This window comes from Ruditapes philippinarum, unplaced genomic scaffold (genome assembly GCF_026571515.1).
Source record: "Ruditapes philippinarum isolate M1 unplaced genomic scaffold, ASM2657151v2 ctg127_1_1_1_1, whole genome shotgun sequence".
NCBI lineage: Eukaryota > Metazoa > Mollusca > Bivalvia > Venerida > Veneridae > Ruditapes > Ruditapes philippinarum.
This window is the reverse complement of record NW_026863855.1, coordinates 415,509-559,687: the sequence shown is the minus strand read 5'-3', so window position 1 is coordinate 559,687 and position 144,179 is coordinate 415,509. Positions and strand designations below refer to the sequence as shown.

The following is a 144,179-nucleotide window of genomic DNA, read 5'->3' as shown; positions in this document are numbered from 1 at the left end:
CATTGTAGCTCGACTTAGTTGGAAGCGATAGGCGATAATGAACATACTCTCGGATCCACTTACTTGTTACGGTCTTTGAATCAATGCGGCTGGCGGTTTTTAGTTTACTAGTCTGACGCTTTAAGCACTCGGCCCTGGCGGGTTCGTTGCTAGGTCGCTAAATCGAAACATAATGTTTTTTTTCTGAATTGCAGATTTTACCTATAGAGTCTGCTAAAATAATTTTACTTATATGGTATGGTGTATATTTAATTCTTTGTATAAGCTAATCAGTGGCATTACTTTATTTAAGATAAATGATGTTTACTTGTTGTTATTGCTTTCTAATAAAAAGGTAGCGTTTCTCCCCGGGAAAATGTTTCCATCTTTGTAGATGTAGTACCCGTTCTTTGATAAATGTTTATAGCTTCTTGCACCGGTGTTTTGATGGAGAAACACAAACGTATGGGGATAATACTGGTTCATTTTCACAATGATAATGTTTCAAATCGTATCGTTCGGTCTTATTTCATGAATAAACATAACATAATGCTTATCTTACATCTAAATTGGTCAGTGTGACTGTCATCCAATCTAGATTTAAACAAAGGCATCTTTGATTATATGTAGAGGGTGCCACTTTTGAAAATATAACAAAGGCGAGTAGAATAATAATGCAAAGATCTTACAATTTTTTAAATATTGTAACATTAGATCAATTTGCACAAATTGTTTGTAATACTAAATGATATACTTATGGTCAATCAAAAAATGATATAATTTATAATTTATAAACTATAACATACATATTGTTTGCAATATATACATGCTCGTATTTAGCAAATAATTGCACACGTTAATAATTTTATAAAAAAACAAACAAAAAAACGAAAGAAGATGAACTAAATAAATGAAAATTCAATTTGAATCGATATTTTTATCTAGATTTTAATGTTAATGCTATACTATACATGCAATATAAGGTATAGGTTTTGTAGGTTTTATTTAGGGTAAGTGATATTTTTTCTAGTTTTGCATAATTATTTAAATTGCAAATTAAATTTCCGTTGACAATGTTTCAATAATCATTTTTATTTCATTTTATTACGATACATGTGTACTCCATTGTTTAAGAAAACAAAACAAGAACATGATGAAATGATATTTATCAAACACATGTTTACGGCACTTAACAAAACAATTGTTCGCTATTAAACTTCTATGCATGGTGTGGCAACTTAACAATTTTTTTTACATTAACGTCTGTTACTTCAATGTAATGAAAACAAAATTATAGATGAAACAACTTAAACTAGTATTATAACACAACTTAGTGAAACCTTAACCATTGGCTTTATTGGTTTCATGAATCGAAATGAAATAAAGAATACAGTCATTTTGTTTTTGAATGGAATTAAACATACTCAAATATATTTATATATTTTACCAGGATTGTATAAAAGATATATATCTTCTTCTTTTCTTTCTTCTTCTATGATAACGTTTATATTTCCTCTGCAATAAAGTGGATCGATTTTATGACCAGTTTTTTACAAATATCTGTACATGACGGATAATGTAAAAGTGCGACATCCCTCACGTCCCCAAGCACGACTTGAGCTGTACTCTATTGTCAACACTTAACAGTAGTGGACACAATGATCCCGAATGACCAGACAAATATAACAACACTGAAGTCTTGAACACGCTTTAACAACATGGCATTAAGGCGTTATAAAATGAATCAGTAAAGAAATGGTCCCACCTTTCTATAATCGATGGATTCTTTCTAGCTGATACACCAGTAGAGTCCATTACAAAGAAGATAAGGTTTGGCTTATGAAACATAACTCGAACGCAAATGATTACCTTTGATTTGTATATCTATAATTCATATTCAGTGCGAACCTATCAGTAAGTATTCACACTATCACACCTCAACAAATGAACAATTAAACGCTTCATATGGCGTTTCTAAAGATCAATTTTCATATGAATATGCAAAGGCGACAAAGGCCCGCTATATTTGTTCCAGGTGTTTAATTTCACGTATGAGAAGCCTCACCTTTATTCCCCGCGGGCTAGAGCCTGCAGGGTATTGATATGCATTTAATTTTATAGGCACGGATGAGCACATGACCTGTTTTCGGTACATGTAGCAGCACGTGATCTGTAAACAGTTCTTGATTGGTTAGTCAAAGTTGTAAATTTATTTTTTAAATAAATTATTAAAACCTATACTTCATGTACATATGGTAGTTTCAAATAGGTACAAGAAAAAATATTCAAGTGCATTACAAATATTAAAAGAATTAAATGTTAATATGAAAATAGTATTGTAGTCTGTATCATCAAGACGTCTGCAAAAGAAAGCTCAAACGTTTGGATGGTACAGATGGGTGTCCTCAGGTCTCCGGTCTTCGACAGCCACCGGTCTATTTATACTATATTCTCGATACAATTTTTTTTTAACAATTTTGAAAGCAGTTAAATGTAATATCTTTAAATTATTAAAACGTATCCCCGTTGAAAACCTCATTTAACTTGTTACACATTAGAGTTGGAATACAGAATGAATTACGTTGATATTGGAAGCTTTCTACGTAAATAAAGATTTATAGAAATTGAAAGATTTGTTTCACAATCGACATCTCAATCAATATTCATGTGATAGATCAACTATTAACTGTTCAATAACATGTGTCTACACATCCCGCAAAATGTTAAGACTTTTTTCACAGGGAAAAGCTATTTAATATATCCTTACAAGTCAAACCTACAATAATCGCTTAACTGCTTGTTTGTTTGTGCAAAAAAAAAGAACATTAAGGATTAACAACAAAGTTATCACGCTGCTACATAATACGGTATCAATGAAAGACAACGTTTATTTATTTGTATTCTGATTTACATGCAGTTGAGCTTTTTTGTCAAACATTTGCAATCAGAAGTAAACTATTTATTAAATAATTCCAGATAATGGAAGCAAAACACCTCCCCTCCGCACCTACCAAAGAAAAAAGAGAATGTGTAAATCAATATATGTAAATCCATAGTCCGAAATATTTAACAACGCTTGCATATAACCATCCATTATTTATATTGTTCAAACGTATGGGTAATGTGTAACATACAAACTTATAAGTTTTTAAAATATCGGCCACAATTTAATGGAATAAATTTTTAGCGCAAGATCGATTATGGTTCTAGAATACGGTTTGATAATGATTAAGAATTGGGACCATTATTTCTTATTTTATATCTTGGTGGCGTTCATATATTATTCAAAGATGTATTTCTCTTCTATACAAACAAATATGTGTACAGTTCAACTGTATTTATATGAACTTATAATTTATCTCTTTATTATATGTATAACCCATGTTTGGGAAGCTGCATTCCCTGCAAACATTAATTCAAAAGTGGAATCTGTATTATGTCATGTTGAGCGAAATGATATGTTTAGACTCATGTTGGTATGTGCTTTTTCAAATCTACCTTTTTAGAAGTTTTCAATGTACCTAGCATGTTAAGTAGTGTTTCGTTAAATTACTCAGTAATTCCGTTGCTGATGGGGTGATATATTGAAGTCTTTGTCCTTATCATCTGATAAAACATAATTTTTAGTGATCTCTGATTGAAAGTTTGCTCCATGATCAGAATGTATTGCAGCTGTAGAAATTTGGTAATGCACAATGAAGTTGTTATAAAGTTGTTATAAAAAACTTCTGCTGTTGTTTTTGCGGTTTGTTTCTTTGTTGGAATTGTTATAGCTAATTTTGTGAAATGATCAATTATACCTAAATCATTTCATATTCCCTTTGCTGGTTCTAACGTCTGGTAACCCATACATACATTTTCTAATTGGTACGTTGTTGTAATAGATATTAAAGGGACACAACTGTGTCATTTGTTTAACGACTAAAATATATACTACATTTTGACAAATGATTATCAGCTATTTTTCGCAGCCAATAAATCTTTTTCTAAAAAAAATGCTGAAGTTCTTTCCCTTCCAGGAGTGCCTACATCGTCAAGAAGTCCTTTTAATATGTCATTGCAGTTACATGTTGGTATAACATGTTGATCTAAGTTTTGTTCTTCTAAATGTTTATATAAAATACCTCTTTTTCATATGAAATTTCTTGAAGTTTCTTCTCATTAAGATGCTGTTCCTGTCTATGTTTTAATTTGGTATTTTGTTATCTAGTTGTCTATCAAAGTCTTTGATGTCTCAAAGAAAATTTAAAAAATGGTTTGATTTAGTAAATGGGACCACAAAAACAATAAAACGGGCATTAGATTAGAATGTTACAATAAAAAAACTGCATTGAATTAAGATGGCAAATATCATAAAAAGGTGTGTTCGCATTAGGTGTTAGCGGAAACTTGCTGTGACAGTCACACATTCGCACTGTTCCTCTAATAAAATACTATTTTTTTTATCTCATTTATACATGTTATACATATCTAATTTTCATATTAATTTACACACTTGGATTATTAATTATCAGAACAATGATTGGAAAACAACGTGAGTGTCAACAGTCTCATTATCATGTCCCCAAATATGTTTTGATAAGCAGTAATGCAGTAGCAGTGGCTGAGACAACACATTATAACAAGATAGACGGTAAGAATTTCTTTTATATTCTACGAAAGTATTTAAGAGCTGTAAAATGCATGCGTGTTTCCGTGTTGTACTAGCAAATAAAAAATGAATAAATAAAGATTTTTGTTTCATAAATAAGCACAGAATCAGAAGTGATGTTAATCTTTTTTTGAATAAGCCTTACCTGTAATACATGTACATGTATTGTCATTGTATAAAAAAAAAGGAATCACGTCTAATTTGAACATAAGGATAAAATATTTTCATGTAGGAGAAAATCGTTACACAACAATATAAGAAGGGTCAGGTGTTCCTCGTTTATATTTAAAGGTAAAAGCTTTTTTATTTCAATTTACTTTTCAAATAAATTCAAAATCCTGAATTAGATTTTCTTTTAAGTTTTGTCCTTCTGCTACGCTAATTATAGTGAATGTATTTGACCGACTTTTATTCTCATCATTTTATGGTATTTTTCATCAAATTAAGTGACGAATGTACAATGCAAAAAGCAAGCACGTCTGCTCTGGTATAACAAATAGAAAAAAAATTTGTTCTTCCTAATGTTGATATAACATACCTCTTTTTCATATTAATTTTTTTGAAGTTTCTTCTAATTAAGATGTTGTCCCTGTTTATATTCTTATTTGATAATTTTCTGCCTATCAAAGTCTTAAATGTCTCAAAGAATATCAAAATAGGTTTGATTTAGTAAATGGGACCAAACAATAAAAATAAAACATGCATTAGATTAGAATGTTACAAAAGAAAAAAAACATGCATTTTATAAGGATGGATAATTAATGTTTGGCAGAAAGGAAACAATTCAAATCAATGCTGTATTTCAACAAGCAAGTGATTGAAATAAAACACTTGGAATATAAATAATCCAAAAATGATAAGAAAAAACGTGGATTTCATCATTCTCATTATCATGTCCCCAAATATGTTTTGATAAGCAGTAATGCAGTGGCGTTGGCTGAGACAACATATTATAATAACTTAAGAAGATATACGGTAAGACTTCTTAAATATTCTACGAAATTACTTAGAAGCTGTAAAATATATGTGTGTTTCCGTGTTGTACTAGCAAATAATAAAAATGTATAATTTCGTTTTCCCAATATGCAGAGAGGAAATAGAGGCAAGTGACTATTATCCTTTTTAAAAAAAAAACGTTACCAGTAATACATGTACACGTATTGTAATTAATATCGGAAAATTAATAGAAAATAAAAATCGCGTCTAATTTGTAATTAACAAAATGATGTTATATTTTCATGTAGGAGAAAATTTTTCGCAAAAGCCATCATACAAAAATTTAGAGAGTGTCGGGTTTGCCTCAATTATATTTAAAAGCAGCAAATATAAGGAAAAACAACATTTACACATTTCAATGTACTTTTCAAATGAATACAAATCCCTGAATTTTAAGTTTAATTTATAAATATACTTTTGTACTTCTGCTACGCTAATTATATTGAATGTAATTGTCCAGCATATATTCTCATCATTTTAGGGATTTATTTTCTTCAAGCTAAGTGAGGACTGTTCAATGCAAAAACACGTTTGTTCTGGCTGAATTTAATAAGATTGTTCGCAATGGTAAAAGTATTTGTCACATGTATAAACATTAAAATATAACTATATTCACTAATAGATATTCTGTAATTAAAAGAGTCAAATATGTATTGCTTTATACTTTGTTTTTTATGTATAAAGGCATTTTAAGGCATTATATGTTTTACATGCTTAGCTCATTTATTTTTACCAAATCAATTAATTTTTGCTGTATATCGATCAGTTTAAAATGATGCTATCCGAACATACTGGTGATATATGTTGATAAAAAGACACCTCACATATATGCTATTAAACACATTATAACTTATATCTTATATTGGTTTTTAAATATTCTTAGATTATCAAGCAAATCCCCAATTAGACACAATGTTGCATTATGTATTTAAATAAACATTTACTTTTTTGATCTGACTGTATAATTGTATACATAATCTTCACCAAACACACATACTGTCAACCTCTTCGTGCTGTTACTTCAACCATCAATAATCCATATTTGCAAGAAATTATTTACAGATATAAATGTCTGACACTTCTCAAACAACTCATCCAGTATAGTTAACTTCAAGTTAATCTGATCAACAGTCTTTATAACTTCAAATCTTCCCTCCCCTTTCTTAAATATTGTGACCTCACAATATATACTGAATATGTTTTTCGACATATCGATATTTAGTCAATGATTAGAATATAAATTGTATTCACTTCTTTAAAACAATCAAACAATATATTGCATAAAAAATACATTAGCATATTTATAAAATATATCAGTCAGACAATGTATTTAATAACGTCTATGCCGTTTGAATATCAATGCAGTTCAAGACCCAAGAATTCATCAAAACATTCAATGCCTGTAGATTGGTATCATATGGCCTTAGTACCACTTTATTCGTATGGTAGTCGCTGTGTCATTTATGCTGTTTACTTTCTCTTATATATCGTCTTGGAGTTGGTTGTGGCTTTGGTGAAGGGTCTTCAGGGATTTCTTCCATTCCTGCACCTTCATAAACATGAAAATTTCAATCAGTCATTTCTTAACTTGTTTTAGTAAATCCTCTCCGTCACTACCTATACCTGAGTGTATATCAAAAGGTGTGTCATCCGAATCTACATGTTCGTCATGATAATCTGAATAAACACTGTATTTCTGTTTGATCTATTTCTTCAACTTCCTTTTCTACTGTTCCTTTATTCGCTATCTCTACTTTGTCTTCAATCTTTACATAACCATAATCTTTCGTCAGAGAACTAGGATTATGGGCATCCGCATATTCATATGTATGACTGACATCTGTATATCGATTTGAGTCAGGCCCATCAGTATCATTAACATCGTTTTGAAATACCGGTATTATTCTTTCTTTCTCTTTCGATGCATCGCTTATATACGCATCACTTAACTCATCTGCTTCTGTTGTTTCCTTACTTTGGACTGGAAACAAATGGTTTCTCTGTTATATTTTCCCTACTAATGATACTTTCGAGCACAATTAGAACACAGGAATATCACTTCTAGGATTGTTTATTGACTTTATACTGTTTCACATCAAATTTGACTGCAATCTTATGTCTACCTACGAATTTCAAAATTCAAAGTACTTTATCACCAAAATAATTATAAAGTAGCTGACCTGGTCTTCTAATCATAATAATTTTGTCTGTTTTTAGTCCTGTTGTATCAGAAACATCTTTAACTATCTATTTTGTTTTATCCATACCTTGTTCTTTTTTTAAATGTAGACAGCTTTAGGCATTTTTTGTTTGCTTAAATCTTTGCCTTTTTGCCAAACATTAAGTCAAAAGAGGATTTTTTTTGTGTCATGTTAAGCGAAATTATGTTAAGACTAATGTTGGTATATGCTTTTTCCAATCTGCCTTTTGAGAAGTTTACAATGTACCTAGCATGTCAAGAAGTGTTTGGTAAAATTGCACAGTAATTCCGTTGCTCATGAGGAATGTGAAGAATTTGTCATTGTCATCTATGTGATAATACATAATTTTAATGATCTCTAATTGGAAGTTTGCTCCTTGATCAGAGTGTATTGCTGTAGGAATTTGGTAATGCGCAATGAAGTTGTTATAAACGATTACAGTTGTGTTTGCAGTTTGTTTCTTTGCTAATTTTGTAAAATGATCAATTATTACTAAATCATTTCATATTCCCTTTGCTAGTTCTAACGTCTGGTAACACATACATTCATTTTCCAATGGGTACATTGTTGTAACAAATATTTAAGGGACACAACTGTGAACATTTGTTTAACGGCTAAAATGTATACTACATTTTGACAAATGATTATCTACATCAGCTACTGTTCGCAGCCAATAAATCTTTTTCTCAAAAAATTGCTGAAGTTCTTTCCCTTCCAGGATGGCCTACATCGTCAAGAAGTCCTTTCAATATGTCATTGCAGTAACATGTTGGTATATTATGTTGATCTTAGTGTTGTTCTTTCAAATGTTTATATAAAACACCTTTTTTTCATATCAAATTTCTTGAAGTGTCTTGTCATTAAGATGTTGTCCCTGTTTATTTAGTAATTTGTTGTTTCGTTGTCTATCAAAGTCTTTGATGTCTCAAAGAAAACAAAAATGGTTTGATTTTAAATTAGTAAATGGGACCCAAAACACAGTAAAACGGGCAATAGATTAGAATGTTACCATAGAAAAAACATGCATTTTATAAAGATGGCAAATATCATAAAAGGTGTGCTCGCATTAGATGTTAGCGGAAACTTGCTGTGACAGTCACACATTCGCACTGTTCCCTTAATGAAATATTCTTTTCTTTCATCTCATTTATACATATTTTAATTTTTATATAAATTTACACATATGGATTATAAATGATCAGAAAAAAATGATTAGAAACAACGTGAGTGTCAACAGTCTCATTACCATGTCCCCAAATATCTTTTTATAAGCAGTAATGCACTAGCTGAGACAATACATTATTACAAGATATACGGTAAGACATTTTTTTATATTCTACAAAAGTATTTAGAAGCTTTAAAATATAAATATGCGTGTTTCCGTGTTGTACTAGCAACTAAAATTAAATAAATAAAGGTTTTTGTTTTACAAATAAACATAGAGCGAATAGCCAGAAACGATGTTAATTTTTTTTTGTTTTTTTTTTTGGAATAAGCCTTACTTGTAATATTTGACATGAATTGTCATTATTATCCGGAAATTTAAAAAGAATCTTGTCTAATTTGTAATGAACATAATGATCTAAAAGCAACAAATGTTAGGAAAAAAGCTTTACCATTTCAATCTACTTTTCAAATTTATCAAAATCCTCAATTTAATATTTATTTGATTTTCTTACAGGTTTTATCAAATTGAATATACTTTTCTACTTCTGCTACGCTAATTATATTGAATGTGTTTGATCAGATTTCATTCTCATCATTTATGGATTTTTTCTTCAAACTAAGTGAATACTATACAGTGCAAAAAAAAACAAAACAAAAAAAACCTTTTTTCTGGCTGAATTAAATAAGACCGCTCGCATTGTTAAAAGTACTTGTCACAAGACATTAGTATGAAGATAAAAATATAATTACATTCACTAATAGATATTCCGTAATGTTAACAGTCTCAACTGTATCGCTTTTTATCTTGTTTTTTATGCATATACTCATTTAATGTGTTATATGTTTTACAGACCTGGCTCATTTATTTTCTGAATCGCCAATCCAATAGTTGTTTGCTGCATCAGGTTAAAATGATACTATCCGAACATACATGCTTAATCCTTAGTGATATATGTTGATAAAAGGATTTGTCACTTATTCGCAATATCATACATTATAACTTACATCTGATATTGATTTTTTAAATTAATGTTATTCCATTAAAACTTCTATCCCACACATAGTAAATTTAACGCTTTTGAAATAAAATGTCATCAAAAGAAAAGATTTCGCCACAGGCTCGTACATTTATATCAAATTAGATGACTAATACATGTCTTGTCTGTTGAAACAACGTCTTAGTGAAGTTTACTGCAATGTTTATCATGCCGTTATTTTAAACCGTTGCAACGTTTGATTTTGTAAATATTGACTTAGGTGTATAAACAAACACGTTAACTGGTTGTAAGTAGATCTGTTGGTTGTCCGTAGAACAGTTGTGCGCTTAGTAAGATTTTTATTTGCAATTGACTTCTGCACAGTATATTATATACAATTATGTCTATAAAAAGAGACAAAAAGAAGACAAAATCTTTATAATACTGTTTCAAACTGGCATTTATATAGTAAATTCTACCTAGATCGAGCTGTCCTACTCGCGACATGATAACGGGCGTGATAGTAGGCGTGTTTATATTATGTGTCGAGTGAAACTTAACAACCGTTACGTCACAATTATCTCGGGGAAACTGCATAGTTTACTGGTATGCAAGTTTAATAACTGTGAACACTATGTTGTTGTTTTTAGACCCGTTTTGTGTGGGAGAGTAACTGTTAGCAAATTCCTAATTAGATACAATGTCAAGGTGTATACTTGTGTAAGAATGCTGTATTCCCTTTTTCCTTCTTCTTTTTTTAGTATATTTACACATGACAGAGTGCATTAATAAGATAATTATGTGTTTACTTACTTATTCATTATACGAACAAAGCTCAAAATTGTCGGAAATCTTTGATTTAAACATATTGTATACCAAAACATACACAACACATTATATAGATTGTATGTACATTCAGCTATTTACATGATAAAAATTGATGAGAACGAAAGATATCACATTTTTTAAATTTTTCTCTGAATAGTCTTTATGCCCTGTGCAGTATATTTAATGCAAATCACAAATTCTAAAACAAAAGTGGATTTGAAATTGATAAATGTTGCTATCAACATTATAAATACATTCAATTGAAACATTTTTTCCACAATAACCATTTACAGCAAGTGTGTCCTTTAAAGGTGTTGTATAAATGTGGTAACATTGCTCCGGACTCCACGATGCCCACTCCAATACAAAAACAATAAATATTTGAAATAAAATAAACAGTATTCGGAAAAAAATTGAAGAGACTTAATTAACACCAAAAACAACGCATTAATGGTCAGTTCAATTAAAAGAAACTTCCAACTACACAAACGCTTTACGATATTCTTTAATGTCTTGTAGATGGCTTGATAATATATTCACGAAACTGCTTTATAGCTGTTCATTTTGTTGGTCTTTGAACCTAAACCACACAATTATTTTTTAATGCAGATTAAATAATCTTTCATTGTAAAACATTACTGAAGTCTTTACAAAAAGTCTGATAAGATAACTTCTGTTGTTTTTCTTTTCAGATAGGCAGACATGGACGGGCGTACTATGGACTTATGGACACACTGTTAAAATCAGTTTAGTGTTTGAAAAGAGCAAGCCAGGGGAGTGTTGTAAAAACGATGACAATACTCCGGCAACCCGATCTAATGACATAAGAAAACATAGATAGTCAATGTATAAAATTAAAATGGCAGTTTTAGACCAGTTTATCGAGTATAAGATATGTTTGTACTTATTACTGATAGGTATACCCTGCCTTATAATTTTCGGAACAATCGGTAACACGTTGTCTCTTATTGTTCTTTTTAAGCCTAAACAACGACGTTGCTCAAATTCCAGAATTTTAAGTGCACTTGCTGTCACAGATCTATGCTTTCTTTGGATAGCTGGTTTTATCATTTGGCCACGTGCTGCATTTGGGATAAACGTCAGTGATTTTTCGGATTTTGTATGCAAATGTCTTACATTCATGGCTGCCTCTCTTGCACAGATATCAGTTCTGCTGATCGCAGCAATATCACTAACTAGGCTTATTTCCGTCTTGCTACCACACAAATTTAAATCGATTTGTTCTTTACGAAACATAAATATTTGCATTACCTTGATAGTTAGTTTGTGCTATCTGGTAAACATTCATGCACTTGTTGGCTTAGGTCTGAAAGAAGAAGGACACTGTGTCCAAATCGAAGGAATCTACAATATGTTTGTTGTGAAAATGTTGGTAAATCTGCAAACTGCATTTTTTATCCTTGTACCAGTCGCATTTGTGATTGGTGCAAATATCTTGACGGGAGTACGAATTGCGTTCAGAGCCATCAAACCTGGTGTCACTAACCGTTCACAGAAACAGCAATCCTTCAGAACGACAAAGATACTGACCATTTTGAGCATCTGTTTTCTCGTATCTGCTATACCTGTAGCTGTCTTTTATGCATTGTATGGCGGCCAGCAGCTAACACACGGAAATGATCACCACGATGCGGTAATATTACTGTTCTGGGGTGCGGCATCATTTGCCTACATGACCAACAGTGCGATCAATTTTGTTCTGTATTTTCTTTTTGTTTCTAAATTCCGAAAAGAGGTCAAACATATATTCAGCTGTAAAAAAGAAACAAGTAACATGTTGCTTAATCGCACAACTGTAAGGGTCCATCCGGCACGCACAATTGACATAATATAAACCGTTAAGTGTTGAAATTAGAAAACACATGAAAAAACGTTTACGGAGCTGACAATATATGATTTTTAATAAAAATGTTACAGCAAGCATTTCGACATGTACGAGGTTTGGAAGTTTTGTAAAGTACATGTACTATGTTTATCTTGAAGCACAAAAAAACACTCGGTTGTGCAATACATTTCAGGAGACTATTAGTAAACTTACTTCTTGACCTTTAGCGCAACGTACGCAGGCATCACTTTAATAGAAACCAAATGACTCTTTAATGTAAATGGTTTCAACCATTGGATTACGGCCTTTGAAATCTCATTATCCGAAAGACTTGTTAATATTCGCAGTATGAAAGAAAGATCACTACCACTTAATATAATTGAAAACGATGCTACCACTTGCTTGTGGGCTTGCATCAAATTTCATTGTTTTCTTAATTTTCAAATTACTATACGTTTTTACATATTATGGGATATAACTTATCTTTGCTAATGAAAGATCGGCCATTCTACTCATTTACAATCTCGTGCTTGAACTAATATAGAGGGTCTCTCAGAGTTATGAATTAAGTATTTACTCGCCTGTGAGGTTCATTTCTGTGGCGAGGGTAATAAAGCAAACATCATGCAAACACGTACACACATGCAGGTACACTCATACATGCGTGCTTGCAGACATTTCTCTAGTACGCCTTGTCTTATGAGTTTGTAATAACTATTATATCACTGAAAATGCCTTTGTGACATTATTTAATTCTAAAAGGGCTTAGTAGGGAAACAATCACATATGGCTTTATCGTGTGTATTTTATAAAACGGTCAAAAGTGTTCATTGTTATTTTGTGTGTTTTTTGTGTCGCGTCTACGGAGTAGTGGCGACATATAGGGATTACTTCTCCGTCGTCTGTCTGTCCGTCTGTCCGTCCGTCCGGCCGGCCGCACTCACAGGAGAGTAATTATGTGGCTAGAGGGACAATAGGTAACTGTTCTTTCTCTTTGATGTCATTCATTCCGTAATGCTTTTATGTGGCTATTTTCTTTTGCGTGGCTAAAAAGAACAATAGAGAGAACAATAAAGTAGCCACATAATTACTGTCCTGTGAGAACGTCCGTCTGTCCGTTCGTCCGTCACAAAACTTGTCCGAACTACTCCTCATAAACTACTGGTGCAATTTCATCCAAACTTCACAGGAATGATCAGTAACAAGTCTTGTTGTGCATATTGTCAGCATTTTCCGGTTCAATGATTTTTGTCAGAGTTATGGCCCTTTAATAATTTTTAATTTTAAAGTTTGTCCGGACTACTTCTCTTATACCACTAATGCAATTTCAATGAAACTTTACAGGATTGATCTGTAGCTCAAGTCCTTGCGCATATTGTACGGGTTTCCGGTGGAATGATTTTTGGCCGAGTTATGGCCCTTTGATAAAAATGTGTTTTTTTTGTGTGTTGCCAGATACGCAAAAGCTTGTCCGGATTTCTCATAAACTACTGGTGCAATTTTATCCAAACTTTACAGGAATGATCAGTACCAAGTCTAGTTGTGCACTGTCCGTCACTCTGTCTGTCCGTTTGTCACAAACTTTGTTCCAACATGAAATTGGCCATCATGAGGCGACACATGTGATTACTAATTGCTCTTGAATATACTTGAACAAACATTTTTGTAACTTAACTATCAGTTGATTTGGTGTTGTTGTTTTCATTCGTTTGTTTGTTTATTTTGTTTTGTATGAAAGGGATTTTTCCTTTGGTCACTACTAAGCATTAGGAACTTCTCAGATTGTATGTTATTTCACAAGATGTGTTGTCAAAAACCCGTTTAATATTGTGTTATTATTTATTTTGAATTAGGAAAAAAACATGTTTTTAAGCATCAGTGGTAAATGTTTGTGGATGATAGTAGTTTATGCTTTGTTATATTATATACCAATTTCTCAGATTATATGTTATATCACATGATGTGTTAGTAAAATGATGTGTTGTCAAAAGCCCGTTAAATGTTTTGTTATCATTCATTATGAATACGGTTAATATATTTGTTTGTTTAACCAGCAGGGTAAGATGTTAGTGAATGATAGTACCTAAGGTTAAGTTATATAACAAACCAACACATGCATTATCATTTGGTATGGGGAACCCAACATCGTGCTTTTAAGTTTATATCAATATTGTGGTTTTACAATCATATTGAAGTATTTAGTATCTTTTCTTGTGTCGCATTTAAATCGAATGAATTGTTATCAACTGAAGTAATCAAAATCACAGACTTACTCGAGAGTTTTGTCTTAATGCAAGACTCTAAACATGTCGGGATGTGATGACTCTGTTAGAAATAACAACTAAGATAATTCTGAAATGTTGTAATTGTTTTTTTTAAATATGTGCAAGTCATACAATAAATGTCTAGGTTACCTGGCGCGTAATTGTAACCTTTCTTCGCTCAGGTGAGTTTTAATGGCTTTAATTATCTTCCCTGGTAAACAATGGACAAAGAACAAATAAGCGATTATAAGCAGGGGTTTAGTGTTAGATGCCACCTGTCAAAGACTTGTTCAGTACTTTTCACACGCGTTTTATGCTTTAGATTAAATATAACGATCGTCCTAGTACGAAAAACATAAAATTGACGTCATTATATTTTATCTATTTCAAACGTCATTCCATCGATTTTTATCTGATCGAACAGTCCTGTCAAATCTTAACTTATACGCGACAAAACAATTGTTCTACAAAGCTAAACGAATAAAACGAATAAAACGACGTGCTTATCTCTGTTAAGAAAATACCCATAAACTACTCATAGATCTTCGATGATTATGTTCCTTGGTGAAGCTGATAAAGAAATTCATATCGGGCAATGAACACTGGGAAAAATATTTTTCATGGCTGTTTTACATCTCTTTAAAACAGGAAATTATTTGAACAATAAACCGTATATAAAGAGATACACGATAATGTTTTTAGACAATTCGGTGCTGAGCATGGATTCTTTTTATTTTGTTGCCGTGGTTATAAGTTTATTTAGTGATAGTGCGTTTGGGTATGTATTGGTTACTCCAATTTAGAAATGTTTTGAATTTAACATTTTTTTGTTTGAATTCATACCTAATTTATTGTTTATTGAAAAACTAAACCATTATAAAATGGGGAAAACAAAAAACGTGTTCATGAATTTAAACATATAATTATGAATACATAAAGTAAGTAAAAGCGAAATACTTAAGAACGGCAGGGACTTTTAAAAGTTACGTATTCATGAACACAACTTCACGAATTCATGATTACAAATTCACAATTTCACGAAATCACAATTTTAATTTCACGAATTTGCGACGTCGACATTACTAGTTTATGCATATATGAGTTCATCTTTTTATGAATTTAAGATTTCAGTACTCTAACGTCATGTATTCGTAACTTCATCCTCATGAACTCACATTTTTAGCTTTAATGCGTTATTGTAAATTTAGATTAAACTTCATCATTTTCAATATTGATTTTTATGTCCCCACAATGTGGGAGCATATAGCGTTGCACTTGTCCGTCCGTCAGTCCGTCCGTTCGTCCGTACGTCCCGAAATCTTGTGAACGCAACTCATCTTAAACCGGATGGCAGATTTTGCTTAAACTTACAGGAATGAACAACCTTAATGTGTAGATGGTAGTAAAGGAAGGAATCTTTGCTGCGACCAAATCTAACAGAATTATGGCCCTTTGTTGATTTTTTCACACGATACTATGTAGAAATTTTGTGAACGAAACTCCTCTTAAACCGGATGGCAGATTTTGCTTAAACTTACAGGGATGAACAACCTTAATGTGTAGATGGTAGTAAAGGAAGGAATTTTTGCTGCGACCAAATCAAACAGAATTATGGCCCTTTGTTGATTTTTTCACTATATACTATGTAGAAATTTTGTGAACGCAACTCCTCTTAAACCGGATGGCAGATTTTGCTTAAACTTACAGGGATAAACAACCTTAATGTGTAAATGGGAGTAAAGGAAGGAATTTTTGCTGCGACCAAATTTAACAGAATTATGGCCCTTTGTTGATTTTTTCACTATATACTATGTAGAAATTTTGTGAACGCAACTCCTCTTAAACCGGATGGCAGATTTTGCTTAAACTCACAGGGATGAACAACCTTAAGGTGTAGATGGTAGTAAAGGAGGGAATTTTTGCTGCAACCAAATTTTACAGAATTATGGCCCTTTGTTGATTTTTAGTTTTCAACTTGTGGCACATGTAGTCCAAAAAATATTTGACCTAGAGTCATAAGATTGACAGAACTAGTTAATTCATGAACAATAAAAATCGTTTATTCCTGAGTTTTAATCGTGAATTCGTAAAGCTTAGATTGAGATAACGTTCATTCGGTGAAGTTTAAATCGTGCATTTATGTACTAGTTAGAATTACGAGAATGTGGATTCGGAGTTGAAATCATAAGCTCATGAACTCAATGTGAAATAAAGGTTAATATTGTATGTGCTTATTAAGGTTAAGAAGATAAAGTGTCCCCGAAAGTCTTTAAGCGTAAACCTGTTATTTATTTATTTATTTATTTATTACATAATATCTACTGCACATTTTATGACTTTGTTGTTGTTAATTTTACCAGGTATTAACGTTCATTTAAAGTGTTTGTATAATTATATTACATCATTTTGAATGTATAAGGTAAATAATTTTCAGATCTTTCAATATGTAAACAGATGGGTTTTTTTTGTTGTTTTTTTTTGTACCCAGCACAAATATTGACTATTGTCTATAAACCTGTTTAATATGATTGTTTAAAATGTTTTTAAAAAAAACATTCTTTGTCCATTTTTGTAATTTCATTAGTTTGAGCATGGAATACAATAATTAGCATAAAAGAATTTAACAAAATAAATAACAAAGCAAATACAATTTTTAAAAAATGTATCGTCATAAGGTATGCTAAGTAAAACAACATAATATGTGTACAAACTGTCTACGAAGTAAAAATATCTTTGATAGGCTAGAATTTGATTGACAAATAACACCATCATGCCTACCGCTAAAAAGGTAGCAGCAGCCGCCACAGCAACATCAATAACAGCACAATCACCACCACCACCAACAACAACAACAAAAAGAAAAAAAACAGAAACGGAATTTATTTAAGACAAAACATGTTTTAAAAGATATTTTGCGCACATATATCATTATTTAGTATTTGTCAGGTTTTTTATTGTAAGTTGTATTTTTTTTCAATAAATGAAAAGTTATGCATAATAATATGCAACTTAACCAAGTCAAATAGTTACATTTGCATATTCGTGTGTCTTTGAATCACAAGCTTTTAGAAAATAATAAATGGTTTAACTAATCCATCCAAAACCATTATTTCCCTCATCTTTTAGGATTATGTTATTTAATTATTAATGAAGTATTTTATTATTTTTCACTTAATATTTCAAATATATTGTGTCTGTAAGCTGTTTCTTTAAATTGTTTATTGTAGAACCAACTACGCATTTGATAGTTAATGATATGGTTTATACAGGGATGATTAATGAAAAGTATTATAATTCATATTGCTTTACTTTATCTTAAAGACGTTTTCAGGAGTTTTCATATAGACATATAGGCAAAATTAAAACTGTTCAATAGATTTTTTGTAAACTTAGCATGTTGTTAGAATATGATAACAGAAACTGTTTAAACGGAAAAAAATATTTGGGGTCACCGTTCTCATTTTCGAGTTATCTGCCCTTGAATTGGACTTTTTCGTTAAATTCAAGGGCAGATACTTTACAATGAAGCGAAACAATACATTTGTTCTTCTAATTATTTAGTCAATATGCAAAATTTCAAGAAAAAATTTAATGTGGATTGTTTTTTTTTCCCATTTCTTCTCTTAATTTGTGCATTTTTTTCTTAAAAATTGGTCTTTTTTTTAATGAATTCAAAGTACCTTTATTTTCATTGAAAAAATTAACAGAAGCGATATAAGGCATTGCATGTTATTATGTATTGTATTCAACTATAAAAAGAAAAACATTATCCAGAAGTAAAAACAAGAATTCATTTAAGTATGTATAAGTTAGCTGCCCTTGATGTGACCTCAAATAAGTAAAATATTCTGATTCAGGGGCAGATAACTCAAAACGAGCACGATGATCCCAATTATTTTTTCGCTTAAAATGATTCTGTTGTCGTATTCTAACAACATGCCAAGTTTAAAGAATTCTATAGAATAGTTTTAATTTTGCCTATATGTCTATATGAAAACTCCCGCAAACGTCCTAAAGGTTATTAATTTTGACACGACGGGACTGAAAACATATTTTTGTACTTTGAGTAAGATTTAATATGAGTCCGAGTCAATTACTTTCGTGCAAAATTTCCGATAATTCGCTCCATCTGTTTTTCCAGAATAATATTTTTTTGTTTTATGTTGACAGTCTATTTTCTGTTACAGAATGTGGTAAGGTTAACATAGTATTGCTAATGTTGGTATATAGACAACACATGGGTTTGTAGATAACAGTAGAAATATCATCCCGTGGAAAATACTGTTATATAACAGTATTTTAAGAAGGATGATATTTTACTGTCACTCACAAACCATGTATTATTTATCTTATGACCTCGGACAATAGCTGCGGTGATTTTTATGATGATTTTTCTTTCTTTTTTTTAGAAAACAGACAATGTGACCAAATTTTATACTGTAAAAAACACTTACCCTGTAACAGTGCAAATTTTATAGTCGAATGGTACACCTTTATTACAGTATAAGTAACTCCCAGTGGTCTATGGGAAATTAACATTACAAAAAAAGTGAGGGGTAATATTATATACTATTTCACATGATATCAATATAATTAAATTGTATGAAATAGGAAATATATGTTGTAAAATGTTGTTACAGTAATAAAATGTGGAGAAATAAAATATACTTGTGACGATTTGTTTACTATTTTGTGGTCTTATTATAGCCCTAAATACAAGAAATGTGTAAAAATACGCTTCTACATTTGGAAATTCGGTAATATACGAGACATAACAACATATTAAGATTTGGACAGGCAAAATGTTACTATATATATTTGCAACATAACCAGAGCCGCATTACAGGTATAAAGTCTAGTCAAGTCAAATAAACATTTACATGCATTTCTCTCATTCCGTGTACAAACATGACACACTAAGGTTACAAACATAAATAAAAGTGCAAAACGGCTCATTTGCATTACCCAAAAACGTTTTTACGCACTGGTATAACACTTGAAGAAGTTTTATACGAATTTATAATACAGCAAACGTCCATTTTTGAAAAACAATAAGAAATTATTTTATAGATTGACAAAAATGATGTATATTGTTTATATAAATGTCCCGATTATCCAATTAAAAGCGTTGTTACTACCCTGCAGTATTGTAATAGTGTTCTATAAATAAAAAATCCTAGGTTTACCTCGAAAGCCAATAATGGCCGTATATGGTCATTGAACAGTTAATGCCTAATACTAAATTATAAATCAATGATCCCGATTTTAAATAGTAAATGATGTCGAATGTATGATAATGTTTGGAAAGGGTGATAAAATGTGAAGACAGAAGACTTCGATACAAAATAACAAAACACTATATCTGTATTAATTGCTGAAACTCAATGACGTTAATTTAAAGATGATTCAGCTGTATGGCCAATGAATAACACTTTGGAAACTGATAAAATGAGAACAGAAACAACAAATGGGCTCTAAAACATTACAATAATGATTTTTGCTTACACCACAAATAGTGTTTTGCCAATTCATTATACCATGAACTGTTAAAAATATTATCTTCACTCGGCCACACTGTTGCAAAATACTTGCTTAATGTACTTTAAATGTTATCCAGTTGATAAAGATGTTTATATTTTGATATCTGTTACAAACCTACTTATATTAGTTTTAACAACACGACGAATCATAAAGATTATTCGAAAAAGCCTTGATAACATTTATACCGCAAAACAAAGCTTCCTTGTCATCGGCGATATGTCAGGCGGTTACAATGGAATGTCCGCTAAACCTGTATCATTTCCATAATGCATGTAATGGGGAAATAAAACCATGTTCAGAATTAGGTCTTTATTTGCGATCCCTTGCCAAATTGTAATTATCTTTGCAGTACAAAGTACCGATAAAACATACCATGGATTGGTCTTTTTATTTCCTTACACGCCAAACTTGTTTGTTTCCGAACTTTTGATATTTGGAAACTGTCGCTATATTTGTAGAGAAAAAAAAAACGTTACACATATTGTTTGGGTGCTGAATATAGAAGCATGAGGTTTCCTCCTATATATTCGTGGACATAAGAGCAGTAATCATTTGCTCGATTTATGACTAAAAATATGATAATCAAAATAACTTTTTAGTGTGCAAGTTATTAAAATTTCTAAATTAATGTATACATTCACATTTTTCATTGGGATGCCCTAAAACAATATTTTATACCTAAAAACAAAACTATAATTATAATGCAAAATCTAGACTATGAAACTTTGATCTAGGTATTTAACATACACTTTGATTGATACTGTTTCACTTTTATTATTTAGTGTCCGCTTTATGGAAGACTGCTTTAAATTGTACACAATATTTTGTCATAGTTATGTAACCATCAAACAGTAACTGTGACACGCCTTACACTCTGTACTGAATATTTTTTTATTAATTCAATTCTCGTATATTTTGTCTTTTTCAACAATATATTATTAACGGCATATTGTGTTTATTTAGTTTTCTTTTGAATCTTTGATTTTGCTTGATTATATAAATAAACAGAGAGCCTTGCATATAAAAATGTACGTGTACGAATTAACGTCAATTTAAATAACGATATATTGCTTTTTAAATACTAGGAGAATCCAGTAACTGTCATTTCCACAAATATACACGTTATATATGTTTCAATGTACACACATCTAAACGCTTATATTAATGCCTTAAATGTTTTAGTCACATCGTCAAAGTAAAGGTCCAATCACGACTTTAAATAATGTGTTATCGGTTTGGGAGAGTCTAAGATGTCTTCGCGTACAACTTTGTAAAGCAAGTACTGTAATGAAAATAACCCTTTTGCGGGACCCATCCCATTGCAATGAATGAAAGTGATTCGAAAGCAGCGGCCTATACCACTTCTCAAAAGACAAAGAGTTGACCAGATTATCGCAATGAATAAATAAATCGCAATGAAGTTATCATTTATGTTGTGTTTTTTTTTTGTTTTGTTTGTTTTTCTTTGATTTTTTTGTTTGTTTTTGTTTGTTTTGTTTTTGTTTGAGTGAACAATTTATTAATATTTTTGTGAGCGTGTGTGTTTTGTTGTAATTTTTTTCTTTTCTCCTTTTTTGTATTATTTTGTTCATTAAATTAAGGTATCTTTATTATTTCAGCGGCTATTGCACTTCATACACATACGATTCATCAAAAACTTACGTGAAGTGCGGCACGTGGTAAATATAAATATACGCTCTTATTAAAGCAAGATTTTGTGAAAGATAAAACAAAATGCCTTTCACGCACTGTAATTAAAAACGTTGTATAATGATGTAATAAAATGAACTAAACATAACTATTAGGCCTTTGCTTTACCGTGCGTAACTTATTTCATTGATAATTTTGTTAAGTTTAATTTGTCCAATGTGTTCCATCGGCTTGAATGTGCGTCCAGTAAGTCATTTATTTCCTGCAATTGCTTTCAAATTCAAGACGTATATGAATTTTACATATGAAATATTTAATGGACAAGATGGCTTAATAACATTTATTATTTTACTGTCTTTTATAATTCATTCCTGGTATGTGATCCTACCGTTGAGTAGAAAATCCATGCATGTGTAATTCACTATTCTACATGTACATAGAAAACAAAGAAAAATATTCTCTTACCTATTGAAATATTTTGTAGTATTCTAGCTTTATTGAGTTTGTAACTTAGTATGTGTTTTTAACTTTCTAGGGGATGGAGTAGGTGTCCATCGTATTCAAAGTATGCAGTACCACACCGGGTGTGTTGCGTTGGATGGAAAAACCCTGGGTGCTCAGTTCGTGAGTATATTTATGAAAAGAGCGGACTGCACCTAATTCTTATCGCTATCTATTTTGTTTAAAGATTTAGCAGTTTGTTTGTGTTTTAAGCAAACAAAAGAAACTACCCTCTGAATGGTAAAGACATATGCAATGTAGAATTAACCGTTACATGTGTACATATTGCAATATAATGAGCAATCTTGCAGTTAGAAAAGAATTAAAGTTTGAATGTACGTTTAAAAAATACAAAAGAGCAACAAACAACAACAAAAAACAAGTCAATGGACATAAATAAACATCGTTCGTTTAACAGACAATTAAAATAACTGTATTCAAAATGACCTACATCAACGTTGTTTCTGACAATTACGACAGAGAACAGACATTAATTTCAATAGAAACATAAATAAATGAGCCGCGTCATGACAAAACCAACATAATGGGTTTGCGACCAGCATGGATCCAGAACCGCATGCGCATCCGCGCAGTCTGATCAGGATCCATGTTGTTCGCTATCAGTTTCTCTACTTGTTATAGAGTTTGTAAGCGAACAGCATGGATCCTGATCAGACTGCGCAGATGCGCAGGCTGGTCTGGATCCATGCTGGTCGCAAACCCATTATGTTGGTTTTGTCATGACGTGGCTAAAATAATTCTTTTATTTTGCAATCTTTTTTTCTCTTTATTTTATAAAACATTTTTATTCTTTTTATTGCAGCAATATGCAATAATAGATGTTTGAATGGTGGATGGTGTTCTGGTCCTGATCGGTGCACTTGTCCATCATCATTTGAGGGTCGACAGTGCGCCACAAGTAAGCAAATCATATTCATTATTTTTTTAAAGCGGCCTTCAGCTTCTATAAAGATTAGTTATGTTGTTTTTAGATATCAAATTGTTTCATTTAGTTGTCTGATCAAAAGTATGAAGGTGAAATAGGAAATTTCGCCAACGATAGAAAACATAAATAATAAGGAAACCCCTCGATACTTATAAACTATCGGTCAGCCCTCTATATCACGATCTTCTATTTTTAGAAACGAACATCAGTTATTCGTTTGACGCTGTTTTGAAGAAGGGTTAACAGTGATGTTTTCACTTTCCCAAGAAAAAATTACTGAAATTCTTCAGAATTGTTTTTTCTAATAGGGAATAAGAACTGAATGCCGCTTTAAAGATGTGATAAATGAATATATATTTATAACCCAGACACTAACTTGAACACACCTTCATCACAGCGAGCATTGTAATTTATCATTATAATAAAAAATTATTAGTACAGACTATCTCGTTTTTGTTACATTAATATTAATTGTAATTGAAAATTTGAAGACAGTCAAACTGTAATATATATTACACATACGTCGACTCGGAGTATACCTTTTTGCACAGAAATATGCTCAGAGATCGCACCCTGTTATCCCGGCACATGTAGTAATGCGCAAAGATGTACTTGCTATAGAGGTTTTACAGACACTTCTAGCGGATGCCTTACGTGTAAGTTCATATTCCTATGCTCAAAAACGTAAATAAATTTGTTTGTTTGTTTTGGTTCTGCGTCACAACGACACTGTATATGTCTAATGGCGACGTTCTAGCTTTACTGGTTGAGGAATACCTCAGGAGGTCTTCCTTCCATTGTTCAGACACGAACGGACAACCTAGTAAAACGTAAATGTATGATATATTGATCGAGCGTTTACACTACAGAATGAGATATGCGCATGGATTTGCATGTTGCCTTTTCTTCTTGATTTGTAACAAAAGTCTTTTATTTTCGTATTACAAGGACCTGTTATCCCTATCTAGCGCAAACTTTAAAATTAATTTACTTTTTGCAGTATGTTAGAAGAATCTTGTTCTGTCCGAATTATTTTCTTTTTCTCATTTTCTATTTTACTCCCTTAGGTATCACAAATCGACTTAATTCGTAGTGACATATTACAACAATATTGCTGTTTTCATTTACATTGTATGTGGTTGTTAAAAGGATCTTAACAAAAATAATAAAATCATTTATTCAAGCAGACTAACAGTAGATAGTTTGACACTTTGAAGAATGCAAGTGGGATCATAAAAAATGCAAGTATTTCGGCTCGAACGTAAAACATCAATATTTGCGTGACACATAGCAGTTTGTACTTTGCAAGTTTTGGTGAAATATTCAATTTATAGTAAGTTAATCATTACGTCGTGCACATGAGGTCAAACCCCGTCAAGGGGCAAGTCGTTGTTCCTTGAGCAAGAAACAAGCAACACTTATTGCACTGTACTGTCTGGTTCCAGAAACAGATCCAAAAGTATGTCGATAAGCTTATAGCTTCATACACAATTAAACTGAACTAAAAATATAAGTCGTGCGTATGATCCAAATAGACAAGGAAGCGGTTTTTTAAACGCTATCTTTACCTTAATAAAAGATCTTCCTGAAAACAAGATAGATCAATGTTAAACTTGTACTTTTACAAAGCACACAATATTACAACCGTTGGTCTCTTATAAACATTTTTATACTTAAAGTTTATATCATATCGGGAAAATTATAATTTTATCAATCAAATAATAGAATACTGAACCTTGAATTAATTCTAAAAATGTTCCATTGCAATAGTTTGCAATGTAACCCTATTTTAATATTTGGGCCCAACCCCTTTTAAAGTTTAAAGTTAAAAACCAACGGCACCGATTTTAAAACCAGGGGGTGCAGTGTTCCCCTTTTTCCGGGCCAATTTTCGACGAATTGACAAAAAGAAGCAGTCCTACCTTTTAGGTTAGTTTTCGAATTTTCCCTTTTTTTAAAAATTTTTAAAAATTACATTTGGGGAAAGAAACTTGATTCTTTTATAAAGTATTATTATGTTGATTGAAAAGTGTTATGGAACCGTAATAAAAGAAAAACAAGATTGCATTTGTGAGAAAATAATTGCTATGCCATCCGCCACGGGTTTTAAATTTCATTAGCTGGTTCCTACCATCAAAGGGACAAGAAAGTAAGGTCACATCATCAAAATCTTTAAGTCACCTGATATCAAAGTTCAATTTTACAACTAAAACTGTGCACATGGTCAAAATGTCATTGCTGTACATCAAAGGACAAGAAAGTAGATCACTGTCCCCTTGAGCAAGGCAAAATTTTGACCCAAGGGTTTAATCAAAACAATCTTGATACAGGACACCAAACAACATTTCAAGTCAAATGTCTAAGCTATAGCTTTCTCCCATTCTGAAAACATTTGTTTTTTTTTCTGTTTTTACTATGTGCACTGCCCCGGGCAGGGCCAATTTTGACACCAGAGGAAAAATTTGAACAACTTTGGTAGAGGACCTATATATGATATTCTATATCAAACATCAAATCTCTATGCCTTGTACCTTCAGACAAAATATTTTTTATTTTTCACTATATGTACATAATGAAAATCAATGACCCCCAGGGCGGAACCAATTTTGACCCCAGGGCTATAATTTGAACAATCTTGCAAGAGGTTCACTACACAATGTTTCATGCAAAATATCTTAACTCTAGCCTTTGTAAATTTAGAGAAGATGACTTTTTTAAGGTTTTACTATATACATATAAGGAAAACCTATGGCCCCCTGGGGGCGGGGGTTATTTTGACACAAGAGGCAAAATTTGAATAACTTTTGTAGAGTACCTTTAGATGATATTATTAATCAAATATTAAAGCTCTAAGCCTTGTACCTTCAGACAATAAGATTTTTTTTTATTTTTTACTATATGTATATATTGAAATCAATGACCCCCAGGGTGGGGGCAATTTTGACCCCAGGGCTATAATTTGAACAATCTTGCTAGAGTTTACTACACAATGTTTCATGCAAAATATCTAACCTCTAGCATTTGTCAATTGCTAGAAGAATTTTTTTTTAAGTTTTTACTATAAGTCTTTACTATATACATATAAGGAAAACCAATGACCCCGGGGCGGGGCCGATTTTGACTGACCAGGGCTATAATTTGAACAATCTGGGTAGAGGTCTACCACAGACAATGCCTTATGCAAAATATCTAAGCTCTAGGCCTTTTGGGTCTTTACAAGAAGGCGTTTTAAGTTTTTTACTATATGTACATTTAGTGAAAATCAATGACCCCAGGGCAGCGGGCCGATTTTGACCCCAGGGCTATAATTTGAACAATCTTGGTAAGGGTTTACCAGACGATGCCTTATGCAAAATATCTAAGCTCTAGGCCTTTTGGGTTTTTACAAGAAGGTATTTTAAGTCTTTCCTATATGTACATAGTGAAAATCAATGGCCCCGGGGCGTGGCCAATTTTGACCCCAGGGCTAAAATTTGAACAATCTTGTTAGAGGTCTACCAGACAATGCCTTATGCAAAATATCTAAGCTCTAGGCCTGTTGGGTCTTTACAAGAAGTTTTTTTTAAAATTTATTCTTATAATTCCTTTTGGTTGCCATGGCAACCAGATTTCTGCATGGAATGAAATTCTTTGAACAACTTTGGAAGCCCTTCACCCAAGGAACAATCCTGCCAAGTTTGAATGAAATTGGACAAGTGGTTTTTTCACAAGAAGATTTTTTAAGTTCACTATATAATCTATATAACACACACACAAACACACACACAAACACACACACAAACACACGCACACACACACAGGTGAATCGCTATATGCCACCGCATCGCAGATGCTGCGGTGGCATAAAAAGAACAATGATGAGGAATTTTCAACAACGCCTCTACGGCCGCAAAACTCTTTGAGAAGTAATTTTTCATTATCAATTATATGACGTTTCAAATATTATCATTTAAAAATTTAGATGTTGAAAAACCTTAAATATCAAGTACACATTTCTCTGTTTTTTTATATCAAAAGTATACCTTGCTCAAAAGACGAACAAGGACGTTGATATGGTGCAATCAACAATCGTTTAAACAACGCTGAATTCACCATGAAGTCTATGTATCAAAAAGTTCCCAACTTACCCCCTCCGCCGGAACATATTCACAACTACAGTTTAGGAATAGTTTTTTTTTCAGTGGACTGAAAAACACACTAAACGATCTGTATGATTTATTATTAATCTATGATCAAGAAACGCAAACCGTTCATTATATCTTACAATATTTTTGCTCTGGACAAGCGCTATCTGTTTCTATATAATATTTATCTATGATATTAGAAACGAAAGGCATGTTGCTTTCCAACATGGACTACAAATGTGGAAATGTCTCAGATGTATCACCGCAAGAGAACATTTCATCCTGTGAGGAGATCGAGGAAAACTACCAAATCCACACAGAACATGACGACTTGTAAGTATCAAGTTCACAAAATATCCAAGATACATCTAAAGATGTTGAATACAATTTTAAATTAGCGTTCTCATACAAAGATCAGATTGTTGAAGTAAAAACACCGTTATGAAGATATCATGACTTGAAAAAATTGAACTTTACATTTAGATAATAATTTTAATTTTATTGAGCCTAATATTTTCATATTTTTGAATTTCGTTCTCATTGCATCGCAAGGATCTAACAAATAACGCATTTTTATGCTTGCTTCTTATGGTCACTTCGAAATTGTTTTGAGGCTACAAAAGATTGTTAAAATGCGGCATCATTGTACATATAATAACAATACATTAAATTTACCTCCTTATGTATATTTTATTCCTAGAAGTTCGCGGACAAATCACGACAAATACTTGTCGGGTTCTTTAACATTAATCTCAAAAACAACTAAAACGAATTTTATGTAATGCTCACACGCGAGTTTATTTTTATAATGGTCTTTTATGGTGTTGTTACAAATGAATAAAACATTTCCGTTTTAATGTTATCCAGTTTGACTGTCACATTCTCTACAAAAAGTGGCGGCTTTAGGACGCTTTTGGACACGCATACTGGCAAAATTGGATCAACACAAATCTACAAGGGGCAAATATCTACCAAAATCATAGAATTGAAGTTCGATTTGATTTCGCCTGAACATTGTTCGGAAATTACATCAAGAAACAAGTGTAACAACGGGGAAAACCCCATCCATGTTGCAAATGATATTACGCAGGTAGATATAGTTGGACACCTTTTTATATTCTAAATACAAAACGATTTAATACTCTGTTTTCTTTTAAAAATGTGTTATTGTTACTTTTTTGAAAGTGTTTTATTTTTCAATCTAGAAACCTATTCACATCAGTTGGGATGGATGGTCGGATTCTTTATCTGGAATTGCTTACTACTACCTTGAGATCTTCAAGTTGGAACCAAATACACCCCATGAGCTTACGGAACTAGAGCCATTAAAGCCAATTCATCAGTTCAAGACAAACAAAACGTCTTCTATAAACTTTCCAACATACTATCCCCCGGAAACAGGAATGTATTCGATACTTTTACAAGTTACCGACAAGGCCAGTAACTCCAAAATTGCAAGGAGATTGGTCTTATATGACAACGACTCCTCTATAACCTTAACTAAACATGCTTTTAATCCAAATATGTCGATTGACGTGTCAGACGTAAAAATTGGAGATGGTGGTATGCATGTGATAACAGCAATACCTGAAACTGGTTACATGTGGCAGTCTTCAAATAATGATACAAAAACGCGGATTGTTTTGAACTGGGAAAACCACTTTGTGAACAGAATATATGACCAAGACAAATTATTTAATAGAGTATTGTAAGGCATGTAAAGCTTGTTATTGTTTCTGAAATATTCTATTTTTAGAATCATTATTTATTTATTAAATCATTACTTATTGTCATTTTCAGCATTTAAGTAATGTATACGCAATATTCCTATTCAAATAAGGGCAGTAAAGTAATTATATTGTTTTCAGCATTCTAATAATTCACTGTGTATGAACGTTCCTAAAATTGAATGTTACCTTTCTCCGAATTTCATGTTAGATTGTTGACATTTTAGGAAGCACGATTATTTCTTTATTCCTGGATTAACATGTCTGTTACTCCACATTTTTGTAGTATCCATTATGTTTTGATGTTATAATCAGTAATTGTTCATGAAACATGCTCTAATCAATTTATTTTTGTCTAAATAATAATTCCTAAAACTTTCCCAAAATGTTCATGGAGGCTGCCATCTTTGTTTTAGGTACACGAGTACCGATATCTGTAATTTGTTTAGAAATGAAGCATATTTGACTTTATTGTGTAACATGTATTTTGTATTATGTGATTATAATGTTTGCTTCTCAAATTGTTCAAGAGATTTACTGTAATAGTTTATTTTTGTAAAACAAGACCGCACTATTTGTTCGGTCATTCGCGTAGTAAAGTTGGGTTGTGGAATCACCCTAATTCTCTTTAAATTGTAATAATCCTGCTAAATTACCATAAGTATTTAATTGAGATGTATTAAATAGCGTAAGTGTTATTTCTCAACATAATGATTACTTACAACTTTATATGTTTACTTTGTATTTTGTTATTATGATCTGTTGAGCTGTTTACTCATTTTAGGATGGGAATTCCTAACCGATTCTGATTGGCTTAGATAAATCCTAAGTGCAATCTGATTGGTCGGGAATCCTTTCCTAAATTCCTAAACGGCTCAAAGGTTATAAATAGAGCGACAGTCCTCATTTTGAAACAACAACGCCCACTAAAGTTGCTTAGGCGCGATAATTCAAAACTGAGCAGAAAACATCAAAACTGAATTTTAGTAAGTTTCTATTTAGGAAAGACTCCTAAATCACATTGGAATACGTATTAAACTTTTATTAAGCAACTTTCCCTGAATGAGAGCTGACGTACTTCATGTTATAACTTTTAATCCTAAACTAAACGGATATTAGACCAAAGAATCCAAACTTGATAAAAGCGTTGTTGACTTATATTTTAGGAAATCATAAAATCACTTAACATAGCGCCTTATGAAATGATGCCGAAACTTATTTCTGTATATTGATGATAAGATATATTAAATGTTAGAATATATATGCAGTTTATGTATACAAAACTATGTATACACTATTAAACCAAAGAACTGAAACTTGATGAAAGTGTTGTATTATTTATTCCGGAAATCCTAAAGAAAAGATTCTACTAATATAACAGTGAAACCGGGTGCTGTATATAACTGATGCTAAGTTAGCATATATGTTTATACAGTAGAACTTGTGGCGTATTTTTGAAACAGCTATCCTGATACTGCGGGAAAAGTACGTTACAAACTGGTGTCAGAAGTACGGTATTTTTTTGAAGTTTTATATACCGCATAAGAACACACGTCTTCAATTAATTTGAGATAGAAAACGTATTTTTCTATCTTTGAATATGTCTTCACCCGACCCCGAAGTTTCATTCCCGTTGTTGAATGAACATAGAGACGATCAAATGGATGAATCACAGGACAGCAATGGCTTTCCTGCAGATGTTGTCTGTGATAGAGATAATATCACAGGTATTGTTAATTCAAATGATAACGGAGATTTTTCGCAAAATAACCAGTTACCGCCTAGAGATGGTATTCATATTTATCAGCAAGCTAGTAATAGAACAAACAATAAATATGCCGGTAATTTTATACAATCGGCTCCTGCATTACACCATTCCATGTCACATACAGTTAAACCCGACACATATGATGGTTCACAATGTTTTGAACAATACTTGTCACATTTTGAGGATTGTTCTGAATTAGCGTGTTGGGCTGCAAATACACGCGTCCTTATCTTATCAGCTAGTCTTAGAGGGCCGGCTCGAACCTATTACATGACATTGCCAGTCGCTGAGCGCAGAGACTATAGTACTTTAGTTTCTAGGTTACAAGACCGATTTGGTAGTCTTAAGCACCAAGCCCTGTGGCTACAAAAGCTAGAGAACAGAAAACGTCAGAGAGGTGAGAGTATCGCGTCCCTAGGCGACGATCTAAGGCAACTTGCGCAAAAAGCACATTCAGATCTTGGAATTAAAGCCCAAGAAAAACTTGCTTTAAATCAATTATATAAATCTCTACCGACCGACATGAAATGCCGCTGCGTAGATAATGACTGCAAATCAGTTAATGAGGCAGTTACTGTGATAGAACGCTATGAAAGCATTTTAGTATTACAAAACACAGCCCCGATTCGAGCTTTTGAGAGTTCATCAAAACCACAAAATGAGGGTGATGAACTGAAATCTATGATAAAGAAACTTGAGGTTAAAATTGAAAATATTGAGCGTGCTTGTAAACTAAACTCTAATCAAACTTCAACAAGTAACACAAGACTGTGTTTCGGTTGCAACGCTGCAAATCATTTGTGGAGAAACTGTCCAATGAACAACAGTAACAAGGTTTCTACTGGTAACAGAAACAAACAATATTTCCACCGTTCTAATAATGACAGCAACGCAAGCGGTTATAAAAACGCCTCCAGCTCACAATCGGGCGCAATTCAGTCAAAATTTTCGGAAAACTAACTGCCGCTGATTCTGTGAGCAAAGAATCAGCATCTACCAAAATGCCCAATTTAACTACCGAAATTCACACCGCTCGCGCTGGTTCAGACCTTAACATATTTGATAATGGATTTTACACAACATGCTTCATTGGGTCTATTTCAGTAGATTTTCTAGTTGATTGTGGAGCAACGTCTTCTTTAATTTCGAAAAGAAAACTTTCTGAGATTGACCCAGACAACAGTTTATTTCCACTTTCATCAGTTTCACAAACCTTACATGCAGTTAATGGTGAACAAATGTCTGTCAGTGGTAGCGTTGATCTTATTATTCAGCTTGGTGATCAGCGCTATGACGTGACATTCATCGTATGCAACATAGATACAGAGGGTATCTTAGGCCAAGATTTTTTAAAACAAAATGTAGATAGTATTAATTATAGACAAAACTGCCTTCAAATTGGAAATGATTTTGTTCCTCTTTGGAGTGGAGGAAAAGCATTTCAGGTTTGCAGGGTAGAAGTAAAAGATACTGTACGCCTGCCAGCTTAATCTAGAATGTGGATACCTGTTAAGATTCCATATTCAGAACATCTTTTAGAGGACAGTTTTCTCGAGCCATCTGCACATGTTATGGCTCAGAAAGAGGTCATTATGATGAGCGGTATAGTAAAAACAAACCATGAGGTTGTGATTAATGTTATTAATTATGGCCAAGATACAGTAACCTTGTATAAGAATACGAACATAGGTACCTGCGAATCATACTTTGAAGAACAAGATACGACTTCTGCACGGGTTGCACGTGTTCTTCAATCTGATTGTGACACAGAACCAATCTTACCAGACCATCTTAAAGATCTTTATGAACGAAGTTCTAAAGATTTGAGTGAAACTGAAAAGAATGGTTTGTTAAAGCTTTTATACATATACTCAAGTACTTTCTCAAAATCTCCAGAAGATATAGGTTTAACAAACATAGTTCAACATTCCATCAATACAAACAGTGCTCAACAAATCCGACAGCCCCCACGTCGTTTGCCTGTAGGTAAACGTGCAATTGAAAAAGAAGAGGTTAACAAAATGCTTGAAAGGGGTGTTATTGAGCCCTCAAATAGTGCCTGGGCATCACCTGTTGTCCTTGTCACTAAGAAAGATGGTACTCCTAGGTTTTGTATAGACTACCGGAAGTAAAATGATGTTACTGTCAAAGACGCATATCCGTTGCCCAGAGTTGGCGACTGTATCGACTCATTGTCTGGTGCTAAATACTTTAGTTCATTAGACCTAAATAGCGGGTTTTGGCAGGTTGGTATGAAACCAGAGGACAAGGAAAAGACAGCCTTTGCTACCACTGTTTGCCTATTTCAATTCACTGTTATGAGTTTTGGCTTAGCTAATGCCCCTTCTACATTTGAAAGGCTCATGGAAAATGTCTTGCGTGGCCTTCAATGGGAAGAATGTCTTCTTTATATGGATGATATTATTGTCCCAAGTAAATCAGTTGCCGATGGCCTTGAGAGACTCGAACATATTTTTCAAAGGCTTAAGGAGACCAACCTAAAGCTCAAACCATCTAAATGTATTCTTTTTCAAAAGCAAGTCAAATTTTTAGGTCATCTTGTTTCAGAATCTGGTATTGCAACAGATCCCGATAAAATCTCAGCTGTGCAAAATTGGCAGACACCTCGTAATGCTAAAGATGTAAAAAGTTTTCTGGGTCTTTGCTCGTATTATAGGCGTTTTGTTGAAGGCTTTGCAAAAATTGCGAAACCCTTAAATCAAGCAGCTGAGAAATCTGTTAAATTCCATTGGACCGAAGAATGTGAAAATGCTTTTAAATCATTAAAGCTAGCGTAAACCTCATCACCTATTTTAGGATACCCTTTACCAGGCTTTCAGTTCATACTAGATACAGACTCAAGTCATTTTTCAACAGGCTCTGTTCTCTCTCAAGTGCAGAATGATAGAGAGGTTGTCATCGCGTATTATAGTAAAAGTTTAAATAAGCATGAGATGTCCTACTGTGTAACACGCAAAGAACTTTTAGCAGTAGTACATGCTTTGAAGGCTTTCCATCATTATCTTTATGGCCAAAAGATCATACTTCGTACCGATAATGCCGCAGTCAGTTGGATGAAAAATTTGAAACAACCAACTGGCCAGGTTGCTCGTTGGCTCGAAGTCCTTGGTACATATGATCTCATTGTCAAGCATCGTCCCGGTTTACAACATAGAAATGCAGATGCATTATCTAGGTCACCTTGTTCAAAATGTGCTAAACAGAAAGCAACAATGCCTTAGATGAACCTCAAGCTGCTATTCAAAATATCTCTTCTCACCATACTGACAAATCTTCAGATAAAAATAATAATGATTTCTCTTACATTGACAAAGAAGAGAGTGACTTAAACAATGGTCACTTGTTAAGAGCTGTAACGCGCAGTCAAAATTCTTCTTTATTTCGAAACTCATTATGTTCAGTGCCAGGTTGGAGCCGTGTTGAAATTTCTGAACAGCAAAGGAAAGATCCTGAGCTGAATTTCATTATCGAAGCTTTAGAAAATGAGTCTGATCGCCCTAGATGGCATGCTGTAAGCTCACTTTCGTCTTCAGCAAAATCACTGTGGCGAATGTGGGAAAGGCTTTCCATAGAAGACAAAGTTTTAGTAAGAACCTGGTATGATGATGAGAAAAGCCAAATAAAACAAATAGTTGTCCCTAAATCAAGATGTGCAGAACTTATTCATTTTCTGCACGACATTCCTACAGGTGGTCACTTAGGCGCCGAAAAGACTTTAGAGAAAATTCGCCAAAGCTTTTATTGGTCTGGAATGAAAGAGGACATCCAGAATTATTGTAAAAGATGTGATCAATGTGCATCATGTAAACCCACAAAACCCACCAAATCTCCCCTTGGATCTTCATTTGTTTCAGAGCCCCTTGAAAAGTGCGCTGTTGATATTTTTGGACCACTTCCAAAAACTGCCTCTGGTAACTCATATATACTTGTAATATGTGATTGCTTCACGAGATGGACAGAAGCTATCGCCTTGCCTAATCAAGAAGCAGCTACCATTGCGAAAGCTTTTGTTGATCATTATGTTTCTCGTTTCGGTGTACCTCTTACCATTCATAGCGATCAAGGCAGTAACTTCACTTCAAAACTTTTTAGCGATATGTGTGAACTTTTGCACATACATCACACAAAAAGTACACCATTGCATCCCCAGTCAAATGGCACAGTAGAAAGATTTAATCGCACACTAGCTGCAATGCTCACCATGTTTTGTGCTGATAATCAGCGCAGTTGGGACCAATATCTTCAACAAGTTATGTTAGCTTACCGTTCTTCGAAAAATTCAAGTACTGGTCAAACTCCAAATAAAATGGTATTCGGTCATGAAATCACTTTACCCCTGCAAGCTTGCATCGGCTTGCTACCAGCGCAAACTTTCTCAGATGAAGTTCGAGCCTTACCCGATTCTTATGTGACAGGACTTAAACAACGACTCGACGAAATACATAACAAGGCTCGCGAAGTTCTCAAAACAAACGCAATCTACCGTAAAAAGCATTATGACCTCTTTTCTAAAAAGAGAACATTTAAACCTGGAGATCTTGTTTGGGTTCACGATCCAACACGACGTCCAGGTGTAAGCAATAAACTAGCTCCTCGTTGGAAAGGTCCTTGCGTTATTACATGTCAAATCGATGACCTTGTTTATCTCGTTAAAAGGTCAGCAAAGTCTTCGGCCTCGCCGTTGCATGTTGATAGACTCATGAAGTATGTTGGCTCTCAGATTCCTGTTTGGCTAAAGGAGCGGTGTATAAGCACCACTCAAAAGGATTAAAAATCAAAATGTTAGAATAATGTCAATTTTGTGTGACAAGACTGCGCAGCTGCATCTTTTGTATCTAATGGCTGGTCCATTACTGAGTTTGTGTGTGCGACACATAATTTCGAACCGAGACGTCTCTTGTTTGAGTAATGAAGGTGAATTGATCACTCGCCAGCGATTTGCTCAAACGTGTTCTACTGGTAGAGATGAGGCGCAGTGAGAACATTAAATTGACAGATAATCTTCAACAATATTGATTTTAACTGAGAGAACTGTTTTGTCATCAACCATTTCGCAACAAGTCGAATTCCTCCATTGCTTTAACTCAACAGGATACAACAGACAGGACAAGCTGCTCAAGAAACTTTCAAATGTACCTTTAAAATTAAAATGAATTATTGTTAAACTGAAGTATTAGGTAAAATAGTTTTCTAAGTTTTAGTGTTTATAAATATCTAGTCGTAAATCATTAAATGTCAAAATAATTTAAAATGTAAGTATTGAAATTTATTTTTAATATGTTACTTCAGGAGAAGTAAGACTTTTAAGGTAGGGAGAGTTGTAAGGCATGTAAAGCTTGTTATTGTTTCTGAAATATTCTATTTTCAGAATCATTATTTATTTATTAAATAATTACTTATTGTCATTTTCAGCATTTAAGTAATGTATACGCAATATTCCTATTCAAATAAGGGCAGTAAAGTAATTATATTGTTTTCAGCATTCTAATAATTCACTGTGTATGAACGTTCCTAAAATTGAATGTTACCTTTCTCCGAATTTCATGTTAGATTGTTGACATTTTAGGAAGCACGATTATTTCTTTATTCCTGGATTAACATGTCTGTTACTCCACATTTTTGTAGTATCCATTATGTTTTGATGTTATAATCTGTAATTGTTCATGAAACATGCTCTAATCAATTTATTTTTGTCTGAATAATAATTCCTAAAACTTTCCCAAAATGTTCATGGAGGCTGCCATCTTTGTTTTAGGTACACGAGTACCGATATCTGTAATTTGTTTAGAAATGAAGCATATTTGACTTTATTGTGTAACATGTATTTTGTATTATGTGATTATAATGTTTGCTTCTCAAATTGTTCAAGAGATTTACTGTAATAGTTTTTTTTTGTAAAACAAGACCGCACTATTTGTTCGGTCATTCGCGTAGTAAAGTTGGGTTGTGGAATCACCCTAATTCTCTTTAAATTGTAATAATCCTGCTAAATTACCATAAGTATTTAATTGAGATGTATTAAATAGCGTAAGTGTTATTTCTCAACATAATGATTACTTACAACTTTATATGTTTACTTTGTATTTTGTTAATATGATCTGTTGAGCAGTTTACTCATTTTAGGATGGGAATTCCTAACCGATTCTGATTGGCTTAGATAAATCCTAAGTGCAATCTGATTGGTCGGGAATCCTTTCCTAAATTCCTAAACGGCTCAAAGGTTATAAATAGAGCGACAGTCCTCATTTTGAAACAACAACGCCCACTAAAGTTGCTTAGGCGCGATAATTCAAAACTGAGCAGAAAACATCAAAACTGAATTTTAGTAAGTTTCTATTTAGGAAAGACTCCTAAATCACATTGGAATACGTATTAAACTTTTATTAAGCAACTTTCCCTGAATGAGAGCTGACGTACTTCATGTTATAACTTTTAATCCTAAACTAAACGGATATTAGACCAAAGAATCCAAACTTGATAAAGCGTTGTTGACTTATATTTTAGGAAATCATAAAATCACTTAACATAGCGCCTTATGAAATGATGCCGAAACTTATTTCTGTATATTGATGATAAAAATATATTAAATGTTAGAATATATATGCCGTTTATGTATACAAAACTATGTATATACACTATTAAACCAAAGAACTGAAACTTGATGAAAGTGTTGTATTATTTATTCCGGAAATCCTAAAGAAAAGATTCTACTAATATAACAGTGAAACCGGGTGCTGTATATAACTGATGCTAAGTTAGCATATATGTTTATACAGTAGAACTTGTGGCGTATTTTTGAAACAGCTATCCTGACACTGCGGCAAAAGTACGTTACAGTATTGACATACACTGCACAGTTTGTAGAAATACAAAATGACGGTGACCTTATCAGAAATATGTAGGTTATAATATTTATTTGCATCCTAATACCCCCGGTTTCGTTACTTATTCTATATTGATGTCCAAAGCAAATAATATAAAGTATTTTTTTCTTTATCATTTGGCATATCTTGCTAAATCAAAAAGCAATTTTATCCTGCTACCGTCTATATCATCAGCTGGATAAAGCCTTGTCGGATAAACTTATCTATCTCCAATCATTACGTCACATGATGACGTCACATGTTTAGCAGCAAAACAAAACTTCTTATAGATGCTAAAGCTCGCCAAGATACACTTTCTCGCTCACCGGATAAACCTTCTCCATCCGACATCAACCATGTAATTTCTATAAACACTACGCATGAAATACATTGGTAATGCATTTTTCAAAATTGAAACTAAATGCCTTCAACATGATTGTGGTGTACGTGTGGAATAGATTCATTTAATTATGACACATTAATTGGATACACTGCATAGAAGTTAGTAGCGTCATATTTCGTATGGCAACTTTCAAGCTTAACTGGTAGAAGAATACCTAAATTTCAGTCCTTGCATCGTTTCAGACACAAACGGACAATTAAGTAGACGCACAAGTTAGCAAGCTACCTTCTTCATATGAAAGAAATCAATATCACTAGCGGCATTTGAACCCACATAAGTAATAGGCAAGTGGTTTGAATTCGACGACTATAATCACTGGGTCAATAACGCACCCACACTTCTTTTTTTAAAGATTTGATTTGCTTTTATTAATTATAATATATATTTTCTTGTAGACTTGAATCTGTTTACGAAAAGTATGTGAATTTAACAGATGACGATGTGGCAAGAACACGCAGTGCTATTGAAAACATTCATGGAATTGTAAAATTTGAAATCAACAAGGTTTACACAGATGATAGAAAGGTACTAACAATAAATGTTATCCAATTATAAATTTGGTGAACTTATGTTCACATGACTTGAATACGTTTAATAAATTACGATACATTAACAAAATTATTTCTAATTTACCTAGTGCTTATTTTGATATATCTAGGATTCTGATGAGGGTTAATAGTTTACAAACTTATAACAAATAGTTACATTTTATTGAATGAAGATTCAAAGACGGAAACTATTATCAAACTAAAGTATCTTGACTAACTTAAAGCACCTTTAGATAACTTAGATTCTGAAATAATTTTTGTTTATACAATTTTATTCTTACTTTGCGACAGGTGCCACAATCAGGGTGGATAAAACACGATTTGTCAGAAAATTATGAAATTAATGAACAACTCGATGATGGTAGTCATGTTAGGTTATGGGTTCGAGCAACAGATATCATGAACCACACCCTTGCCGATTACACAGAAGTGCACATAGATAACACACCTCCTGTAGTAGCTAGTGATCATTTACATACAAATATTGTCAATGTAACTTATACGCATACCTCAAGATATTTTCTGTCGATTGCAGTTAATTTATGTCCTTTGCAGTTAATTTAAGTCGCACGACAAAGATATTCATGTATTTTTCTTTTAAGATTCTGCAATTTGGCTTGGGTTGTGCATCTTTAATTATTTATTGCAGTTTGTCTCCCATTGGTAAGTGATGGAGGAAGTGAATTTTCCAGATAAATTCAAATATTAAAATGTATTATATTTTTAGTTGAGTAAAACGCGATTATTTTAAGAGCATTATGTACAGGAGCTGTTTAATACACCGTTGAAATATTTTAAACATTTCGATATTTACTTGAAAAGGTTATGAAAACACGTCAGTAATAGAACCCTTAGCAGGCCCCTCGAACGCAATATTCACTCCATATTACTAAACTTAGGTTTGGTGAGAGTTGAAAATGCTCTCTCGTTTTCAGTCATGTAAACTATAAAATGAATTATAAGTGCAGCTTACATGATGATAGAACTCTATGAACATATAAATATTACATGTGGCGAACTCAGGAAAGACAAAGTTTTGATAATAAATGAAGTTGATGTAAAAATATTACAAATAAAAATATAACAAAAAAAAAGTAAAAATATAGATCTAAAGGCTGTCTCGATAGTATTGTATAACATTATTTATAATAATTATAATAACAATTTTTTTGTTGCAACAGCTCACTGTTATTGACATAATATGTCATTTTGGATGATCTCATACATTCAGCCAAAATGATATGATTTTATACAAAAAAGCATATACTTTACATGCAAGTCCTAGTATATATTATTCTTAAATATCCATAACAGAATAATCTTCAACGCATCAGATGATGACAGTGGTGTACATCGAATAGATTATAAACTGATCGTGGAAAATAGCACCAATGATCACCGCAGCGGTACAATCCGAGGCAATAGAAATTATGCAAGTAGACAAGAAATATTATTTATAAGTTGTACGGTTTGATTTCTTATTGTGTAATTATGTACAAGAATTATAAAATATTTCATATATTTTAACAAGCCACACTCTTCCAACCCGTTGTTTGATATACCTAACCTCATTCTATATAATAAGAAGTATTATAACATAATTATCCTTTCGAAATGATTTTATTACAGTCTTCTGACGCTTGTGAACAAGTTGAGGGATGCAACTGTGTGTTGAAAATTTGCTTCATAGACTCTCAAATACTAGATATAGATAACTGTTGGTTTCTTGTACCGACGGAAGATTTACATAAATCTGCACGCATAGAAGTAAAAGTTTTTAACCAGGCCCTTCTGTATACGACATTTACAAAACAGGTAAATAAGGATACAATTGTCAATGTAAAATGACAAAAGGAATGTACTGTAATGTATTTCAGTCTTTTTGCAGTTTTAGCTATTATTTTTCACATCAATTATAATTTATTTTTCACATCAATCTATAGAAATGCTCATAATATTTATAAATGCAAATGCCGATCAGTAACCCAACGTAGCTAAATTAAAGGATAACTTTAATCCCTGTTACTGTTTTGCAGTTAAAACACTTAACTAATCTGAAAGGACTTGAAGATTGTAAGTATTCCAAAAGTTTAATTACTATGCCAGAGGACGGAGTTTAAATCATTTTGTTTGGTTTCAATAAATAATTTGAAAAAAAAAAACATACCCTTAAAGATCCTGTACGTTGTAATTGAGATTGTATACCACACTCAAATTAAATTATATATAATTATGCTTATAAATTTTTTTATAAAATTTTCAAAGAATATGTAAAAAATGTACTGCAAATATTTGTACATCATTAAAATAAATGCATATATTTCTTATTGAAAAATTTGACTTTATAGAAAATAAAATCTTTTATTACCTCACTTTATTTTCATGAAATGTTAAATTTGGTAATATCTTTATAAATAATGGTTATTGGAACTTACAAAATTAATAAATCTCAATTTGAGCATCATATTGATGATATAAAACCACAAAAATAGTTACAGGATCTTTAACGGAGTGTAAATGAATATAACATTACTTTGGTATGTAATAAAAATATTAAGAACAAATAATTTTTAATCGATGTGCCATTTTCATTAACTTGATGCCTTTTTGAATATTGAATATCTCATTAAAATAAAACTAAACTTAGATTCTGGCCCTACTAATATTCGAGTGGAGAACAAATTCTGGGGAAGTGTAAAGCTAATATGGGACTTGCCTGAAGCGTCTTGCTACAGAAAAGCTGATGCAAACGTCACCCTTGATACCTCGGATGATACGGAAAGAGTTGTAGTCGTTCACAATGAAGCCACCTCAGTTGACTTACTTGGACTTCAACCAGATCAAGTCTACAGTATATCTTTGACTTTTGGTTACAAAGGAACACAGTTGACTGCTCTTCCTTACACATTTAAGACTGGTAAATTTTACTTTTCATTTTTCATGCTGTTCATTTCTGTCTCTGTCTTTTATATATTTTTGTATAATTTGGTCATTTAGTTCCTCAAACATTGATTTTTTATTACTTTTTTATACATGGTAGTTTGTGTGCTGAAAATTATATATATTGTTGTTTCATTTCTGTTACACTATTAAGCCATCCTAACTGGTGACACACAAACATACGACCAAAAGGATGTTTTAATTAATCTCAATTATCAGTATATTCTTGGTTTTCATAATGTTTGAAATTTACACTTCAATGTAATTATGCTAAATAAAGATGGCATTTAAAAGGGTGAAAAATAAATACAACAAAAATAATAACATTGATCATAAAAGTTGAATAATTTTAGAACAGTTTTCTTAATCGTACGTTCCTTTATCGAAATAATTGTAACATGATATGTCTCTGCTTTGAACACATGTATGTAAAAAAATAAACGTTTAACAACACAATAAACCCCATAAAACAAACAAAAACATTATGCTGCTTTCTTAGGTAGGCTTTCGGAAAACAATCAAAAACAGGCATTTTGGAATTATTCTTCACCGAATTTCGTAAAATAATTTTGTAAACTACAGGTGACAGATATATAGATTTATGCATTTCAATAGATAATACTAGAGTTTTTGACTTTCTTGAAATATTCTGAAAATATTTTATAGATATATTTTTATCAAATAAATTTATTCCAGCTCCAAAAGAAATAATCTTGTCTGAAGGGATGGTTGAGGGGGTAACTGTCGGTACGTTTGTTTATCGTATATTATAATTTTTATTTCAGGAATCAAAAATCACTTGTTTCGATACACATGCTATAGGAGGTAACGGTTTAGTTTTTGAGTAAATATTTATAAGACTGCATAATGTGACTGATACTAATTTTTAAAGATTTAATTTATTTGCCTTTAAGATACAAAGAGGTACATATTGTGATTTGAACTGAACTACTATTTGAACATATATTTTTAATTAACTCTAGGTGTGTTGCTAATAGTCGCAATGCTTATCGCGATATTTGGGCTTCTGTTGAAGAGGGGTCACATGAAACCTGTACGACGACGTCTAGATGAAATGTCGATAAAATATAAAACGTCTGTCGCTGACATCATATCCAAGGCAATACCAAACCATTATAGTTCTGTGAGTGCAGTACAGTATTATTATTAGCATGTGTTGGTTTAAACCTATCATGCATTTTCTTTAGCCATTTTGTTTCTTTTCATTGTCGATATCATGTTATCTTAATTTCCAAAACGCCTACTAAAGAGGTAAAATCAAAATCATCGTTTTGTTTTTGTTAAGTGTTTAAACATGTGGACCATCAAAACAGTTTGTTTTACAAATATAAATTGTTTAAATCTGTAACAGGGTAACATAGATTCCTTATATGTAAATGGAGAGATTGAAGACATTCAAGACATTCAGAATTGGCATTACTGAAATCAGGAAGCTTTGCTGATATCTACTTTGCAACACTCGGATCAACGAATGACAAAGTTGTGGCTAAGACGCTCAAACGTATGTATACTAGGGATGTCATCTGGAGCCGAAACGGCCATCCGGATATCCGAATCAAACATCCGGATACATCCGGATGTTCGGATCGTTGTTATATTCTTAGTTGGCTGATATGACGTAACCATTTTTTCGCGACCTTTTTCAAATGTAGTATTTTCGTTTCATTTCCTTTTTAATTGAAATGTTACGTATCAAAATAATTTTGGTATTGATTTTATTTTTTCTATATATTGAATATGACTGTTATCGATTAATTTAAGTGCGTATGATACTTACGATTTCAAATGAAATGAAAATTAAATTTATATCGCCGATTGTCTAAATTCCTGAATTAGTGCTATAATACACAATAACACTCTTGCTCACATTTGTGAAAACAAAATAACACCCGTAAAAAATTAAAAGTTTCCATGCATTGTTCAATAACATGCATACAATTTACACACGATGACCTTTGACAGGTGTGTAGCCGGCTTTTTTCAAAAGAATCTGCCAATCTCTGATGTTTACCAACATGTAGACCTGGCTGTTTGATTCGAATCATCAAAAGAAGTTGCCGAAATTTACATTAATTACACATATTTTTAAAGTGTTCGTAAGTGAAAAAACTGTGAAAAAATTGTTTTATAAAAAAAGGCACATGTTTGATTTATATACTAAAGGAGAAAGATATTTTGGACGGATAATTATCGTATCAATTTTAATAAAAGCTGTGATAATTGACATATAACTATTCGTAAGTGCATTTCTTTATTTGCTAATTTTATTTCTGCAGATTTTTTATTTTCTCAAAATAAGGAGTCGACGGCTCGGTAAGCTGAAATATTATAGAAATAATAGCCTAATTAATTATTTAAATTTGGACATAAACAATGTAAAATCGTTGCCGATGACAATCGCACGGTGGACTTTAGAATATTCATCTTGAATCCTACAAAACTTAAATTTGTTTGGTGTTTAACATACTAGTACATGTAGAATTAACAACATGTGTCAAACACGACTCGTAATTTTTATAGTAATTATTGATTTTTTTTTGGGCTCTGCAGAGATTACGATGTGTATTGTCAAATTAAAGTACAATATGCAATATGGTGTCAACACCATGTCTATCGTTGATTATATCTCAACGCATGTTCATGTATTTTTCACATTTTCTCAATATTCTGAAATATTTTATACAAACATCCGGATCCGAAAATCGGCTCCGGACACCAAATCGTGATCCGAACGTTCGGATATCCGGACTCCGAATGACATCCCTAATGTATACCATAAGGGATTATATTACATGTTATTTAATATGCTTGCGTTTGCCATCCATGGTGTGTGTGAAGTTAATTTATTTTACTTACGCAAGTAAAGATGAGTAAACATATAACTTTCAGAGAACTTCTCAGAGCACGATGAGTCCCTGTTGACGGCAAAGATTACTTTTAACGCAGATATTGTCGGCAAGAACAAAAATGTGCTGCAATTTATTGGAGCCGTTGTGTCCGAAACAAACAGTAAGCTACAAGTCAATATAATTACTTGACTGTTTAATTCACATATATTCGTGGAATGAAATGCGGAATTTTTTGTTTCTTTTGCATCATGAAACTAAATTGTAACAATTGACTGGTAACTTTGATTTTCTATGTGTTGTAAGGCTAGTTACTTTAAAGAACAAAATTACTTTGTATCAGACTAAAGAAATAAAACAAACTATCTTTTGACCAATCTTTTGGGCTTTTCTCGGTATATATAAAATAAAAAGAATTGCATAAAGTATTCAGCCTTATTACGAATTGTAGTCTCAAACAAATACATTAACTTCCCATTTTCACTATCAAACAAACGTTAAAGAGGAAATTAAAAACTAAGCATGAATAAAATAATTTATATGCATAAAATATTCAAACGAATTCGAACGTGTTTTGTCTTTAAGTTGGTCCATTTATCGTCTGCGAATATTGCACTAACGGACAAATGCAAGACTATCTAGAAACGATGAAAGATAATATTACTGTTGAAACACTTGAACGCCAACTACGATTTGGACTTGGAGTCGTTCGTGGAATGGATTTTCTTGCACAAAGAAAGGTATCTTGATTCTTAAGGACACACCATCAAGAATTAAAACATTGACATCATTTATATTTTTGAATCTACAATTATAATGTTACATCATGGCTTGAGAATATCGTTTTGTTAGTTCGAACAATAGGCTATTTTCAAGCATTATTATCCTGATATAAGTCTTAAGCTATAATAATATATTAAATGATTGATTTCATCGCAACTACTGACCTTGCTGTTGGGAAATGTATGAGTTCGGACACACAAATCGATAGAATTACTTAGTGTATTCTAGTATAATCTAGTGTAATCGAATATGTATGGTCTGTATTTCACAGTAAAGACCAAATATATGTAATGTTTAATGTTAAAGATATTGTCTTTTATTCATGAAAAGCGAAAAGATACGTGCTATATCAAACAAAAGATAAAAAAACTAGACAATGGATTCAATAAATCAGTGGCCGAATTGTTGAATGTTTAGGGTAACCGTTGTAGACTTCAGACCACTTGCCTCGCACCGCTGTATGTTCGAGCCGCGTCATTGTCTTTAGGTTCAAATAATGTACCTTGTTTTATTGACAGCATATCATTACTTAGTAAGAAGTGTTATCTCTAAAGGCCAGTTAATGTTACATGGATGTCTATAAAGGAATAATATAATAGATAGATGATTTATGATTCATTGTATACACTAATTTACGATCGGATAAACGTGCATTTATGTACTTCAGGTTGTACATCGACGTCTTGCAGCTCGCAATGTCTTGCTTGATGCTGATCTTAATCCGAAGATAACTGGGTTTGGGCCAAAAGCAGGAGAAACGCACGATGGAGATAGCAATAAGAGGGTAACATTTTAACATTTTTTACAAATGATTGCAATCGATCATTTGATATATGATTCATTTTTTTCAGTTTCAAATTTATCATAAAAGAAATTCCCATTTTACTATATTATTATCATTATTATTATCCTTATCATTAATAATTTGTTATGTATTCAAATGAAAGGAGAGGATGCCATTGAAATGGATGGCCCCAGAATGTCTTAAATCAACGGTAGATGCGACTGAAAAAAGTGATGTTTGGTCATTTGGAGTCGTCCTCTGGGAGATATTTTCTTTCGGTATGGTATTTGCATAAACAATACATAACAGTTTGATTTATCTACATATGTAATATGTTTTCATATCAAGAATTAAAAACATCTTATTAAAAGAAACGTACAAATTCAATCAATGACTATTATTTTAACAAATGCTAGGTACTGATTGTTTATAAAAATGTTTTGCTTAAAACGGTAGGCTTCCAGATTCATGTTTTTTCATGTTGAAATAATATTTTAAAAAGTAAAATATGTTCAAGCGGACAAAGAATGTAGTTTACACATTGCAAACACGACATCTTTAATCCACATAAATCGCCACCTAAAGTCAAGGTATGTCAAAAAGAAAATTCCTTCTTGCGTCAGTCACGCAGTGGCAATATGGTAATGAATGCTGCAAAATCAGTCATTCATTGCGTGGGGTATGCAAATTGAATTGTTAATATACTACTTATCTTAAAATCATAGAACATGTTACCTACAGTTGATTTTTAATAAATGTTTTGTCAGTTTAAAACGTCATATGCAAATGTGCTTGCGATATACTGAGTTGTCGGTAGTGACTTTAAAGAATAAATAGGAAACACAACATTATAAAAGCAGTCAGTGTAAATGCAGTATCCATTGTAAAGTTGAAATTTAGATACATGTTTTAGGCGAGAGTCCATACGGCAATATAAGAGGTCATGAACTGCCAGCTAAACTTAAAGAAGGCTACCGCCTTCCAAAACCTGAGCAGTGCGATGACAAGTAAGTTAAAACTACTTTCATATATTCTTGTTCTGATTAACGCTATTTCAGAGTACAAATGTAAATCAGTTATGATTGCATTACTTTCCAGTAAATTAATTAATATTCTATTATGTACCTTTTCCCGAATAATAGATTACTTTAAGATATATACATGCTACTTCTTGATGTGAACTTGATTTTTTTTATATTTGTGATTATATTGACTAGATGGTATGGTGTAATGAAACAAACTTGGGAAGAAAGTACCGAGAAACGACCAACTTTCAAAGAGATAAGAAGTACACTCGATGAAATATTTGTAGCCGCACCCACCGATGATTATTACTACTATAGAAAGTAAAATGCAAAACAAGATTGGATTCGTTTCATTCTCATTTGCAAACTGTTATGGGTGTAGATAGACAAAACTTTCGAATATATAAAACATTAACTTTTCTATTGTTTAGTTAATGTTCGTAGCTGTCTGACTTAAAAAACGGTGGAAGAAAATTAGATATGTGTGCTATCATGTTGATGCTTTTTGTTTGTCGTTTAACATTTCGTTTCCAGACAGGTCATTATTGTTTCAGAAATCTTCTTTAAGAAATATTTTTTAGTTATGAATTAATAAATTCATGTATCATTATTCTTTTCTGTTACCAATTTGAAATCTCTTAATATTTTTTCTATAAAAACTGTGAACATTCATAAAAGATTATTATTTGCATCTTTTGTTTTTAATTAATATGTAATTATTATATTTAGAAATTGACATTGTAGCGGATATGGAGATCCCAACTTATCTTATCTGAATTTCAAATTGGGGATGCTTCTTATAAAAATCAGTTATATATTTCATAAGTTTGTACTAGACGATTAATATATTTGAAATAACTCGTCTTTCAACCCGATGTTGTATTCGAGTCTCTAGGGTTTTTATATTATAATGCAAAATGTTTTCATTTTTATGATAACTCATACATTGTCCTTATACACAATTTTATTTGTAACATTTATCGTCGTAATTATACAATTTATAAAAGCAATAAGCTTGATAATCATACACCACCAGTCATCATTCATGTAAACACCAATGTGAACTTTCATTAAATACGACACATTGAACTTCTACGGATAAAAGCATGCTAGAATGTTTTCTTTGACAAATGACTTAACATAACGTGGACATTCAAAGTAACACCTATAATAAATGGATAATAATAATAACGTGTAGGCCATTTGAAAATACCCCCAAAAGGTAACAGAAAACGCTAGAACTGCCTATTGCCCCTGACTAAATAAACATATTAGCACAAAGCCAACAATTCTTCTGACAAAAAAAATATCAGTAATCTAAATAAACTTTTTTTAAATGTATTACTCTTTAGATTTCAAGATTGACACCATCTACCGAAGAAAGTCGAAATTTTTTAATGTGGCTAACAAACAAATTCGATAGAATTTTTTAACTTTTTCAGGATAATCTTCTTCTATTTTTTTCATTGTTTTTTTACCCATCTGAATATAAAGATAAATGAGGTCAAAATAGGGGTAACAATGAGTCCATAAGACCATCTACCGGTTTTTATATATATTAATGGTATTGTATGGCCCACTAATTAGCCCACCATCATTTCACAGATCGCAGTGCCGAAGGGTGATTTCCATTTATTGCTAACAGTCGGCAAAAAAAATCCGTGAAATACTAATATATCCAAAGTGATGCATGTGAGAAATACCATATCTCAAATTGTACCACACTTGACTATAACATTAATGGTTAATATATTTACTGAAAATATATTGTATTACTTAAACAACAAGTCAAAATTAGTAGAAAGTACTTTACGGTGAACATTCCAGCAGTCAAATTGTAACGTTTTTTTTATATGTAATAACATTTACTCTTGCAGTCAGTATACTATTTGTTGTAACGCCGAAACTTACATAATCAAAAAAGAAACATATATTGGTGAGGTATACAGCTGTACTTTTCAAATTTAGATTGAGGTTTCAATTGAAAATTCTGTAATCGTAGAGTCCCTAAAGGAAATACAAAGAACTAAATTGTATTCAGATGTCACCGTAGTAACAGTTGTAACAAGCATACGCCAATGTATAAAGGCGCTACGTTAATGCCTTCGCCGGATCACAAGTGAGGAGATAATCATGTATTTAAAAGCAGGACTAAATTATACTGGCTTTGTTTAATGGTATAGTATGTTTCTATGGCTGTAATGAAATGAATTATTTTGTTTTTATAAAAATATCCTCCTACTTCTTTAGTCAGATTGAGTATCATCAAATGTTTTATGCAAGTTCGTATATTATACATATCTCTATAAAATACAAACATGCTCCTGATAAGAAGGCATATTAAAGAAGGTACACCGGGGACAAGCGAATACACAAAATCATGGGTACTGTGTTTATATTTGCCATTGTAGTTCTCTTAAAAATTGATACGGCTTTTAGGTGAGTATTTATTGATCATTTAAATTTTTTTGGCATTATTTTTCATTTTCGTATAATTTTAAAACAATGATAAACAGTATGCTATATTAAGGCTTTTTACAGCTGATAGAAAAAAAAGAGAAATATACTATAATAATTGGATACTTACTTTTAACTTGATGATGCAAATAGTCTTGTTTGAGTTCAGTTTAAACTATTTAAGCATAATCAACAATTAAAATGTGGGGCTGTACATCAATATTAATAACAGGAAAATCAAAGCTTAGATTATTGGTTAATTATTTTTTTCTCAGATATGTTTTTTTTGTTCCTTTTTTTGTTATTATATATTATTGACTTGATAAAAATACAAGAAAAATATTTTCTGAATTGAGAGTTCGATTCGAAAAAATCATGCAATTATTTATATGTGTTACTTCTTATTTTCATGTTTGATGTTAAAGCAGTCACAATATAATAAATATAATAAAATAATTTCACTTCCTTTTTGTAGTCTGAAAAGAGAAACCAATACACATAAAGTAGATCCATGCATTCAAACACTTTAATATAATGTAGATGTTTTTTGTTTTTCATTTAACAACTCTTGATGTAGATTACAATTAAAGTTAAATTATCTAAAAGGTTAAAAAACTTTGAATGCGTTGAATTCTACGAGTTTTATTTTGCAAAACCCTTTTTTTCTTGCAATACGTCTCACCTTTTAAAAATATTGTTTCTCTTGTTTCAAAATTTACTTAAGAAGATCAGTTTATTATCCGAAATGTATATGAATTTACACTTAAATTATTTCACAAAATAATGGCATTAAGAATACTTTTGTCCTTCAAAACTTAGCCAAATTAGCTGATTTACATTTTTTATATTTGTTTATGTGTTTCTTAATACATAGATAGCTGGTTGAGTAGTGTGTTCGTTACATGCTTCGTAGGTTCGTTGATTCGTTGGTACAAAAAAAAAAACGTTATCTGTTCATGTGTTATTCCTTGAGTACTAATAAATGAATATTGCAGTCGATAATGTATAAGACTCAAACAAAAACATATACTTTAACTGATTATAAATTTATTTATGAATAAATGAAAAAAAATCAATCGCTATACTTAAGTGGAGTGGATGAAGCAAGCTTTTTTGTAGCATATAAATTTCATTAACTAGATAAATGCCGCTCAGATAAATCATACAATTTAACAAATGAGATCTGTTTACAAAACCCTTGTGTAGAATATTTATCAGTACTACTTATCAAAACAAATCATTTCAACCTTACTACACAAGGACATTTTGATAAAGAAAATTGACCATATATTTCGCTGAAGGGGATATTTAAAATAGTAAATGGGCTAAAAGTGTTTGACTAAAATCTTACTCAAATTGTTATCTGTTAAAATAAACATACAGTGGCAATTTCAAAATAACCCCTATTCATTTAAATCAAAAGTAAATATTTCTGTTATGATACTTTGAGATAAGCAGCGAGTGTATTGTACTGTTTATAATGTTCACCTAAAAATGTATGCCTCCTGAAAAAATAACACACACAAAAAACAAACAAACAAAAAACATACCAAAACCAAACAAACAACAACAAAGACATTACAGACCCTTTATTAATATGTTAATTATGTTGATAATCGTAGTTTGTCAGTTTGGAGCTTAATTTCTTTCAACCAGATGTTTGATAATATAATAAAGTTTAGCAAACACCGTTTTACCGACAGTTATCCTATTTTTTTTATATATTTTAGATACGTCTGTCCTGACATTTTAATTAAGTTTGTCAAACTTACAAAAACTGCATACATGTTGCAATTAAGCAATCGTGACTGTTTATAACTTAAAAAACAAATATTCATACTGAATAGTGTAATTCGACGCATATCTGGTTTACCAAAGTACCTCCTTAAGTTGCCTATTATACATTGATAAAGAACAGATAAACAGTTATTCGCTGCTGCTATTAATACATTGCCCATTCAAATAGCACGTAATCGTATACATACCATACGCTTTTAGCGTGAAAAAATCTTAAATCATAAAATTGCATGGCTTTCATAATTAAGTCGATTCTAAACCAGTTATTGCTGCGAAACATTGATATTCATTGCATTTTTAGACAATTATAAACAAACATTTACATCAAATAATTTCGCATACAATGCTATGCGATATTCATTCAGTTTGATTATGAAGATTTGAAATTACATCTTAATCACACTTTAGTCATTCTCTTGGTGTACCACAAAAACCTAGGCATATAAAAAGTCACCTTTTTCCTGCAGAGCACGAACCATTGCTTAAGATAACTATAGTACTTTTAATGTGTCTTTAAGGCGAAAGAATCCTAATATTTATAATATTTCAGCGGATACTGTACCTTATTACAAACAACATATGCAAGGACGTACAAAGATTGTGGTTTGTGGTAAGTGGTAATTCAGCTTTAAATTTGATTTTGTAGATGGTCAAAAAAGCGTTGTGATATTACCTGCATATAGTATTACGGATTCAAAATATATCTCTTAATGTATAGACAGATACAATCAGTTATGGTCGCATATATTTGTTGTAATATTCAGTCATAAACTCGATTGATATTCACTAACTTGAAATGCCTCAGCCCTGGTCCTGTTCTTTTACAAACTTAACATTGACTAACCGTTTAGAAGTTATAGACTACTTCATCGTCATACTAAAAATGGACGAAATTAGAACACAACTTTATAAAGCTTGGTTTAATATTTGAGGGGTTGGAGTAGGTGTACCACATACAGGCCGTACACAGTGCTGACGCAAGTATGTTGTCCTGGATGGCGTGGCACAAGTTGTTCGGTTCGTAAGTATATTCGCTTTCCTTAAATTAATAGATAACAATGTTGTCGTCTTTCACGGTCAAGTCAGGTCATCCTTATTTTCAAATTACTTCTTAATGATCTTTTAGTAGCTTGAATTTCAGCAAATCTGACTGCGCCTATTATAAAACTATGTTCGGTTTCGTTCCATATATACTTCTTCATGATCAAAGACACATACCACAACTTGGTTTTCTTTTCTTTCTTAAGACCATGTCACCATGTGAATTAAAAGTGTCTTGACACAAAATTTTACTTATTCATTTGTGTTATAGTCTTATATCGTGCGCTACACGTACATGTAAACCTCACGGTACAACAATGAAGCTTATTTAAGCACGTTTGTATACGAACATATATTTTAAGTATTTAGCGGTTAATTCATTTTAACATACTGTGTAGTACTTTAATCATTGGAAAGATGTAATACACAAAGCGGGTAGATATATTTTACGAGGTACAAGATAACGAATTATTTAGAAACACTTTACAACGATGACGATGCCAACAAAACATCCATGAAATGCGGTACTTTATATAAGAGTAAAAATGCAAATAAAATCTACTTTTTTCTAGCAATATGCAATAATCAGTGCGTGAATGGTGGAAGGTGCATCGGGCCCAACAAGTGCAAATGTCCGGCATCATCTCTAGGTCAACAGTGTTCTACAGGTAAGACAAAATTTTATTCATTTGTCTTTTCAATGTACCTACAACAAATTTACATAGGTTTATAATCTAAGGATTATTTGATTTACAGAAAACAACAACAACAAAAACAAACGGATTCTTACACGTCATATGACGTCTTATATATCGTCAATAAACCAGATGACGTATGATTTATAATGTACGTATCTGTATATTGTTACAGATGTGTGCTCCCACATTGCTCCATGTTATCCTGGTACATGCAGTTTTCCACATACATGTTCATGTTATAACGGTTTTACCGATAGCACTAATGGATGCCTTTCATGTGAGTACCTTTTGTATTTAATTTCACATTTTGAAGGCATTTACAAAGCTAGTTAAAAGACAACTTATGTAGACAATTTGATATCGATAAAGTTTCTGTACATAATTCAACACAAGTAAATAATTGATACCCGATAATGATTCACTGCTACTTTACATTCTATTTAATGAACGAAAAGTAAAAGTAAAAGAAAAAGAAAATATATTCTAATCGTAAAATGTTGCATGAGACAGTTATAATAATTGTTTTCTATTTTACACTAATGGTTGTATATTGTACATTATTGCAGTTTCAAGAGGAAACAACCCACCAGACATATCAGAATGCGAATTTACATTAGCACATATACGAAGAACTGATCAGAAACAGCAATTCTACTTCAGGTGAATCTTAAGGGACACTTGTTTAATGCTGTATTTTTCAAGTAATATTTCTCAATTCTGTACACTTTACTTGATATTATAATATCTTTAGGCATATAATGCAAATTGCGCACATGTAGCAACGGTTTCAGAAATTAATCCATGTCAAATTTTCATTTGACCTTCATGACATTTATAATGTGTATATAGTATGGCATGAGTTTACGTTCTTTCAAACACTAGGTTTGTAACAGAAATGATAGAAATGCATCGGAATTTTATAACATTTTAACTTCTTGAACTCTCGTGTTCATCGTCACTATTTTACGATTTCAAATTCATAAATTCACGATTTCAACTTCACAAATTCATGACGATTAAACTTCACGATTTCATTTCCATGATTTCAATATTTTAACTTCGCCAATTTCACGAATTCACAGCCACGATTTCCAATTCGTGAATTCTTAATTAACTCGATATATTTTAAAAAGGGGAAATACACTCGTTCCCCTTTTTAATGCACTATTTTTACATTATTTTCAGCTAAAGTAATGGTATTGTTTTGTGAAAAGTAAAAGACAAACAGCTAAAGTAAACATCCAAATTTTATTTTTTGTTTCTTTTGCAAATGTTTTCGGGGGAACCGTTCCCCCGAAGAACAAAAGCCATGTGTAGAATACAACATGTTTTGATAAATAAAAAGCAATTTTTCAGTAATAAGAGATACATTATGCTTAAGGGGGAACCATTCCCTCATCGAAATAAAAAGTAAATTTTCAAAACTTATCATAACATATTTTCTAAAAGGGAACCGTTCCCCCTTAACAAAATAGATATAACAATTTGATAGAATAAAATGCAATAATTTAGAAATTTAGAGCCATGTAAATGGTAAGAGGGAACCGTTCCCTCCTCAAAATAAAAAATAAAATTTCAAAACTGATCTATAACAAATTTTTTAAAGTGGAACTGTTCCCCCTTAACAAAACTGGTACATGTATAACAATTTGATAGAATGAAATGCAGTAATATAGAAATTTAAAGCCATGTTACCGGTAAGAGGGAACTGTTCCCTCATTGAAATAAAAAATAAATTTCAAAACTTATCTATGACACATTTTCTAGAGTGGAACCGTTCCCCCTTAAAATATATATAACAATTTGATAGAATAAAATGCCATCATTTAGAAATTACCAGCAAGGTTACAAGTAAGAGGGAACCGTTCCCTCATCGAAATAAAAGACAATTTTCAAAACTTATCTACGACACATTTTCTAAAGTGGAACCGTTCCCCCATAACAAAATAGATATAACAATTTGATAGAATAAAATGCAATAATTTGGAATTTAGAGCCAGGTTACCAGTAAGAGGGAACCGTTCCCTCATAAAAATAAACAAGATTGCATTTGAGAAAAATGCTATGCCACCGCAATAATACAACACTAAATAGTAGTGTAGGAACAGATTTTTTTGTTTCTATACAATGAAGATTGTCATAATGCATATCTAATTCTTATTATCAGATTAGTGGTTAAATCTATTGTTAACTCAATAAAAGATCAGAGTAGGAATATATCAATGCACTTGAGTCTAGTGAATTTGGTGGTGAAGGTCATATTTCACACAGCCTAAAATTTCATGACTGCATCAAAGGACAACATGTAATACACTTTGTCAAAATCTAGGTCAGCTGATATCAAAGTTCACTTTTAATTTTGACACTAGAGGCAAAATTTGAACAACTTTGGTAGAGTACCTATAGATGATATCATTTAACAAATATTAAAACTCTAAGCCTTGTACCTTCAGACAATAAGATTTTTTTTTATTTTTTACTATATGTATATATTGAAAATCAATGACCCCGGGGCGGGGGCAATTTTGACCCCAGGGCTATTATTTGAACATTCTTGCTAGAGGTTCACTTCACAATGTTTCATGCAAAGTATCTAACCTCTAGCATTTGTCAATTGCTAGAAGAATTTTTTTTAAAGTTTTTACTATAAGTTTTTACTATGTAAAAATGAGGAAAATCAATGACCCCCGGGGCCGGGCCGATTTTGACCATAGGGCTATAATTTGAACAATCTGGGTAGAGGTCTATCAGACAATGCCTTATGCAAAATATCTAAGCTCTAGGCCTTTTGGGTCTTTACAAGAAGGTATTTTAAATTTTTACTATATGTACATATAGTGAAAATCCATGACCCCCGGGGCAGGGCTGATTTTGACCCCAGGGCTATAATTTGTACAATATTGGTAGAGGTCTACCAGACAATGCCTTATGCAAAATATCTAACTCTAGGCCTATGGGTTCTTTTTACAAAAAGGGTTTTTTTAAGTTTTTATTATATTACATATAGTGAAAACCCCAATGACCCCGGGGCGGAGGCCGGGATTTTACCCCAGGGCTTATAAATTTGAAACAATCTTGGGTTAAGGTCTACCAGCCAATTTGCCTTATGCCAAAATATCTAACTCTAGGCCTTTTGGCGTTTCTTTACAAGAAGATTTTTTTAAATTTTATTCTTTATAATTCCTTTTGGTTTGCCATGGCAACCAGATTTCTGCATGGAAAAATTTTCTTTGAACAACTTTGGGAAGCCCTTCACCCAAGGGATCAAATTCCTGCCAAGTTTGGTTGAAAATTGGACTTGGTTTGGTTTTTCACAAGAAATTTTTTAAGTTCCCACTATATTATAATCATATAACACACAACAACACAAACAAAAAAAAAACACAACACCACACCACACACATACACACAGGTGAATCGCTATATGCCACCGCATCGCAGATGCTGCGGTGGCATAAAAATAAATTTCAAAACTTATCTGTAACACTTTTTCTAAAGTGGAACCGTTCCCCCTTAACAAAACAGATATAACAATTTGATAGAATAAAATGCAATAATTTAGAAATTTGGAGCAAGGTTACCCGTAAGAGGGAACCGTTCCCTCATCAAAATAAAAAAATAAATTTCAAAACTTATCTATGATACATTTTCTAAAGTGGAACCATTCCCCCTTAACAAAATAGACATAACAATTTGATAGAATAAAATGCAATAATTTAGAAATTTAGAGCCATGTAAATGGTAAGAGGGAACCGTTCCCTCCTCAAAATAAAAAATAAATTTCAAAACTGATCCATAACAAATTTTCTAAAGTGGAACCGTTCCCCCTTAACAAAACTGGAACATGTATAACAATTTGATAGAATGAAATGCAGATATATATATAGAAATTGAGAGCCATGTTACCGGTAAGAGGGAACCGTTCTCTCATTGAAATAAAAAATAAATTTCAAAACTTATCTATGATACATTTTGTAAAGTGGAACCATTCCCCCTATAACAATTTGATAGAATAAAATGAAATAATTTAGAAATTGAGAGCCATGTTACCGGTAAGAGGGAACCGTTCCCTCATTGAAATAAAAAATAAATTTCTAAACTTATCTATAACAAATTTTCTAAAGTGGAACCATTCCCCCTTAACAAAACTGGTACATGTATAACAATTTAATAGAATGAAATACAGTAATATAGAAATTGAGAGCCATGTTACCGGTAAGAGGGAACCGTTCCCTCATTGAAATAAAAAATAAATTTCAAAACTTATCTATGACACATTTTCTAGAGTGGAACCGTTCCCCCTTTAAATATATAAAATTTGATAGAATAAAATGCAATAATTTATAAATTACGAACAAGGTTACAAGTAAGAGGGAACCGTTCACTCATCGAAATAAAAAGACAAATTTCAAAAACTTATCTACGACACATTTTCTAAAGTGGAACCGTTCCCCCTTAACAAAAATAGATATAACAGGTAAGAGGAACCGTTCCCTCATCGAAATAAAAAATAAATATCAAAACTTATCTGTAACACTTTTTCTAGAGTGGAACTAGAGTGGAACCGTTCCCCCTTAACAAAACAGATATAACAATTAATGCAATAATTTAGAAATTGAGAGCCATGTAAATGGTAAGAGGGAACCGTTCACTCATCGAAATAAAAAATAAATTTCAAAACTTATCTACGACACATTTTCTAAAGTGGAACCGTTCCCCCTTAACAAAAAAGATATAACAATTTGATAAAATAAAATGCAATAATTTTGAAATTTAGAGCCAGGTTACCAGTAAGAGGGAACCATTCCCTCCTCAAAATAAAAAATAAATTTCAAAACTTATCTATAACAAACTTTCTAAAGTGGAACCGTTCCCCTTAACAAAAACAGATACATGTATAACAATTTGATAGAATAAAATGCAGTAATATAGAAATTTAGAGCCATGTTACTGGCAAGAGGGAACCATTCCCTCATGACAACTTAACCAAAATTCAATAATTTGAACTTGACAGTCAATGTGATTTAAAAGCTCAGGGTCAAGGTCTGTTCAATCTTTCAGCATGTCTTGTCCAAATGGTTGTTTTGTCTAAGTTTAAAATACTCCATTGATTACTTACAAAGTTACAGCCAACAAGAGGGCCAAAATGACCCTAGATCGCTCACCTGACCCATCAAACCCATATTATATTAAACTCCTGTGACCTAGTATTTCATCTGAGATGACACATGTTCGAACTTATCCGAGCAATTACCTAGACAAGCATCCTGACCAAGTTTCATGACAGGTGAGTCAAACATGTGACCACTAGAGTGTTAACAAGGATTTTCCATATTTGAGCAGTGTGACCTAGTTTTTGACCCCAGGTGACCCATATTCAAATTTGACATAAAAAAATCATCGAAACAAACTTTCAGTCCAGGATATTTGGATGAAAACAGTAGCCATTAGAGTGTTAACAAGATTTTTCTATTTTTAGCTCCTGTGACCTAGTTTTTCATCTGAGATGACCCATGTTCAAACGCATATAAGCAATTACATAGACAAGCATCATGACAAAAATTGATGATGAATGAGGTAAAAATGTCTGGTCTACTTGAAGGTCTTGTCAAAAGGGTTGTTGTGAAGAAAATTGAATCCATTTTGTAATGAAACAATTGCCAATGTTAAAGTTTTAGGATGACAACAAGAAAGTAAGGCATGACTGTACATAGCAATAGCTCACACTCTTTTATTCTTAAAAAAAAATTGAGCTGAAAACTAACAAGAGCACCGCTAGGCCAAATGTGGGCCAAATGGAACTTAAGTTATTCTCCGGAAACTGTTTTCACTTTTAAAGTAATAGTGACCTTGACCTCTGACCTTGTGATCCCAAAATCAATAGTGGTGTTCTACCCAATATGGCCAATCATCCTATAAAGTTTAAATACTGTGGGCCAAATGGAAACTTAAGTCATGTTCCGGAAACTGTTTTCAGTTTTAAAGTAATAATGATCTTGACCTCTGACCTTGTGACCCCAAAATCAATAGGGGTCTTCTACCCAATATGGACAATCATCCTGTGAAGTTTTATATATTGTGGGCCAAATGAAACTTAAGTTATGTTCCGGAAACTGTTTTCAGTTTTAAAGTAATAATGACCTTGACCTTTGACCTTGTGACCCCAAAATCAATAGGGATTTTCTACCCAATATAGACAATTTTCCTTTAATAATTTTTGAACACTGGGGGCCCAAAGGGAATTAAGTTTTTGGTTTCTGGAAATTTTTTTCATTTCCCTTAAACCTTTTGTCTTGTGACCTCAAAATCAATGGGTTCTTCTTACCTAATAAAAAATATGGACAATCTTTCCTCGGAAACAGTTATTTTCCTGGGGATGATTTTTTTTACTTTTACCAAAAAAAACCCATGTGTTATTTTTTATACTGTTCCCCAGTCACACAAGTACCTCGGGGTTCGTCCCGGGGGAAAAAGTTTGCCAGGGGGTTATAACAAATTGGCCCAAAATTTGTTTCGGGGCATTTTAAAATTCAACACACCCTTTTCTCCCCAATGAAAATTTATCCTTTCTATAAATTTTATTAATTTTCCCACTAAAAAATGTAGATACCCCCTTTTTGGGGTTTTTTGGATATAGGACTTTTCCGACACATTTACTAAGTTGTTATAAAGTTTTGAAAACATAATGATTCCTAGTGTTTTACTGCATTATAATGTTTGTTCATTCAACATGTTGTTAAACATGCACATTTTTGCACTAAAATTGCACCTTTCAACATCTCTCTTTACAGCCATATAGCCATATAGATATTGTTAACAAACAATATTCAACAACCATCTTCAGTATATCAAATGAAAGTTTCAACAAAACTTAAGCAAGGTTTAAGCACATGTTCCATCCAAACATGTTTCTGCTCCTCTACGATGAATAGGGAAAATCTTTCTTGACAACAATATCTGAAAATAAACAAAAAAAACTATTTTACCTTATTTATATTTCAAAATTTAATAAATAAAGTACTTCATATGATAATTCTTAAATAAATTTAAATTCTGAATAAGATATGCATGGCCTTTAAAAGACAGACATTTATTTAGAGGCCAAAATTATTCAAACAAATTTTCTAACTAAACTTAAGATTATTAATTATTTATATCTACAATTGCATATTAATTATAGTCCATATAAAATTTTTTTATTGCATCATTATTTTTTGTGTAAGTGAGAGGTTTTAAGGACAGGAATCATTGACAAATTTCTTTATAGACCCAAGCTATTTTTACTTAACAAAAATATATGCTCTCTTTAGAGGTGATATATAAAAGAGTAATTGATCCAGACTTCCCGAAATACGTCGGTCCGACGGACATGTCCGATAAATTTTGATCAGGTCCGACAATTTTCTATTTCGGATCGGTCCGACTGTCCGGCTTTTATCCAAGCAGCATGTATACAAAATGGCGTCGCTAAAGGTGCCAAACCTGGGAAAAACCGAAAATCTACATCAGAAGAGTGCGCAGAACAGCAATAAAAGGATGAAAAAGAATAGACCTGAGACGAAATTTAATGAAAAATGGAAGCAGAACCATGAATCATTGGTGTATGACAGGGAGGAGATGAAAATGCGCTGTACGGATTGTGCCGATTTTTACGGCGAAAAAATAAAAAACAAAAAGTGTCTTAGAAATACAGACACAAGATTTTCTTTGATTTTGATCAATTTTATTTGGTCCGACAGATTTTGTTTCGGTCCGACAGATTTTCATGGTTTGTCAGACCGAATGTCTGACAGTTTTTTTCACCTTTCGGGAAGTCTGATTGATCCTTAAATTTCCTCAAGACAAGAGGACTGTGATGACTATAGAGTTTCACATGGTTGATGAACAAAACAGGCAAAGAGAATTGTTTTGGTAAAGTACTGTCTAAAGTATCATTTTAGCACATTTTGTAGATATTGTACAAGTACTTACTTAATTTAACTGTGACAAATATATCTAGTTGTTGAAGGTAACCATTTTTTATCCAAGATATGACCTGAAATGTGGTTAATATTTACATTATAACAATTAACAAATGCATATTTAATGTGGTCCAAAGGAATGCTGTAGTAACTGGAACAATACTGTCTCAACCAATATCAGATATTTGATGTATATTCAATTCAAAGAACAGAGTTCAGATAAGCAGACAATGGGGTGTGCTTGGCATAGATAAATTGACTTCAAATCACTTGCAACTCACTGCTCTGAGTTTGAATACCACTGATGACTCTGTGTACTTTCATGTGAGGAAACTACATAAATCAAACAAGCTTACAGAATGTTGGTTTATCTACTCAGGTACCTGCTCATGCCTGACATAATGCATCACTGCTATGACTGACCGAGGGACTTAAGTACAGCACGCAAAACATCATCTACTAATGGTGGCTGCATTAACCAATTCATTTTGAAATCCTATCATTCATACAGAAGTTAAAACCCTAAAAATCCCTTAAACACTACAACAACTTTGTACTTGATAGTCAATTCACTTACATTTCTTCTTTTGATTAGTTTGTCATCACTTGTCTCCAGGCTCCATCACATCTATTTTGCTTGGCTGACAGTTTACAGGATTGGACCCTGAAATTTTAAGCAACTATTTTTTAACTGTTGTACCATTACAAACTAATTCAATTGTGTTATAGTATTTACATTTTAGGAAAATAATAAGAGTAAATAAATACAGATAAATGCTAAACCTGCTAAATTTCTGAAATAGACTTTGTCTAGCTTTCATTTATAAAACTTCCATTATCAATTTTGTTAGCTAACAAATAAAGCCTGGCTCTTTACTGGTAGTAAATGCTGCAGTGGCTACGATTCCGGCTGACCAGCAGGTTGCTATGAAAGTCAATGGTACTGGTTGCTATAGAAAATAAAATTTTGCTATGGAAGTCACTGGTTCTTATGAAAAGTCTGTAACTGATATGAAAAGAAAAGAAAGCCAACAGTTGCTATTGAAAGATAAAGGTTGCTTTGGAAAATAAGTCACTAGTTGCTATGGATACCACTGGTTACTAAGGACTAAGTTGATGCTGGTAGAAATAATAGGTACATGTTCTTTGAGAAATGTATTTCAAGGGTTGTTATGGAAATTACTGTTTATTAAGGGAAAGTCAATTTCATCATGGAAAGTCATGGTTGCTATGGCAGTCTCCAGTTAGTATGAAATATCACTAGTTGCTATGGAAAGTAAATGGTTGCTATGGGAGTCATTGGTTGCTTTTGTAAAGTCATAGATTGCTACTTAGCAGTCACTGATTGCTATGAAAAGTCACTGGTCCCAGTGTCAGCATTTTCCCCCCTACTTTGTTAATCATGCCTGGTACCAAACAAATTGGGAAAAATGCATAGCATGCACTCAAATGAGAATTTAACATAATATACACCAAGCATTCATGGGAAATTTTCTAATCCAGGGAGACATTAGTATTATGCATAATAATCACTTTTAATAGGGCTGTCATTGATGGCAAATTTTGTATTGATATATCGAGAGACAAATATCGACGTTTCACGATACATCGATATATGGACTTTCACAGACAGGGATACAATAAAAAAACATTAATTTTATATATGTGTTATAAATTGGGATTCATGGTGTTATCACTGTTTTGCATACTTGTATTACACATTTCAAATTACTACAAACTAGCAGAAAGTTCTTTTACTGTTTATTCTTGTCACTGACATTTGAAAACGGAGTTTAAAGTTCAAGTTAACCAAGAAAAAAGTGACTTCTCTTATGAGCCAAAATAGATAGGTATAGTTAAACTAACAGAAATATTAATTTTTTCAGTTGTATCGATATGTGAAAGTGTGTATCGATATTGTATCGGATGATGAATATTGATGATATATCGATATCGCGATAATCAATGACAGCCCTTAACTTTTTAACCATTAGACAAGAGCGATCAAGTAATCACATGTGTCGGACAGACAGACGGACAGTGGCACAACTAGACTTTTTGGTACTGATCATTCCTGTAAAGTTTGGATAAAAAATTGCACCAGTAGTTTATGAGGAGTATTCCGGACAAGCCTTTTGCGCATCTGGCAACACACAGAAAAAAACCACCTTTTTTATCAAAAGGGGCCATAACTCGGCCAAAAATCATTCAACCAGAAAACCCGTGCAATATGCGCAAGGACTTGCAGCTACAGATCAATCCTGTAAAGTTTTCATTTTGAAATTGCATTAGTGGTATAAGAGAAGTAGTCTGGACAACATTTAAAAATTAAAAATTATTAAAGGGCACATAAACTCTTGACAAAAATCATTGAACCGGAAAATGCTGACAATATGCACAACTAGACTTGGTTGCTGATCATTCCTGTAAAGTTTTGGATGAAATTGCACCAGTAGTTTATGAGGAGTAGTCCGGACAAGCTTTGTGTATCTGGCAACCACACAGAAAAAAAAACACCTTTTTATCAAAGGGGCCATAACTCGGCCAAAAATCATTTAACCTCGGGGAAAACGCCGTTGCAATTTGCGCAAGGACTTTGAGCTACAGGATCAATCCTGTAAAGTTTCATTGAAATTTTGAATTGTGGGATAAGAGAAGTGTCCGCGACAAACTTTTAAAATTAAAAATTATTAAAGGCCATAACTCTGACAAAAATCATTGAACCGTAAAAATTGCTGACAATATGCAACTACTAGACTTTGGTACTGATCATTCCTGTAAAGTTTGGGATGAAATTGCACCAGTAGTTTTATGAGTAGTCCGGACAAGTTTTGTGACGGTACGGACGGACAAGACGGAGGAGAAGTGATCCCTATATGTCGCCACTACTCCGTAGAGGCGACACAAAAACGGAGTACATTTTAAATTATATAAATGTTCAGGAGTAAACAATAGAAGACTTGGTGCGAATATGGCAATAATTGGGTCATGTGTTTAGACCCTTATTTTTTCATCGCATATATCAACTTAACAATATGGAAGTAATTTACGAATTCTTGCACGGGAAATTTTTAACTTTACCCTAAGGGCAAAAAAATCTCTAAGCAAATTAAACTGTTACAGTTTTCCCCATAGGCACTCGGAACCGGGACCGCAAATTGCGGCGGCATATTTTTTCAATCGTGTAATGGGTTTTTAAAAACGTTTCTGCTACATTTAAATATCTTTTAGTATTATCCGAGTATTATGCCCTCAAAAAATATATTATCAAAAGAAAACCTAATCTGTCTCTTTTAAAAACTGGTTCAAATTTTTTACGGTATTTCAGGGTCGTCCGGTTTTGACCTTTGAAATGACTCTTTTGACCCTTCAAATTTCCCAAAAAGGCCTGAATTTGACCTTCAGGATTTTAAACTGATGGGTCAATTTTTTGTTAAAATCATGGGGATTTTGCCTTCTAGTTGGTAAAACTAAGTCAAAATGACCCTCAGGATTTCATAGTTAGTGAACACCCTGGTATTATAAAAAAAAGGCAAGGGGGCAGGGGACCTAAAAATGAAAAAATTTGTATTTCAGTGTGACCAGAAACACAATTCCAAATATTTCAAAATCTGTTTCACAGGCAGATAACCCGAGTTGCACAGCATTATTCAATGATATATGACATACATTGAAGAAAAATGGAAAAATTTGGTTACAAATTAAAGTTTTATGAGTAAATACGAACCTACCTGCACACTGCCTTAGATAATCTCTATCTGACCATATAAATAAACCGCATATTTTTTTTAAGTGCCGGATAATAAACCTCTACTGATGACGGGTATTATCCGGAACCACGTGGAACACGCTCTCCCATGATTCAGTTTCTTGAGCGGCCGCATTGACCAACTCAAAATAAAACACATGGGGAGGTCGGGAGGGCAACCGGCAGTGTCAGGTAGGTTCGTATTTACTCATAAAACTTTAATTTTGTAACCAAATTTTCCATTTTTATTTCGTAAATACTTCTCCTACCTGACACTGCCTTAGATAATATAAGATTCCACAGCAGTACAAACTGGTGGTGGGATCATTTTATTTTTTTCTTAAGTGAAAATTTAATTATTTTAATTCCACTCACCTAAAAAATGTGTTCCACATCACTTGACTGAAACTTCAATAAAAATTGCGATTTCCCATAATCAACTTCTTAACTATGTACAGAATCCACTGTACCACAGTGGTAAAACACTTGTCTTAACCAATATAATTGTCCCATAATATACAATTGTTTAATATAAACTCCTACTTGCAACCCGCTCAGGAGAAAACTTTTATCTGTGTTTTCTTACACATCAAGTACTCTGTACCCATCTAGTCTTCAAATAATATTTTAAAAATGTGGTCTCCCTTGACCAATCGGCTGCCTCCATAATGTCCTTGGAAGATGTTCCTTTGAATCGTGCAAAAGAAGGTCCATAAGATCTGGTTTGATGACCCATGCACTCTACCAGGGTTCTTCTTAGCCAACTTGTAAACAAAATTTAACAGTATTAGTTAACCATCTAGAAATGGTCTGACATGAACACTGGTTTATGAGGCTTATTGACAGCCAAAAATAGTTTGATAACCTCTTCAGACCCTGATTTTCTAAATTGTTCTGTGTGTTCCTAAGGTAATATGTCAATGCTCTCTTTCGATGGGTGACCAGGTCGTCCATGTTTAAAGCTAAATCCAGTTCTAATGAAAAGTAATACCTTTTTTCTGTACATTAAAACAGATTCCCATCACCAAAAGGCTGAAGTGATTGGTTATGTCACTGCATCTTACGAAATGTAGTTATTGGCATCAAAAAAAAAGTTTTCCAAGTTTTTAGGTATTTCAAAGCAGGCATCCTTCAAAGGGCTCAAATGGAGACATCTTTCAAAGAAACCTAAAACGATATCAAACATCCCATTCAAGGAACAAGTTTTCTTAATAGGGGGTCCTTTCATTAAAAAACAGGGCTCGGTAACATTCTTAATCAATGCTATGGATTGCTGTCCCAATTGCATAATCATTCTACCTTAGGTAAAATTGAAGAAAAGCATAGACCCTATTACCCATTAATTGTTTTGTAAGAACAACCCTTTTTCAAATAAAAGGTTATAAAATGAATGCAATCTTTTTAAAGATGGTTATATGGATTAATTTGTTGTTGAAGTCACACCAAAACAACGAAATTGTTTTAAATTTATGGAACTATAGTCCTTTTTCTTGTTCCCATACGCCAAGATGATTTGAGCAACTTTTCCTAGCTTTTTTAGAAAATCCCTTTTTGTCGACCAAACATTCGGTCCGACAACATCCCATGCAGCAAAGTTCAGTTTCTCTGGTTCTGGGTGGAGAACTTTTTTCCCTGACATTTGAGACAAACAGATCTGGACTGCATGGGAAGTTGTTAGAGGAAATTCCCGCAACTAACATTGCTGAGAAGTGTGGGGAACCATTGTTGGAACGAGGCCAAAAAGGGTGCTATCAGAATGAACTGTGCACTTGTACTGTTTCATGTGAGAAAGTAAACCTTTGGGGGTATAAGTTGTAATTTGGTGGGAAAGCCCATACGCAAACATGTTCTGCCAAAGCAACCGAACCAGGGCATCCGTCGCATATGCATACTGGGACGGAATTTCCAAGTTTAGCAAAACAACATTTGTCTTCTTGTTCTTTTCCGTTGGCGAAAGAGATCCATTAATGGATGACCCACAGATTGAAATTTTTTGAAGAAAACAATCTTTCAGAGACCATTCTGAATTCCCTTATTCTCCTTCCGAGACAAAAGATTCCCAAAGACCAATTTTTTTTGCCCTTGACATGTGGCTGCTCGAAGTAAGTATCTTGTTTCCCAAAGCCAGATTCCACAAATCCCAAACTCCATCTTGCATAATTTTTTGGGGACTTGGTGCCCCTGTTTGTTTATGTATTAGCCATCACTGTTCGTATTGTCGGTTCTGAATTGCAGAACATTTTGAGATTTCAGAAATGGGTTGAAGGAAATGAGACACAGCTAGCAATACTGCTTTTCATTTCCAGACAATTTTTTAATGTGCATAAGTTTCTGACTCGGCAGACCAACGGCCTTGCACTGTATAACCCCTTCTATGTTGCTCCCCAGCCGGTATATAACTCGCATTCGGTGGGTAATTATATATGGTATGAAGCCTTGTTTTGAAAATAATAAACCCTTCAGAATGTTCTGATCCTGTAACCACCATTTCAGATGTAAACGAAGCTCTGGAAGTCAATGGAATTATTTTTGATAAATTCATGCTGACTGGACTCCAATTTGCTAGTAAAAATAACTGAATAGGGCGCATGAAACAGTCGTGTAGCATTTGGTATGAAGCAACAGACAAGAAGCAATCTGGCCAATAAGAACAAAGAAAAAAATGTTTTGCTGTTGGTTGAACCGATAGCAAATCGATCACAGACGTCTTTAAAATTTTTTTTACCCTTGTTTCCGTCGGAAACACATGACCTGTTTTTCAAATGAAACAAACCGCCTATGTAAGTTAAAATCTTGACTTGGGATTAAATTTTTGACTTTTCTTTGTTTACTATGAATCCTAGTCGAAAAAAGGAGACCTTAAGATTGAAATTTCTCTATAGAAGTAATTTGTTTCTGGTTTGATCAACAGCTAGCCAATCGTCTAGGTAAGATGCTAGACGTATATTCTGACGATGTAAATGTGCTGTTACTGTAGCTACAATTTTTGTTAAAAACCCTTGGACTCACTGTTTGGGCCGAAACAAAGAGCTCGAAATTGATAAACTTTTGATTTTGGAAATAAAAACGAAGAAATTTTGCCGATGTCCCTTGTAAAAATCTTATATGAAAATAAGCGTCTTTTAAGTCTAATGTTAGACCCCAGTCTCCTTTTTGAACTAGGTTCAGGAACTTTGCCTTAACGTGTCCATTTTGAATGAAAAGTTTCCTTAAATACTTGTTCAGAGGCTTTAGATTTAATCACCGGTCTCATTTCCCATTTTTCTTTGGTACTAGGAATAAGTGCTGTAAAAACCGGGCAATGTGCAATAGTTTTGTCTACTTTTTCGATAGCTTTTCTTTTTTAAAAGAGATTTTCTATTTCTAAACCTATAAGATTTGTTTGAAAAGATGGAACTCGAGTTTTCCTTTATTCCATTGAAAAAGGGAATTTCAAAAAATTCTAGCTTGTAGCCGTGGTTTGAATTAATTTCTAGTACCCATTTGTCTGTTGTTATATTTTTCCATTCTTGGAAAAAAATGAGACAAACGCCTCCGACAGGTATTTCTTTGGAAACTTCGCAATTATAAACACTTTACCTGTCATTTTTTTAACTGTGGTCTCCCAGTCGGGTTCCTTGACACTTGAACGTTCTGGTTAAAATCTGGTTTTTTCCTTCTAGTAGAAAAACGGTCCCTTCCACTTTTGATACTGAGATTTTTCCCCTTTTTGAATGCGTGGAATGCGAAAATCACCAGAGAAGTTTGACGGTGTTTCTAGCAGTAGTCTTAGCTAAGAAAACAGTAGCAGCAAGGCTTAGATCTCTTCAAAGTTTTGGTAAGAGACTCCTTCTGTGGACTGCCTTACGTTTTCTATTTAAACCTAAACTCCGGAAAAAGTTCCTTTTATAGCTTTCCTTTTTGTCTTTTCTATTTTTCCAAAATTAGAATTAAGTTTGTGAACCAAAACAACCCATCACTTCTAAGTGGAAGTTAGAAATAGTGTCCCTATCCCTAAGTTTAAACAATTTAGTGTCTGCCAATTGCTTAATTGCCTTTCGACCTATATGGTGAATAACACCTGTTCTGCAATTTGTTCTAAAACAATTTTTGTTGAATATAGCAAAAATGTCAACGAATTTTGCGTTTTACATTTTTTCTTTATCTAAAAGGAGTCATCTTGAAAAAGCTACCATTAATTTACCAAGACACTGCTGGTGTGTATAAACTGCATAGTAAGCGCATTAAATTTTGGCTGCCCTTGTTGACCTTTATACAAAAAATGTTCCACCATTTTTTTTTTACATGGCTGATTGAATAAAGGGAAGTCTTTTTTTGATGTGAACGCGGCTTTTGAGCCATAATTTTCAACAAGGAGATCCTCAACCATATCATCAAAGAGATGGGAATTGTAAAAATTTTTTTCAGTTTCTGCGTCTACAGGAAATAACTCCTCATAATTATCCCCCGTAGCTGTCAAAAATGATGGCTGGTCACAATGCCAACTATTATTAAGAGTTTCTTTCTGAGAATTGTCAATAGAAATGCCCATTTTATCCGAAGGAATTTCTCCTTCCTCTATCGCTACTACACCTTTCCTTACCTGAACTTCCGCCATTAAAACAAAACAAATTAAATAAATCCAACAAACAATAAAATTTTCACGCGAGTGGCACACTTCCATGTGCTCAATGGCCGCTCAAGAGAAAAACTGAATCATGGGAGAGCGTGTTCCACGTGGTTCCGGATAATACGTCATCAGTAGAGGTTTATTATCCGGCGCTTAAAAAAATATGCGGGTTTATATGGTCAGATAGAGATTATCTAAGGCAGTGTCAGGTAGGAGAAGTATTTACGAAATAAAATAATAGTTTGCATGCATTGCTCCTTCAAAAAATGACTGACAGCAATTTATATTTACCCCCACCCAGCCAAAATCACACCTAAAATATACCAATATGGGCAATCTTCATGAAGGTGCAGCATACTCCAGAATTCGCCCGATTTCTTTAAAAATATCAGTAACAGTTGCAGTGCAAGCTATGGCATTTTCAGAAATGACAAATAAAGTGTCTGTCATACGTTTAGATTTTTCACAAAATTTATCTGAAATTTCTTACTTGTTTGGCGCCAACTGTCAAAGCTTGATTTTTAACTTTTTCACCTCCATTCGGAGAGTCAGAAATACATACAAAGCTACCAAAATGCTTAGTTTCGGGTAAAAACCCAAAAATATATCTCATTTCCTACACACAAACAAGAAAGAATTACAATGACAGAGAAATATCAGAAGTTATCAGTACCTTCAAAACACCATGTCTGAGTTATTAAAAAATTTGACCGGGGCCATCATTCGAATATGTCCCCTGCCCCCTTAAGATTTTTCATGTGATCCGCATTAAAGCATTTCCTTTTATTTTCTTAAAATATGGAGTATTTCGCATTAAACGTTAACTTCGAAAAGTGAATACTGCGGTTACTTTGTATTTAATCAAATATTTAAAAAGACCCTATTTCAGGGGAAGTAACTAGTACAATGACCATGCCTGTTATATGATTTACTTAATATCAAGTGACAGGGACCTGTGAGATGCTTATTTTTCTTTATTCCACCTTCATTTAAATACCATAAAGTATTTTCAGAGTATTTAAAGTCTTTTGGAAGGAGATTATAGCAAGAAAAACAATATTACAGCCACATTTAATGTCCTAAAATGAATTTTACAGGAAACCAGACCCCATTTATTCTGGCATACACCTAAAAATGCAGTAAAGATACCACTGTTGACTTTATATGACATTATATACATTTGTAACAATTAAGAGTGCTCAATTATGCATTATTATGTCAATTTGCACAATATAAAACTGTTAAATCTGGATAAATGTGCACATTCTGTGAAGTACAGTGTTTGCCAAAATTCCAAACTTTTATTACCTCCCTTGACCTTTTCGAAAACCTAGCTAAACACCGTTTTCCGGTACGTTACCGTTTTAGCTCTGGGGAATTACACCAAATGAAGTACATAACACAGTTACAAGATATGTCTATTTTTCTATCATTATTTAACCGTTTAATGTGAAATAAATTGATGTTTTTGAAAATTATCAATATTTGTTTAATAGCTATATATAATAATATAATATATTGCAAATTATTCATAAAAATAAATAGTTTATATAATGAAAATCAATAAAATTCAAACAGACGTAGTGGAATCTTCTATACTAATTGTAAATAAGGTTATTTTCTGCGTAAACTTGTGTATTTACTTTATTTTTTATGGAATTATTCATACAATGATATTTAATTATTTTCTTATAAAGAAATAAGTGTTTTATTTCAGTTTAATTTTAAAAAAAGGCCGAAAACATTGACTTCGCTATTACACTCCATTAGGTGAATTCCACAGAGCTATGTACAGAAAGTACCGGAAAACAGCGTTTAGCTAGGTTTTCGAATTCGTGACTTGACTTGACAGTCTACTTACTCTACATAACTTGATAAATCCTACCAGTCACTTCAAATTTTGACTAACAAATGTAGAAGGAATGTTTATGGGCACATTTGTCCAGATTTATTTGAAGTATAACCCAAGTTCCCTAACACTGGGCGTGTGATAAAAGATAGTTATCAGTCTGGTCTATAAACCTTAGGGGGGCTTTTGTTTGCTGTACTGGGGGGGGGGGGGCTTTTGTCCTACCTGTATTTTTGAGGGGGGGGGGGCTTTTGTCTTATGTGTAAATTTTATGGGGGCTTTTGTCCACTTTGTCATTTTTAGAAGGGGGGGGCTTTCGTCCGGGGGGGGGGGGCTTTTGTCCTACACTCCAAAAAAACCTCTAGTAATTGATTTTGGTTTAGCAGTAGGGGAAAGCATCTTATCCTTGTGCCCCAACCCAACCACTATATTATTTACAAGATTTATTCCGTATTCTTTTATGTAGATCTATTATATAAACAGTATAGATCTAGTAGATAGCCGATGCAATATACTGCTAGATCTACAGGTTTTACTTCTGAAAATTATATATAAAAACTGGTCTAATCCAGATGATTTCCAATTTGTTTACTGTATAGACTAAGAAAAAAACTCACCCAAAACTACAAAATGTATCCGTGTTCGTTCATTTCCCCTTCCACATCACAAATATCCCTTTTGAAGTTTACTATCTCCGGCACAAAAACCTTTTGGATGACCGAATATTTAACTTTCCACGGTAATCACACAACGGGGTCAATGCAGTTGATGACGCATAAGTGGACGACTTCATTTTCACGCCATTGAAGGGGTGTCCAGCTCGATGCCAGTGTGTAAACGTTTTAATGATATTTCTGATGAATCAACATTTCAATTATTCATAACTGATGGAAAGGATAATTTAATTATCCTATAAAACCTGGGACAAAAGGTATTTTAAGTCACAGATAAACGAAAATGCTTTCACGAAAATTGTGTCCTGCATACGGAGTACCTGACTCCCCCGTGTAAGCGTATCGATTTGTCCGTTGCCGCCGAAACTCTTTGAACTTCGAGCGGGTGCCTGTGTAGTTTAAAGACACGCAAAGCTGAGGTTTAAACGTGTAAATTAATTGTTACAAGAGGTCTCGTTTAAATTTGCCGTAGACATGCGGGATGTTTCTTAAAGACTAGGTGAGTAAATAACTGACTACTGTAGATTTATATATAACTTCTTAAATTTTGTAATTTATTTACAAGTAGATTTTAGATATAGAAATCTAGATAGAAATCTTGAGTTGTCCGATTGATTTTACCTAAAATATGTTTAATCTCGTGTATTCATGAAAATTGCAATATAGATCTAATATCAAAATATTTAAATAAAAAAATCATTTTTTTGTAATATTGTTCTTTTTTTAATACTTTGATTTAGATGTAATGGTCTTAATTTTTCAGAAACATGTAGTCTTAGACTCTAGTGGCTCAACTGCCTTATAGTCTTATCACAGTAAATACTTCAGTGACAGACCGCTATGACTTCAAAACAGGGAATCAGACTGAAATACAATAAAATATTTCAGTAAAGATCAGTAATTGAAGAGATTTTAATGGATGGGAGTGGGACTCACATGAAATAGAGTTTCCTTTTAGGTATGTATTTTTTTTAAAGCAATTTTCGCTTGAACCATCCTAGTACAAAAAAATAGGGAATATTTGGTGTGAATACATTATTTAAGAATTTCAATATTGACACCAGTAAGCGAGTATTTTCCTCACTGTAGGTGTGTTTGCATAATCTAAATAACCGGTTGTCCGTTTACTTGTGAGGTCAATTTACAGTTGTTTGAACTGCAAATCACTAGACTTTTTTGAAAGAGACTTGTAGGCCCTACACACTTATTATAAATATTGTTTGGGAAGTTTTTCAAGTTATTAAATTATTAACTAAAACTTAGTGTATCCAATTAAGGGTATTTTACAAAAATATGTGAGGATTCTTTGAGATAGTTGTAATTTTGAAAAACTTTTATATATTTTAAAGAACCTAGAGCTACAAAATGTTGCCTGAATTAGCGACAGTCAGCATATTTCTTTTTATGCTAAATTTTGAAAAAAGAACTGAGAAATCAAATGAGGAAATCATGTGTGGAATTGAATCAGAGTTAAAATTTAATGTTACCAATTCTAGTTTGGGTAAAAACCCATAAAGTATCCAGTGATAAAACAATAATCATGAAAAGTAATGTTTCATTAATATTTTATTTGAGCCGTGTCATGACCGTGTCATGACCACAGTCTGATCAGGATCCATGCTGTTCGCTTTCCAACTCTATTACAAGTAGAGAAACTGATAGCGAACAGCATGGATCCTGATCAGACTGTGCGGATGCGCAGGCTGGTCTGAATCCATGCTGGTCGCAAACCCATTATGTTGGTTTTGTTGTGACGCGGCTCATTTAAAAGATATATCTGCCATAAAAAAATATTAAAAGCAAATGACCAATTATTTCATCTTAATAAAATTTTTAGTATAACCAGTTATGAAGATGTGATTCCTAAATTTCCTTTAATATTATCTTTATAAAAATTGCCACCTTTTAATTTACAAATAATAATTTTCAGTTTCTTAATTTTAAAGCTTTCGCAAAAAATGGTTAAACAAAGATAGTAAAATATGGTATACTATGTAACACACCTATTTGCCAATATCTGTGACAATTAATTTCATTAGACCTTTGGAAAGGTAATAAACCATTAATTATGTTGTTTAAACATTGAAGTCATTCAAGTATGTTGATAGATAAAGATCTCTGCCAAGCCCTCAGACAGGAGATTAATAACAACTGGATGACAGCAATAACTGTTTTGATAAGGGAGTATATACTGCAGCCAATAAAGTTTGAAATTAGCTAAAATATATTCTTCCAAGCCCTGAGCTAGTAAATGAGCTGGGGGGGGGGGGGGGGGGGGGGCTGTAGCCCTGAAGCCCGGGCCTGAATCTGCCAATGGTATAGGAATTTTTCACACTAAAATACAAGAAAAGCATTGATGCAAAGCATCAAAGGGCGTCCAAACAGCAGGTGCAGATGAACTAGTAGATATATGATGACAAGATATTCTTATAAACTTTTCAATGGTTCATTGGGTTTTACCAGAATTGTATATCACTTTTGAATGAACGGACGAAAGACATTGTTCATTATTTATAACTTTGATCGGCATGCTAGAAATTAGAATATTACTTGTTATTTCTTTATGATCGTGGTTATTAATAGCAACGGATATACATGTATACAATCATTTATAATCCATATGTGTAACGCATGATCAACACCATACTTGTGTAATTGTCCCTTATTATGTTATTGCTATTAACGAGGACCCCCTCTTAAGGTATCTGTTCACACTAAGTAACAATATGACACTTGTTATATTACCATGTTGATCATGTTGAGCATAATTGTTTATTATACAATAAATGTAATTTCTATTTTAATAAAAAAAATACAGATTTTATGAATATTGTTTTCTTTTCTTTTTTTGTGTGTGTTTTATGCGCTATTTTAATACTGAGTTTTTACGTTTACTACTATTTTAAGAATTCAATTGTCATAATGATCGACGATTATAAGTCAAAACTTAACTGGAAAAAGTCAGTAAATCATGGTTAATCTTTCAATTTATAATATTGTTTATTCTTAAACCATATACATAATTATTGTACATATTTATTGTTTTTATCTCATATAGATAAAATATAACATGCGATTTGTGTTGTTGGTTTTTTTTTTCGAATTGTATGTTTATGTATAATAATAATCAATCAATTCGAGAGTTGATCTGTGTTTATTAATTATTGTAACCAAACTAAGTGACAAACATTCATTTTGAAAAAAAGCTTATTTATCTGTAAAATATTTGTTCTGTTCTGTAACGATATCTACTCCAAAACCGGGAGAGACCGGACAATAAACGTGTGGTACTATTCGCCGGTCATTAGTAAATCCCGGGAGAGACCGGGAATTACCTAGGAGTACATCCCTCTATAAATAGATTTTCGGAATATTAAGGTCATCAACTCATCATTCTATTAACAGCTTTCGGAATAACATACCGTAATAACCCACTGTGTACTACAAAATGATAAGCAAAAATACCCCGAAGAGCGCGATTTATTGACGGAAAAGGTTATTTCATTTGAAAATTTTTGCATTGCGAAATTCTCCAGTTCGCCATTCATTGTACATATCGCGACTAATTAACAATCAAGCACCCTCATACCGATCGGAATGATCGGCTTTTATTATTGGCAACTATAAAAGGCTCGAGAAGTTGCTGTCGCCCTTTCACAAAATCTCATTTCATTCCAATAGGCGCCGCGCTTCTGCGCGGACGCCAAAAATACTAAGTACTGAAAAAATAAGAACTGGAAGAAAACAACACCAACAAAATCCAAAACAGGATATAATTAGAAGAGGTGCAAAAGTTTGAGATGTTGAAAGTATTATATTCACGGTGATTAGAATTAGTCAATTGTTAAAACATAGATTCTTTAACCTTAAATAGTAAAGAAATTATCTGTCCCAGCCCCTCATAAAACAGTGGGATATGGATCCTATAACTATATACACACAGATGGGACTGGCACTTTAATGGAAGTTAATAAATTGGAAGTTAATTAACAAGCTGTATATTGGGAAGTGGGGGTGCCAGTATAGTGTGATATACTACAAAACAGTGGGACAGCATGCCCATCATTATATAAGCTGTAAATAAATTTAGTATGGGGATTAAATATTGAATGTAAAAATTTTATACTCTGGCAACAGAGTCAATTAAATAAAAAAACATAAAAACTCAACACACATTCGACACCCTGAATAAATTAATTTTTTTTTGGGGGGGGGGGGGTTTCTGTTGTTGTTTTTTTTCCCCTTAAAATTCAAGAACATTTTCTTACCATTTGACCTAATTCAATTGTTATAAATAAAGTGGAAGGAAATCATAAGTAAAGGATATGGTTAGGATTTCTGGAATGAAAAAGTTGGATAAAGTTTTAATTGTTGATAATTTAAATTTGTGTATGTAGCAATAAGAAATTCAAGCTTGCATATTTATGGTTCATTTTTTACTTCACTCTGTATCATAATATCTTTTACAAAGATAAATCTGATTATACAAATATAGTATTTTGTAAATAATTTTATGTTTAGAAAAGTACTATTGGTATGCCATTTTTTACATTATCTGGAAACAAGGATTTTTTTAATTTCATTAGTAATGTTCTTATTTCATTCCAATCATTTCAATTTTCATTCAAATGAAAGATAACTGGAAAAAAAATGGGCTGAGAAATCATAGATTTATGGAAAACAAATTAAGGTTTTACTGTAGAATATAAACTAGAAATAATCTCTTTCATGTAGTTCCTTGTTATTAAAGTAACAATTCCTTAATGTTTGATTTTTTATTAAACTAATGGATCAATTTTCAATCCACAGGTAATTATTAAGGTTAAAGTGCTTTGATGGTCAACTCGGAGTAATACAACACAGCATGACTATGCAGTAATGTTGTGTTATAAGATTACTCAAACAATCTAAAGCTTATAGTACCCTTTAAACATTCTATAATCATTTGTTATATAATACGTCCCCTACCGGTTTAACCAGAGGGGATTTGAGGTTTACTCTCTGTCTGTCCGTCTGCTGCAGTGAGTCCGTCCACAAAACTGAATCCTGAGATAACACAAAAAGTACTGAAAATATTTTTATGAAACTTGATATATATTTGTGAGAAGGTTCAATACTATAGCTTGACTATTTCCAGAATTAGGTCCCATGCACTTGAGATTTTTTGCTAGAAATAAATTATTTTTTACTTAAACTTTTTCATTCCTTATAGCATTTACTTCAAACTCCCACATCATATGACAAGGGTTACAAATCTAGCATACAATTGTTGCCAGAATTATCTCCTTAAACATTGAATTTTTCTTATTCATTCCTTAACTTACTTATTTCTCCACAGATTTCCTTATAAGGCAGGCTTGGAAACTTAACACATTACTAAGATATAGACAAACAAAGAACTTGAAAGCTTTAAGTTCATTCATATCATTCATTCATTCAGTGGCATAATTGAATGGCCAATGACCCATCATAATGTTGCTGGGGTTCTAACCAGTAGGGGACTTTAATAATGGATTGCTTGCAATACCATGATAATTGCTTGTTTTCACTTTATTATTTTTCTTTTATTTTTAACAACATAATAAAACTAGTTAGTGGGATCTGGTTTTAGTGTAATGGCTATAAGACTAGAAATGGTAATACTTTTGCTTAAAATTTCAGGGTCTATTATCTTAGCCAGTAAACTGCATGTGAGCAAGGGGAATGTGATTAGAGAAGACTGGTGATAATAAACAGAGGCCACTCAAAAAAAGAAAATGTAAGTAACTCTACAAAGAACGTTTAAAAGGCTAAAAAATGTGTGCTTGTGCTTACTTCTACATGCATGATAGAATTTCAAAATAAATTAGTTAAAGCTACATGTCCCACACAAAACAGTTCTAAAAAACATCAACATATTTGTTTATAGTTATTAAATATGCATAGAAGTGAAATTTGCAGTTTCAATGACTAACATTTGTTCAGACCTGGGGATGATTACATTGATCAGTAATTGATTAAATTACAATTACTTTCAGATTTTATGGTAATTGATTAAGATTGATTACTCACACTTGCCTCTGTAATCAATTGAATTACAATTACTTTAAGAGAGTAATTGATTGATAATTGATTACATTGAATGTACATTAGACCACCCCAGAATTAAGACCACCCCGCATTTAGGACCATTTTTAAAAAGGTTCTTTATGCCAATGGTTTCATGATCCAGATTTAACCACCTGCTTATTCACTTCTAAGACCACCATATTCAGTCAAAAATTTTGTTTTAATTTTAATGTGACTAATGAGACCACTTATATTAAAGTCAACACCTATTAAGATCTTAAATTTGTTGCTATGATCTGCTTGAAAGCTCTGATTTCAAAAGGTGTGAAAAACTGTTATTGTATGAAATTAGGTGAGAATGTCCATTTTAGAGTGGTACATTGTTGCATTCAGCACATTTATTTTTTGAAAAATTAAATTTTTATTTGATTTATGTACATCATATAATAAGTGATACTGTAAAATTAAAGTTTAATTTCTTCAGAAATATGTTTTCTTTTTATCAGATTAAATATCAAAGCATTTTTTGATAGAGTCTTTTATAATGTATTTGTAGGTACATGTTGTTTATTTATACATATTGTTTATTCATACAAAATGACTAAAGTAGACCATGGTCTTAAAGTATGTAAATAATGATTAGAATATTCACTTTGTTTCAGTCTGAATAGTGGTCTCAATTGAGGATTTTTACAGTATAAATGTAAAACAAAAATTAAACTGTATCATGTAAAATAAAGGCATCCTTTAAATTTAAATAGTTTACTGTTAAATCTGAAAGTAATCAATGTCAATCAAAATGTAATCATAATTACTGTCTGAATTTAAGCTGTAATTGATTAATTACAATTAATATAATCAATTTTGGGCAAGGTAATCAATTACATGATGATTACAGTGTAATCATGTAATCAATTACATAATCAATGATTACAATTAATGATTACCCCAGGTCTGCATTTGTTATGTTTCATTTGGCAAAGATAAAGATATCCCTACAGGTAGAACTGGCTATATATATGTCAGTTTTAAAATTACCATGATATCTTCTTTTTTTCTCTTTTATATATTAGTTTCCCCCCCCATGGCGGGCGGCTGGACAGACGCTATTTTATTTTTATCCGGAACATAATTTTTCTACACTCATTGGGGAATTTTAATGAAACTTCATAGAAAATTTGTTCCACTATGTGAAACTGTGAAGCGTACAATGAACCAAGTCTCTATGTCAAAGGTCAAGGTCACACTTACAGGTAACTGAAAAACACTTGTCCGTAGCAAAACTTCTACATGCATAAAGGGATTTCAATATAATTTGGCACAAATATCACCATTGTTAGGCAGAGTATCGGGTGGAAAATTTTAGATCCCTGTCAAGTTGACACATAATTTATGTGTCAAAGTTTTAATAAAAATTTTAAAATTTGTATTTGGACCATTTAGTCATCATTTATTGAGGGATTGAAACACAAATGGTCATTATCATGACTACAGGTGTGAAACATGTAATTTAGGTTAATATATGCAACTAAAGATGAGAAACTATTGCTTTTGTCCAGAGAATAATCTCCTACACATATGGAGTGATTCTAATGAAACTTTATAGAAATGTTCACCACTATGAGAAGCAGTGTCATGCACATGAACCAGGTCTGAAGGTCAAAGGTCAAGGTCACACATTTGATATCTGTGAACTTCTTCCCAATAAATATTTTTCACTGCTTTAAAAATGTTCATTAATTCTCTAGTGAATATCTTATTCAATAGTAGAATTTACTGAGTTATAAATGACACTCTAAAATGATGAGACAATAAACTTCCCAGAAAAACAAGTGCATACAAAAAGACAAGTTTGATTTGTTTGTTAGCTCACCTGTCACAAAGTGACATGGTAAGCTTTTGTGATCGCTTTTCGTCTGGCGTCCGTCCGTCTGTAAACTTTTATTTAAACATCTCCTCATAAACCGCTAAGCCAATTTCATCCAAACTTCACAGGAATGTTCCTTTGGTAGTCAACTTTAAAATTATTCAAAGAATTTAATTCTAAGCAGAACTCTGGTTGCCATGGCAACGGAAAGTAAAAACTTAAAATATCTGCTTTTAGAAAACCCCAAAAGCTAGAGCAGTTTTAGAAAACCCCAAAAGCTAGAGCTTAAATATTTGGCATGAAACATCATCTAGTCAGTGTCTACCAAGTTTGTTCAAATAAATGCCCTGGGGTCAAAATTGGCCCTGCCCCAGGGGGGGGGGGTCATTGATTTTCCTTAATTGTGTATAGTTCAAACTTAAAAAATCTTCTTTTAAGAAGCCCAAATAGCTAGAGCTTAGATATAAAGCATGAAACATCTTCTAGTGGGTGTCTACCAAATTTGTTCAAATCAGGGCCCTGGGGTCAAAATTGGCCCTGGCCCGGGGATCATTGATTTTCCTTATATGTATATAGTAAAAAATTAAAAAATCTTTTTTTTAAAAAACTCTAAGAGCTAGAGCTAAGATATTTAGCATGAATCATGTTCTAATGGGTGTCTACCATTTTAGTGCAAATAAGGGCCCTAGGGTTAAAATTGGCCCCGCCCCGGGGATCATTGATTTTCCTTATATGTATATAGTAAAAACTTAAAAAGTCTTCTTTTAAAAAACTCAAAGAGCTAGAGTTTAGATATTAAGCATGAAACATCTTCTAGTGAGTGAATACCAAGTTTGTTCAAATAAAAGCCCTTGGGACAAAATTGGCCCCGCCCAGGGGGCCTACATACAGGTGATCGATTTCAGGGCCATCATGGCTCTCTTGTTTGATTTGGGTTTTTTACGTTACACCGACACATTATAGGTCATTTGGCGACCTTCCAGCGTTACTGGTGGAGGAAGACCTCAGGTGCCCCTCCGTGTATTTTTTCAAGCATGAACGGGCACCTGAGTAAAGCCACCGACGTTCCGTAAGCTAGCTGAATAGCTTCCTCACATGAAATAATCCAAAGTCCCTGTCGGGATTCGAACACACAGTGATAAGGGGCAAGTGGTTTTAAAAAGACAAGTAATAAACAGTTTATTCTTGTCCAAGTATCTTTTTAAAGATACTTCTTTTTTGTCATAATTTCCCCTACATCACAGCAAAATCCAATGCACTCAATATATAATTATATAAAGTTGGTGAGCCTGAACTTTAAGTACATCTAACAGAATTATGTAAAGGATTCCTGTTTTGAACCTCTCACACAAAAAATAAAAGTAATATAAGAATTATTCTTAACATGCAACAAAATTTTATGATCCTAATTTCAAACATTTTGTCAGTATTTTGCTTAGGCCAAAAAAAAAAATCTTGTTTCTGGTCTGCCGACTGACTGTATATTTTACCCCTGACCAATATGTCAGAATGACATGGGATCCATTTATATTTAATGCAGCACTTTGCATATATGTCATCGGTTTAACAGTCAACCCCCCAAAAAATCCCTACCTACTGACCTTGTTCATTTAGGGGACTGTGACCAGAAACAAGTTGTTTTTGTTTTTTTGGCCTTATATACATGTATTTATCTGGTTTTTTTTAAGTCATTCACTTGTATCTTACAAAGTCCCAGAATTTGAAAAGATTATTTTGTGAAATGATAGATGCAAGCAAATAATGAAATGAAAAAAGTTAAATGAATCCTTATTTATTTTCAGATACTGTTGTGAAAAAGACTCAAAATGGCAGAAAATAATTGGATTTTACATGGGCATATTCTGTTGTAACTTCGATTTGGTAGCTAAAAATTGTTTAACAATACCTGTATGGCTGTGAAGAGAGATGTTGAGAGTGATTGTTATACACACAGGCTTTCAAACCAGTACAAGCAAATTACTGTTGAATGAACAAACAAAATTGTGCTATAACATATGGAAGCGGCTTGTTCTAGATTATTTTTATAAACCCTACACAACTATGATGATAAGTGGGATATACTAGAATCAGATTGTCTGTCTGTCTGCCTCACAGTCTACCTATTGGAGCTATTGAAGTGAAACTTAATAGACAGATGTATCTCATTGCAGTGAAATTTAGTTCCAAGGCATTTAATCAAATTTGTTTTTCATATGATAGATCAGTCAAAATGTTTCTTATTTAGTGATTTATTTGTGGCTCAAATTTAGCAATTGAAACTAAATTTGCCTCATAATGGTCTTGAACTTATATGTCAAATTAGTGTATTTTCACCATTTTTAGCTTGTCATTTTTTTTTCAAAGAAAAAAATAGAGGTATTGTTACAGTCAATGGCAGCTTTTCCATTGCCGTCCGCAATCTTTAACTTTGATCAAAATGTCTAAATTATCGCATTTTATTCTATCAAATTGTAATATCTGTTTTGTTAAGGGGGAACGGTTCCACTTTAGAAAATGTGTCATAGATAAGTTTTGAAATTTATTTTTTATTTTGAGTAGGGAATGGTTCCCTCTTACTGGTAACCTGGCTCTAAAATTCTAAATTATTGCATTTTATTCTATCAAATTGTTATATCTGTTTTGTTAAGGGGGAACGGTTCCACTTTAGAAAATTGGTAAGTGATAAGTTTTGAATTTTGTTTTTTATATCGATGAGGGAACGGTTCCCTCTTACGGGTAAACTTGCTCTAAATTTCTAAATTATTGTATTTCATTCTATCAAATTGTTATTTCTGTTTTGTTAAGGGGAAATGGTTCCACTTTAGAAAATGGGTAAGAGATAAGTTTTGATATTTATTTTTTATTTTGATGAGGGAACGGTTCCCTCTTACGGGTAACCTTGCTCCAAATTTCTAAATTATTGCATTTTATTCTATCAAATTGTTATTTCTGTTTTGTTAAGGGGGAACGGTTCCACTTTAGAAAATGTGTCATACTTAAGTTTTTAAAAAAAAAATTTTATTTCGATGAGGGAACGGTTCCCTCTTACTGGTAACATGGCTCTGAATTTCTAAATTATTGCATTTTATTCTATCAAATTGTTATATCTATTTTGTTAAGGGGGAACGGTTCCACTTTAGAAAATTGGTAAGTGATAAGTTTTGAAATTTATTTTTTATTTTGATGAGGGAACGGTTCCCTCTTACGGGTAACCTTGGTCTTAATTTCTAAATTATTGCATTTTATTCTATCAAATTGTTATTTCTGTTTTGTTAAGGGGGAACGGTTCCACTTTAGAAAATGTGTCATACTTAAGTTTAAAAAAAAAAAAATTATTTCGATGAGGGAACGGTTCCCTCTTACTGGTAACATGGCTCTGAATTTCTAAATTATTGCATTTTATTCTATCAAATTGTTATATCTATTTTGTTAAGGGGGAACGGTTCCACTTTAGAAAATTGGTAAGTGATAAGTTTTGAAATTTATTTTTTATTTTGATGAGGGAACGGTTCCCTCTTACGGGTAACCTTGCTCCAAATTTCTAAATTATTGCATTTTATTCTATCAAATTGTTATTTCTATTTTGTTAAGGGGAACGGTTCCACTTTAAAAATGTGTCATACTTAAGTTTTTAAAAAAATAAATTTATTTCGATGAGGGAACGGTTCCCTCTTACGGGTAACCTTGGTCCTAATTTCTAAATTATTGCATTTTATTCTATCAAATTGTTATATCTATTTTGTTAAGGGGGAACGGTTCCACTCTAGAAAATGTGTTATAAATAAGATTTGAAATTTATTTTCTATTTCGATGAGGGAACGGTTCCCTCTTACTGGTAACATGGCTCTGAATTTCTAAATTATTGCATTTTATTCTATCAAATTGTTATATCTATTTTGTTAAGGGGGAACGGTTCCACTTTAGAAAATTGGTAAGTGATAAGTTTTGAAATTTATTTTTTATTTCGATGAGGGAACGGTTCCCTCTTACGGGTAACCTTGCTCCAAATTTCTAAATTATTCAATTTTATTCTATCAAATTGTTATTTCTGTTTTGTTAAGGGGGAACGGTTCCACTTTAGAAAATGTGTCATACTTAAGTTTTATAAAAAAAAAATTTTATTTCGATGAGGGAACGGTTCCCTCTTACTGGTAACATGGCTCTGAATTTCTAAATTATTGCATTTTATTATATCAAATTGTTATATCTATTTTGTTAAGGGGGAACGGTTCCACTCTAGAAAATGTGTTATAAATAAGATTTGAAATTTATTTTCTATTTCGATGAGGGAACGGTTCCCTCCTAGCGGTAACATGGCTCTAAAATTCTAAATTATTGCATTTTATTCTATCAAATTTTTGAACCTGTTTTGTTAAGGGGGAATGGTTCCACTTTAGAAAATGGGTAAGAGATAAGTTTTGAAATTTATTTTTATTTTGATGAGGGAACGGTTCCCTCTTACGGGTAACCTTGGTCTTAATTTCTAAATTATTGCATTTTATTCTATCAAATTGTTATTTCTGTTTTGTTAAGGGGGAACGGTTCCACTTTAGAAAATGTGTCATACTTAAGTTTTTAAAAAAAAAAAATTATTTCGAAGAGGGAACGGTTCCCTCTTACTGGTAACATGGCTCTGAATTTCTAAATTATTGCATTTTATTCTATCCAATTGTTATATCTGTTAATTTGTTATGGGGGAACGGTTCCACTTTAGAAAATGTGTTTTGAAGTTTAATAAGTTTTGAAGTTTAATTTGTTGATGGGGGAATGGTTCCCTTTTATCGGTTACATGGCTCTTATTTCTTAATTATTGCATTTTATTTGATCAAATTGTTATATCTATTTTTTTTAAGGGGGAATGGTTCCACTTTAGAGTATGTGTTAAAGATAAGTTTTGAAATTTGCTTTTTATTTTGATGAGGGAATGGTTTCCCCGTAAGCATAATGTATCTCTTATTACTGAACAATTGCTTTTTATTTATCGAATCATGTTGTATTCTGTACATGGCTTTTGTTCTTCGGGGGAACGGTTCCCCCGAAAACATTTGCAAAAGAAACAAAAAATAAAATTTGGATGTTTACTTTAGCTGTTTGTCTTTTACTTTTCACAAAACAATACCATTACTTTAGCTGAAAATAATGTAAAAATAGTGCCTTAAAAAGGGGAACGAGTGTATTTCCCCTTTTTAAAATATATCGAGTTAATTATTAATTATGTATTACCACTTCGTGAATTCACGATATCAACTTCACGATGATGAAATCGTGAACTCACGAATTTAAAATCGTGAATTCGTGAAGTTAACATCGTGAATTCGTGAAGTTGAAATTGTGAATTCTTGGAGCTGAATTCGTGAGTTTGTGAAGTTGAAATTGTTAATTCGTTAAAATGAAATTGTGAATTCATGAACCTAAAATCGTAAATTCCGTATATTGAAAAACTGAATTCACGCAGTTATAATTGTGAATTCACAATTGTAAAGATCCGGAATAATTATTCATGAAGTTGAAGTGTCTTCGCAGAAAAAATCCCGCTTTGGCTTTGATGCTAAATCCTGACCATCAAATTTTAAGCGACAGTACCAACGATCTACAGCTACATAACAGATGCCTTAACGCATTGTAAGAGGTTGAGGTTGTCAGTTTCTATGACGACGAAATGACTTATTTTCAATTTAGAAACAAATAGGATCTTACAAATAAATATTTCAGAAGAAGAAAGACGCAAATGCATTTGAAATGAATTCTGCCTGGGTTGTGATTCGAACTGGTAACATTGCACTTATAATGGCAGTAACAATGCTTTAAGCTTATCAGCCCAAACAATCGGCTTTTGATGCAGTTGGCAGATGTTCTGCTTATAGTTATAAAGGTAGACGCGCACTAAACCGTATCAATGCATTGTTTTTAACTAGCGTACCTTGTTCCGATGGATATAACAAGAGCATAATTTGGTGCAATCAGCAATTGTTCAACAATGCTAAGTTCACAATGAAGTCCATGTATCCAAAACTACCGAGCTTACCACCTCCACCGGAATATATTCAAGGACTTGGATTTGGAATAGTTTACAATGGAATAAATGTAAAACAAACAAAGTCCCCAAGGGCTGGTATGATGAAATTTAAATGATACATATAAAGATGTGCATTATTGTTATATTATGTTAAACTAATTCATATACGCTATATAAAATATTTTCATACATGCAAACCATTTATGATTTTAATTTCGAAATGTATCATTTTGTGATTATCGTAAATCATTAAAATTTTGTTTCAATTGAATGTCCACCTGGACAAATACATTTAATAAAAAAGTCAAAAAATTTAATTATAGTGCACAGATAATTAATATGATTGTTAGGTGACAACACCGGAAGACACGTTGCTTTCGACAGAAACTACAACTGTAGTGGCTTATCAAATACAGCACCGCGCGATACACTTTCATCCTGTGAAATACAAGACAACTACAGAGTTTATATTGAACATAACGACTTGTAAGTAACGAAACAACGTCAACTATTTTTAATATCCTGTTTCTGAGAATGCTGTTTATACTTTAAGATAGGTCGAACTATTTTTCAAAGTTTTACTTTTCTTCATTTCTATTCTGTCTTATTTCATATTAGACAACCGTTACTATGAACATATATGTCCCGTTTGTATAGACTGCGTCTACAAAACAATACACCAGTAGCCAATCAACGGTTTTCTTTGGCGTATTAGTACCGTAACGCGATATCTACATTCAATACAACATTGTGTTTGTTTTCTATCACAGCATCACCGTGACCTACTCCACGAAAACTGGTGGCTTTAGGACACTATATAACAAAGATACAAATAGAAATGGGTCAACACAAATCTATACTGGCCAAATGACTACCAAGGAAGTTGAAATCAGATTTGATTTCATTGCACCTGAACACTGTTCTGAAATCGGTGCCAGAAATACTTGTAGCTACGGAGAGAGACCAATCGATGTCGGAAATGATATCACGGAGGTAAATAAGGTTTCAAAAAAATTATTATCTTATGATTTATATTTACTAAGTAGTTATCTGATAAGAAAATATTTGGATAATTTTTTTTTCATTGTTTTCAAATAATTATGGAATAATATTATTGTTATATCTATTCTAGAAATATTGATATTAAATTTGTCTACAATAACATCAATACTTGCTTCTTGAAGAAACCTATTCACATCAGTTGGGATGGATGGTCGGACGCTTTATCTGGAATCGCTTATTACTACCTTGAGATCTTCAAGTTGGAACCAAATACACAAAATGATCTTACGGAACTACAGCCATTAAAACCAATTTATCATTTCAAAACAAATAAAACGTCTTCTTTAAACTTTCCAACATACTATCCTCCGGAAGCAGGAATGTATTCCATACTTTTGCAAGTATCAGACAAAGCTAATAATTCTAAAATTGCAAGGAGATTAGTTTTGTATGACAACGACTCTTCAATTACCTTAACTAAACCTGCCTTTAATCCTAACATGCCAATTAACGTGTCAGACATTAAGATTGGAGATGGTGGTATGCATGTCATAACAGCAATACCTGAAACAGGTTACATGTGGCAGACCTCAAATGAAAAGAATAAAACAAGGATTGTTTTGAACTGGAAAAACAATTTTGTCAACACAATTTATGATCAAGGGAAACTACTAAACCGAGTTTTGAAATATCCCACACAATTTGCAGACCTGCAAGACGACGGTGTCCTAAGAAGCAAAAAGTTTGTAATAATTATAATTTTTGACAGGAATATGTTTGGTTTCGTTCAATATACCTTCTATGTAACCAAGGACACATACTGCAACCTGATAATTTTCCTTTCTTAAATAAGACCATATTACTATGTGGATAAAAAGTGTCTTTACACTCTTATCATTGAATACGGATTAAATTAATTGAAACTTCCAATGAGGTAATCGTATATATCTTTTCTGTTGCTTATCTACTTAATTGATATAAACGGTGTTTTATTACGATAGGTAGATACAAATACTAACGACATATAATTAAACTATGATGTTTTAAAAAACGCAATGCGGTATGGAAGCTTAAACGTTACCGAATAAGTAATCTATACTTATTAATAAATCTGTTTACATATAATAGAAACTGTATATTCCACTTTACAATAGGTATGTGACTCTAACAGATAACGAAGGTACAAGGACACATAGTGCTATTCAAAACATACATGGTATTGTAAAATTTGAAGTCAGTATGGTTTACACAGATGATAGGCAGGTAGAGATCATACCGAGATAATTTCAAATTTCTTGAATATGAAATGTATAACCCTCAAGTTCATTTTGATTTATTAACATATTCATATTGTTGGATCTATATTATTAGAATCTTTCTCCGGCTGCCGGTAAAATCTCTACTATATTGTAAGTGGTTCCATTTACGGAGATAGTTAAAATCTGCCAACTTAAAATCTGACAAGTTTCGATACAAAATAAACATAGATCCAGATACTCGTATTGCCATTTGTTATAACCACCAATGTTTGGTATGTTTCATTATATTTCAAACAGGCATTTCCTATAAATATATTTATAGAGAAACTGGATTTAATACTATATTAATAAATAGCAGTTTTTCTTTAATCACACCAAGTATAGAATTAATAAGAATTTCTTAATTCACTAAGCTTGTCCATCAAATCGTCAATTCAATGAAAATGTTAGGCGCAGCTAAAACAAATGCAAAATTTACTTTCTGAAGCTCTGTTGCAAGAAATAGATTATAAATCTGAAATAAGCAATTAAAGTTTGGTCTTGATATATTTATTATTTGTTTCATATGCCTTTTATTGATACTGTCATATTTCTATAAAATGATATCTAGAAGTAAATTTTAGAACTTATCCATCGATAAAGTATTGAATGTACATCTTCATATCACATATGTGACAACGTTTTACTATTGTTCTCTTTTTTGTTCTCATTGGCAAGAATTATTTGATTTTCTGAATAGTGTTTTATCCGTAAGACACAAACACTTAGTATCTTGAGTGAATAATCATGGAGTATATGAATTTATACTATTTTCGTTTCTGTTTCATACAAATGTCTTAACCAGGAGCCAACATCAGGATGGATAACGACTGATTTGTCTGAAAATTTCGAAATAAATGAACAACTCAATGACGGGATTCGTGTAAGATTATGGGTTCGAGCAACAGATATAATGAACCACACCCTTGCCGATTACACAGAAGTGCACATAGATAACACACCTCCTAGAGTTTCCAATGATCATTTACATGTAAATATCGTAAACGGAACATATGAACACACATCAAGGTATTGTACCAATTATTCTTCATTAATACGACATTAAATATCTTGATGCTCTTGTTTTATTATCAGAGTCGTTCAAATAACCCCTTTCACTAGGCTCTCTTGTCATCTATGTAACAAATTATATAAACGTTTGAAAGATCTACAAAATATGTAACTTTCCGTTACAGAATCCATATTTTCATTAGAAAAATATTATACAATAAAATATTTCAGTCTTAAGCTCGGATGTAATATGCTTTTACAATGTCTTGATTGCAGTAAATGTTAACCTTTCTTCTAATGATTGTGTTATTATATGAACAGTTTATGTTATTTAAAACAGAATAACGTTTGACACAGCAGATGTTTTATGACAAATGATCGGGATTCGTAATTTTAAATGTGAGCTTAATTAATCTGTCTGAAATTCAAGTGTTATTTCATTACCCGCTCTTAATTGTTAACTCCGTAAAACATGCTTTCAATGAATTAATTCCAGGCAACGGACGCTTGTTTTAAGATTCCTGCATGCAGATGTGTGCTGTATAGTTGTTTCCTTGCTCCACAGAAGTTAGATATTGATAATTGTTGGTTCCTTGTTCCAAAAGAAGATTTAAATAAATCTGCAAGAATAGAGGTCGAAGTATACAATCAAGCCCTTCTGTATACGAAATTTACAAAACAGGTATAAATGAAATCTGAACACGAAAAAAGATGTCCAGTTGTAATCAAAATTGTTGATAATCTTATAATTTCATAACAATATCTACTGAAAAAGTTTCTCTATCTACGATATATACATGTAGCTAGGTTTAGTATAAAGCAAACGGTTTTGTATTATTTTAAACTGATTTAGCAAAATAATATGATTGGTATGAAATGATAACTTACATTAACGGCATACCTTTGCAGATAAAGCAGTTGACAGATCTTAAAGGATTAGAATACTGTAAGTTATCCCTCAACCAAGACCTTCATTATCCTGCAATATTCAAGATTTAACATTTTAAGGTATTAGCACCCTAATGCATTACCTCCGCGTTGAAGAGTATTCAAATAGGCTAGAACTACTGTTAACTACATTGAAAATGAGGGCCATGGGTTCAATCCCCAGAAGGGTCAACTTTTTTTTTCTTTCTTTTTTTTCTTTTAACATTATTTATGTATCTCTCATGTCCCATTTGAAAAGAAAAAGGTGTTTAATTTTGATTTTTTAATTTATATAGGTATTTATTGGCTAAATTATGCTAAATCTAGTAATAAATATGATACCTGATATTTTCAAAGTGTAATATAATCAAAACTAGACGGTAAAAGTATTTCATATTTTACAAGATCAACCAATATACTTTTTTAAAAATTTAGGGAAACTTTGAAAACAGGCACTCATTTGGGTAAATTTTAAGAATTTTTTAAATTAGGCTCCCAAAGTAGAAAAATGGTCAGACACGTGGTAAAAATGGGTGGGGTAGGGTAACATTTTTATACAGATTTCATAAATTTTATGTAGAAACCATAATTTTGCTAATGTAGATTGTTAGCTGAATGGTACTATTTGTTTCTTACCAAAAATTAATGGGAAAACATTTTTTCATTAGAAAGTTATTGCAGATTATTTAAAGGTTCATCATTTCTAAAAAAGGGCCCTCATAACATCCTAGCTTGAGTTCAGAAAATAGGCCATAACTTGATTTCCGTACGGTAAACTTTGTTTAATTTTTGCATACGGGTGTACTTTAAGGTATACATCTGACATATGATGTCAATTTTTAAGTTCCTTATAGTGCCCATTAGGGTCCTAATACCTTAAGAAAGGCTTGCAGATATGTCTTGAACAAGTACAATATATTATGTAATACCGGTAGGAGATATTTTCATATAAATGTTTACATTAAAGTAGTACATTTCATCTAAACAGTAACGTAAACACATAATTGGTACATAAAACAAATGTCATAATCAAAGTAAAGCATGCTTTAATTCAGGTTTGGTATGGCATTAAATGTAGATATGTTTTATACATATTGAAATGATTTAGACTCTGGTCCTGTGAATATTCGAGTGCAGAAGATTTTTACTGGAGGAATTAGGCTCATGTGGGACTTGCCGGAAACATCTTCCTGCTACGGGAAAGCAAATATCGATGTCACTTTGTATAACTCGGATGGATCCTCGAGAGTTATGCATGTCCACAAAGAACGAACGTCCGTCGACTTAGTTGGACTTCAACCTGGTCAGGACTACAGTGTATCGTTTAATTTGGGTTACAAAGAAACCCAGTTGGCTGTTCTGCCGTACACATTTAAGACGGGTAAATCTTTTAAACAAAATTGCTTCATGTAATAGACTAACTCCGGAATTAAGAAGATTTGTTTTCTTTCCAAGCTTATTCGAAGGTACAATTTAACGTTTACAGTTACAGGTTCGAAACAAGCGCAACAGGCTGACTATTCTATTGTGACGAGTAGTGCACCGTGAAGCTAAAATGGTAAAGCTTTGATGTACCTTTATATTAGCTGGGAAAACCTACATTTTCCGTGTTCCGGAGAACATCTGTTGATATGTGTAACTAATATTGGTCGTGTGACTGGTTTGGGGCTGTATTTCGTACATGTCGCCCCCCCCCCCCCCCTTTTTTATTTTTTCTTTTCTGCATGTTAATCTGTATGAAAGAAGAAAAACATCATTATAGGCTTAAAAGTAACGGTTGCATATTATGGACCTCTCGAAAGGACTATCGTATCTATCGGATACAAAACGTTTTAGTTAATCTGTATGACAATATAACTATTAGCATCTGAGCATCCCCATCTGTTTTTATTTATTTGACCCCAGAAATAGTGGGGTTTTTTTTCTTTGATTTGTTTGGTTTTTGTTGTGTTTCTTGTTGTTTTCTTTTGTTTTTTTTAATATAATTTTAATGAGCAGATGACTTAAAACTTCGGTAAGCAACATATTTTATTTCAGGTTACTATCTGTTAATATGTCAATTTGCTAAAATTCTATGGTCTAATTGCTTATGCAAAATGATAGGATGTTTCTTTTAAGTCCGTCTTTTTTCACATTAGTTTTACTTATTAAATTGATGTTTGTAAACTTTGGTTATTAACTAATATGAAATAGCAATAATAATAATAATAATAATAATAATAATCTGTTATTATAATAAGCATCAATTTCGGCTTCTTTTAACCTAATAGCTTATTCAATAATGAGGATTTATTTTTTACAGCTCTACAGGAAAATAACGTGTCGGGCTGGATGATTGCAGGCATTGTTGTCAGTAAGCTACATGTATAATGCATAAAATTATAATATTATTTGATTAAAAAAATATTATAAGAAAAAACCCAATTCACCCAGAGAAATTAATTAGATTTTCAAGTCGTTTTTAGTTTGTTTATTATATCAATATAAAACGTTTGAGATTAGCATGACTTTCTATATAAACAAAGTCATAATGTAACTAAAAATACTAATAAATAATTAAAAGATCTCTACATCAATGATGTAACAAGAGTTGCTTTTGTTTTACCTTTTATTGCAGGCAGCTTGATAATAGTAGGATTTCTTATCGCATTATTTGTGATTCTTATAAGAAGAGGTCATATGAAACCTGTGGAACGAGGTGTAGATAGGAAGTCTGATGCCGAAATCAAATCGGAGGTTAGAGGTAATGAAGAAGTTTCTGTAAATGTTGTTTGTAATAATTTATTTTGAATAATTTAGAAACATTAATCAACTAAGCAAGAAAGGTAAAAATATGTATAAGAGAAATTGATATAATATATAGAGTTAAGCATCTCATTCAACAAATATACACAATAATAGAATAAGAAAGAATAATGAAAGTAATAACGAATGTGCTCTTAACAATTGTAGAGGCATGCAATTTACTTATTATAGCACTGATTATGTATGATAATTCCAATATATCTTTTTACTGAATTAGAATATACTTACGATATATATTTGCTACTTAATATATTACCAATTGTTTCCCTTTGACTAGATGGTATGGAGTAAGTAAAGCAAAACATGAGAAGAAAATCCGCATAAGCGACCAAGTTTCAAGATAATAAGAAATACATGACCTTAGATAAATGAAGCTGTTTCAACCAATGATAACTACTGCAGTGCCTCTGTAGAAAGTCAAACGAAAGGGTTGTTGGATTAACAAGACTAGTAACTCATAATTAAATTACATATTTAGCTAAACATTTGTGTGCATAATGCTTAACTTAACTTTATCTATTAATAACAATACACAGATATGTGTGATTGAAAGCTGTAAACGAGGATTAGTCATGTATTGTTTGTGTATATTCTTTGAACATATTTTAAATTTGCTTAGTTATGGATTGCATCTAATAAAATGTATCATTACCGTTTTCCTTTACCGAGTTTTATTTTTTCTAATTCTTTTTTTTTTATTATTTCTTTTAACTATGGAAATTAAATGATTTTTTCCTTAATATGTGTTTTCATTGTTTCAAATCAATTTTAACATTATATCTTAAATAAGCGTTAACTTCGAAATTTCGGTAAATGTAGAAGTTATAGTTATAAAGTTGTTTGTAAGATATAAGGGCCGCGTCATGACAAAACCAACATAATGTGTTTGCATCGATCCAGATCAGCCTGCGCATCCGCACAGTCTGATCAGTATCCATACTGTTCGCTTACAAACCCTATAACAAGTAGAGAAACTGATAGCGAACAGCATGGATACTGTTCAGACTGCACGGATGCGCAGGCTGGTCTGGATCCATGCTGGTCGCAAACCCATTATGTTGGTTTTGTCGTGACACGGCTCATATATAGTTTTTGTTTCCATCTAACTATTATAGACTTTGTTTAGGCATGTACAATATTATATGTTTAGTTTGCAAAGTTTTAAAGTATAAATGATTTTTTTTCTTTCTGAATTTCATCCACTATTTAATTAATGTCCTCGAAATGAGTACACTAAGTAGTCTCAGGTACAAACAATTACTATGAAGAAAAAGTGGCAAGTGGTTTCCAAACGTGACCACACGCCATGGTTGTTATAGTAATTTTTGCATTTTGTTCCTATCACATGACAAGAAACCAGGGATCATTGGTTCAAGCCCTACTAGTGGTGCGACCATGTTCCTAACATGGCACTAGTAGCGGAATTGCATCAGGATGGATCGAAATATGCGAAAATCTTTCTTATAAATCGAGCTCAAAAATTGAAAAATACTGTTTTGTAAATTAACTAGAATTGCATTAACATAATCCCTGAAACAAATTAAGAACATTTGCGTCTTGATATTTATATAGATGTCTTGGTTAAATTCTCGCATTTCTTTGAAGTGTTTTATTCAGGTTATTTACTCTTTGATTGACATAATGATTATTCAACAATCATTATGTCACCACATTTAGAATAAAATTGAACATTTTAAAGGTACAATAAAACGTGCAGCTGCTGTTTCACACCCTTTACTTCAGTATATAAAGTTATTTGTTTAAAATGTTTTCTCGATATAACAATGATTTTTTTTAAATATTTGCATCTAAACGTTTTTGAATTTTTTTAAATAGGCTTAATAGATGTGTAAATGTATGTGCCGCAAATACATGTAATTTCCAATCACTTATATTATCATGATCATGGTAAAATGTGCCATTGTGAAAAAAAAAATAAAGCTATCCTTTAATATAATTGGAGTTGATAAAACATGATCTTGTGTTTAAAAGTGTATATGATTTTATCATAAACATTTTATAAATCATCGTAAAATTATCTGCCTTTTTTAAGTAAATTTATAGTCGATTCTTGAATGATTTGCTTATAACCTAGAATGTCCCAGACTCTGTTATTTTACACACATTGGTATCGTAGGCAAACATAATAAAATGTTTAAGAACAATGTTTTTAACCATAGCACCATTCGTTCTTTAGGAAATATACAAATGCATGCCGTTCATACAAGTGTTTTTAAAGTATTCCCAATCCAAATGCAAACATAATATTTTATAAACTACAGACACCAAAATAAAGCTTGCACTTCAAGTGTAAACAATGTTGACACATAGCCCGTACTCTGATTGTTATGTTGTGTAGAATACTTCAATGATATGTTCCTTAACTATTGATATATCTTTATAAGGTTTGTTTCGTTGATTTCTACTCTTTTTTTAGATAATAGTTAACTTTAGTTGAGGCGTGCAGTGTTTAAAATTCTGTCTCTTTTTTCTTCTTTCAAAATTTGTTCATTTTGATTTGCTTGATGATTATTATAGTAATACAAATTTAATGCTGAAATATTCTCATTTGATAATTTTGATTTTGTGTTATGATCGTTTTCAATCGTGTGATGTTCCGATGAATTAAAGTACGTGAATATTTAAAGGTCCTTTTATAGCAAAGATATGTAAAGTTTAGTATTTTGCAATATAAATAATAAGCATCTTAAATTCACTTATATTGGTGTATATAATATTTTCAAAAATACATGTATATCAAATCAAGGGTAATAAATCTTGAATGTTTCACTTTCGGTACGTTTTACTGTAACTTCCCTTGGTCGTTGTCAATTTTGTAATACTTACGTTTTCTGCATACATATAACACACATATTCTACCGTACTATATGAGATTATTTACTATTTCAAGGAAATACGTGACATCAAACAGAAAGTAAATAAATAGTAAGATAAACATGAAGCTGGAAAGATCAATTGTGTGGCTTAAATTGTCTAAAAAATGCCTTAATAATTATTCGGTACATCCGCCCTGTCACAGAGATGTCATAGATTACATCCTGAAGGGTTTGAGAGATTGATATTCATCATGATAACGTAGTATTTTATTGGTATAAGCACTCATGAGTATGAGTACAATATTTACATACACAGGAGATATATGTCTACAGGGTATAATGAAATCATCATATATCCATCCAAAGACAGGCCAAATATTTACATTGTGGTCAGAACGCAGAATGCCAATTAATGTAAGTATGATACAATTAAAGATATCCAGTAAGTAATTCATATCTAACATATAGGTGTATCAGAAATGACAAAATGTATACCCCATACATAACACTATTATAAAATATATTTAATGAGTATCTGTCTTCCTCGCCATGCTCTTTTTTTAAATGATTCATATTGATTGTTTACGGCACCTTAAGCATTGGAACAATTTTAGTTGTAGCCCGTGTTATTGCATACCAAACTCAATAATTTGCACGGTTAACAATATGTATATCATTGTGCACATCAAAAGTGTCCTACATAGCGATAATAATGTTATCTTACTAATATTTACTTCCATATCCTTAAAAAGCTGTTAATAAATTACAAAAAAAAACGTTGTGATTTTTTTTTGCTTTTGATTTTCTCTTCCTTAGTTTCTTATGGATCCACAATTATTGCTACACACGTCATATATCATAGATGATTTGTAGGGCAATATATCAAAGGTCGAATCAGTTATCGCTTGCAATCCTGTCAGGAAAATTGAATTTTCTGTCCTCTTGTGTCAACGATGTATCTATGAAAGAAGCATAGATCATAATTACGTCGTGACATGTGGGTCTTATATGTTATCTGAAAAAAACAACAACATATTATTCGAATTTATGAAGGCAATATCAATGACTTAATCACGCTTTAACGCTTTAACCAAAATATCTGATACTACAAATTGTATAACGTCTCTATCAGTCGGGGATCATTACGAACAGGATAGATAAGCAGCACCATTTCTCTTTTACAGACATTTAATTACTTACATTTAATTTTATATTTTGAAAAATATTTACTGCTAAATTGTATAATTATACTTAAAAGAATGTAGTCAAATGAACAAATCATCGTTTTAACTAAAAGTCGCTTTTCATATGTACATGTACAGGAAATAATTAAGCAAAATATCATAATAAGTTAATAGAGATAGTTTACTATGTGTACAGTTTCACTTAAACACATGAAATTAATGCCCTTGCATGTAAAAAAAAATCGCCATTATTTCTGCAGGTATGTATTAAAGCAAATTAATGTGTTTAGACTTTAAATGACATTTATTGAAATATTGTTCACAGAACAAAATAGTATTTTATGTTTTCACATTAACACTTACATATTTATAGCCCACTCCCCCCCCCGGCAGACCCTTCATGTATTTCGGAGTAGAACAGTGTATGTTTTTGTTACTTTTGGCATTTCTAGATTTGCTATTTTGAAAAGATAATTTTTTCACAATTAGAATGGTTATTCTGGAAAAGCTCAAAAAGTTTGCACACAAGATATTTGTGTAGTCCTACACCAAGTGGAATTTCAATCTCGAAAAGATATTTCCTGTTCCATTATTATATCGGAGAACCTGAGAGGAGTCATGTTTAAAGTCATACAAGAATAAGCCCAAGATAAACTTTATTAGACCTAACAAAGCATTTTATATATTTTGTGTCAGAAACACTTGATGGAAATTGCTTATTTTTTACAATATGGATAATAATTACATGTCCAACATACCAGTACAATACAAGTATATATAAATGATTGTATTAAGATGTGTATCTTTATTAACCATGTCAATGAAACTCTCCATTTTCTTGACTGGCATAATACTAAGAAAAGTAACTGATTTGACATTTGTTTTAAACGCCTTACCAAACAGACTTGATCAAACACCAGTCTACTGTTGTGCAGCCGAAAAATGATAAAATTCATTTATAAAAAAAAGGAATAAATATGCATGATGATTTTCTTTTAAACACAAATATTTATATATATAATCATTTTCTAAAAGGTCATATTTTCAAAACAAAATTTGTGAAATTTCAAATATGTTAAGTTACAAATATTATATGTTTCAATAACAGATGTCAAATTTAAAATTATGTAACTGGAAGATTAAAATGCGGCTTTTCCTCTTTGTCCAATCAACTGTGCTAAAAGTTTTATAATATATAGGTGATAAGGTCAATTAAGCTGTCTGTACTTATCATGTTGTTAAACCTTATGACTGATAAAATATCCAGGTGATGATTGTTGTTATAAATTCTATGTTGCTATGTTTCATTATTTTGTATTGAAACCTGATTGGCCATTTTGTTATTTAAGACACAAAAATGTTAAAATTCATTTGGTCAGTTTAAAACGAAATCAATTTTAGAAATATTGTAAAGATATATGTAGAAAATTGAGGGACAGTTAGATTTTGGATTTCCAAGTGATAACATTGTGGCTTTCCACTAGAAATAATTTTTACTGTTTTTAATATTAATTTGTAAACATCAGGATAACCTGTGTATATGTTATATATTATCTGTGGTATTCCACTAAGAAAGAAACATTAAAATATAAAACGGAACATTGTGTTGAAATTCAATCCACCTTCAGTAGAACTACAAATTTAGCGCATAACACGTGGCGGAAATCAGTGTCTTTCCCAACCTCTCAATTTAGCAAGCGAGTCTACGAATTTAAATTCCCCAAGAAAAACAACAATGAGTTTCATAAATGGAATACCATTCAGAAGTGAAAAATCATGTGGACAATGTGGACTTTATCATAATATCAGACAGGAGAAGTGTTGTGCAAAAATGGCAAGATGCAACAAATGTAAAAGAATTGGACATTTTGCACGAGTTTGTCTACGTCCAGCAATTAGTGAAAAGTCAAACCAATCAAAACAACGCGATCAACAACGTATGACAACTTTTATAAGACGCAAGACAGCCGAAAATACATTACCATTTTACAATGAAAACGATGCCTACTTTAAGAAGAACCAAACAAACAACTCTGTCAGTAATGTTTCAACAGCAGAATTTCAGAGGTTGAAATCATTGACCGATTCAATGACTAAAACTATTAACGGTTTAAAAGCAGAAAATATGGCCCTTGTTTTTTAAAAAAATCAAAGACTTAAGGATTTTAATGAAAAACTACAGGATAAGGTTTCCCTAAAGAAATTAGAAATAAGTCAACTTAAAGAAACATTTTTACATAAAAACAACTCGCTAAAGAAAACAATTAGGGCTGACTCTTCAAAATTAGAGATAATGGACAAACTTAAATTAGAATTTAAGAAACTAAATGACGATTATGAACAACTGAGGCTGAAACACAACCAGAAATCTTATTAAATAGAAATGATGGAATCAAGGAAAAACGACGAAATAGATGACCTTAAAAATGAAAACCACAACTTGAGAGACGAGATTGCTCAGTTGAAAGATAAAACTAAAAATCTATGTCGAAAAAGAGGAAACAGAAATCAAGATCTTTCAAGTACATGCGAAACCGGGTTCTCACATGAATGGAGAGGTCAATATCATCATGGAAGACAACAAGGACAGAGGGGACAATACAACAGAAATAGACATCATTAAAACTGTGTTGTTTACAATAAGACAGTGATTAGGATATTTATTATTTGTGAATGGTACTTACGCTTTTCAGCAAAATCGGTGCTTTATATTCAAGTATATATTTCTGTAACTGAATATCTTACGTAAACAGTATTCTAATTTAATGATATTTATTTTTGTTATATAGTATTTATGCTTCATTTCACAGGAGTGAAATAGTCTTAAAGGAGGGAGAAGTGTTGTGCAGCCGAAAAATGATAAAATTCATTAATAAAAAAAAAAGAATAAATATGCATGATGATTTTCTTTTAAACACAAATATTTGTATACATAATCATTTTCTAAAAGGTCATATTTTCAAAACAAAATTTGTGAAATTTCAAATATGTTAAGTTACAAATATTATATGTTTCAATAACAGATGTCAAATTTAAAATTATGTAACTGGAAGATTAAAATGCGGCTTTTCCTCTTTGTCCAATCAACTGTGCTAAAAGTTTTATAATATATTGGTGATAAGGTCAATGAAGCTGTTTGTAGTTATCATGTTGTTAAACCTTATGACTGATAAAATATCCAGGTGATGATTGTTGTTATAAATTTTATGTTGCTATGTTTCATTATTTTGTATTGAAACCTGATTGGTCATTTTGTTATTTAAGACACAAAAATGTTAAAATTCATTTGGTCAGTTTAAAACGAAATCAATTTTAGAAATATTGTAAAGATACATTGTAGAAAATTGAGGGACAGTTAGATTTTGGATTTCCAAGTGATAACATTGTGGCTTTCCACTAGAAATAATTTTTACTGTTTTTAATATTAATTTGTAAACATCAGGATAACCTGTGTATATGTTATATATTATCTGTGGTATTCCACTAAGAAAGAAACATTAAAATGAAAAACGGAACATTGTGTTGAAATTCAATCCACCTTCAGTAGAACTACAAATTTAGGGCATAACACTACTCTGCATTATTCATTTATTGTGTTACTTCCCGTCTACGATAATGCTATGGACTTTTAGATTCCAATGTTATACTTGTCAACTAGCTACAAATTTGTTTCAAGGGCAGCCATTGTTCACACTGTCGAAGGTTTTGAATAATTGAAATAGATGGTGAGATCCGCGATAATTGCACAATCTATCAGGATAATCTGATTACCCCCCCCCCCGCACCGCTACGAGCAAAGTTAAAACAATATTTGCAAGATATTATTGGTTATCAGTTGAGGCCTGTAAAATATCTTCCCCATGTTTGTGAATTTAAATACGTACTGGAAATTCACCAAATTAAATAAACATCTTTATTCAGAGGCTCACATAATATAATTTTATTCAACTCGTATCCTCTACAAATTATCTCTTCATGCACTAAAATCGATGCTTATATTACTTTTTTAAAAGAAACCGCACAGAATTTTCGGGGAGGGGGGGGAGTATTTTCATTATTTTTTTCAATTATAAATAAAGGATAATATATCTTTAATATCTGTAAATTGTGGTGTAAAAAATATTTACATTACTATGCTTAAATATTCACTGTCTGTTTATTATTATTATTTTATTTATTTATTTATTTATTTATTTATTTATTTATTTATTTTGTATGTGCATGTATTTGCAGGAACTTGTCTGCGGTCAGAAAGGCCTAAATATAACATTTGAAAGTCTTAAATTGATCAATAAGTGCACTTACAATAGAAACAAAATACGAAGCTAAACATAAAAAAAAGAATATATAGAAAACAGAATTGAAAATAAATAATATTATTTCGTACGATTTTAGACCCTTTTTGGGGTATAAAAAGCTCTTTCAATGACAAAGTCTATTTGCACATTACGATTGCTTATTTAAAAAATGCAGAGTGTGTGAATGATTATAAAAATACCTACATAAAATGGTATAAAGAACCTTTAAAAATGTAGTCATTCATATCTTTTCAATTATCTCAGTGGGATCCCTTTCATGATTGTAGAGGGCTAAAAGTATGTTGATAAATTCTAAAATATTAGTACAAATTTCACACAATCTTGCGCAGAAATATAAGAAAATTAAATGATTTTTCCACGGGAGTTAAACTTCAGGGTAAATTAATATGTATTTCAAGCGCATATAAGGTTTTTAAAATTTACTTTATTGTTTATTTTGTATTAGTTCAGTTCTTTTAAAAATGTGTGGGTTTGTTTTTGACGATGTCAACCACCCAATGCTATGTAAAATCAATTTTATTCGTGTATTCCTAATATTTGTAAAAATCACCTTAAATAAATTAGTCTGCATGGATGACTTTGAAAAGTGTTTATCTATAAACTTGATTTCAATATTGCTGCAGTAAATAACCACACCATTACGCCGGGTAACGCATAAGCTTGAGTTTAAGGTCAGGGTGTATTATAATAAAAAATAAAATTAAATACATAAACAAACACACGCTTATTTTCATTATGCTTTTATGTAGTTTAAAGTATTATTCATTTTTAGAACCACATTTACATAGTGATATTCTTAATTCATTTCCAGGTTAAGCTATATTTTATAGTAACTACTGCAATTATTTTCACAAAAATGACTTAATAACCTTTTACTAAATTAAAAAAAATCCAAAATAATACAAAAAAGTTCATGTTTTTATCTATTTACAATGTATTTATCTCTATTTTCTTTCTCTTATAATTCATTTATGATTTATTTATTTGTTTAATATTATTTAATAATTTATTTATGTATTTATTTATTTATTTCTATTTATTTATTTATCTATATCTATTTATTTATTGATTGATTGATTGATTGATTGATTGATTGATTGATTGATTGATTGATTGATTGATTGATTGATTCATTCATTCATTCATTCATTTTATGTTTTAAAGGTTAAGTAAACAAAATAAAGTGATAAGAAATTTAAAAGTAAATGTGTCTACAAGAAACACGAAACTCTGACAGATACTCAGATATAATGTTGATTTAATAAAAAAAAATGCGTGTACATGCATTACAAAAATCTTATTTTATAAAAAAAAGAAATAAACTTTTTTCTTACTTCAACTTATAATTTCAAGTTGATAAAGTTATAAAATTTCTATAGCGGGTATATTTAAACATTGTTTACTATAGAGAGTATAGCGCCGCATAATCATTTCAAAAGCGCATTTAAATGTTCAATATCAGTATCAATACGCTTCCAAAATTATTATTGACATCTTTGATCGATCGATGCTATGTGAATGGTATGTATATCAAAGAGAGAAAGGCATTTATAAAAAAGTCTTTACGTGCTATTATTATTCTGAATTCATGAATATAATCTAGACATAAATATCGAGACGTAATCTGTTTAAATACGCCTAAACATTATTTAAATTTAGAATACATGTAAATGTATTTTATACCCAAAGCATGATAAATATGTCGTTGTAGTTAGGAATACATATTATGAGGAAATAAAGGAATAATGGGAGGTTGCGCATCGACTAATGTTAAAACTGTACAGGTAGGAACTAGAAGTAATCTTCCATATGGATCACGTGCAATTAAACGCGACGGCCAGTTTGAAAATATCAAAGGAAACGACGGAAATCAAATACGTTGTGAAAGGCATGGGAATACAATTACACATTACGATGAGAAAACAGAAAATCTCTACTGCTTAACTTGCTTCCAAGACTTCAAACGAAGACATACTCGAGCAGAGACATGTCACGTTCATGACATCAATAACTTTATAGAAAGCATTCAGTTTAAACAAATTGAAAACCATACTTTGGAGAAATTGAGAAATATTCAGTATACTACAGAGCAAAAATTGTTACATATTTCGCAAGTAAGAAATAAACTTGAAAATAAAAGAAGTCAATTTTTGGATGAGATTAAGCTTTTTGTGAGTACGGTGATAGACCTTCTAAAGCATCTAGAAGATGAAATATGTCGTGAAACGAATATGAGTATAACGTCAGCGCTGAACGAATTGAAGGATTTCCAAACAAACAAAGAAACTGATCTTAATAAATTGACAAAACTAAAGAAAGAAATAGAAAATAATAAATCTATCGTAACTGATGTTTCAAGGCTTCAAACTGTGCTAAAGTGTAAGCATTTTGTCAAGAACAATAAAACTGCAACGGATAAAGTTTACGATTACGAACCTGTTCTTAATCTTAATAAAGACATTACATTTAATGACATTATTGGAAAGAAGGGCGATAAAAAGACAATACGTTTGGGCAGTGTGACATGCGAGAGAAAGAAAAATAGTGAGGTATATGACACTTTATCTGATGCATCCGACGCTGGTACTGATGATACAACATATACAAAACGAAGTTCGACACATCTGACAAACTCAACGTCTGGTGCTAACTCATCTCAGCTATACAATCGTGATTTCGAGGATACCGGAATCATCACTCCAAGCCAGAATTTATCGAATTTACCATCTCCCAAAAATGGCGAGTTAATTGAGGAAATGAATATGGAAAATGGATTGCAAAGTGACAATAGTATTGACAAAGATGTATTTTCTGATGGAATTGAAGAAGTGAATAACAAAATGCCACATAACAGCTTGTCACCAGTGCTTGAATTGTTTGATGAAAATCCGAAAAGACAACAATTTCTTCGAGATAACGCTTTGTCAAGAAATATATCAAGACGTTCTAGCTATACGGGAACACCACATCGAAAAATAACAACCCCCAGAAGATCGTCACAATCGATCGTTTCCCCGGGAAATATAACTACGCCTTCATTTGTATCCCCAAGACCAAGAAGACACTTAGAATCAATGGAAAGACGGATAGCAACGCTTGTGCGACAAATTAATCTTACGAAGGATAAAGACGTTTCAAATATTACAGACACAACCCAGCTAGGAAACGGAAGTCTCGTTATATGTGACCAAAAGAACGACAGACTTCTTTTGCTTGATGGACAATTTGATATCAAAGACGAAATTAAGCTTAGTGGACACCCACATAACGTGGCTTCTGTCCAGGACGGATGTAACAGAATTGCAGTGACTATTCCAGATGATAACGTTATAAAACTCGTTGAAATTAGTGACAATCATTTTGATGAGAAGATTGAAGTTATGAAATTACAATCTAAACCAAAATGCCGTGGAATAGAATATGCAGACGGTAATTTGCTATACACGACGCGTAATGATGTAGCCGTGCTGAAAAAGGGCGACAAGGGGAGAACTTGGAAATTTAACTATGCATTCAGGGATCCGGTGTCACTGCGCACTGATACCAGACATGGTGTTGTTTTTGTATCATGTCTAGGAGCAAAATCTTTCGGGGAAGTGGTTAAAATGCATTACAAGGATGAGAAAATTGATTTTGTTATTTCCTGTAACGAAATTAACAATCCCGTTTGTTCTACATGCGATCGTGAGGGATATATTTATATTTGTGACATAAATCCTCCCTCCGTTCATCAAGTCTCGTCAGACGGGAAGTATTGCCGCCGATTACTGAGTTCTAGTCAAGGAAAGTTTCAGCATGTGAATTTTCTTAACGGTACTGATATGTTTGTAGTTACTGAAAACGATTCAGACACTGTCAAAATATATGAAATGACTTGATCGGTTTTATATATAACTTACAAATTTATGTTTGATATGAAGCAATAGTATCGGTTTAAAAAGTGTTTATCGACTATTTAGCACCGTGATGAGTTTTGATGCGTAGCAATTGATTTTTTCGCATCCAAACGGCAAAACCGTGTTAAAGAGCCGATTAACATCGCTTAGACCAATATTATTTTGATTCTTACAAGACAAATTTAGGAAGATAACTAAGTAAACGCTTTTTTAAAAGAGGAACTTACTTCGCTACCGATTTTATATATATTATAAAGCCGTTCTATTTCATACCCTACTGCCGCTTAGTTATAAAGAATATAAAATTTAAGAAATAATACGAAACAAATTTTTACATTATTGTTTAGAAATTAACTTATCAAGTTTTCAACAACCTAAAATTACGCATCAGACTGTATTGTGTTTTCATCGGTGCTCCGATAAATCAAACTTTAAATCCCTACCCATGTTAGTTTAATCCTTGCACCTTTATGAATGAGTTACATACTTAGGATGGCGTTATTACGCTGCTTACGAGACGGTGCCGATTTGTCTTATAAGAATTTTATCAACTGATACAGATCAAACATGTGGTGTTAACATTTTGAGATGTTAATTTAGCATCATATGGAAAAGAAGACATATTAAAAACGGAAAATATCGCGTTACTGATGTTGCCTTAAGAAGACTTTGTAAACTATTTTATCGAGGGAGAAAACAGCCGCATATACATGCTGTCTCTTTCCAGTGTTTATTGACAGTTTAACACCGTATTTCTTTCTTTCTTTGTGTGTAATGACAAAATCACGAGGAGTATTGGAATATATTTTCTAACCTGGCATACCTTCAAAATCATTACTGTTTTGCTGAGCCTGATCTTTAATAAATCATCTATGTCAAACAATCAGAGTTAGCTTGTTGACAAAAGTAGCCTTTTCTTATCTTTTGTTATTTAATTATTTAGGACACTATCATGACAACATGAATATGTTTCACACAAACAGAATATGTCTACGTTTGCAGTAGTTATATCATGTAAACGTAAACATTATAGCATCAAATTGCATTTTGTATATAAAATTACCATTTTGATGTCGATCCTATTAAATCTGGATTCAATTTGCATTTTATCATCTATGTTGACGGCATATTTTGTGTTTACTCAAAATGTTGGCTTTTGTTAAACTATTGACGCGTTAAGCTATATATCGATAAATACCAACAAAAGTATCAAGCAGCTTAATCAACTGTACATTTATGCATTCATATTCATTCATATATTTTACTTTTGAGTAGTCTTTCTTTTCGGATCCTTCTGGTATTAAAAAGACTTTCTCTATTCCCTGTTCAAAAAGACAAACGAATTATTTAAATATATTTTTAAGTACAATCAGTATAATGCTTGTTTTTTCTGCTTTTTATAAGAGTTTAAAACATTCAGATGATTTGGCTGTCCCAGCTTTTTTGTCAGTTGAATTTCAACGCTTTTCACTCAAATCGGGCTAAGAAAAGCATAAAAATACGATTTTTAATTTATTTCAAAGTATATTCCTTAACTTATCTTGTTCTTTCTTATTACTTTGCATATGTTTCAGTTTAACGTGCCCCAGCTCATTTATGTAAGAAATTCAAATGTTAGGTTTTTAGGCTTTTAAACCTCAGTGGAGTCCCTTTAAACTACTCGCAATTCAATTATTCTACAACATTTCTAAATCAGATAAACACAACTTCATATATTTACGTGCATTTATTTTCATTGTTCTTTCTTGTTGGTCTATACTCCAGTGTTCTAAGATTGCTTTATTGTTTCATTTCAATAAGAACTAGACATCGGATGCTTAATAAAGCGACATTATTATTATAACAACACGTGCAAGCATATGGAACAAACTTCGCATTCAATATATAATTAACAACATTAAGTAACATAGATTGGTTATGAACAGATGTCAACATTAGTTTATTATCATTACAATACAATTCTTATACACAGGTAAAAATGTACCACATGTTAAACGTATGTTACATACATGTTTTACATGTGGAAGAAACATATGGTGTCTCCAAGAAAAAGTACCCCATATGTTTAACATATGGTGAAGACACATTTTTTTCTAATGTTTTCATATGGAAACACATGAATAACATATTTTTTCATATCGTAGGAAACAGTGTTTCTCCAAGAAAAGGACACTGTATGTTACATTTATGGTATAAACTTATGCTTTTCACATATGTATTCAAATGAATCATGTTTTTCATTGTGTTCCAGAGTTTGGTTTGTTTGAACTTGATAATTCATAAGAATTTAACAAGTATAGCTAAGTGTTCAACATCACACCAAACAATTTTCAAACATCAAAAAATATGTAAAATATACACTGCAAATATTTGTACATATTATATGTAAACTTTGAAATATATACATTCATTTCTTATTGAAAAATTTGACTTAGACTTAATAGAAAATAAACTTTTTATACCTCCCTTTATTTACATGAAATGTAAAATTTGGTAATATTTTTTTTGATAAATAATGCTTTTGGAACTTACAAAATTGATAAATCTTTAAAGATCTTGTAACACAATTTTTTATGGGTTTAATCATAAATATGATGCTCAAATTAAAGATTTATCAATTTCGTAAGTTCCAAAAAGCATAATTTATAAAGATATTACAAAATTTAACATTTCATGTAAATAAAGGGAGGTAATAAAAATAACATATGTTTGTTGTCATGTTTTTCATATGGTCCTGTTTAACATATGTTAACCTTACATAATTATGAAAAACAAATGTTCTTAAACACATGTTTTTCAACACATACGAAACAAATATGTTTTACATATGGATACATATGGTGTACCAAACATACAACAAAAATGTGGTACATTTTTACCTTTGAATATGTTGCTTTTCTGAATGTTAACAAGTAAAATGTCTATATAAAACACACACACACACACACAATAAAAAGATAATTGCATGTATTTTACTTTTCATATTTATATTGCGTTTCTTGTCCAACTTCCTTGTATCATCACATTAACGATGAAAAACTAAAGGCGTATTTACAGGAAAATATAGCTAGTATTATGTCAATACTCATAAGTCAATAAAACAGTTATTGAAGTAGTGGAAGATGAATCAAGTTTTTTTCACAACAGTCCTTGCACTTTACTTTCTATAATAGTAGTAATCGTCGGTGGGTGCGGCGACAAATAACTCATCCAGTGTATTTCGTATCTCCTTGAACGTTGGTCGCTTCTTTGGGTTTTCTTCCCATGATTGCTTCATAACACCATACCATCTATTGAAATATAATAAAAAGGATATAGTACATGTTATTTACCGAGCGTATCTATTACGTACTTTTTTTCTTTGTTTTTGAGTTAAGTACATCAAATGGTAAAATCGTATTATTTGCAATCATTATCGATATATAGAGGATATTTGTTTAGTTCAGTGTAAGATCGGAATATATTTCACCGAGTGAGCACCAAAAGGTATATTTCACGAGTGGCGCAGCCACGAGTGAAATATTAACTTTTGGTGTTGACGAGGTGAAATATATTTCGATCTTACATTAAACTAAACAAATTTTCTTTTTATTATATGCAAAGAAACGTTTAAAAAGACATTTTTAACTTAGCACTAAATGGAAAGGGCGCCAAATAATAATATAACGTGACGTCATTTACGACGTCACGTCATTAAGTTGGTTTCTAGTACTGTGAACGCTTGTATTTCACTGAAACAACGTACTGGGCTCAAATATTCAAAACAGTGAAATTATCAAATCGATAATTTCACTGCTTCAAACAGTGAAATTACCAGTTTTTAACTCACTGATATATTTCTATAAACCACCGAAAAGCATGTAATACATTATTATAACCCTTTTAAATAGTGTTAAATAAGTTGAGGATATAAAAAATGATCTTACTTGTCATCGCACTGTTCAGGTTTTGGAAGACGGTAGCCACCTTTCAGCTTAGCCGGCAATTCACGGCCTCTTATATTTCCGTATGGACTCTCGCCTGGAATATAAATTAAAATCATACTTTCTAGATAATCCACATTTACATTGAATTATTGTTTGTTCTTTTAAACCATTTTATTTTCGATGACAGAGGATGTTCACAACTTTTTACTATAAAAGTGCACAATCATACAGGTTTAATCTACACAATATTTACTATAATTAACAAAAATGTGAAAGAACTGGGTATTTAAATACATACTTAGCAAAGGATAGCTTTCTAATCAAGTAATCTAAAATCACTTACAGAATAAGATAATAAAACATCACCGTATGTATCTATGTTAAAGCAACACGCCTCAAGATGAGTCAAAATGTTTTACGAAAATGAAATTTGAGAGCTATTTTCTAAGAGTTTAAGAAGTTTAAGATTCAAGATTCAAGTAATAATCTAAATGTTACTTGCGATTAATAGGTAATTTTGGTATATTTATCACCATTTATCTACTGCTTTACTAACGACTCATGACTAATTTTGCTTTTTAGACATTCTTTTTGGTAACTAACGTAGGTTTTAAGCACCGTTTGGATTTTGTTAATACAGTCTTTGTTCACTTCAAAATATTTTACTTTTAAAATTCATTTTCAAACTTTTATAAAAATCAGTATGAATCTGGAGGCATGCTGCTTTAAAGTGTTACCAAAAGTAAATATCTCCCAAAGAACGACTCCAAATGACCAAACATCACTTTTTTCAGTCGCATCTACCGTTGATTTTAGACATTCTGGGGCCATCCATTTCAATGGTATTCTCTCCTTTAGTTTAGGTAAAATGAATATTTTTTTAATAACTGTGATATAAATGATTATATTAATTTAGATTTTATGCTTAACAAATTAAATAAACAAACACAAATAACCGGATATTATACCAGGGATGTATTTATTTGTAAGAAATTGCATTTCAAAAATATAACAGATTCGATGCTTTCTCAATTATCGTTTTCTACATGACAACCATTTTATTTTCGTTTTAAGATAATTTAATGTTTATTCATTGAAATAAACATACATCAAGCCAATATTTTCAGTGATACTGTTTTGAATTGAGTTAGTATAAAAAGTAACCCTCTTAGTGCTATCTCCATCGTCCTTTTCTTCTGGTTGCGGCCCGAATCCTGTTATTTGTGGGTTAAGTTCAGCATCGAGGAGGACATTGCGAGCTGCTAAGCGGCGATGAACTATCTAATATACAAATAAGTATTTATTAATTTTTGATAACTTAATATCTGGTAATAGACACATGTTGTTATTTTCACTTGGTAATAGTACTTACTCATAACATTAAATAGTTTAGATTAACAATATACATGTATCAAAAATTGTTCAATCAACATTCCTGTCTTTGATAATGATATGGTTCCTATTTTTATTTTTATACTAACACATTTTCTATAATGAAAGTCTGACTTCTTAATCTAAAGACAAAATATTGTAAACGAAAGTATCCTCTGTATATGAATGGTCTCATAACATTAATTCCTCATTGAATATAACCGTAAATACGTTCCGTTTGGCAAAGTCGGCAAATTGATGCATTGGTTACAAAGCATGTGATATGAACATTGCTGTCGCAATACCGAAATTACAAAGTGTTGATACCGCAACACTTATTTAAGCATTCTAGTAGTTAAATTATCTTATTCTTCACTATTCGTCTTTTTTATGACAAGAAATTTAACATTTAAGTCAATAAAAGACTAACGCTGGTATTAAGTGAAGTTTTGCGATTTCTAATATAATCTGGGGTTACAATATTTTGCAAAAAAAAAACTAAGCAATTAAAGCACACCAGTGTAACTTACCTATAATAGCGAATGGCATTGAACAACGCAACTTTAAAGGTAGACGTTTGTTTGTACCGGTTAGATACAAACAAAAACACTTCCGGATATCAACTATTACTAGATTTTATATTACCTTTCTTTGTGCAAGATATTCCATCCCACGGACGACTCCAAGTCCAAATCTCAGTTGGCGTTCAAGAGTTTCAACAGTAATATTATATTTCATTGTTTCCAAATAGTCTCGCATCTGTCCATTCGAGCAATACTCGTAGATAATAAATGGTCCAACTTTAAAACAAAATGAATCATATTATCTTCAAAGCAAATAACTGTTAATGCTGACTGGTTAAGATTATGTAATAAAGAAAACACATATCCATTATATTGGTGTCTGTAATTTTCTGATACAATTACAGGCTTGGTGACTAAATTATTTTTAGAAAATTTGCGCTTAAACGGTGATAAATATAACACCTTGATACAAAGTCACTGAAACACTTTTCATTTATCTTTAAGCATAATACTTTTCATTTTTCTTTAAGCATAATACTTTTCATTTAACGTTAAGGATAATTATTTTTACACACGTTTTTGACAAATAGCTTACTGTTTGTTTCGGACACAACTGCCCCTATGAAATGCAATACATTTTCGTTCTTGCCAACAACAACGGAGTTAAAGTTTATCTTTGCCTTCATCAGGAACTCATCATGCTCGGAGTAGTTTTCTACAGTCATACAAAATATATGTATACATAAACTATGTTTGATTATATATGTCAAAACTTTGTAAGAATGTCAAAGTACTTAATAGGAAATTCTTCTATTTGAAACTACTGCAATATCATTAAGTATGCCAATAATCCATCTGACCACATAACAGTATTTTTTTAGAATATACAAACGTTTCAGCGTCTTGGCCACCACTGTTTCGTTCGTTGATCTTAGTTTTGCCAAGTAGATGTCAGCAAAGCTTCCTGATTTCAGCAAGGAATCTAACACCACATCATCTCGATCCAACTGCCAATTTTGTATGTCCTTAAAATCCATCTCTCCATACATATATAACGAATCAGCGTTACTCTGAAAGAGAATGATTTTTAAATATATCGATATTAAATTGTTTACTGACGAACGTGTAACCAACCACGCTACTCTCCCTTTGAAAATAATCAGCAGATCAGCAATATATATACATTTCGTTGTTCATTCTTCGTATAACAAGTACCCATTCTTGAAATTTGATATGAATGACAAAGAATGCTTATTTTTAATTCTACTTTTTACTTTGTTTTGTGATGTTTTCAAATTCACCCAAAAGGTGATAAAACATAACAAGTTGAAAACACTTACAGATACATAATCATTTTGTTTAGCTCTTGATCTGTTTCCAGCGACAGTTTTCCTATATTTTATCGACATTGCATCAAGACGTCGTCGTACAGGTTTCATGTGGCCTCTTCTCAAAAGAACCACAAATATTGCAATCAGAATTCCTAGTATGGCCAAGATGCCTGTAGTAAAAGTTTATAGAAAAACGATACATTAAAAGACACTATATTTAAGGTTAAGATTAACATCCACCTCTTTTTTCACAATCTTTGCATATACCACTTAATACGTATTGATAGCTTTTTTAATACAAAGGTATCCACGTTCACCTTGATAAACACGGTGTAGGCTTATATGATGTTTAAACAATTAGAAGACTTATATTCCCTTTAAGCGTTTAAGTCTTCAGTTTTCATATCATTCTTTAAAATACATCTTAATTGATAAATACACTTACTGACAAGAATGCCTGCAATAGCCCCACCAGACAGGTAATTTTCCTTTGGAGCTGGAATAAATGTTTAAGTTATCAACGCAAGACTGAACGGTATAAACTATATACTTATTTACAACATTGATTTACTCGGATATATTTATAACTATTTGAAAACCTTACGTGCAAGCATTATTTGGAACTGACCATTACATTACTGTTTATAAAACCTTCTCATAATTTTCAATTTAGGAACAACTTGAACGATAATTATTTCATCTTCTTTTCACACAAACATTATAGTAAAATATATAAACAAGAAAAGTCAACATTTATGACATTAGTCTGAAGGAAATATATATGGCACAAATATAGGATTTACCAGTCTTAAATGTGTAAGGAAGTGCAGCCAACTGTGTTCCTTTGTAACCAAGTTTTAATGATATACTGTAGTCTGAGTCAGGTTGAAGTCCAACTAGGTCGACAGACGTCCCTTCATTGTAAACTTTCACCACTCTTAATGTTCCATCTGAGTTATATATGATGACATCGATATCCGCTCTTCCATAGCATGAAGCAGTTTTAGGCAAATCCCACACAAGCCTTACTCCTCCAGCAAAGTTCTTCTGTACTCGAATATTAGTTGGGCCGGAGTCTAAGATTAGTGTTATTGTAAATGAGAAACTATGATTATAATCTAAATAAGAAAAAGGCAACATATTATGCTGCGACTATTGAATATAGACACTTATGATAATCAATTTCAAATATCTTAAGACTAAAATGTTCATTTATATGTTGAAATATTTCTTTAAAATATGTTAAGTTCAGGGTTTGTAACAAATATTAAGAATCAAAAAGAGATTACTAACATTCTTCTAGTCCATTTAGATCTGTCAGTTGTTTGATCTGCAAGACAAAAGTACATGCATTAAAAATATTTTTAATTAACCTCAATGTATTTAAAAAAGGAGTAAAACGTAGCTTTAGGTACGACATACATATAAATAATTTTATTGAATGAAAAGAATGATGTTAGATCATATTGTTTTTAAAACAGGACACTATTGTTCAAATATTTTAATTAATTTACTAACACGGTTAAACAAAAGACAGATATCAGAACATATTCTACATATTCAATGAAAATTCAATAGCATCTCTTTACAAATTACAATGACGTAATATTAACACGGTGTTACTGTTAATTTCCGTGCTTTGATATACCTGTTTTGTAAATGTCTTGAAAAGAAGCGCTTGATTGTAAACTTCGACTTCTATCCTTGCAGATTTATTTAAATCTTCTTTCGGTACAAGGAACCAGCAGTTATCAATATCTAACTTCTGAGGAACAAGGAAGCATGTCTGTAGCACGCAATTACAAAATGGAATCCTTCCACAAGCGTCAGATGCCTGTAATAAAGTTATTTAAAAACAGTTTTGGAATCCTTAAATAAATACACAAAAACACCATCATATCAGTTGCATCATATTTTTTATATATGAATAATTCATGTTCAAATATAAATGAAACAATTACAACCATAAAACACGTTGACGTTTAAACAATTAGAATTAGTTATGTCTACTTGCATTATTTCTGTTGGCTGGAATTGATCCGCTGCCCTGTTCACTTGTGTTATTTTCCACATACAGTTTATATTTTATCTGATGCACACCACTGTCACCATCTGATGCATCAAATGTTATTCTGTTTAATGAATCAGAAATTATTGTAAAAATTTCACAATCACATTATTACTCACTAAAACTTTAACACCACATTAATGAACAATAATTAATACGGAGGTATGATTTACTTTATCATGGAAAGTTGACCTAACATTATATTACTTGATATCAAATATATAAACTACAAACAAAGCTAATTGAGTAAGGTAAAGGGTGCAATACCTTGATGTGTGTGTATATGTTCCATTAACGATATTTTCTTGAAAATGGTCATTAGCAACTCTCGGAGGTGTGTTATCTACATGCACTTCTGTGTAATCGGCACGGGTGTGGTTCATTATATCCGTTGCTCGAACCCATAACCTAACATGACTCCCATCATCAAGTTGTTCATTGATTTCGTATTTTTCAGATAAATCGTGCTTTATCCAGCCTGATGTTGGCTCCTGTTAAAAATGTTATGACATATTTTTGTATTAGAAAAAAGATCGATTAGTAATTGTCATCGGATTTATGTCTCAATTCGTTATTAAATTTCATTGAAACACAATATTTACCGAAGTAACAATGTTGTCTACTTAACACCACTCTAGAAATGGGAAATACGATGTATTTGTACTTAAAATAAAACGTTTAATTACCGGTGGAAGTCAAATATTTGGCAATAAGTGCATTCGGGGCGTCCATGGCCAACTGGTTAATGTCGTTGACTTCAAATCCACATCGCTGTTGGTAAGAATCCCGACATAGACTTTGGATTGATGAAGCTATCCGGCTAGCTTACAAAACGTTGGTGGTTCTACTCATTAGTGCCCGAAAAAATGCACTGAAGGTTTCTCATGCAGCAGTAAAATGAAACGGTCACCATAAGACCTAATACAGTATAATATGTTAATGCGGAAAACAACTACCTCCCCCCCCCCCCGCAAAAAAAAAAAAACAATGAGAGCATGCAATATTTTATAAATAAAGGAAAAATCCTATTGACTTGACAATATTAGTCAGTTCTTCATAGAAAATGGCAATATTACATATTAAATTTAAAGTGTTCAGACTTTGAACTTTAGTGTTAAAATAAATACCTGTCTATTATCAGTGTATACACGGTTGATTTCAAATTTAACAATACCATGTATATTCGGAATAGCGCTGCGTGTCCTTGCTCCTTCGTTATCTGTTAGATTCACATATCTATTGTAAAAATATTGGGATAGATTTGAATTTGAATTTTATATTAAATAGAGTTATTAAGAAATTGTATGTTAGGGTTTCATAGAGACACAACTATGTTTTATGTTTAATAATCTTATAAAGAGATACAAATAAAACATTTTAAGCCACCTGAATTAGGGGTTGAATTATCTGTCATTAAATATCGGACGATTGCTTATTTCAAGGGAAGATAATTCACAAACAAGGCACGCATTGCCCAATTCTTCTGCTTTTGGATGATATTGTTTGCAAAATTGCAGAAATTAAGAATGGATTTAAATTCTTATCATCTTTAAACTTGAAAAAATGAAAATAATGTTAAATGAAAGTTCACGAATCATTATTATAGCAAAGTGAAGAAGTACCACCATCAGCAACTATCATTGTTATCAAAACAAACTTAAAAAACGGGCATTAGGTCTTATAGTACTGCTTTCGAGATAATGTCCATAGCATGTGCCTTGTCCATATTAACCTGATTCTACGTTTTATGTTCATATATCTACTGTAGATGAAATTATTACTTTTGTCAAAACTTATACGTTAAAAAGGAACATAACTAAAAATATAGCTTTCAAAATAAAACCCCTTGCTATTCAAATGTCTTTTCATAAGTTTCTTATTGATGGTCATAGAGAGAAAACAAGACAATTAACTAAAAGTAGAGGAGCTGCAAGTTGTGAACAATATCTTACTTTTTGCTTCGCAGGACACCGTCATCTTGCAGTTCAGCAAATTGTGTAGGGTACTTCAAAACTGGGTTTAGTAGTTTCCCTTGGTCATAAATTTTGTTAACAAAGTGGTTTTTATAGTCCAAAACAATCCGCGTTTTAGTCTTATTATTTGAAGTCTGCCACATGTAACCTGTTTCTGGTATAGCAGTTATTACATGCATACCACCATCTCCAATTTTCACGTCTGAAACGTTTATCGGCATATTAGGATTAAAGGCAGGTTTAGTTAAGGTTATAGAAGAGTCGTTGTCATAAAGAACCAATCTCCTTGCAATTTTAGAGTTATTAGCCTTGTCTGATACTTGTAAAAGTATTGAATACATTCCTGTTTTCGGAGGGAGATAGGTTGGAAAGTCTATAGAAGACGTTTCGTTTGTCTTGAATTGATAAATTGGCTTCAATGGCTCTATTTCTGTAAGGTCATTGTGTATATTTGGTTCCAACTTGAAGACCTCAAGGTAGTAGTAAGCAATTCCAGATAAAGAGTCCGACCATCCATCCCAACTGATGTTAATAGGTTTCTAAAACAATCATCAAAGAGTTATACATAATTCATAACATAATTGTGATTCTTGTTAAGACAGAAATAAAATTAACAGGGGTATTGAGTTTGTAATTTGTGATTTTTAACACTGTTGTATCGCATTACAAATCTAGATAAATACTTAGTATAACATAAATTTATTTGAAACTGCATCTACCTCCGTTATATCATTTCCAACATTGATTGGTTTTTCTCCGTTGCTACATTTGTTTTTGGATCCGATTGAAGAACAGTGTTCAGGTGCAATGAAATCAAACTTAAATTCTATTACTTTGGTAGCCATTTGACCTTTATAGATTTCTGTTTGGACATTTGTCTTTGTATCTTTGTTAAAAAGCGTCCGAAATCCGCCACTTTTTGTAGTGTAGGTCACGGTTAAGCTTTAAAAAAGAATGATAACAGTCCATTACTTTCTACTGACATTGTTTTACATAGAAAAAAACGTGAAATATTCTTTATAGCTTATGACAAACGAACACATACAGTCATGTGAGCGCGGAATATAGATTGACCACATGAATATATTCCTTTTCAAGTTTGAAAGGACAGATATTTCAAAACATACACAGTAATACATTCTGAAGATAAGCAAGACGGTGTTATGTGATAAACCATGTTGATCTCTTGCGACTTTTCTGTTTTATTTGTTCCAATATTTTGTTTAATATCATTGCAAGTATTTGTAGAAAAGAAAAACAATCTACGAACTTTGTCTTCGGAAACAGGTACTTATAAATAATATGATAATTATGTACTTATTGTTTTGTTCTATAAGCTGATGGTTGTTATGCCATGTTCCATGAAAAGAGAAATAGATAAAATGAAAAATTTAGTAATGTTTCAGTTCATGTTCCATTTTTTACAAACAAAATCACAAAAACTTAATACGACCATGTTGATATTGAAATAATTAACTTACTAGTCGTCGTGTTCTATATTGATTTCATAATTTTCTTCTATCTGTTGACAGGATGAAATATCCTCTTGTGGCGACATATCTGATGAGACATTGCAGTTATAGTCCGTGTCCTTAGCAACAAACCTTTTATTGGTGTCACCTAACAATTATAATGATCATCATTTTTATAGGCAGTGGTCTTTTTGATGCATTACTTGATTGGCCTGGTGTTAAATAAATAGAAGGTTGATACAATTAACAAATTATTATGGCCTTTGAACATTTTTATGTTTTAAAAGTTGAACAAAATTGGCATTAAATAACGCAGTGGAGCGATAGTTCGAGGGTTTTGATTTATTACATAATAAGGTATTTTTAAATATCATACCAGTCCTTGGATATTTTGTGTGTTTGACATTTATTCCGCTGAAAACAATTCCAAAGCCATGTCTGTGAACATAATCCGGCGGAGGCGGCAAACTTGGGAGTTTAGGGTATATGGACTTCATTGTAAACTTAGCATAATTGAACAATTCCTGATTGCACCATATTATGTCCTTTTTAGATCCGTCGGAGCAAGGTATGCTTCATAAGAAAAAAAACGGAAAAACTCTTTTAATACTTCAAACTCATTCATTACACTTTCAAACTCAAAGACTTAAAGTGAAACATTAATCAATAAGTTTTATTTCTTGATCAGCTATATAAAAAAAACAACAACAAAAACCGTTTATAAATGTTCGATAATTAAAAAAAAGTTTAAAAATGTTCGATGTTCACCTGAAGTAAAATTGCTGTTTCTGATTAGTTCTTCGAATCTTTGCTAATGTAATTTCGCATTCTCTTATGACAGGTGGGTTGTTTTCTCTTGAAACTTAAATGTGATATATAAATTATAATATTCCTGTATCATTTGGTAACTAACAAGCGGTAGCTAAACATTATTTTTACAAAATATACGACTGAAACTGATAAAATTCATATTTTCGTTTTCCTTTAACAAACATTTACTTGTTTAATAGAACCATATTATTATTATTCTTTTAGTTTTAATTTATTTTAATATATGTTATAAAAGTGCAATAAAACATAAAATAATTTTAAAAGGTTAGCATTTTCATTTATGCTTTGGTGTAAATATAATGTTTTAGTGTAGATTTGGAATAAGATAAGTACTTACAAGTAAGGCATCCTTTAAAAGAATCGGTAAAACCGTTAAAGCATTTGCAAGTATTTGGTAAACTGCATGTTCCGGGGTAACAGGGGAGTTTGTAAGAGCATATCTCTGAACATGAATAAAAATACATTTTATTTAATAATATTGCATTTACAAGTTCAAATATATATCACATTCTATATAAACGTTCTAGGTCGGGTTAATCTTTAAGATGAGAGGAAAAACTATTTTTCTTTTCTATATCATTGCTAAGAATTATTTTATCTACTTTAGTTACCAAAGAAACGTTACATGTGTATCACGTAAATTTGGGACATTTTTAACAGCTGAGTAGAACGTTCTAATCATTTTCAACGGACGGCAGGTTAAGGCGCTACTTATTAGGTAACATAAAGACAATGTACCGTCATTGATGTATATTAAAGTAGTATGTATAGATTGAGTACTAGTGGTTTTCGACGATGTCTGATAAACATATTCCGTTTCATTTTTTACGCTGAAAGGTAATATAAAAGATTGGACTTCTCAATGACAGTATATAAATTGCATTTGGGTTTGCGGGTTACAGTAAAAATATAATCCCAATGAAATTACTGTTGCTCGAGGCGTTAGCGTTAGGCGTTATTTTATTACCCCGAACAAATACTGTTATGATCTAAAAAATTCAATTTATTCTATCTGTAACAAAATTGAACCAATAGTAACAGTAATTCAACTATCCTTACCTTGCACGTTGTAGGTCTACATGAAAAGCTTATTTTTATTTTTTATTTTTAAAGCGAATGATAATATGTACCAGTCATAAACATACAATAAGCTGTGTTTCATAATTTCATTGAGAATCAAAAAAGTTTAACCCATTTATACGGTTATGATCTGTAAAATCTGAGCCTATCCAGAAAATTCATCACATGGATTTTGACCATGTCGATTTATGATGATATCTACATCTGTCTACCACAGCTGTTATGATTAAATAAATAATCCTTTGTTGCATTCTTTAATCGTCTAATTGTTGCATAATGAAACATTCATTTAATTATTCCCATGCAATAATTTCCGCTGAAAACGGATGTTTACTTCTTGATAATTCAACCAAAGGTATTTAAGACGCGAAAAGCAAACTCTAGGGTGCAAACAACTAAATTGAGGAAACAAAATGGCGGCCATTTTATTTCTTTTAAGAAGGGAAATACCACGTGACCAGGTTATTTTATTAAAAAAATCTTAGTCACGTGGTAATGATTGTTTTAATTACTCGCTGTTCACAAACTCTGCCACCAAAGCACATTGCATGTTTTTAACGCAATATACGTATTTATTGTGTAAAAGAAAAATATATCTTGCTCACTTGTTGTACACTGCGTATGCTCATCAAATCCTAATGGACATTCACAAATGTTGGGTTTAGTACATCTTCCACCATTTTCACACGGATTATTGCATATTGCTACAATGTAACAAAATATTAAGATTTTCACTTTTTACAGTCATTAAAAAAAGACAATTTGTAAAAATGAAAGTGGCTAGTTATTAAGGTCATTTTTCTTCTAAGATTGTATAAAGTAATATTCGTCCAGAATGTTTGAGTTGAAAAAGTTCTCATGTTTCTAAACTTCAGCTTTTATCTAAATCTCATCTTTTGCTGTAACAAGATATGTACTTGTTTTGCATTCTTTCCTATCATAAGATTGATATTATCTTAATAAATTCAAGCACATTCACCGGTCTTTTGTGCTCCTTTTCTCCATCTGTTAGCGTTGAATTTGTCAGAATGTACTTCGCATTATATTGCATGAACTGACTCAATAAACCAAATCTCCTTCTTTTAACTCAAAGTATTTCACCTTACAAGTTGTTTTTTTGATTACACTTATAATAAAGTAATTTATTGACTTACGAGTATGTACATTTTAATACTCCCAACACAAGCAATTTAAGGAATGCAATGATAATAAAGTTTTATTCTCATTAATTTCCGACATACCGACAAATATGCATTATAAATGATTTATATGAAATAGATGTGTTATATTAAAACAATAAAATATACTGATATTTAAAGCTTCTTCGAGAGCATATATAAAAAGTAATATTAAGTGTATATGATCAGAGGTAATGCATTTTGTTTTCTAAGCACTACATCAACACTTAGGTATTTGCTTGGTTACACACAGAATATGATTCTGAAATGCGAGACACTGCTAGGTACAAAAACCAGGATTGAGCACAAGACATAATAAAAAATAGTTTAAGTATATTGTGAGAAATTAAACATGTTATTAAACGTACCTATTGAACAACTAGGACCCTTCCACCCAGGGCAGCATACTTGAGTTGGCACAGTATATGGTCTATACGTTGTACACCTACCCCAACCCCTAAAATTCAAAAACAAATCTTTATAAAAGCTTTGTTGTGGGTAGGTATATAAAAACTAAAACAAATGACTGAAGGAGCATACGTTTAATATAAATTAAGAAATTTACACGTTTATTACAAATCAAAAAGGGTTTTATGATCATTCTTCTTGACGTAATGTGGATAATCTATATCTACGAACTATATTCATAATATACCATATCACATTAAAAGTGTTTCAATACTTACCAAGTGCCACAATGCCTATATGTCTTTGCATATTCTGTTCGGACTGAAGGACAATATCCGCTAAAATATAGATATTTATTGTCAGGAATGCAAAAAGCATCAACACCTTTTATTTTATTCTAGAAAAAATAATTAATAATTAAGTAATTAATTAATTAAGGAACGAATTTTGATAAAGCTTGTTTAGATGTTAATGCTAGCATTTATCATTATTTTATACAACATCAGGACACAGCTGTCACATCCGATAACAACTTATCAAAATATCTATTCCTTATGGCAGCGGAGAACTAATTAAAGCTGATAATGCATTCCTCTGCTGATCATGAAGCACAAGAAAAGTTAAGCCCTTGAATCCTGTCTTTAACAAGGTAATCAATTAATCAAACAAAAAGGAGTGATAGTATGTAAGTACAGCATGTGCACACAATTTATCCTTCAATTTGAATCGAGCGACAATGTGACATCGCCACAACACGCCGCACGACTACGCGCCGTTTTGCGTGTCGCGCTAGGGACAGGACGACAAGACGACAGCGCGCTGTTTGGCGCTTTGTCGTGTTGTCGCTAGCGCCAGCGCGACGCACAAAAGCGTACCAAATCAGCCACCATAATAAATACAGCGGAATAAGACATTACTCGCACATAACATGTATTTTGTTTAATTAAGCTCAGCTTGGCAACAAAAATATGAGCAATGTGTCTCCAATATCTTGGAGAAAAGACTTTTGCATTTTGACATTTAGTGGTTACTTTTTGTCTTTTGATAAATGCATTTTTTGGTTGATAAAGACTTACTTTGAAAATGATATGCAGCGATCCTCGACAATGACAAGTAAAGTAAAAAAATGTCTTTTATCTCTTGTAAAGAAAACTGTGAACATAAGTATTACAAACTGCCTGAGATAATAAATTAAAGGATATTGATATTCGTCAAGCGGCTGCCTAGGATTATAATGCACACCATTGGAAGAACTCCAACAAATGTGATAATGTAGCATAGCAAAACTGCTATGACCAACTGTAATAAATTGCAGTTGAAATCCAATGAAAAAACTGAAAAAAGGAAGTAAACTTAATAGTTTACATAGCAAGCAACATTTATGTATTTAAAATACTTGAAGGTTATTGTGGAAGGGTATTAACGCAAAAATTACACCTTGCATTCTTACGTTACATTTTGCTTTATAACTTGTACATCTTTGATTCTTATTATAACATTTTGCATTGTGACATGCACACAATGCATTCTGGCTTGCACATCTTGCATTTTGACTTGCACATTTTGCTTTAAATTGCATGAATCGTTCGTTATTTGACTATCTTCAAATTTATCCACGTAAAAGTTATATGTTTGATGCTAAATCAGTTCAGTTTAATTATAATGATCGTAAAATGTCTACATTTAATGTGTACAAAAATAAGAAACCTATGTTAATCGATATTACATGTATAAATAATACATGGAAGCACGCACTATGTGCAATACAACAAGGCAGTTGCAAACTACACTTTTTTACGACAGAAGGCGCAAGTTCGGAAACATGTACGGAACCAAACGGAAAAACAAAAAATAAACAAGTATCCGTAATATCAATCACCTTCCATACCCAAGCACTTTGAACAACTGTTCTATTTTATTATTATTTTGTTGATTTGAAAATGGGCAACTTGTCATTGTCAGCTGGAAACACACAGTTTCAGTAATAAACACAAAAATTGGTTAAATCATTTGTATATATGTTTGCCTTATTTACTCCATAGCGGAAATGAAAATTTTAAAACAAGACGTAACTTTGTAAACTGAATCCGAACCGCAATACGGACTTTACCCAGAATATAACTGTAGCGCCGCCTGTAAGCATTATTTGGGTGTCACATATTATTACACCAGATGTCGCATTGTATAATGCTTGCTGCATTAATTCGGCTTTCGGCTATGCGTCATTCGACCTTATGACATTCGTCATTCAAGCTGAGTAAATAGACCCGAATACAAACAGTTGCAGGTTAGGTTATTGAATTAATATACCAGATCAACAAATGAATAATAATTGACCGTAAAATAACGATATCAATAATACAATTAAGCAAGACGCACACAGCAGAAAGCATAATGTGCATGTAAGAAAGCAACATGTAAAATTCAGAATGCAAGATGTACAAGTAAGAATGCAAGATAAACAAGTTAGAAAGCACGATGTACAAGTTAGAAAGCACGATAAAACGTAAGAAAGCAATCTGTAATTTTTGCGTTAATACCCTTCCATAGGTTATGTTGAAATCATTATTTTACACAGGGAAGCTTATGTGTAATGCCAACTTTTATCTCGTTGCGGGAAATTCATGACCAGCTAAGATTTTTGCTTTTTTGAAAGAATATAATCTACATTTGGGCCATAAATGTGATAAATTTATTTGTTTATAGGCTGTAAGGGGGATTTTTTGGAAGTAAAACAACACTTGTTATTTCATGCCTGTGAACTTTTAAAGTTAACTGCATGCAAAGCAGTATTAATAAAACAATATTAAATTGCAAAACTGGCGTACAATTCAGTTTGATTCTACGAAATTTGCATTAAATGTTGAACATCATTTGACAATAAACGCAAGCCCTTCGAATGAACTGTTAACGAGAATTGCAACGTTAAGCTATAACTGTGCAAATGACTGCTTTGCTTAACTTAATTAATATTAATATTTTGAATGATAGACGCAATAGCTGTGCTATGTTCAAATATTTGAAAATCGTAAGCATTGTATGAAAATTTTGAAGTTAATTATGTTGTGTGATAAAAATAAAAGCGTATTGTAATTGACATTCAGTTTACCTGAGCAGATTTAGCTAATAAATAATGAATACCTAATTATATGAATTGATGCGTGAATTAATACATTAATTGATAAAGAAATGAATACAGAAATGATACATAGACATATGAATAAATAACTAAATGATTAAATGAATAAATACTTTAATAATTACCCAAATGAAAAATATAAAAACATGAATATAAGAATGAATTATAAAGGAATACTTAAAGAATTTGTTAATGAATACTTAAAAATATACATTATTGAATACACAAATAACTAGTTTACATTAAAATATGAATGCACAATCCATAAATGAAGACATAGAGCACATTAATATATGAGTGGGCACATAAGTTGATGTATTTTGAAGACACATTTAAATATGGTAGGACATAATTATGAATGAATTCAACAATGAATACATTCAATTTAGTAATGTGGGGTGTAAACCATTATCCTTTTAATATATTCAAATAAAAATTTTGAAACATTGTTTGTTTTTTATCAACACTGTCGTGTAGGTTTATCATTTTATATTTTATATTACATTCATTTATCATGCTCTACGTAAAAGTTAAAATTAACCTTTGATAAAGAATTGAAATGAAGGTGATTTTGAACTAACGCTATGTTTACCTAAAATGATAACGTTTTAATTTGATCAATTATTTGTCAACGACTAATATCCCATTAATTATCCACATAATCGGATACAAAAAAGGTCAATTTTATTTTATCAAATGTCCATGTGCAACAGAGATATAATTCAAATATTAGGTTGAATAGTTGATCGATTATTGAATCATATATAGTTATTTATTAACATACTTTAGACGAATTAAATTATTTCCCATAGGTCGTTTTAAATTGAATGAAATTCATTTGCAACAGAAGGGCGCCCACAGCATAATGATAAAGGTCCTTGAATTTAACCCACTTGCCTCTCGCCGCTGTGACTTCGCATCGCACCACGGACCTCGGATTGCTTTGTGTGACGAAGCTGTCTAGTTTTCGCTAATATATTGCACAGTCACTTACGGTCTTTCTCCACAAGTGGAACTAGAATGTCATCTTTTGAACTTGTCTGTGTCAGCGAGGTTAAAACAACTACCCAGTCAACCAACCAACATATGATACAGAACATGGAAACCAGTTGTTGTTTTATAACATAAACAATTATCATGATTTAAAATAACACGGACTTCAATGAGAGCTGATAAAACAGACAAGCAACAAGCATTAACGTTTGAACAAAAACCTCTGTGAAAAAAATCTTATCATAAGTTTGTCTTGAGTAATCATTGTATTGACCTCCAAATTACCCGAAAATAAAAAGCGTGAAACCTTCTTATTAATAATCGCAAAACAATGTGTGCATTTCTCAAAACCTTTAGCATTATTCCTGTTCTAAGTTTTTTTGGTTTTTTTTCTTCTTTTTTATTTCAGCTTAAAATGGAACAGAGTGGACTCGATTGTCTTTTTCAACAATCGTTACTTATTTTTGAATGAGTCTTACAATCAAAAGATGTCATCTCTAATGGATATCAAAATATTGAATGATTAATATCATCAACAACATATTTTACAGGTAAAAATGGATTTTGTTTATCCTTGTATTTTTTTTTCTTTTGTGTATTTTTCACAGTTTATATTTCTTCCCTGTATTTTACATCCCTATTATTTTCGTAAAAAACTTCCGATGCCTCCAGTTTTATTTCCTTTTATTTGATCTATTACCTGTAATGTGCTTTAATTTTAAAACCTGCCCGTGCCATATCAGGACGATAAGTAACATGTTTTTAAAAAAAAGGTTGAATAGTATATCTTAACGGTTATCCTGATACAGTATTTGCTCGGGAAAACGTTTGCATTTTATCTATGAATCACGTTTAGGTTAATAGACTTGTCCAGCATTGAGGTAATAAGTAATCATCATAAAATACTGGACGGTAAAAACAATTTATAAAACGAAGTTGAGCTTAGACCAGCGTGGTTATTGTCGGCAACAATACAGCTATCATTAGCAACGAACAAAAAAAAACAACAGCAAAATAAAAAACACACAAAAAAAACGATATAATTATTAAACAAATGAACAATCAACCAGTCTAAGAATCATCTTATAAAAAAACCAAACGGTTAACTATCTATTGTAAAAATAAATGAACAAGAATAGAAAATGAATTAATTAAGTAAACAAAGAAATAAGCAATCAATCAGAAAATAAAAAAAAAATCGAAATTAGTGCGTTCCAGTTGAAATGTTCGATTGAGCAACTTGAATTAAATTCAAGACTGGTCCGAATAAGCTTCAATGCTTCATCATTTATAAACTAAACTTCTCTTGGTACACTAATCAATCATTTAGATATTCGGTGGTCATGAATTGGTTGGCATTAAAGGACAATAAGGATAAAAATTAAAGTATAAGTTATTAGATATTATGATATTTATTGCAATGGAAAAGTATTACGAATATTTTAGGCATTTATGCACATACATATTTGTTTGAACAGTCATTAAAAAGATGTTTCTCTTCTAGATAAAAATAACATAATTTAAATAAAAATGAAAAAATAAAAAAAATAAAAGAATATAATTGTAATAATGATAATAATAAACAAAATATAAAATGTATACAATAAATAAAAACTTTTCTAAATAAGACTATTTATACTTACCCGAAAGCCGTATCACTATTTAAAATTAAAACAATTACAAATATGTAAAAAGTACCCATGATTATGAGTACTCGCTTGTCTAGCTGTTCACGCTCTCGGTAGTTTCTTATATACAAGCGCTTATCAGGAATGTTGGGTTGTTGTGTTGTTTTTTGCGTTTAATTGGGGAGTCCCATATACATGTATGAGCTTGAGGTTAAAAAAAATAATTATAATTATAATAATAATGAATTGTGTTCTATAGGTGTTAGTTACACTTGTAATATAAATAATTATGTAATAAATCAATTCAATGGACCGTACGATAAAACGTTTAACTCTATACCTTACAAAATATAGCCAATGTAATTCCAGCATTTGCATCACGTGATGTCCAAACGGAAATCATTATTGAACCCAATCTTATCCATATAGCCTCGTTTTCATCTACAGCGAATAAACGTCTTTATCAAACTTTATAGCCTCGTTTTCATTTTTTGACAGTCCAAAATAATATTAAATCCTTATTGTGATTTTTGTTTTAAAATTTAAAGTTTTGTTAAAATCTCAAAAATAGGTAGTGTAAATTAAAGAACATTAAACATGGTTGAGAACAATACTGATCATATTGGATTCGTACATAGCTGCAAAACTTACACTTAGTCTTACAATCCACCTTAATTACCAAAATGATAAACGAGTATTCAAAATAGCACTTAATGCATTAGTCACTAAGTAGAAATAGTTTAATTGGCATATATTGCAGAATCAGTCATTACTCATATACCTTGAATATTAATTATCTTTACTGGACCAACACTCTGAATACATTTTTCTCAAGTTTGTTTTCCTTACAATCTTTTTTGCCCATCTGGAGGCATGCAGCTTTTATTTTTTTTTTGTTGTTGTAAATTTGTTAAATCTATAAAAATATATAATATGGTTTCGTTATTGTTCAATATCATGCATTTACTTGTGTCTAACATGCATACAGATGTCCAAATGACAAAAGATTCTTTCAGATAAGCTTAAGACTTTGTTTGAGATTTATGTTAAAATGACTAGATATTTTGATTCTACATATTAATCGAAATAATGTTATCAAGATAACTTAAAGATTATGTCACGCTTAATTTTAATAGTTGAAGAGTCTTTTATCTTGGGAATTGTTGACAGTCTCACATTTTAGTGATCTGCGCAGTTGACTAGTAAAGGGAAATTAATAACTTACAGTCCATTTATATGACTTGCCGCGGGTCTTCTATGTTTGGTATTGTTGACATTTGCATATTTTAGCAATCTGCGCAGTTGACTTTTAAAATGAAGTTTATAACTAACAATCCAATTATATTACTAAGTGTAACATGTTTTATATCTTTTCAACTTTATCGCAATTATGCCGCTTATTTGATGCATTTACGACACGGGTAAAATGACTGTAAACAATAATGTCATTTTAGGAAATATAGTACAGTAGTGAAGTATTACAATTCATGACGAACCCGGTATCATTTGCATTGTGTTTATTTTATTATGTTGTATCATAGTTTGGGGACCTTTCTATTGAGAATGTGTCAAATCGTATTCAGGTACATATATATGAACAGTGCGTTAACTGGAGTGTAGGTATAAGTTACCTACACTACAGAGCATATCCATTGTTTGGTCATTGTTTTCTAGGGTTTACTTATTGTGACGGCAGAGAAAGGGATAGCGATAGAAATTCTGATGCTCATTCATTGGTTTTGTTTTCTGGAGTTCCATGTTATGACAACACAAAACGCGTTTTTATTTTTGTCTATGATAAAAAAAGAGAAAGAACATTAAAACACTCGGCAATATGATTTATACTCGGGAGCTGAGACCTTTCGGTCACAGAAGATAGTTTTGTGTTTCGATGATCACTTTTTCTATAACGTCAACTACCTCATATGATTGTATTGGGATTTTTCTTCAAAAACAGAACGTTGCTTAGTCTTAAAGTGGTGTTTATAATAAAATATTTAAATTTCTGACCAACGAATTGACCCAACTACCCAACTTCAAAAGCCTTGTTAACCCGACCAAAACCCGTCTAAAATACTTTACGTACACACTAGCACACTCACTCTTGAAAGGGGTTTCAATATATTTTAACAAACAAGACAAACTTCTTTTGGTTGGCTCATTTTATATTTCTATATCAGTAAAGTGTTGGCCAAGATCCAAACCTTTATTTTTAACGCGCAATAGATATGCCCTGATATCTGAGTAGAGCAGGAAGTTTTGATGTTTGCTATGACGTTAGAGGTTATTTTTGAATGACCTTAATGTCGTAAAACCCGATAACGTCTGTTTATTATAGATTGTGTTCATATGGTTGTCTGACCCGATCAGTATTATTGTCAGGTTAGGTCAATCAATCTAAGTATCCTAAAAATCGAACACAGAATATAATGTTCATGCCCTATTACATATAACACTTTTTTAAAGAATTAACTTTTATCGTATATGTTCAACTAGTTTATTAAATATTCTAACAAGATCCGCATTTTTTCCTATTGAACACAGAAGAACCGAAAGTGTGTGTTATTATGCAATAAAACCACTGTTTGACGTTCTATATTTAGACATGTGACGTAATTATTATACACGTGACGTGACCACTAAAATTCGACGCGCGCTAAAAATAAGTACGGAAACAAATCGGTCGGATGCGAATCATTATATCACTCGGGCTACGGCCTCGTGATATAATTCCTCGCATCCGAACTCCAAACAGTGATTTTATTGAGCGATAAACTCACAGTTTGGGATATATTATTTCTTAAATAATGAATAATAAAGTGATGTTTAGTATATCTCTGCTTTTGTTTGTTTATTTGTTTGTTGTTTTAATGTTGTTTTTTGTTTGTTTGTTTCTTTGTTTGTTTGTTGTTGATGTTTTTTTTTTCGCCTCACAACTTACTTGTCCGCGTTGAGAAAGGTTGACATTTATTTTGATTTTTTGGAAAATATTAAAAGCACAAGTGGCGTGAATATATGTTTATCATATAATAAGTAACTCGTTAATGAAACCAGGATCATAGATTGTGCTACAGATTTAATTTCTTTTATAAACTGCCAAATACAGTCGTCCTTGGCTACGTCACTTCACCTTTCGGTTGAAATCATATCATTAGTCTGCAAATACCTTATTGATTACTTCCTTGATAGAAATATCTTCTTCTTAAAACATTTATCGGCAAAATGTAGCGTTATCGAAAGAATAACATTGCAGTTTCTAAAACATAAATCATAAGCTTTCTAGCGGAAGAAAATTTAATTTAATTACTGACGAAACAGGCACCCATTATGCAAATAAAAGTTTTCGGTTGCTAAGATGATGATCAAAAAGAATTGGATAAAATCTGAGCAGAAAAAGGGAGCATAACTCTTTAAAAAATAGTCCACAGAATAACCTTTACTTGATATTTAACACTTAATGCAGTTTCGTAGTGCATATTTGAAAAGGTTTTTGATAAATTTAGAAACAAATATACAAAAGTAAGGTTGTAAAGTAGGTGCATCTGCCATGTTCGATAGAGAACGTGAAGTAAACCTGTATTTAAAGGTAAACAAGGGAGATGAGTTATTTAAATTTGTGATTACCCACAGTTGTGACATTATGCAACATGCCTACATGATTCAGATCATTTTCACAACAAAAGTTTGAAAATATATTAAAAATGAACCAAAGAAACAAAAAAAGCAATTTACGCATGGCAAACATCACGTTCAATCCACATAGATTGCCCAATAAATGTCAAATATGCAAAAATAGCAGCAATAACTGCACTGATCACACATAAGATATGTGGTGAAAAAAACTGCAAATGCAGTCATTCAGTGCATATAATATGCAAATTATTACTTAGATTGTGAATATTTTTACTTTTTTCTAATCTTTGTACATTTCCGTGTAGTCTGTTAAGGAGGTAAAATATTTGTTTATTTCATTATGAGCGTATAAAAAAAAAAAAAAAAAAATTATTGCTTAACGGTTTAGACATCGCTGAAAAAAGTGGCAAAACATTTGTTTGTTACGGAACACTAAATTTATGTTGTCATACAATTTTCATGTGTGTTTAATAATTTTAATGAACATTCTATATAAAAACTTTCAAACAACGACAAGAAAATTATCAAAACCTAGATAATGTTTCCGTTTAGAAGTTCATTAATCAAAAAAGTTCATAAGATATTGCTTTATACACTTTTACTATCATGTTGAAAGAATACTATATATTACGCATTTTTTCCATTTAAAATTTATCATTAACACATTTGCCAGTAAAATTCTCTTCCCAACATACAATTTCTGCTTATTTAAGTTATTGTTACGTTGGTGATACATGTAATAAGTTACGTGCCAAATAAAAAGACAAATTAATACAAAAATTAAGAACAAAACCGATCGGACTTGAGGTACTTTTAAAGCTGCATGCCTGCATGAGTCAAAATATCTATAAAAAATCGAAATTACGGAAAAAACATACTATGATTGTAAGAAAAGTAAAAAAAACAGGGTTCAAGTACATGTGTATAATTTACATGTCATAATCAATAACATCAGTAAAGTAATGCACGCGGACTATGAGTGCGGACTTAAATGTGTAAATTTCTTTCTTTCTTTGTTTATCATACAATATTTTTAATTACATTTTTCAAATTTGTCATGATTTTTTTGTCATGAATATTAGCAAGAATAAGGAAGGATATTGCTTTAGTATGTTGGTTTTATTCTCATTTTAACTGTAATGATTTTGACTTTTTTATTCTTGAAATATATTCAGCATAACTATCGTCAACGGTCTATCAGATGGAGACACGTTGTCTTTCATTCTAATCCTGTTTTTTTACGAATATTTGAATTGCTCTCTGTATATTGTAAATAGTAACATGTATATATATATATATTCTGAGAAATAAAATATGTTTAAACTAATCTATCATAATGATTAATAATGCCGTTGGGGTCGGATGATAATTCATATAAAAGCGTTTTAATCTAACCAATTTAAATCGTATAGCAAGATGTATAACTCTTGTATTTGGAAAATACTATTTATGTTACAACTTTGATTCAGATCATTTGAAATACAAAGTTCTTCTTCATCAATGACAAGCCTGGTTTAACAAAATCATGCTATCGATTAAGTTGCACATATACTACAGTATGTAATAGAAGGAGCACCGAAGCACGAGGCTATCTGATTTCTACGAGGGGGCGTAGCCCCCGAGTATAAATCTGATAGCCATGTGTTTTGTGCTCTTCTGTTTTGTATCATAGCCAATCAAATACAATTGTAACAATCATGACGAGTTACGACCCTTTAATACAGGAACGCCATTTGCACGTGAACAAACGCAGGCAATACGTTCTATATCAAATTATATTTTTAAGGTTAGTTTGCTATAATTCTGTTGTAAATAATAATGCGAGTATTTCTTTTATGAAAACTTAATGAAATGTATGAATATTTTCTACTAGTACAATGTTTTAATTGACATTATCTGTATTGCAGACTATATTATCTATATAACATTTTAGCAGGTGCTCGTTCTGTATAATTGTATTGTAAGTTGATTAGCCAATCATAATTAGCCGTAAGAGGGCGTTGTTGTGCAAAGCATAATTTATATAAGCAGAGGTATTCAATGTGAGTTTGGGTTTGTGTTGGTGAATGTCAGATTGTCAACATCTAATTTTGGAGCTTTGAAGTTATACCTGCTATATATTGTCTGTTATCCGTGTTCTCTGGGGGGCAACGCTACCGGAGAGGATTTCAGGTTTTTATGTAGTAGAAAGTAAACCGAGATGGATTATTGTTTTAAGATATTAAAACAGAAGCATAGAAAATACGAGCATAGTATAATAGATAGGTATCGAGACGGGTTATATTAGGAAGGCATAGAGACTAGGCATCGAGACTATGATTTGGGATTGTTAACAAATATATCCATATTGTGTCTTGTTTATTTAATATTTATTTAATTCAAGTTGATTAATTTATATTCTAATCATTTTGAAATCATTGGTCTTCAAATCATTAAGGTAAGGAAACCTAACCTAGATTTAATATATTGAATACGAATATATATAAGTTCGGTACATATTACACAATCATATTCCCTATCATCAAAACTTGTGAATCCCAGAGAAAAGCAGCCAATCTTCGACCACGTAAAAACGATACTCAACACCCCGCCTTTTCGTCTGGGCAAATTGTCAGTTTAGTGAATGCACTGTGGACTGCTAGGCATGACATGTTCTAACGAAACGGATTTGAATTGCAGTAGCGAAAATATCTTTCTTTCCCAAATTCTCTTGGATTTTGAACTAGAAAGTATTATTGATAATGTGGTTTATTCACAAATGGTTTCGGATTTTGAGAGTAGCCCTGACAGAGATACGTCTTTTGATTTGGGGCTCGACTTTCTAGAAGATCCCGATATTTTGAACAAAAGCACTAGGTTTTAGACAAATGTTCTTAAGTTGGAAACAAGAGATGTGTTGAAACTGTAAGGTCAGAAATTACCGATGACAGGTTTGGTAAACAAGCCACGGAAATCGAAGAATTGAAGTCTTTGAAACGCAAAGTACACTAAATGGGCTTTTAATATATTTGAAACATGGCGACAACATAGACAGGCAGATAACATTACAGAAATACATACCATTGAATACTGGCTTTACCTTTCTGGCTTATTCGTTTTTTGATGGAAGTTAGGAATCAGAAAGGAGAGAGCATCCCCCGAAATCTTTATATCTAATCATGTGTGGACTTTGAGACATCTTCGCGAATGTGGAGTGCACGACAAGAACATTCTAAATAAAAAATAATAATAATAACAATTTTAAACAGTAAAATGAAACAACTTTTGGACAAGTGACTTGGCACAAAAACGCAACAAGCTGATCGAAGACGAAGAGAAATTGTGGTGAAAAGGATGTTTTCAGAATGAAAAATTCTAAAATTTTGCAGTACACCGTCTTTTTCTACGCATGTACATTATTTGGGCTACGAGGAAGAGACGAACACCGTAACCTTCAGTGTAACCAGTTTGAAATTGGCGAAGACGACGGTGGACGATTTATACGATTTATTGGTCGAGGCTCAAAAACATACCATGGTGGACATGGACAGATGTCAATTAAAAATAAAGAAATCAAACACTACTGTAAGCCATGTATTTTCTTTCCTATTCGAAATATAGTAAATTATTTATTTCACTCAAGTTAGCGTCAAAAGTTTTTGACCGATTTGCTGCAGTTTTCAAAAGGTATATCTCCTAATAAATATCGCAAATAAAATGTTTTCAATTAGAAAAAAATTGAAATTATTTTATATTTGTGATATAAAGTGCGTATTTTCGGTATTTTCACTGTAAAAATATTTTCAATGCAGTAAAACATATTTTCCGTATTTACACTGGTGACTCGCCTGACAACTTTTTTTTCTAAATTCACACTGTGCAAATAATTTAAGTAGAGGTATTTCAATTTGTATGTATAAAAAGAAAAGTTTGTGGTATGCAAATAATCATATTTAACCACCCATGAACTAGTTATTATTTTCAAACCAGTTTATGACAAGAAAAGCATTGATGCAAAGCATCAAAGGGCGTCCATGCAATAAATGCAGCAAGTGAAGATGAACTAGTAGACATCTGATGACCAGATATTCTTATAAACTTTTCAATGGTTAATTGGTTTTTACCAGAATTGTATAATGTTTATGAATGGGCGGACAAAAGACATTGTTCATCATGAACTTTGGTAGGCAAGCTAGAGATTAGAATATTATTTTTTCCACGGGAACTTGAAGTTCTATAATATAAACGATAATATCAAAAATATACAGGTCTATAATATCCAAAGTTGAATATGTTTCATTTTTCATATTTCATTTCCTGCAAAATTCTCCAGCTCGTTATTTATAACCATAGCGCGACCCAAATGACCGTTTCGTTAAACTAAAACTACTTCTATAAATAGATTTTTCACAATGTTAAGGTCATCATTCTCTTTATAGGTACAGCAATACACAATAACCCACTGTGTGTACTACAAAATGATTAATAAAAAAAACCCCGAAGAGCGCGATTAATTGACGGATAAGATAATTTCATTTGAATATGTTTGCGAAATTCTCCAGTTCGCTATTCATTGTTCGCGACATTTCAATCGGAATGATCGGCTACTATGACCGACGAAAAGGCCCGAGAAGTTGCTGCCACCCTTTCACAAAATCTGATTTCATTCCATAAAAGGCGCCGCGCTTCGGCGCGGACGCCAATAATTATCCTGTATTTGTGGAAAAAAACTTGACTATTCTCTACGTATTTTATATTTACATCGCTTAGAGCAGACGCCACATTCCGTAGGACAGTCGATCAGGCGATAATTCGTTTTAGTGTCTTCAAAATTATATTCATAGATAAAATAAATAAAAAACAACAGTTTTGTTAATACGTGTTGTTGTTTGAATTCATAGATCCACGATGTATGGCGACTCATTTCGAGACTTATTCGAAAGCCCTTAAAAACGATGGGGATTTTTATAGACGACCGCTGCATTCAACACAGAGTTGAACTATTAGATACGGGTACCAGCCTGTTGGTATAAATACACTTAACAAATTCATGAAAGAAATAGCTAAAAGGGGTCATTAAAAGGAAGGTTTACTAACGATAGTGGAAAACGCAAGTGTGCAACAACTATGTACAATGATGTATACTGCAGGAATTGATGAGCAGTAAATTATGGACAGAACTGGCCATAAGTCAGTGACTGCAGTGCGGAAATATAAACAATCATCCGATCAAATTAGAAAAATGGTATCTAATGTGCTTGGTCCTAATAAGGAGGATACTGATCTCCATGTATCAAAAGTGCTTAAATATGAGAAAAATAAAAATTCTTGTAAAACAACATCAGACAAGTCTGAAACTACTGTTTCAAATAACATTGAGATAAGACGTGATGCTCTGACAGATCTTACAAACCATTCTGGAAAATTTAATTTCACGGATGCACGTTTAACTTTTGAGACATCCCTCTATAATAACAATTTAAGAAGTAAGCAAATAAAATAAAGAAAATTAAGAATTTAAAACATAGAAACGTAATGATGTTTGTTAATAAAGTTCAATAAAGTTCATATTGTTTTCTATTTGCTTCTGTTTGGGCCTCAAACGGGCAGTGCTTTAACTGGAGTGCGGTAGCTAATACCCGCACTCCAGTTATCACATTCTACTATGCTGAAAATTAAGCCGCACCTCTTTATTTAACACACGTGCCCAACTTGTTATATGATTTAACTCTGACACACTTTCAACAGAAAGGTCCCCAAACTAATGTCCGTGAAGTACGCGGGCTAACGGGCTAGCAGTCTAACAGTATGAACTGAGCGGGCTAGCAGTCTAGCGGGATAACAGTGTGAACTGGGCGGGCAAGCAGTCTAGCGGTTTAACAGTGTGAACTGGGCGGGCTAGCAGTATAGCGGGCTAACAGTGTGAACTGGGCGGGCTAGCGGGCCATCGGGCTAAATCTAAAACTTTATTTATTGAACATAAAAATGTAATGATACATTACCTGGCAGTGTGAAGTGGGCGGGCTAACAATGTAGCGGACTAGCAGTGTGAACTGGGCGGGCTGGCCGGCCAGCGGGCTAAAATCTAAAACTTTATTGATTCAACATGAAAACGTTATGATACATTACCTGGCAGTGTGAAGTGGGCGGGCTAACAGTGTAGCGGGCTAGCAGTGTGAACTGGGCGGGCTGGCGGGCCAACGGGCTAAAATCTAAAACTTTATTGATTCAACATTAAAACCTCATGATACATTTCCTAGCAGTGTGAATTGGACGGGCTGACAGTGTAGCGGGCTAGCAGTGTGAACTGGGCGGGCTGGCGGGCCAACGGGCTAAAATCTAAAACTTTATTGATTGATCATAAAAATGTTATGATACATTACCTGGCAGTGTGAAGTGGGCGGGCTAACAGTGTAGCGGGCTAGCAGGGTGAACTGGGCGGGCTGGCGGGCCAGCGGGCTAAAATCTAAAACTTTATTGATTCAACATTAAAACCTCATGATACATTTCCTAGCAGTGTGAATTGGACGGGCTGACAGTGTAGCGGGCTAGCAGTGTGAACTGGGCGGGCTGGCGGGCCAACGGGCTAAAATCTAAAACTTTATTGATTGATCATCAAAACGTTATGATACATTACCTGGCAGTGTGAAGTGGGCGGGCTAACAGTGTAGCGGGCTAGCAGTGTGAACTGGGCGGGCTGGCGGGCCAGCGGGCTAAAATCTAAAACTTTATTGATTGAACATGAAAACGTTATGATACATTACCTGGCAGTGTGAAGTGGGCGGGCTAGCAGTGTAGCGGGCTAGCAGTGTGAACTTGGCGGGCTGGCGGGCCAGCGGGCTAAAATCTAAAACTTTATTGATTGAACATTAAAACCTTATGATACATTTCCTAGCAGTGTGAATTGGACGGGCTGACAGTGTAGCGGGCTAGCAGTGTGAACTGGGCGGGCTGGCGGGCCAACGGGCTAAAATCTAAAACTTTATTGATTGATCATCAAAACGTTATGATACAGTACCTGGCAGTGTGAAGTGAGAGGGCTAACAGTGTAGCGGGCTAGCAGTGTGAACTGGGCGGGCTGGCGGGCCAGCGGGCTAAAATCTAAAACTTTATTGATTCAACATTAAAACCTCATGATACATTTCCTAGCAGTGTGAATTGGACGGGCTGACAGTGTAGCGGGATAGCAGTGTGACCTGGGCGGGCTGGCGGGCCAGCGGGATAAAAATCTAAAACTTTATTGATTGAAAATAAAAACGTTATGATACATTACCTGGCAGTGTGAAGTGGGCGGGCTAGCAGTGTAGCGGGCTAGCAGTGTGAACTTGGCGGACTGGCGGGCCAGCGGGCTAAAATCTAAAACTTTATTGATTGATCATAAAAACGTTATGATACATTACCTGGCAGTGTGAAGCGGGCGGGCTAACAGTGCAGCCGGCTAGCAGTGTGAACTGGGCGGGCTGGCGGGCTAGCGGGCTTAAATCTAAAACTTTATTGATTCAACATTAAAACCTCATGATACATTACCTGGCAGTGTGAAGTGGGCGGGCTAACAGTGTAAAGGGCTAGCAGTGTGAACAGGGCGGGCTGGCGGGCCAACGGGCTAAAATCTAAAACTTTATTGATTGAACATAAAAACGTTATGATACATTACCTGGCAGTGTGAAGTGGGCGGGCTAACAGTGTAGCGGGCTAGCAGTGTGAACTGGGCGGGCTGGCGGGCCAGCGGGCTAAAATCTAAAACTTTATTGATTCAACATTAAAACCTCATGATACATTTCCTAGCAGTGTGAATTGGACGGGCTGACAGTGTAGCGGGCTAGCAGTGTGAACTGGGCGGGCTGGCGGGCCAGCGGGCTAAAATCTAAAACTTTATTGATTCAACATTAAAACCTCATGATACATTACCTGGCAGTGTGAAGTGGGCGGGCTAACAGTGTAAAGGGCTAGCAGTGTGAACTGGGCGGGCTGGCGGGCCAACGGGCTAAAATCTAAAAACTTTATTGATTGAACATAAAAAACGTTATGATACATTACCTGGCAGTGTGAAGTGGGCAGGCTAACAGTGTAGCGGGCTAGCAGTGTGAACTGGGCGGGCTGGCGGGCCAGCGGACTAAAATCCTAAACTTTATTGATTCAACATTAAAACCTCATGATACATTTCCTAACAGTGTGAATTGGACGGGCTGACAGTGTAGCGGGCTATCGTGTGTGAACTGGGCGGGCTGGCGGGCCAGCGGGCTAAAATCTAAAACTTTATTGATTCAACATTAAAACCTCATGATACATTTCCTAGCAGTGTGAATTGGACGGGCTGACAGTGTAGCGGGCTAGCAGTGTGAAGTAGGTGGGCTGGCGGGCCAACGGGCTAAAATTTAAAACTTTATTGATTCAACATTAAAACCTCATGATACATTACCTGACAGTGTGAAGTGGGCGGGCTAACAGTGTGGCGGGCTAGCAGTGTGAACTGGGCGGGCTGGCGGGCCAGCGGGCTAAAATCTAAAACTTAATTGAATCAACATGAAAACCTTACTATACATTTCCTAGCAGTGTGAATTGGACGGGCTAACAGTGTGGCGGGCTAGCAGTGTGAACTGGGCGGGCTGGCGGGCCAGCGGGCTAAACTTTAAAACTTAATTAATCAACATAAAAACCTTACTATACATTTCCTAGCTGTATAAGCTCGGTAAGCTAACAGTGTAATGTGCTAGCGGTCTAGTGGTCTAAATTCCATACTTAATTATTTTAACACTAAAGCGTTATGATGCATTTGTTAGCAGTGTGAACTCGGCGGGCTAACAATGATTGTTTCATATAGTATACACGATCCTTGAGAGTACACTAAATGGTTTTAAATCCGTATTGATATTTAAGTGATGCATGTTATACAGAAAAAACGATCTTAACTGAAACAGAAAAAAATCACTGCAACATAAGATTTTAGTAGTAGGGCAGTCAAATGTACAACCTCATGTAGTGAAGCAGAAGATGCACCAGAGGTACATACATAGGTGTATACTTCGTGCAATGACAGAAGCTTGTCCATAAACATAAAGACATCTAGGAATCTGGCGATTTATTTAGGAGCGGATCTGTGGTCTGGTGGTTAAATACATACATTTGTATATATAATCAAGGGGTTTGAGTTCGACCCCCGCTCCTCCCTAACATTACCAACAGTCTTTCGGATGGGACTTTAAAGCGAGGTCCCGTGTATCGGTGCATTACACCTGACACATAAAAGATCCAGGTATGCTTCTGAAATGGGCCATCTTCTGTACTTCCTGCACTATATTACGAATGTCAAATTGTGAAAAACCACAAAGCGACGGCATACTTATACCGACAGATGTACCATCAGAGTTTCCTCACTATGTCTTATTGCAGCTCTGAGTTCGATGCTACCATAGTGATTACATGTATTTTCATGTAAGGACGTTAACCAACTAGCTTGCGGAATGTGGGTGGTTATACCAAGAACTGGTGTCCGCCTGAGCCTGAAAGTTGTCCGAAATGGCACCTGGGGTCTGAATCGTACAAAATGGAGGAGAGGTTACAATCCGTCCAGATGATCAAAAATGATGTTTGCATTTTTGGAATGAGTTGCATTTCGTAAAAAATTCCCACAATTTTAGGATCTTATCCTCAACCATTAGGCCTACTGATTTACGGCAGATTATATCCTAGTGATATAGATTCAGAAATTGCGGAAAATGCCGCAAAACTGGGAATCAATGACAGCAGTATGTTGATTGAGATATTTCATTGTCGGTATATTTGTCACATTTTTATTTCATAATTATGTTCGGATAAACCAACAATTATCATTTCACTACTGTCCATGAACAAAACTAAAACAAAATTTTGATATGTGGTGTTGCCATGACAACGAGAAGTTATCTAGAGTTCTCTCTATTTCTTTGTCCGTTCAAAGCAAAAAATTGGATTATGTTATTACTTTTAAACAGATTGAATATATATCACCAGTCTATGACTATTCGGTTTATATAGTACATTTGTTAATTTACAATATCAGGAGGTGAGCTGTGGTGGGTAGGGAAACCAAAGGGTGTATCCACACTCGACGTGTTTTGCCAGTGACCGTTAGGCACCGGAGACCGTGGGCGATACTAAACTGCTGACGAATTAGCTGACGATATAGAATGTATAGGAAACTGCTGACATGGATTATCGAAAACTGCTGACCAGTTAGATAAAGAAGGGAAAACAATGAAGGTGTCAAATTGCCGTTGGTGATATTATAGGCGAGGTCGAGAAATACTTGATAAGATGTTTTTCAAGATGACAATATTACAAATGATAAATATTTATTATAAAAAATTTCAATTGATATATTTCTCAATTTCTGTTGATATAATATTTTATTTTAGTACCTTAATGAATTATCTTCTATGTGTTATATATTGGTTAAAATTTTAAAAATGTAGTCAAAATATGATGTATGAAAAATCATAATTTTTTTCAAGTATGTATAAAGCTATGCATCATAGGTTAAAATATATACATGTACATATATGTAATGTACATTTTAACAACATATAATTATTATGTCGTATCACGGATTTATATATATATATATATAAATATATAAATCCGTGGTCGTATTTAGTACAAATATGAAATAAAGTGATTTCTGTCTGTCTTATTTGTTGTTCGTATAATTGTATAAGTAATATTGAACAAAAATTAATAATGACCTAATTGTTATAGTTAATTAGCTTTTATTACATTATAAACACAATGTTTCTACAGATATCCATTAAACTGATAATTCATTTTTATATTTTTGAAAATTATCTAACGTTTTATCATGTATTGATTTTCATGTTTGTTCACTCGTTTGAACTAATGTATTATACATAAACTTTGTTGGCTTGTGTATGTATTCATAAATATTTTTATGTTGCATGTTGTCAGTAAGAATGCATAAGCTCGTGAAAAATTTCGAATTTTTCGAAAGGTTTATTAACCTTTATATATATATACTGTTCCTTGACATTTCTTAATATTTTTTTGAAAAATAACTTTTGCATAATATTTGAGATTGTTATAAGTATAGGTTATTGTTTATTTTTTTAATTTTATGGAACTTATTGCAAGCCACGCGAAGCGCAGCATAAGTTCTATCAAATTGAAAATATAATACGATAACAAACTCGCATTTTCTTGTATTTTCTTGTCAACGCCCGTATTGAAAAAATGAAAATCAGAATTTTGATCACAGAGAAGCAACTGTTGCCATCGGCGCAGAAACTTTTTATTAATAAAAAGACGACAAAAAACTCTTATGGTTGATATTTTATTTTTAACCCTTAATGACGTTTTCGGGAGTTTTCATATAGGCATATAGGCAAAATTAAAACTGTTCAATAGAATTTCTTTAAACTTGGCATGTTGTTAAAATATGATAACAGAAACATTTTAAGCAAAAAAGAATTTGGGGTCACCGTTCTCGTTTTTGAGTTATATCAATAGGCGCCAACAAGAGCCGGTTGATCAGGTTCCACAATGTTCGGTGCTTGGACACTAGAATCATACTCAGTGGTTGGCAGTAAACAGTGTAGATTCTTGGCAGACGGCGCGAATGCGCACCGACTGATGTGGATCTACGATGTTCGCAAAGGCTGAGAATACTCGGTCAAAGCACTTAAATTAAGTGTTAATGTCTGTAGTTTGTTTCAGCCTGCCGGGATTAGGAGTTTTAAAAATGTCTAGATTTTGCTCTTAAAACAAAAGATGCCAGTTCCATAACCATCCCTGCTTGGTTGAGACCATGGTTTAAATTTAATACCGAATATTTGACAGGAGTGACCCCAGAACAATCTCTGCCCCTGCACTGAGAGTCCGGTATATTAACCAGTTCGCCACAAGTTGGCTCGAATACAAAGGTTTTTGTTTTAATCCTTTTGTAAGTCCATAACTGTGCCTGTTTCTTTGCCATGATGAAAAAACGCAAACTTCAGTTAATGAATCATGAACACGCCAGCCCTCCCACTTCACACTTCTTAGAAATGTATCATGAGGTTTTCATATTGTCACACTTCTAAGAAATATATATCATGAGGTTTTCATGTTGATACAATTAAGTATTAAAGTTTAGCCCGCTGGCCCGCCAGCCCGCCTAGTTCACATTGCTAGTCCGCTACACTGTTAGCCCGCCCACTTCAAACTGCCAGGTAATGTATCATAACGTTTGTATGTTCAATCAATAAAGTTTTAGATTTTAGCCCGTTGGCCCGCCAGCCCGCCCAGTTCACACTGCTAGCCCTTTACACTGTTAGCCCGCCCACTTCACACTGCCAGGTAATGTATCATGAGGTTTTAATGTTGAATCAATAGTTTTAGATTTAAGCCCGCTGGCCCGCCAGCCCGCCCAGTTCACACTGTTAGCCCGCTACACTGTCAGCCCATCCAATTCACACTGCTAGGAAATGTATCATGAGGTTTTAATGTTCAATCAATAAAGTTTTAGATTTTAGCCCGCTGGCCCGCCAGCCCGCCAAGTTCACACTGCTAGCCCGCTACACTGTAAACCCGTCAAGTTCACACTGTTAGCCCTCTACACTGTTAGCCCGTCCAATTCACACTGCTAGGAAATGTATCATGAGGTTTTAATGTTCAATCAAATTGAATAAAGTTTTAGATTTTAGCCCGCTGGCCCGCCAGCCCGCCAAGTTCACACTGCTAGCCCGCTACACTGCTAGCCCGCCCACTTCACACTGCCAGGTAATGTATCATAACGTTTTCATGTTGAATCAATAAAGTTTTAGATTTTAGCCCGCTGGCCCGCCAGCCCGCCCAGTTCACACTGCTAGCCCGCTACACTGTTAGCCCGCCCACTTCACACTGCCAGGTAATGTATCATAACATTTTTATGTTCAATCAATAAAGTTTTAGATTTTAGCCCGTTGCCCGCAAGCCCGCCTAGTTCACACTGCTAGCCCGCTACACTGTCAGCCCGTCCAATTCACACTGCTAGGAAATGTATCATGAGGTTTTCATGTTGAAGCAATAAAGTTTTAGATTTTAGCCCGCTGGCCCGCCAGCCCGCCAAGTTCACATTGCTAGCCCGCTACACTGTTAGCCCGCCCACTTCACACTGCCAGGTAATTGTATCATAATATTTTCATGTTGAATCAATAAAGTTTTAGATTTTAGCCCGCTGGCCCGCCAGCCC

General features: G+C 32.4%; 6 protein-coding genes and 1 long non-coding RNA gene across 7 annotated transcripts; 6 read left to right on the top strand and 1 right to left on the bottom strand.

Moving 5' to 3' along the window:
• The first annotated feature begins 15,502 nt into the window (after window positions 1-15,502).
• On the top strand, window positions 15,503-24,525 carry LOC132723547 (anterior pharynx in excess protein 1-like). The gene is made up of 5 exons (XM_060708285.1): window positions 15,503-15,687; window positions 22,070-22,129; window positions 22,636-22,724; window positions 23,425-23,520; window positions 24,099-24,525. Exons 1-5 carry the CDS (start codon window positions 15,530-15,532, stop codon window positions 24,233-24,235), a joined length of 540 nt encoding a protein of 179 aa, XP_060564268.1. The 5' UTR covers window positions 15,503-15,529; the 3' UTR covers window positions 24,236-24,525.
• Window positions 24,526-27,868: 3,343 nt separating this feature from the next.
• On the top strand, window positions 27,869-29,383 carry LOC132723545 (uncharacterized). Its single transcript, XM_060708282.1, has 3 exons — window positions 27,869-28,004; window positions 28,539-28,761; window positions 28,877-29,383. Exons 1-3 carry the CDS (start codon window positions 27,883-27,885, stop codon window positions 29,381-29,383), a joined length of 852 nt encoding a protein of 283 aa, XP_060564265.1. The 5' UTR covers window positions 27,869-27,882.
• Window positions 29,384-45,455: 16,072 nt separating this feature from the next.
• On the top strand, window positions 45,456-48,144 carry LOC132723543 (fibroblast growth factor receptor 3-like). The gene is made up of 5 exons (XM_060708281.1): window positions 45,456-45,548; window positions 46,259-46,375; window positions 46,539-46,653; window positions 47,289-47,382; window positions 47,593-48,144. The coding sequence occupies exons 1-5, from the start codon at window positions 45,456-45,458 to the stop codon at window positions 47,723-47,725; spliced, it is 552 nt and encodes a 183-aa protein (XP_060564264.1). The 3' UTR covers window positions 47,726-48,144.
• Window positions 48,145-49,575: 1,431 nt separating this feature from the next.
• LOC132723542 (uncharacterized) lies at window positions 49,576-89,847 on the top strand. The gene is made up of 13 exons (XM_060708280.1): window positions 49,576-49,839; window positions 52,205-52,264; window positions 52,587-52,675; window positions 53,268-53,363; window positions 53,566-53,670; window positions 53,960-54,053; window positions 86,065-86,261; window positions 86,516-86,651; window positions 86,936-87,158; window positions 87,350-87,909; window positions 88,322-88,430; window positions 89,271-89,494; window positions 89,817-89,847. Exons 1-13 carry the CDS (start codon window positions 49,781-49,783, stop codon window positions 89,845-89,847), a joined length of 1,983 nt encoding a protein of 660 aa, XP_060564263.1. The 5' UTR covers window positions 49,576-49,780.
• On the top strand, window positions 72,592-85,230 carry LOC132723541 (uncharacterized). The gene is made up of 4 exons (XR_009624763.1): window positions 72,592-72,733; window positions 72,998-73,192; window positions 77,896-77,992; window positions 81,952-85,230. It is a non-coding gene; the product is annotated as an uncharacterized LOC132723541 (long non-coding RNA).
• Window positions 89,848-89,969: 122 nt separating the features above from the next.
• On the top strand, window positions 89,970-93,867 carry LOC132723546 (uncharacterized). Its single transcript, XM_060708283.1, has 6 exons — window positions 89,970-90,158; window positions 90,386-90,422; window positions 91,512-91,784; window positions 92,706-92,756; window positions 93,021-93,146; window positions 93,486-93,867. The coding sequence occupies exons 3-6, from the start codon at window positions 91,568-91,570 to the stop codon at window positions 93,497-93,499; spliced, it is 408 nt and encodes a 135-aa protein (XP_060564266.1). The 5' UTR covers window positions 89,970-90,158; window positions 90,386-90,422; window positions 91,512-91,567; the 3' UTR covers window positions 93,500-93,867.
• A 13,389-nt stretch (window positions 93,868-107,256) lies between these two features.
• LOC132723540 (uncharacterized) lies at window positions 107,257-127,488 on the bottom strand. The gene is made up of 25 exons (XM_060708279.1): window positions 127,382-127,488; window positions 121,885-121,944; window positions 121,567-121,655; window positions 120,626-120,724; window positions 119,278-119,382; window positions 118,878-118,971; window positions 118,486-118,682; window positions 118,119-118,257; window positions 117,357-117,579; window positions 116,617-117,176; window positions 115,792-115,900; window positions 114,932-115,155; window positions 114,611-114,728; window positions 114,245-114,430; window positions 113,890-113,926; window positions 113,400-113,672; window positions 113,042-113,092; window positions 112,606-112,766; window positions 112,158-112,335; window positions 111,861-111,980; window positions 111,387-111,541; window positions 110,535-110,651; window positions 110,108-110,222; window positions 109,371-109,464; window positions 107,257-108,734 (listed from the first exon to the last, which is right to left on the bottom strand). Exons 1-25 carry the CDS (start codon window positions 127,438-127,440, stop codon window positions 108,602-108,604), a joined length of 3,696 nt encoding a protein of 1,231 aa, XP_060564262.1. The 5' UTR covers window positions 127,441-127,488; the 3' UTR covers window positions 107,257-108,601.
• Between the last annotated feature and the right edge of the window lie 16,691 nt (window positions 127,489-144,179).

Bases quoted from the DNA above. Each gene is read 5' to 3' on its own strand.
- LOC132723546 (XM_060708283.1), top strand. From the start codon at position 91,568: ATGTGGGACTTGCCGGAAACATCTTCCTGCTACGGGAAAGCAAATATC. The intron at 91,785-92,705 runs GTAAATCTTTTA...TATTTTTTACAG, and splicing joins GCCGTACACATTTAAGACGG to CTCTACAGGAAAATAACGTG. The intron at 92,757-93,020 runs GTAAGCTACATG...CTTTTATTGCAG, and splicing joins GATTGCAGGCATTGTTGTCA to GCAGCTTGATAATAGTAGGA.
- LOC132723547 (XM_060708285.1), top strand. From the start codon at position 15,530: ATGGCTGTTTTACATCTCTTTAAAACAGGAAATTATTTGAACAATAAA. The intron at 22,725-23,424 runs GTGAGTATATTT...TTTTTATTGCAG, and splicing joins AAACCCTGGGTGCTCAGTTC to CAATATGCAATAATAGATGT. The intron at 23,521-24,098 runs GTAAGCAAATCA...CTTTTTGCACAG, and splicing joins GGGTCGACAGTGCGCCACAA to AAATATGCTCAGAGATCGCA.
- LOC132723545 (XM_060708282.1), top strand. From the start codon at position 27,883: ATGTTGCTTTCCAACATGGACTACAAATGTGGAAATGTCTCAGATGTA. The intron at 28,005-28,538 runs GTAAGTATCAAG...AATGTTATCCAG, and splicing joins CACACAGAACATGACGACTT to TTTGACTGTCACATTCTCTA. The intron at 28,762-28,876 runs GTAGATATAGTT...TTTTCAATCTAG, and splicing joins TTGCAAATGATATTACGCAG to AAACCTATTCACATCAGTTG.
- LOC132723543 (XM_060708281.1), top strand. From the start codon at position 45,456: ATGAAAGATAATATTACTGTTGAAACACTTGAACGCCAACTACGATTT. The intron at 45,549-46,258 runs GTATCTTGATTC...TATGTACTTCAG, and splicing joins ATTTTCTTGCACAAAGAAAG to GTTGTACATCGACGTCTTGC. The intron at 46,654-47,288 runs GTATGGTATTTG...TACATGTTTTAG, and splicing joins CTGGGAGATATTTTCTTTCG to GCGAGAGTCCATACGGCAAT.
- LOC132723540 (XM_060708279.1), bottom strand. From the start codon at position 127,440: ATGGGTACTTTTTACATATTTGTAATTGTTTTAATTTTAAATAGTGAT. The intron at 113,093-113,399 runs GTAAATCCTATA...CATTTATTCCAG, and splicing joins TCCTTACACATTTAAGACTG to CTCCAAAGGAAAATTACCTG. The intron at 112,767-113,041 runs GTAAGTGTATTT...CTTTTACTACAG, and splicing joins TATTGCAGGCATTCTTGTCA to GCATCTTGGCCATACTAGGA.
- LOC132723542 (XM_060708280.1), top strand. From the start codon at position 49,781: ATGGGTACTGTGTTTATATTTGCCATTGTAGTTCTCTTAAAAATTGAT. The intron at 87,159-87,349 runs GTAAATAAGGTT...TGCTTCTTGAAG, and splicing joins TCGGAAATGATATCACGGAG to AAACCTATTCACATCAGTTG. The intron at 88,431-89,270 runs GTAGAGATCATA...TGTCTTAACCAG, and splicing joins TTTACACAGATGATAGGCAG to GAGCCAACATCAGGATGGAT.